General features: G+C 50.2%; 3 protein-coding genes across 7 annotated transcripts; 2 read left to right on the top strand and 1 right to left on the bottom strand.

Moving 5' to 3' along the window:
• The first annotated feature begins 10,543 nt into the window (after positions 1-10,543).
• Positions 10,544-28,585, top strand: Arfgap1 (ADP ribosylation factor GTPase activating protein 1). Of its 5 annotated transcripts, XM_051184657.1 has the most exons (14): positions 10,544-10,644; positions 13,574-13,637; positions 14,106-14,215; positions 14,521-14,692; positions 15,174-15,274; positions 16,034-16,120; positions 16,558-16,654; positions 19,509-19,565; positions 23,470-23,502; positions 24,368-24,397; positions 25,132-25,188; positions 25,629-25,688; positions 26,556-26,632; positions 27,194-28,585. In XM_051184657.1, the coding sequence occupies exons 2-14, from the start codon at positions 13,578-13,580 to the stop codon at positions 27,528-27,530; spliced, it is 1,278 nt and encodes a 425-aa protein (XP_051040614.1). In that variant the 5' UTR covers positions 10,544-10,644; positions 13,574-13,577; the 3' UTR covers positions 27,531-28,585. The 5 variants fall into 5 exon arrangements, with proteins under 5 accessions (XP_051040614.1, XP_051040631.1, XP_051040622.1 ...); XM_051184674.1 differs by lacking the exon at positions 25,629-25,688 and having other exon boundaries at positions 26,562-26,632; XM_051184665.1 differs by lacking the exon at positions 24,368-24,397 and having other exon boundaries at positions 10,545-10,644.
• A 4,040-nt stretch (positions 28,586-32,625) lies between these two features.
• Positions 32,626-63,822, top strand: Col20a1 (collagen type XX alpha 1 chain). Its single transcript, XM_051184642.1, has 36 exons — positions 32,626-32,707; positions 35,284-35,394; positions 39,456-39,599; positions 39,797-39,940; positions 41,154-41,312; positions 41,819-41,938; positions 42,414-42,578; positions 43,260-43,412; positions 43,623-43,792; positions 44,214-44,343; positions 45,374-45,519; positions 45,600-45,723; positions 45,910-46,046; positions 46,555-46,684; positions 46,920-47,062; positions 47,261-47,393; positions 47,720-47,868; positions 48,023-48,152; positions 49,231-49,269; positions 50,528-50,666; positions 53,317-53,459; positions 53,747-53,856; positions 54,193-54,351; positions 54,424-54,501; positions 55,163-55,252; positions 55,990-56,043; positions 59,342-59,437; positions 59,512-59,565; positions 59,653-59,706; positions 60,127-60,180; positions 61,086-61,157; positions 61,777-61,812; positions 61,893-61,959; positions 62,034-62,204; positions 62,624-62,701; positions 63,682-63,822. The coding sequence occupies exons 1-35, from the start codon at positions 32,632-32,634 to the stop codon at positions 62,695-62,697; spliced, it is 3,954 nt and encodes a 1,317-aa protein (XP_051040599.1). The 5' UTR covers positions 32,626-32,631; the 3' UTR covers positions 62,698-62,701; positions 63,682-63,822.
• Positions 63,823-70,806: 6,984 nt separating this feature from the next.
• Positions 70,807-85,932, bottom strand: Chrna4 (cholinergic receptor nicotinic alpha 4 subunit). The gene is made up of 6 exons (XM_051184630.1): positions 85,854-85,932; positions 84,334-84,485; positions 80,968-81,012; positions 80,754-80,863; positions 74,330-75,698; positions 70,807-71,013 (listed from the first exon to the last, which is right to left on the bottom strand). The coding sequence occupies exons 1-6, from the start codon at positions 85,930-85,932 to the stop codon at positions 70,888-70,890; spliced, it is 1,881 nt and encodes a 626-aa protein (XP_051040587.1). The 3' UTR covers positions 70,807-70,887.
• Between the last annotated feature and the right edge of the window lie 35,970 nt (positions 85,933-121,902).

Here is a 121,902-nt window from a genome sequence, read left to right as displayed (position 1 = left end):
GAAACGGTGCTAGGAACTCTAGCAGGTGTCCGGTCCACAACAGTGCAGACTTGAGCAGCCTAAGGACAGAAAGCTAAATCCTAGCTTCACCCAGCCTCATCGGCCAGGCTCAGAACATCCGTGGATAATTATCCTCTAAGTGACACCCATTCCGCACAGAGCACCTGTCACCCCTGACTGGCTTCTCACAGAGAAGTGATCTGTGACTTCCTGTGGCTACTTCACTCCTGAGCCATTCACACTGTTTTATGAATAACCCGGTTTCCCTCGTCTCATCTTGGTGGGCAGTCACATAGGGCAATCAATGCAGGGCTGTATCTTGCCAGCCCACTTCATAGAAAAGCAGCTCAAAGCCTGCAGCCTCGGAGAGGGAGCCAATCGAGATCCTTAATACAAGTTTGAGGGACTACAAGTCACAGACCCAACAAACAGAAAAGTTCAGAGGAGAGGTGTGTGTGTGTGTGTGTGTGTGTGTGTGTGTGTGTGTGTGTGTCTGTCTGTCTGTCTGGCTGGCTGGCTGTCCGGGGGATCAGGACAACAGACTTCAAGCTGATGAGAGGGGAAAATCAAGCAGACAAGAGGGGAGACATCCAGTTACCCCTGCACATTCAGAGTGGCCTTGGTGGAACTGAACTGGGGCCCAGGAAGGGGGTTCTGAAGTCTCCCCAAGGACAGGAACTCAAGAGTGGTTCCCTGAATGGGGGGGCGGGATCTAGGCCTGGGGCAGAGATAGAGCCACACAGAAGATCTGATCATCAGAGCAAGCAGTGTGAAGACGGTAGGACTTCCTGGGCAGGTTTTCATGGGAAGTCACTCAGTAAAAAGGGCAATGTGCCACTTTTCACCAAGATGGTGCCGAAAGCGAAGGAGGAAGCTCCTGCCCCTCCCAAAGCCCAAACCAAAGCAGAGGCCTTGAAAGACAAGAAGGCAGTGCTAAAAGGGTCCACAGCCACAGAAAGAAGAAGATTCCCCACTTCATCCACCTTCCGGCAGCCCAAATCCCTGTGGCTCTGGAGGCAGCCCAAATACCCGTGAAAGAGTGTGCCCAGGAGAAACAAGCTTGACCACTATGCCATCATCATATTCCCCTTGACCACTGAGTCAGCCATGAAGAAGACAGAATACAACAACACACTGTGTTCATTGTGGACGTCAAGGCCAACAAGCACCAGACCAAACAGGCTGTGAAGAAACTCTATGACACTGACGTGGCCAAAGTCAACACCCTCATAAGGACTGGAGGAGAGAAGAAGGAAGGTATATGTTCGTTTGGCTCCTGATTATGATGATCTGGATGTTGCCAACAAAATTGGGATCATCTAAACTGAGTCCAGCTGGCAGTCTATATAAAGGATCCAGAAGAAGGGAGTGCCTCTCTCTCTCTGTCTCTCTCTGTGTCTCTTTGTCTCTCTCTCTTCCTGACTGTCTCACTCTCATTTGGAAAGTCTATTCCTTCATTGGCATTAGAGCCTACTTCTTTGGAATTCCACTGTATACCAAAGACCAGCTGAGACGGTCTTATAGACTGAGCAACTACTACGGATTCTTGGACTTTTCATTGGTAAGACAGCCTTTGTTGAACTAGCAGAACCACATCCTGTAAGTCATTGAAGGTGGGGTTTAAATGATTCCACCAGACCCAAGATAAATGATAGATAGGTGTTTATTAGGGAAGCACTTACATAGATGAGAGTCAATCTTGCTCCAGAAGATGCAGTGTCTGCAACCTAAGAGAGTGTGAGCCAACCTCTCCTCTACCTTATAATAATGGGTCATATCTGCACCTGAAACCATGCCCAAAGGGTGTGAACATCACTACAAGTTCTCTGGCAAGGCAAGATGCCACTACAAGCCACCCTAATCTAAGTAAATTGGTGTGTGTGTGTGGTATATGTGTGTGTGTGTGTGTGCATGCATACATACATACATACATACATAAGGAACAGAAATGTGTGTATGTCATTTCTGTTCCTCTAGACTCTAGAGCACAGGTTCTCAACCTGTGAGTTGTGATGCCTTTGGGGTCAAACATCAGATATCCTGCATATTAGATATTTACATTACGATTCATAACAGTAGCAACATTTCAGTTATGAAGTAGCAATGATATAACTTTATGGTTGGGAAGTCACCATAACATAAGGAACTTTATTAAAGGGTCACAATATCAGGAAGATTGAGTACCATTGCTCTAGAGTCTCGAGAATCTTGATTAATATGGCTGGGATAAGGTGGGCTGGTCTTGCGGGGACCAAAGGAAGGGAAGCTTGTCTTCTTATCTGATTGCTTGATTCTTGGAGCCCATAGGTAATCTGATCCTCATTTCAGACTAGGAAGCTGCTAGAGGGGGCTCAAATAGCTGAGGGGAGAAGGAGGAGGAGAAAGTGGCAATAACTAAACCTGATTGGCCGAATCTTGCGGTACATACTTGCCCTCACAGAATCCTACAGGTTGCTGAGTGGTGGGCAGCAGGCCTAGCCCTCCCTGGCTCCAGGGGAGCAGAGACAAAACTTCAAGCACAGAGTATTGAGACCACTCCAGCACAGCGTAGAATGGAGCCCATGGGAGCCGATGATGGTGATGCCCTGAATGACTATGGACACCGGACCAGAACAAGGTAAGGCATGTGGGGCCAGTCACTTCTGATGGTTCACTAGGGTGTCAGACAACATGGTCTGCTACAAAGGAACCCTTAAGCCTGGGACACACTTCCTCTGAACTGAAACAGTCTCTCCTGGAGTGAAGGGAGGAAACTGCTTTTTGGGCTCAGGAAGCTCGGAATGTTTTCAGGTACGCAAGGCACTCCCCGAGGTTACATAAGCAACAGTTGCTGGCTTGAGGAGACTCTCCCACGAAGCTGTCTGCAAGCTGTGCAGTGAATTCTCTGGGTGCAGCCCTCATGCATGAGTCATCATGTTGAAGAGGACTTCTCTGCGATGTAGCTGCATTTGAATCGCTCTGGTCTTTTAAGCAGCCCTTCACTTAATGCGTCTGTCTGTAAGGTAATCACTTTGTTAATTAAGCTAGACTTGGATGGGATCGTTTCTTTGGTCTGGAGTTGGCACTTTATCTGGGGTTAATAGATGCTTCCTCATGTACCCTTAGGAAAAGTCAACCAGTTTCTAGGAGACTAGGACTCCCTGCAGAAGGGCCTGCACCTGGAGTCTAACAGCATTGTAAGAGTAAGGTAAACTGGAGAGGATAGAGTTAACTCCATCCTCAGAAAAAGCCACCTTGAGAAATGCTCTGTGTGGCACAAGGCTGATTCAGCTCCAGCCAAGGAACCATAAATGTTTCCAAGGAGCATCCAAACTGTGTCCACCCTGGTCAAAGCAACCCCATCCGGATGGTCAGGCAAAGACTAATTTTGGTAAATAGCATATTCTTGACACTACTGTCCTTGTGGTCAACCATTAGTAACAATTTTGAAATTCCCCTAAGCCCCCATGTCAGTGAAGCCAAGGGTCACCTACTCTTACCCAATCCTGAACAGCCAAGGCAGGTACCACCGTGTGTGTGTGTGTGTGTGTGTGTGTGTGTGTGTGTGTGTGTGTGTGTGTGTGTTTCCTTTAAAAACCCCTTACAACTGAGGCCAGACACCCTTATCCTGCAGCTGCTGTACCAGTTTGCAGGACAGGGTCCTTGCCGAGGCTTGTAGCTTAACAATAAGCCTTGTACATTTGCATCAGTGAGTCGGCTCCTTGGTGGTCTTTTTTGGAGTTTCACAAACTTGGCATAACAAGCATGAAGGAGGAGACTTTTCCCTGTGGCCACATACCTGGATTTCTAGACCCTCTGCATAGAAGCCCAAGGCCAGGGATCTGACCAGGATGTCTTGGGACATCGTCAGTATCAGAAACTCACGGATCAAAGGGTAGAGGCAGGCGAGGCTGATGGTTTTCTCACAAGCTTTCAAACATTAGCTTCATTAAACAAACTCAACGAGATCAAAAGCCAGCTGCAGGCCCTGTCAGATCCTTCTGCCCTCTCCTGGGGCTAGCAGCTGCTCCCCCCTTTAGTGCGTCCCTCCCCCTCCGATGTATACTCTCTCTGTCCCCCCCCTTTCTGTTTCTCCTTGTTGCTCTGTCTCTCATGTTGGAGGAGCCTACAACGTGATTCCCAACAAATGTTTGTCAAGAAACCAATGTTTGAGACAAAAGACCTGAGCTAGAGTAGTGTATAAAGAAGGGAAGTTTATTCTTTAGAGTTTGGGAAGCTGGAAGTTCAAGATCCGTCTTCCTCAGGTGTGGGCGGTGTGTGGTGTGGCCACTATGATTCGCAGCAAGCCCCTCGTTGAAACCTTGCCTGGGAGCAGACAGCAGGGCAAGAAAGCCTTTTGGTGGAAAGGTCCTTTTACAGGAATGCTGTCGGGTTTCTCAGGTCAGAGCTTTCTAATTCAGACATCTCTCTATGACCACACTCTAAAAGCTCTTGCAGTGAGGTTTCAGGCTTATCGTGAGTTCTCGAGGGGACCTCATCATGAAATCAAAGCAAGGACCCCCCCACCTTGGGAGGATGCAGAAATGACCCTTCCAGCCAGAAAACTCAACTTCAAAATCACAGCATGGACGTTTCTCCCGGTGGGCCATACATTAATTTTGCTGGACAAAACTCAGAGTACTCTTCCCAGGCCCCCTGTTTTGCTTCCTTCTGCAGGGTACCCCACTCTGGGAAGCCCCCACTCCAGCAGCAACAATAGTGGTTAGTGGTCCCCACATTCCCTGCCATCCTGACAGCTTCTTTAATTTCATGAAGAGCCCGTGTGGGTTGATGTTGTATCTTCTTCCACTCACAGGTGAGGAAACAGAAACTTCATCCCAAGGGGCTTGGCTGGACCCTGAAAATGACAGAGGCAAGATCGGACACCATGTCTCAACTCCGGAGGTGGACACAAACTGCACTGTTGTGCTGAAGAAGATATCCCAAGGCTCTGGGAGGCCAGACTAGGACAGAGAGTAGCCAGGAGGTGCCAAGGCCACCCTAGAACATACGAATAAGAGAGGTGCACAGCTTATACCTTGCCTTAGGGACAAATCTCATTTGTCTGGGCCTGTCAGCTTACAGATTTCTAGCTGATCAGCACCGCTGTGGTTGTTGGCCTTGGTTAGATGGCCTGGTGTGGACCTCTTATAGCCTGATCTCTACCCATTGACCCTGTTAGTCTTAGGATAGGTTTGAGTGCACTGCTGACCACCGTAGGTCCCCTCTGGTTCCACTGACTCATTTCTCAGCGTCCCCTGTGGCACTGACTCCTCTACCCACTAACTCAAGAATCCCCAGGGCCTCATCCTGTGAGGCCTCTGTCCCTTCACTGATATCTCGCTAGTCCTGTATTTCCTCTCTAAGCCAGCTCCAGGCTCATGGGTTTGGTATGGGATACTTCAGTCTGGGTATAGCAAAGTCTGAAGTCATGGCTCCAACAATCCCATCAAGTAGTCTTCCTGGACTTTCTGGCCTCCAGCAAGCTTGCCCTGTCTTCAGCAGACATTCAACATCCTGTTCCTCTCTCAGCTCCTGGACAGGACAAGGTCCAGCTACCATACCTAAGCCATCCCTCCTTCCAGGCAGTAGTCTCTGGGACAGGGGGATTCAGAGGTCCTTGATAGCTTCCCTGGGCTCTCACACCGAGATTCCTGTACACATGCAGGACAGTCCATATGTGTGTGCACACTGTCACCATTATCTGGATCTATAAACCTCTAGCAGCTAGAGTCTATCGCATGTCCTCCCATGCTTGGTTCTGAAGGGGGATAGCCCAGTCTAAGACACCTGTAGAGAACAGAAAAGACCACTCTTTCTTAGCCTGCTATGTGTTTGGTTTTGCTCTGGGTTTTTTTTTTTGAGAAAGGGTTTCTCTGTATTGTTTTGTAGCCTGTCCTGGAACTCACTCTGTAGACCCAGCTGGCCTCAAATTCACAGAGATCCTCCTGCCTCTGCCTCCTGAATGCTGGGACTAATGGCATGCACCACCAACACCTGGCTTGGGCCTCTGTTTCTAGCAACTAGAATCAAGAAAGACTCTCATCTGAGATAGGAATGGGAGAGGCTAAGGCACAGGGACTACTTGGGTCCTGACCATTACAGTCCTGAGATCTGAACCATCAAGACTGCAATCTGAGCCAGACGGTGGTGGTGGTGCACGCCTTTAATCCCAGCACTTGGGAGGCAGAGGCAGTCAGATCTCTGTGAGATCAAGGTCAGCCTAATCTACAGAGCAAGTTCCAGGACAGCCTCCAAAAGCTACACAGAGAAACCTTGTGTAGAAAAAGGAAAAAGAAAAAAAGACTGCAGTGTGAGGAGCTGGCCAGTCCTGGAATATTCTTAGCTACTGTGACCAAATGTGATTCAACACAGCTGCAAGTCCCTTGGAGGGTTAGGATGGAAGGATGGCCCAAGACTACTGTCTAAGGACAGTTGCACTTCTGAAGGTCATATGGCTTCTTGACCTTGCAGTATTGCCTGCTCTGACATTCCTGTTTCCTCTATCCCAACCCCAGGCCCTTCTGAACACTGCAAGCCTGTGGCAAGGAGTTGGCAGACCAAATACCCCAGGCCTTTCTCCATCATGGCCAATCCACACTGCAGCAGCCTTATCTGGGTGGACCTGAGCCAGCTCACATTCTTCTTTCCTGATTCAGGAAGGATCTAGATGGGGTAAGCTACCACACACACACACACACACACACACACACACACACACACACACACACCGGAAAAGCAAAGGCTTCAGTGGGTATACAACTGCTAATGCCTAGCTTCAGCTCCACTTTAAAAAACAAAACAACAAAAATAACAGCAACAAAATCCCAGTAAAAATCTTCACAGCTCTGCTCAGCACATAGCAAAGACAGAAGCTTGCTGACACCCAGCAAAGGGAGGCTGTGGCAACTACACACTGCGAACCATCTGAATCTCAAGGGGTGTAGGAGGCTCCCAGGAGAAAGGAGGATATGATGCAGCAGTATGTTGTCAGCTGGAGAAAAGCCACAGTTGACCCAACCCTGCTCACCCTTGGAAGTGGTGGTGGTGGTGGTGGTGGGGTGTGTGTGTGTGTGTGTGTGTGTGTTCTCACCTCTTGGTTGTTGGCTGAGGTATGGTATATGTTCTCTGGATACCAGAGGTCATCTCTCTGGAGAAAGGTCATGGGCACCTACAAGGCCCATGGTGTGTATATTACAGAGGATGTAGGTAGGGTTAGGCACTGGGTTTCCAGTTCTACACAGGGGCTGGCAGTGCTTACTATTTCAGGTTGTTAGCTGTGTGGTACACTTGCAACTGGGGATAAGCAACAGGTCCAGGAATGAGGATTGAGGGTTGCCCACTTTTTAAAAAATAATTTTAATTTTTATTTGCATTGGTGTTTTGCTTGCATGTATGTCTGTGTGAGGGTGTCAGATCTCCTGGAACTGGAGTTACAGATAGTTGTGAGCTGCCATGTGGGCGCTAAGGATTGAACCGGGGTCCTCCGGAAGAACAGCTGGTGCTCTTAACCACTGAGCCATCTCTCTAACCCCAACTGTTTTACTTTTGTGAACTCTGAATTCCTCAGTAGGCCTGGCATGAGAGGGTTCAACTCTGCCCTCTGGCTGGGCCAGCTCAGGCCAAGCAGGTTCCTTACTATGGCCTCTTGTTACCAGGAACCTCTTTGTCAGTCTCCTCCGGTTATTACACAAGGCAAGTCTTCCACATCTGGGGCCTAGTCTTCATGCACCGACCAGTCCTTCTTGCATCCATGATAATATTTCTCTTCCATAGACTCTCAGGACACTGAGAAGGGGAGCTGTCTCTGATGAAGCCCACAAAGGGCTGACCTGCCCCCTGGAGGGCTACATGCTTACTGCATGCTGGTGGGAAACATCTCAGGTCAGAGATGAGGAGCCTACTATGGAGAATGTTTTCAGGGTGACCTAAACACTCAAGGGCTCTTATATCAGAGCGGTTTGATATAAACAGAGGTGCTTCCTGGAGCAGTGTTGTAACGACAAAAAGCAACTTGGGGAGGAAAGGGTTTTATTGGTTTAGCCTCCACATCACTGTTCATCATCCAAGGAAGTCAGGACAAGAACTCAAACAAGGCAGGAATGTGGAGGCAGGAGCTGAGGCAGAGGCCATGGACGAAGGCTGTTCACTAGCTTGCTCCTCATGGTTTGCTCAGCCTGCTTCTTATAACACCCGGGACCACCAGCCCAGGGTGGTACCACTCACAATGGGCTGGGCCCTCCCACATCAATCATTGATTCTGAAAATGTTCTAAGGCTTGCCTGATTACAGCCTGATCTTCTAGAGCATCTGTTCTCAACCTGCAGGTTGTGACCCCAAATTTTACATTATGATTCGTAACAGTAGCAAAATTACAGTTATGAAACAGCAACCAAACTATGTTATGGTTGGGGGCCACTGCAACATAAGGAACTGTATTAAAGGGGCTGCAGCATTAGGAAGGTTGAGAACCACTGTTCTAGAGGTATTTTTCCAGTTGAGGCTCCCTCCTCTCAAATGACTAGTTTGTGTCAAGTTGACGAAAAACTGGCAAATACAAGCAGGAAGGGATGACTTTATCAGGCCTGGGAATCACAACCTACATTGGCCAAGGTACTTCTGGACCACCTACAGGTCAGCTCTGCTTGCTCCTGCCCGCCAAGCAGCATTTCAGCCAGCCTGACCTGAAGGCCATGGGTGGGAGCAATCTGTACTTACACTTCTGTCTGTCACAGAATTCTAGCATGTTAGTCCTATGCTCTAGGTTGCAACCTTGGTAGCTGCACAATATATACATAGCATTGCCGGTTTTACAGAGAGACTCTGAGTAGGCACCTGTCCTTAACATAACTGTCAATGTACCTGTTGCCTCTATACAGATAGTGTGGTAAACCAGAGGCCTGTGAGTCTGGAGGTGAGATCCTAAACATACAGCACTCACACACCACACACAAGTAATACACCACTGACCCACACACCGAGTACATACATACACAAGATTCTAGTCACCCATGCTGGTGCTGGTATGTGTCTAAGTATATAAGAGGTGGACAGTTGAGCCATCATATCTGGCTTAATTTGGGTCTTAATGAGCTTTCTGTCCTCTGTATTTGGCCACTGAATAAGCCTGCAGAGGTCAGGTTATCTGTGAGTTCAGGAACATCCCGGTCTACATAGTGAGAGTGTCTCAAAATATACCATTCTATGAACCTGGGTGGGGTGCCTCATGCCCCTAATTCCAGAACTCAGGAGGCAGAGGACTACCTTGAATTCCAGGCTAAACTGGGCTACAGTGTGAGAGCCTGTCTAAAGCCACAAAGCCAGGCTGTGTAGTGACTACATTTTTATTTATTCTATTAACACAAAGTTCTGAACCTGTGGCAGAAACTCCAACAGCGTATGTAAGAAGGGACACACTGTCGCAATGGTGGTACAGGTACCAAGAGTGTGTAGGTACAATGCAGGTATGTTTGGTTTGACCTCAATAAAAACATTAACGTTTAGTCCATCTAGAAGGCAAATGACCCAGGCAGGGGTGGTGCACGCGTTTAAATCCCAGCACTCAGGAGGCAAATGCAGTTGGATCTCTGAGTTCGGGGCCAGTCTGACATCCAAAGTTATAGAGCAACCCTATCTCGAAAAACAAAAACATAAATAAAGTCAAGCAGCCGACGAGGAAGGAATACGTGGCACTGAGAGGCCCAAAGTAAATGCAAAACTAAAAACCACCAGCAATTAACTCCAGTGATTTGACCAGAAAAGCTGGCCCAAGTCTATTTTAAACCCCGGGTCCGCTGTTCGAGCTGTCAGTGGCCCAGGGCAGCCTTTGCTCTGATCCAGCCTCGGTGGGCACAGTGGATCCCTCCGCTCCGCGTTGCCAGGCGGCACAGCCCACGCCGGAGCAACCTGCAAACTCTGAGCGATGCCCAAGGTCTGCAAAGCCCGGAAGACAGGCGCGCTCCTGAGGAGGCGGAAGTGGCGCCGCGCGGGCCTCCCATGAATCCTTTCGAAGCGCGACGTAGCCGGAAGCTGCTGGCGGCTGGTGGGTGGGGGGGAGGGGGGACAGTGAACACTCAGTCCAGCCGGGCAACTCGGCCGACCCGACCCCCGGAGGGCAGCAGGTGAGCTGGCGGCCGGGACCCGCGGGACCCGCGGACCCTCCGTCCCTTGACCTTCCGGTTCTCAGGTTACCCGGCCCCTGGTCCTTGAGCCCTCGGTACTGCGGGCCTAGGCCCTGGGCCCCGGCTGTCTGACACCCCGGTCTTCAGCCCTGACTCCACGGCTCCCGCCTCGCCGCGCCCCGCGCCCGGCTCTCCCGTCCCCTGGCTTCCTGGCCCGGGACTCTCCAGTCCCCCCAACCCGTGACGTTCCTGCTCCTCGGACCCCAAACTCCAGGATCCCTGAGTGCGGCTGCCCCATCGCGAGCGGACCTCCTCGCCGCGGCCTCTGAGCATCAAGACTGCCGCTCTCCAGCTCGCGGTTTCGCGGATCTCCGTGGCCTCTCAGCGCCCTCAGACGCAGACCATTTCTGCACAGCCCAGTTGGCCCGGGCAAGAGCCGCTGCCTGCTCTTCACTTCTTGAAGAATCTGTCCAGACAGAGGTGCCCGGAAGCCAGACTCCCTAGCCCCAGCTCGTTCATTGATCGTTCCTCCTTGGCCTTTGAAGTGAGTACCCTGCTGAAGGAGGGAAAAAACAAAACAAAACCAACAATAAAATCCCCCAAAGGACCAGGCTTCTAAACCTTTGCTCGGTTTTACCTGGGTTTAGAAGGATGTTTGTCCTTTTAAGGCAACATAAGTCAGAAATAATCCACTGATTTAGGCTTCATATTTCTGCTGTACCGTGTTTGCAGCAATGGAGCCGTATCTATGGTCCTGGGCAAGGTGATGTTCTGAAATCGCCTGTTCTTCAGATGGAGGAAGCGCAGCTTAGACATGGGTTCTTTGTGTTCTGAGAAAGTCATTATTTCTCCTTGCCACCTGTACTGTAGCCTTAGGGCCAAGCTATGTTCCCAGATGTCCCCTTTGACCTCAGAGTTTCATCCTGCCCCAGTTTAAGAACCAAGTGCTCTGTAGTGTGACCTGTAGCTTAGTACCATCTGAAAATACCCTTATTTGCTCAGTATTTACTGTTTATGTCTACGTGAAGGAAGAGTAGTTTGCTATTTTTGATTTCAGCTATTAAGAATTCTGAGAGGTGTGGATGGGATGGATTACCGGGTAAGGATACTTGCCACCAAGACTGACCTCCTGAGTTTGATCCTTGGAATTCACATGGTGGAAGGCAATAGCTGATTCCCACCTTCTAGGCTTCTAGGCATGTACTGTAGACACATTATGCACACACCCAAGAAAGAAGTATTAAAAAAAAAAAAAAAAAAAGGATTGTACCTTTTTGGATTTGTATTTAGGCAGGTGAAAGTAAAGAGATACTTGTTCCCATGTTACTAAACAATATTTAAGATGAGTAATTACTCATCAGTACCCAAAGTTTGCCACACAGGACAGTTCCTTAAATCCAAGCCAAGCCTGGCATGATGGCACACACCTTTAATCCCAGCACTTGGGAAGCAGAGGCAGGCAGATCTCTGAGAGTTTGAGGCCAGCCTAGTCTGCATAGTGAGTTCCAGGACAGCTAGGGCAATATAGAAAGACCCTGTCTCAAAGACAAAGGAAATCAAAGCCAAATCATCTACTTTCCCCCGTTTTCCATAGCTGTGAGTGTCCTTCTGCTTTATTTCACAAAGTCAGAACTTCAGATGCTGACCGCTTGCCTTTGTTTACCTCCATTGTTTAGTTGTGGGTCTCTGAGGGCAGGCACAGTGCTTTGGATATTGAGGCTGAGTACAGAAACCCGCACTGGTCTTGGTGGTGGCTGTTCATGTAGCCACCGGAGAAGAATGCAAAGGGCTTTGTAAACTCAGATCTCCCAATGTCTCCCCAAAAGCTTTGAACTGTCTGGGGGTGTGCATGAGTAGATGCCTGGGATGCTGCTAACTGTTCTGCCTGAATGAGTCATGCCCAGGCCTGCATCCCACATGCAGGAGTCTGCATTTGTGTGTTCACGGTTTTAGGATGCCATTCTAGCATGTAGTTAACACAGTAAAAGGAAGCTAGACTGAACTAGGATTTAGTTTCACACAGCTACAAAAAACAAATATTTCCTGACATCTGACAGAAGGAGACCCTAGTCATGCCAAAAGATAGATATTTCCAAGGGCGGTGATGGCGCTCGCCTTTAATCCCAGCACTTGGGAGGCAGAGGCAGGCAGACCTCTGTAAGTTTGAGGCCAGCCTGGTCTACAAGAGCTAGTTCTATGACAGCCTCCAAAGCCACAGAAAGGGGCTTTTTGTTTGTTTGTTTGTTTATTTATTTATTTATTTATTTATTTTTATGTGAACCACATGAATAGAAAATGGTTGTTTTCAGTCTAACAGCTAGTAAGTTGCAAGGTAAAACACTGAAAACCTGTAGCTTCTGTCAGAGAGAGAGCTTACCTGTTGTTTGTTTTACGTGTGTCGCCCTGGGAGTTAGAGGAAACAGTATGGCTCTATTGGGACAGATAGCTGTGGAAAGACCACACCTGAGTGGGGGGCTGGCACGGGGGTGGGGTGGTGGGGTGGGGGGAGTGGGGGGGTGATGGCTAGAGGCCCAGGTCCTGCCTCCAGTCTCCTCAGTGCTGGTACAGTGTTTCTTTTGCTTTATTTTCCTAGCCCTGATTTAAATGGACCACCAGTTAAAGTTAATCACTGCTGAAACTGGTGGATATGAAGGAAAGAATAGTGACTAGGGGACAGGTCAGGGGGTAAGAGCACGTTCTGTATATGTATGAGGATCTGGGTTCAGATCTCCAGTATCTACATAAAAGCCAGGTATGGCTGCACATGTCTATAACCTCATCATTGGAAGATGGAAATTGGAAGATTGTGGGAGCTTGTTTCCAGCGGAGCTCCAAGTTCAGTACCCCAAAGGAACAGGGTGGAAACCTGAGGAACACAACCTGTGTCCCCCTCTGGTCTCCACATGTGTACACAGAAGAAGGAAGGAAGGAAGGAAGAGAGTATTAAAAAAGGAAGTGAGCTTTTCTCTTCACCCTAGCCTTACTGCTGTTCCCACCAAAGGCCCTGTGTGGGTGGTCTGTTCATTATTGTGTTCTGTGGCTACATTATCTCACAGACTAACACCATTGCCAGGAATACTTCCTTGCCCCTTGTTGCAGCCTTGGGGCTTCCTACACCAGCTTGGAGAGCTGGCGGAGAGGTAGGAAGTGAGAAGTGCTCCCTTCCGCCACCGAGTTGCCCTTTTTTAGTGGGGAAACAGATTTAGCAGCCGATCTTCATGTGTTTTGTAAGGTTACTCCTTGTGAGTTTTATCACCAAATGACAGGGCTTTTTATCAGGCACATAATGGCTGAACTCGTACTTCATGGCATTCCTGACTACTTACTGCTGGTTGTAGTCTGAGATTCCCTCCTGCCATGTGAAGTGACTCCCGCACTGTGCAGGGCCACCACTGTCAAGCCAGAGCAGCTTTGTGGCAGATCTGACGATGACATCATTCTGTCGCTGTGAGTGTTTGTTTCCCTCCTAGCAGCACCATGGCCAGTCCAAGAACCAGAAAAGTCCTTAAAGAAGTCAGGGCACAAGATGAGAACAATGTGAGTGTGAACCTTTGGGCTGGGCTTGGGTGGGCTGGTGAATGTCTTGGTGTCAGATGCAGCTATGGTTATGTGCTCCTCCTTGGGGAGGCTGATCATGTCACCGGGGAGCAGCCAGCTGTTCTCATCTGTTCTCGGTGCTCACTCGTGTGGGACATCTGTCACACTGCTCAGGTTGTGCTGAGGATGGTTGCTCGGTCTCCGTCCTGAATGTTTTTCTCATGAGAGGTTCTTTATCTTTATGCCCATTTCTAGGCAGCTTCATTCACCTCCAGCTTTGTCCTGAACCCACACCCTTTGACCAACCTGAGCAGCCCTGTTGGGCTTTTTGGCACTAGCTTTTTAGTTAAGTCTTTGCACATTTGGCCCATCCCTCTTCTGCATCTTTTGGGGGCATCTTTGGGGTCATAAATCTGCTCTGGGCTGCCTGGTGAGTTGTGTGTGCCCCTTCCCCCCCCCCCTTTGCAGGTTTGCTTTGAGTGTGGTGCATTCAATCCTCAATGGGTCAGCGTGACTTATGGCATCTGGATCTGCCTGGAATGCTCTGGGAGACACCGTGGGCTTGGGGTGCACCTCAGGTCAGTGTCCTGCCACTCAACCCCTGCACATTCTGCTTCTGTTCTACTTTCCATGTTGTGGGGCCTGCTGCCCAAACCGCTGTGACAGGATGTAACAGAGCTATTCTCCACCGTATTAGGTGGTCCTCACTCCACTAATACCAGCCATGATTATCCATTGTTGTCCAGCTTGTCTCCATGGAGCTTCTCCTGGCTTCTGCCTCAGTACTGGAAGCACCTGTGTCTGTCTCAGGAAGTGATCTGGGGTTGGGAGGCTACTTGGGGCCTCTAATACTTGGTGATCAGATCAGACATCTGGTTTCTAGCTTTGTACGCTCAGTAACGATGGACAAATGGAAGGACATCGAGCTTGAGAAGATGAAGGCTGGTGGGAATGCTAAGTTCCGTGAATTCCTGGAAGCCCAGGAGGATTATGAGCCTAACTGGTCCTTGCAGGACAAGTATAGCAGCAGAGCTGCAGCACTCTTCAGGGATAAGGTAAGGACTGAACTGGCTTGCTTCACACACAGAGGTGAGTGTATAGCACACGCTTCCACAGTGGCCAGATGTGCCGTTAGTGGCTTAGGGAAGCAAGCTTTCAACATCTGTGGAGGCCCTGCACTGTCCAAGAACAGACAAGGATAAGAGGCCTTTACTAAACCCAGAGAAGGCTCTTCTTGCCCACAGGGAATGCACATAGCCTGTAATTAAAGGGAGGAAAGGAACAGTGATCATAATGCCTTAGATTAGCTCGTTTGTAGACCCTCTTGACAGTTTGGCCTTCCTCAGATTTGGGGGTGGGAGGTCACATTAATGAGTTCTGTCTGTGCTTTTAAAATTGCTAGCATAGTGGTCAGTAGCTTACTGGCACTCTCATCGTCATAAGGGCCCTGGTTCATGGCTTTGTGGTACTAGCTTGTAGGGTTGGATGTGCTTGAGTAGGTGGTATATCTCCTTATGTCTTGTGTCATCTTGTTAGGTGGCTACTTTGGCAGAAGGTAGAGAGTGGTCTCTGGAGTCATCACCTGCACAGAACTGGACCCCACCTCAGCCCAAGATGCTGCAATCCACTGCCCACCGGTAGCTCCTCTGACCTGCTGGCCATATCTCAGCTTCACCCTCACATTGGTGGCAGCTTAGGATTCCCATAGAAACCTCATTTCTTCCACTTGTTGAAACAGCTCCAATTGTGAGCTATTCCCAGAAGTCAGTGAAAACTAGCTTCTTAACATTCCTGAAACAAGTTCAAACTTGTAATAAAAATTTACCCCAAATAGGAAGTAGCGTCTTGCCCCGTTCTGCAGGAGGGTTGGTTCCTCCCTCTCCTTGCAGGTGTACCATACAGCACTGTGAACAGTGCCTTTGGGGATGTGGTTGTGTTTTTATGCCATGTGGTCACTCCTCTGTGAGCTGTTGGTCATATCATAGTTTAGGCCCCAAGATGGTAGAGATCCCTGTTGTGTACACCAAGTTCTACTGTGAAGAATGTCCCCTCCCCACTGGAGGCTGGTGTAAGACAGATGAGGCACAGGAGATGGCTGTGCACTGAGTGACAGCACATCTACAGAACCTAATCAGAAGTTCCTAGCACTGATGGCTTCAGTCGTATTTCCCAGCTCTGCACCCTTATGGCCACTCCTGGCAAGTGTAGAATTCACTGTCATCTGCTGTTAGCTGGTGCAGAGAACCACCGGACTTGTAGCTGTGCCTGAGTATCCTATGGGTCAGAGCTGGTTGCTGTTTGACCCCATATGTGATATGTAAGGTACTTGTCATAAAGACTGAGTGGTTTCACTTGGTATTGTCAAGGTCTTACTGGCCTTTAACTTTCTGTTTCAGATCATCTGGCCAGCCACAGAATGTGACTGCCTCTGGTGACAAGGCTTTTGAAGATTGGCTGAATGATGACCTGGGCTCCTATCAGGGGTAAGTCCTCTTAAGCCGGGGATAGCAAGCAGCTAGGGCATCTTTGACAGGCCACCCTGCAGGGGTTTATGCCATTGGATTGGGGCTCTTTCCTGTAGGGTAAACTGGGCACACTCCTTCAGTATGTGTCCACAGTGTGTGTAATCCAGGGACTACTTTTGGCAAGCCCTAAGGTGACCCAGGTGGAGTGGAGGTTTTGAATGTGGAGAAAATCCAGTATTAAAGATGATGTGTTTTCTTCCTGGAATCTGCCTGGCCTGTAATTGGTGCTTTCCAGTAACTCCACTTGTGGGGGTTGAGTCTTGCTGGGGAACCTCAGATCATGTGGTAGAAAATATCCGTATAGCTCCTGTGCCCATTGTCCAGAGTGCCATGTGTCCTCTGAGAGGGAGGAGGCGCCTCTCCTGGTGGCTAGGGATGTCTGTGCTTATTTTCAGTGCTCAGGAGAATCGATACGTAGGGTTTGGAAACACAGTGCCACCTCAAAAGAGAGAAGATGACTTTCTCAACAATGCCATGTCATCCTTGTACTCGGTAAGGAGACCTAAGTTCTGTAGAGTGCCTCCTGTGGTAGACATAGCCAGAGGGTTGTCCAGTGCCAGGACAAGGAGGGCCCTTTGTGGACAGAGTGGGTAGTCATGGGGCATATACTCTTTGGTCAGATTAAAGGTCCTTTCTTGTTTACCTTCAGTGAATGGTTCTTTTTTTTTTTTTTTTAAGAAAAAGGTCCTTTATTAATATCCCTAATGTATTCAGCCACTTACTTAATCTGGCCATAAGAGATGTATTTCACATTTACTAGAGTAGATTTCCTCAAAGCACTAAGTTTTCTATGGAGACTGTGTACTTCTTATCTCTAGGTTGTGTCCTGAGTTCAGTGGAAGACCGACCCAGCCTCCTGGCCCGTGCTGGGTAGGCTGACTCAGAAAGTGAGGCCCCAAGCAGAGGCTGCCCAAGGTTCTGGCATTCCACTGGGGTGTGGTGCTGGGTTGGGGGCAGTTTGTCTGCTTTCAGGGCAACTTGGAAGCTCCAGGTCAGAAATTTAGGGTGTGGCATCTTAGGCTTGCTTTTCCAAGGAAACTAATATTTTTTTTTTAACATTTTTTATTAATTTATTTTTTACATTCCAATACCAGTTCCCACACCCTCCCCTTCTCCCACTCCCCCACCCACCCCACCTCCCATCTGTTCCTCGGAGAGGGTAAGACCTACCTAGGAAGTCTGTTAAGTCTGTCCCATCATCTCCTTGACGCAGGATCAAGGCATTCCCCACCCCACACACCCCTGTGCCTAGGCTGAGCAAGGTATCTCTCCATGTAGAATGGGCTCCACTAAGTCAGTTTGGGCATTAGTGTTAGACATTGGATCCACTGCCAGTGGCCTCATGTACTGTCCCAGCCACACCATTGTCACCTATGTTAAGGGAGTCTAGTTTGGTCTTATGCAGGTTCCCCATTTGTCAGACCTAAGTCATTGATCTCTCAGTAGCTCTGGTCAGCTGATTCTGTTCGTTTCCCCATCATGGCCTTGATTCCTTTATTCATGTTATTGTTCCTCCAGAAATTAATATTTTTAAAGCTGCTTTTGTCCATTGCAGTGCTGTGTTCTGTAGTAATTAATCATAAATGCAAGCATCCTGAAGCAGGGGCTGCTGCTAAGTGGCAGGTTGTACATCCATTCCCGGATGCTGTAAGTGAAAAGAGGAGAAAATAGGTCAGACATGGTAGGGCACACCTTTAATCCCAGCACTGGGGAGGCAGAGGCAGGCAGACCTCTCAGTTCAAAGCTAACCTGGTCTACCGAGTGCCTCCAGTGTTCAAAAAACAAAAACAACAACAGACTAATACAAAATAAAAAAAAGGAAAGGCTTTTTATATTGATACTATATCTTCAAGGTAAGAATAAATTAGCACTGTGCATGAGAGTAATTAGATACTTGACTGAATAGGGGCTGACTGCAAAAATCTGCTTTGTTGCTGTGTGTGTGCACTGGAGTCTGGACTGACAGCACAGGGGAAAGACTGGCATCACCCTCTTCTTTCATGTCAGGAATGCAGGAACTTTTTACTTCTTTTTTTCTTTTGAGACAGTTTTGCTTGTTGCTCTTTGTGGTCTCCTTGAACTCATGTAGAACAGGCCAGTCTCAGATTTACCATTATTCTCCTGCTTCATCCTCCTGCATATTGAGATTACGAGTCTGAGCCATCATGCCTGGCTTAAAAATTGTTTTAAAACTGAAGTTGAATTGTAATGGACACCTGTAGCCCTAGCGCTGAGGGAAGTCAAAGCAGAAAGATTGCCATGATCTGAAGCCACCCTGGGCTACATAATGAGAACCTGTCTCAAAACCAAAGATTTGCTTAAAACTGTCCTCTTTGCTGCCAGGGAGTGTTGTAGGACTATGTATGGCAATGGCAGTCACTCTGCTGTCACACTGGATCTTCTGTAGGACAGAAAAGCAGGCTTTTGTTATAAAGCCTGTTGCTATTGAGACGTCTCTCTCTCTCCTTTGTTTTTTGTTTTGTTTTGTTTTTGTTTTGACAACTCATTTTGTAGGTCAGATTGGCCTTGAACTCAGAGATCAACCTGCCTCTGCCTCCCCAGTGCTGGAATTAAAAGGTGTATGCCACCATGTCAGGCCCTATAGAGTTTTAGAGTTTTATTTAAAGCCTCAAACCCTCATCATTCTCTGTCTTCTACTGACGACTTTTTTTTAAAAACATTTATTATATACACAGTATTCTGTCTGCATGCATACCTGCCTATCAGGAGAAGGCATCAGATCTTATTACAGATGGTTGTGAGCCACCATGTGGTTTCTGGGAATTGAACACAAGACCTCTGGAAGAACAGGCAGTACTCTTAACCTCTGCGCCATCTCTCTAGTCCCTGATGACCTTTTCTAATGAACATCAATGACTATGGATGTCTCTTAAAGGATATTGGTTCCTCTGCACTATCTTGGGGACAAAAGCCAGTTGTGGTGTAAGGGGGCACTTTTACATTGAATTAGTTTTAGTTTACTTTGGAAGGTATTGGTGAGGAACTAACTTTGAACTTAGAGGAAGGCCTTTGCCCGCCACCGTCTGTTCCTCTGGGAGGCAGGGAGGAATAAGGAAAGAAGTGAATGCAACCATGCCAACACCCTTTTGTGTCTGCCCGAGAGGCCTCGTGGCCTTCCTGTGCTGTGGTTGGTGTTCAAGTTCCTCTGGGAAGGAAAGCACTGAAGCATGCTGTGTGCTGCAGGACTGGGCTGCCTGCGGCTGCTCACGAGCTGTAGAGGTGTTGAAGAGCCTCCTGTGGAGCCATGCAGTGCTGAGGTGTCAAGAGCGTGGGATGCACGGGGTCTAGAAGAACCATGCTCCATTATTCTCTGTTGTCTTCTCAGGGCTGGAGCAGTTTCACGACTGGAGCGAGCAAGTTTGCTTCTGCAGCAAAGGAGGGTGTAAGTAACTGGGGTGCGTGCTGTCCACCACTGGCCTTAGGTCAGCCTTCACTCTTCTGGCAGACAAGCATGGGGCCTTGTCTACTGCAGGATGGCCCAGGAACCCTTACTGTAGCAGGTGTTTGTTTTTTGTGTAAAGGACAAACTGCTTGCAGGACCTGACTTCATGTGGGTGGAGACAGATGCCGTCCTTAGTGAATGGCTGATGGGTACATGTGCCTGCACTTTTGCCTTGGGGTCTTGAGAATGGTGTTGGGGAAGTCTAGCTCCTCCTCACTTGTACTTAAAATGAGAGGAGAGCTTGAGGGTCCTCGTTTTGGTAGACTGTGCTGTATAGGCATCATGTCTGACTCTGGCGATGAGCTGGCAAACACTGACGGGAAGAAACCATAAAGTGTAGACTTTCAGCCTAAGATTGGGCTGTGTGGCCATGGTGCGAAGAGGAACAGGGATAGAGGTAAACTGGCCTACTGGTCCACAGGAGTCAGATCAGTAGTGCCCGTAGCCATCCAAACAAGCCGGAAGCCACTGTGTCTACCCTTCCTGCCCATTTGCCATGGTTGCTGACCAGGGGTATGTAACGAGTTCGGTTTTTCCGCCCGCCGACAGGTTTTGTCCGGCAGCTGCGCCAGCCCCAAATAAGGCACAGAGACTTTGTATTTGATACAATGCTGTTGGCCCGGTTACTTGTTTCTTATCGGCTAGCTCTGTCTTAAGTATTAACCCATTTCTGCTGATCTATGTATTTCTCTTACCGGGGAGCCGGCAGCATACTGCTTTCTCCAGACTCTCCATCTTGACTCCTCCTTACTACTTCCTCTTTCTTCCTTGTTTCCTAGTCCCTCCTATTTTCCTTTCCTATTGGCCAACAGTGCTTTATTCATTAACCAGTATGAGAAACATATATACATAATGGCATCTCCTATTATCTCCTCTTTTCTGTCTAAATAAAAAGAAGGGTTTAACCTTAACATAGCAAAATATATCACACAACAATTATCAAGTAAGAATCACAGTTAACAATATTTAGTTCATTAATATTTAGCGAGATTTGAAGAAAATATTCCATCATCTATCCTATCTTTGTGTGTCTAAAGTAACTTATCTTTAATCCTAACTAAGGAAAACTATAACCATAACTATCTGTCTTCAACTCCTTCAAAGACCACAGAAGGATAGTATATAAACTCTAGAAATGACAGAGACAACTCACTGCCTGGTCACCCAAAGTTCTTTTGTAATCTTCCATCTTCAGCCCATAGGCCATCGTATGTCTGGCAGACTCTTCAGCAACGCAGGAGACTTTAAACTGTCTTTTTGTATTGGCAGTTTGTCTGTTACTTTCCTCTGTGTCCTGCAGACTGTCTGGCAGACTCCTTCATGAAGCAGATTTCTGTAGCAATGTCCATCGTGAATCAGCAGTCACTTTTCTGTGGGCCCTGCATGTCCAGTTTATATAGCACAAAGTCAAACAGTCCAGACAAGAGCAGTATTTTGTCCAAATGGCTAGTCTTGCCATATTGGAAGTAAACTCCATAATGAGTTTCTTCAATGTCCATCTTCATCTTCCTTTCTGACGCAGGTGGTGTTGCCAGGAACAATTATGTCTCATTGTCAAGAAAAACCCTAAACCATTTTAAATGCCATATTCTGTAGGTCTTTGAAAGATTTGAAGAATATCTATCTATCTCAAATACATCTGCATATCTAGAAAACCTAACTCACCTAGCTATGTTTTGACTATTATAGGTAACTATCTAAAATCTGTACTAAATTATACATTACATTTTTAAATGAGCTATATAAACACAATACATAAACAAGAAGAGAAATATACATATACAACATTGACCTTAAATTGTATCAATAAATGAAAATCCATTCCAAAACAAAGTATTCATATCTATACCATAATTCCCTTTTTACCTTTAAAAAGAATTGGCTATGATCATTAACCATTTATAACCAAGTCCATTTAAATGAAAACAAACATTTATAAACAATATTTGGGAATTTGGGCGTCGTTCTTTCCAAACTACTTCCTGCTGACAGGGGGCGCTGTCATGGGGGATCCTGAGAAGATGTAGAAATCCTGGCTGTAGTCTGCAAGACTGCCTTGTCCAAGCTGTTTTGAATGTTGGATCACCAGCGACTCTGTTTCAGGGGGTCTGGCTTGCTCAAACCACATTAGTCTGGAAGGAATCCATAGCTTTTTATTTTCTGTGGAAACAAAAATAGAAATCCTTTTCCCCAGTAACTTGTCCTTGAACTTAAATTTTGGAGTCAAAGCATTTTCAAAATATATAAATTGAATTAATTCAGCAGCATTTGTTTTAACAGTTGTTGTTTCCTCAGCAGTCAAACAATACAAAGACAATATAATACCGTACAGTATACAAATTTTCTCCATCTGTGGCTTTTTATTATTCTGTTTCTTTTCTATTTTTTGAGACAGGGTTTCTCCTTGTAACTCTTATCTGTCCTGGAATTTACTCTGCATACCAGGTTTACTTTGCAAATCACAGAGATCTGCTTGCCTCTGTCTCCTGAGTGCTGGGATTAAAGGCATGTGCTACAACACCCAGTTCCTCTTTGTCTCTTTAAAACCATTTTTTTTTTCATGTCTACGTATATTTTAAAACACACTGTAAACCTTTAGAGGTTCTTCTTAATATGAATCTGTCTTTACTGTAAATCTTTATCTTCGTCTGGCCACAAGTCTTTTATCTGGTAAACAACAACATTGCTAAAATGAAAGTCATAGCTGTGTCAGCCGAGGTTTACCAAAGATGGTGGCGGGTACTTTTACTGCCAGCAAGGAAAGCTGTGCTCACCGCCTTGGTCTGCGCTGCCACCCAGAAAGCATGCTGCCGGCTTGGAGATGTGGTCACTGCCATTGCCATCTCTCATACACACCAATAAATTGTTAGCAGAGTTATTTAAAACCTGTGCGGTTTTTTGCCGCTTAAGCTGAGTCAGGAATCTTCCCTTAAAGGAGCCGCGTGAATATCTGCTTGTCTCTAGCAAAGCAGAGTTCAACTGAGAAAAATGCTGCTACCAAGAAACCTTGCTTATCTCTGTTCTTTTGTTTCTAAAACCCTTTTTTAAGCTTTTGTTAAATTTTAAGTGGAAGTTCTTACTAGCCACGTGGGCGCCATTTGTAAGGAGTACGGGTTTTTCCGCCTGCCGCCGCTGGTCTTGTCCCGCCGCCATGCCACCAGCCCCAAATACTACACAGAGACTCTGTATTCGATACAATACTGTTGGCCCGGTTACTTGTTTCTTATCGGCTAGCTCTGTCTTAAGTATTAACCCATTTCTGCTGATCTATGTATTTCTCTTACCGGGGAGCCGGCAGCATACTGCTTTCTCCAGACTCTCCATCTTGACTCCTCCTTACTACTTCCTCTTTCTTCCTTGTTTCCTAGTCCCTCCTATTTTCCTTTCCTATTGGCCAACAGTGCTTTATTCATTAACCAGTATGAGAAACATATATACATAATGGCATCTCCTATTAGGGGTATTTCCTCATCCCAAGAATGACTGGTGCCAGGAAGGTCTAGTTACCTTTCAGCTTGGGCATCTGTAGACAGGCCTACCTTTTCTCAGATGTCAACAGTTCTGTATGTCTAGATAAGTTAGATACAAGTAGGGGCAAGGGTGGCTGCTGAGCCCAAACATGTCCCACCTCCAGCCTTTTGTGGGCTTGTTACAGCATCTGCTAAGCCAGGCCTCCCTACAGCAACCTGGTCCCGGAGGTTGCCAAGGTTGGTGCTGAATGCCTTGGAACTTTCCAGGAGGGAGTTCTGGAACTAACTCCACCTGGGCCCCACATAGATAAAGCCTTCTGGTCAGGGTCAAGAAATTTGACTACAAAATGCTGGGTTTTGTTTTTCCTTTTTAGGCTACAAAATTTGGATCCCAAGCAAGTCAGAAGGTAAAAGGGGGGGGGGGGAGCTTTTGTTCTCTGTTTTAAAACCTGTTAGTCTTCATACACACGCAGTGTCTGGAAGCACCCTGGGCTGGAGGTCTGAGGGCCCTAGTGAAGAAGGTCCTCACCATGCTGCCTCAGTGCCTCCAGCTGCGCCAGCAGGCGGCTTGCTGTGTTCAGGGCTTCCTCGTCTAACACAGCCACTAGTAGACATGAAACCACGGTGCCATAACTGCCTTATGTGGCAAGGCTTGTCTAGGCCCCGGCTCTCAGCCTTGGGCTGTCCAGTTGGAAAGGTGTCACTGCATCCCCACTTGGCAGCTTGGTTTGTGGCCAGCAGTGACAGTCTGGGCTTGGCAGTTTTCTTCTCTTCCAAGCTGAGTATAAGAAGAGTTGCCATGTCCAGAGCTCTGTCGGCTATGCTGTCCTCCGTGGTGAGGTGGGCAGGGTTTTAGGTCCTTGTGGCCTGCAGCACTATTCGTATGCACTTCTGCCTCTGGGGCCTTTCCCAGTCCTGCATCCCTAGTGATCCACCTTGGAGAGCCTTCCTGGCTTTGCCTCAGAATGTCTCAGTTGGGCTCAGGCTCCTCATGCTTATCATGGAGTCTGGATTGTGATGAATTTGGAGCAGAGAAATAACGATGCCAGGGTCCAAAGTAAGTTGGTGCGGGCTGGTGTGGTTCTGATGCAGGTAGTAAAAGGGTGTGGTGGTGCACAGCTGTAATCCCAGCAGTCAGGCAGCTGAGGGTTGTTAAAGGGCTGCATTATGAGACAGGCGAGGGGTCTGTTTCCTGACACTTTGGGGCATTGCTAATGTGGCTCCCACCGCCTGCTCTTTCTCTGTAACTGCCTTCGTGCCAACTGGGTCAAGTTTTGGGGTTACAAGCAGCAGTCAGAGCCGGTAAAACCCTGTTTGTACTGGTGCATGCTGCCTCGTGTCTGCTGAGCATGCGCTTTGCTCCTGGCTGTGTCTCCCTTTGTGTTTGGCCTGCTGGCGCTGGAAGCTCATCGTCTGCAAGATCCATAGCCCTGGTATTCCCTGAGTAAGGTTGTTTGGGCCCAGTGGGCTCTGGAGAGAAAGGCTTCTAAATTTGGTTTTCATTTCATGGATTAATTATCCCAAACCAGGTAACTCCTGGAATCTCATCCTTCCTATATTAATGAATTACCCCTTTCAAGCCCTTTATCTGGTCTTGCTTTGAGGGTAAGGTCCTGGCAAGTCATATTCCTAAGGTGGCTCAAAGCTTTGTGGCCTCACCGTGGTGGCACCAGGAGAGACTGTATCTCCTGCCCCACCTTTTCTCCATCTCTCCGCCGAGCCTCCCACATAGGCTTTTCTCCCATGTAAAGCTCAGTGCCTAGTTGAGGAAACAGATGGAGAGGTGCCTGCAGTTAGCAGACCTGTGTCTATCCCCTTCACTGTGGACTAGAGCCAGAGCCTCTCCTAGTGTTGTGAGGGAGCTCCCTTCCTGTCTTGGTCCTTCCAGTCTGATGTCACTTCTGTGGTCCTGCTTCCCGTGTGTCTCCACACCCCACTGCCTGCCTTCCTGTTGGCAAAGCTTGTGCTGTCTGGTGCTTACTCTCCAGCAACTAATGTTGCTGCATGTAAAGCTCACACAGTGTCTCTTTCCACAGGCTTCAGAGTTGGGCCACAGCCTGAATGAGAATGTTCTCAAGCCTGCACAGGAGAAGGTATGGATGGCACCAATAATTAAGGTGTTTATGTGTACCGCTGAGGCCCTTTATTGACCAGGGAAATGGGTGTATTGGGGATCAGCAAAATATTGCCTATAATTTTCTCTGGTCCAGGTAACCTTGGTCTCCTTAGTCCCCCCAGTTAGCTTCCAAGGTGTCTCTTCCCCATTTTATCCCAGTGGCCTGACCACAGGCAGTGGTGCTTGTCTTCAGAAGGGTATTAGCCCTGGGAGGAGTCAGTAGCCCCTATCCTTCCTCACAACAGGAGTCTGGACAGCAGGTGTCTTCTCCAGGGAGGCCCAGGTTCCTCTTCAGTGATGAGGTCTTAGGAAGCTGAAGCCAGATGGGCTCCGGTAGAACTTGGGGAACTTAATGTGGCAGGTCTCTCTGGACTCTGAAGCTTCAGTCCTCCTAACAGTGCCCTTTAAATTGCACAGGTGAAGGAGGGAAGGATTTTTGATGATGTGTCCAGTGGGGTCTCTCAGTTGGCATCCAAGGTAGGGCTACTCTACTGACTTGCACAGCCAAAGCCAGTCTCCATATTCCAGACCCAGGGCCGTGAGCTCACTGAGGCAGTGGCCACTGCCCTCTGATTTCTGAGGGCTTGAGGAATATGGAAACAGCTTGGTTATTGGGGACTTTGCAGCCACTAACCTTGTGCTTTTCTTTCTGTCTTGCTGCTGTTGGCCTGTCCTTTGGTAAGTGCCAATGCCACTCTTAGCTGTTACTGGTCCTGTGACCTCTTCAGAGCCTGGTGGGATAAGGGTGGGGTCATCAGATTTCCCAACATGATGGCAGTAGATGACACCTGTAGACCTTCATTGCACTGTGGTAAAGATAAAACCTGTGGTGGCTCAAAACTTTTAGCACCTCCAAAGTGTTGAGTGTGACTTTGCGAACACCATGCCTTTTTTTATGTGTTTGTTTTTTCCAGACAGGGTTTCCCTGTGTAGCCCTGGCTGTTCTGGAATTTTGCAGACCAGGCTGGCCTCTTAACTCACAGAGATCTGCCTGCTTCTGCTTCTGCTTCCTGAGCGCTGGAATTAAAGGTGTGCGCCACCACCACCTGGCGTAAGGCCATGCCTTTACTGATATCCGTGTGACCTTGTCTTAGCCACACAGGAGTTGCTGCTGCAGAGAAGGCAGAGAGATGCTCTGAGCACGTAGCTAAGCAGCCAACAGCTAGTGTTGCTTCAGCGCAGCTGCCATGTTACTGTGCACATGTGTGCGTTTATCTGTGTGTGACAGTTCTCCAGGTTTTGTCCAGGTCTTCTCAGAAGAGCAACATTCATTTTTGTTCATGTTTTAGAGCCAGGGGTGCTATGTAGTGTTCGGCCCCAGCTTCTTTTCCTGTCTCCCTCCAGGTCCAGGGAGTTGGCAGCAAGGGATGGCGTGATGTCACTACTTTCTTTTCAGGGAAAGCTGAAGACAACTCAGACAGGTAGGCCATGTCCCCATCCCAGGCCCTGGGTCCTTTGAGCTCCCTGAGAGATAGCTGGTGGCCTGGCCTAGCATCCTCTGTCCAGTGTTGTATACATAGTCCTTTACTAGAGGCAAAGTGGTTGCCCTTTGATGCCCCACCTGGCTCGTGGACCGAAGGCTGCATGCTCTTTCCCAGTGCCCTGGTAAATGTCCTGCAGTAAATGGGTGATGGTTGGGAATATGTATTGAGGTAGCAGGAGGAACTCAATTCCTCCTAAAAGTTCCATGCCCTCAGCACCAGGGTGGACCTTACAAAGGCCCTTCCCTCAGCTCTCATAAAAAGGGACCCTCACTTGTAAGGTACACTGACCCTACAAGGATGGCCAGGAAGCACTTGAAAGGGCAGCAGCCTGTCTAGGCAGAAAGAGAGCGTGGAGCTGTTGTAGGCATTTGCCACGCCCTGGTCAAATGTAGGCTGGGCTTGTGAAGTGGTGAGTCTTGTTCTGGAGAGCCCCTGAGACCCGAGCAGATTGGGCAGCTTCTGTGATAACTACTGAGATTTTGTTTCTCTCTGTAATAGACCCTTAGAGGGCCACAGCTACCAAAACAGCAGTGGAGACAACTCCCAGAACAGCACCATAGACCAGAGCTTCTGGGAGACCTTTGGGAGTTCTGAGCCCCCCAAGGCCAAGTCCCCAAGCAGTGACAGCTGGACCTATGCAGATGCCTCAACAGGGAGGAGGAGCTCGGACAGCTGGGATGTTTGGGGCTCAGGTTCTGCATCCAACAACAAGAACAGCAATAGTGATGGCTGGGAGAGCTGGGAGGGAGCCAGTGGGGAGGGGAGGGCAAAGGCCACCAAGAAGGCCCCCCCATCGACAGCCGCCGATGATGGCTGGGACAACCAGAACTGGTAGGAGCCTTGCTGCACCTTGGCCCCAGCCCTGCTGGGAGACTGCTGTGTTTGCACTTTACCCTTCTTGTTCCTCCTTCATTTGACCTCAGTGTGAAGACCGTGGCTCAGGCAGGGACATGTCATCCGTCTGCCTCTTGGGTCCTCTGAGCAGCCTTCCTGGACCCTGGGTTCTTGTGGCCCAGGCCCTGTCTCTGCAGCCTTGGGACAGCCTGGAACTGCCGTCCTGTGCATTGTCAGCCAAGCCAGACATCTGCTTTTGTTGAAGTCTTTTAAAACTTGAAAGAGTTGCTTAGTTCTTTTTTTTTTCTTGAAGAAGATGCCAGGAGTCTCAGGCTGGACAAGAAATGACAGAAGCAATACTGGAGCTCACACTGCCACCGACGCCCTCACCTGAGTCCACGTCCTGTGGCCTGTGCTGTGAAACTCACTTTGTGACCCTCTGCCTTTCCCGCTTCAGCCTGCCCAGCCCTCAGTTTCATGGGACAAACTCCACAGATGGCCACACGCGGCAGCTTGGGTTCTGGTTCCTCCCTGAGCACCTGACTTGAACTTGGCCAGCCCTGGACAGCTCAGAAATGAGGCAACGAGGGCCAAGAGGCTGGTAGTGTTTTCGGCACACCCGTCGCTCCCGCCCAGTACAGGGGAGCCTGAGTACGGAGGGTGGGCTCTGGTACCAACTCCACTGCCAGGGCTGGGACATCTTGACAGGGGAGCCTCCATCTAGGCAGGGCACCTGTTGGCACTTTGCCAGGTATTGTGCCTACGGCAGCCCAGACTTTGTCCCAGCCTGTTCAGGGTGCTCAGGGTCAGAGCACACTTGGTCATGTCTCCTTAGCATGCAGCTGTCCCTCCAGACGGCCCCACCTCCCACCCCGTGGACTCTGTGGAACACTGCAGTTTGAGACCCATTTGCTTTCAGTGGGTTTTGTGACAGCCTTTTCCTCCCAGGATTCCGTGGCTGCTGTGTGCTGTGGCTGGAGAGCCCGGCTGGGTCTCTGTCTCCGTAAACCCACTCCTGTCTTGACCCTCAGTTTGACCAGCAGTGCATGACCTGAAGCTCTGTGTGGTTTGTGTGTGTCGCGTTTGCTTCCACGTCCTGGGGTTGAGCTGTCTGGACCCTAAGGCTCCAGGGCTTGTCCCACCTTGGGAATTCATAGCTCTCTGCAGTACCGACAGGCCTGAGGTTTGGGGAGCCCTTGTAGGTGCTTTATCCTCAAGTGGACATGACTCTGCTTGGCAGTCAGGTCACAGAATATCTCTGAGCTAGGAAAGCAGGGGGGGATACCCAGAACTCGTGACTAACAAAGCAGCCACAGGTAGATGAGGTCAGAGGTCAGAGTTTTGGGGTGAGAAGCCATGGGATTTGTGGGAGCATGTAGAAAGTTGGCAAAAGCCAAGGGAGTCTGAGCATGGAGGACCCACACCAAGTGCTGGTGCCCCCCCAAGAGCAAAGACCCCGACCACGAGTCAGTGGATACAGGGTGACATAATGGGAATGAAATATGAGGGTGGTTCTAACAACCCAGAGCCCTCCAGACCACTTGTACAAGCCCTTGAAGGAAAGGATGAGTAAGGCCCAGGTCAAGGTACTGGAGCCTTTGGCTGTTTTTTTTGAGCTTGTATATGGGGAACTTGGTAGACTATATCCTACAAACACAAACCCTAGAGAATCCCCCTTACCCCCTTGGGACAAACACAAGCCAGGTACTTCTGGGCTTCAGGGAGGCAATGGTTCTGGGATAGGCCTAGTTATACTTAAGTCGATAGTCTGGTCCTGGGTGACCTGGCAGCCAGGTTGTCAGGTAACTTGGAAAATGGGAGAGGAGAAGGCGGTGGTATCTTGGACTGTCTTTGAGCTTGTGGCTTGGGTAGGTAGCCATTCCTGGGCTGTGTTATCCAGAGACTGCTTATCTTTCTTGGGGCAGGTGGTGGCTTGCCTCTGCCTTCCATCTTCCTGACCTTGGCCAAGAGACATCCAGTGGGAAGTGTGGAGCCCCCTGTATGAGTAGTGGCCCACAGAGGGTCTCTTCCACTGGCAGCACTAACGGGCCAGGGGTTAAGCTGATACTGGTGTGTGGTCTCCCACAAAGTGTCCTTAATCGAGTGGGTGCTTAGCTGAAATTGGTCTTGGTCTCTGGCTGGCTGTGAGGAGTGTGGGCTTCGGTGTCAAAGGGGCGTAGGTCTCAAGTCAGGCTTTGCTCCAGACTTCCTTGCCCAGAACACCAGCCAGACCGGAGGGGAGGGCCCTTTGGGTCAGCCCTGCTGATCATGTTTTGAGTGTCCGATAGCCACAGTCATCACACTTGACACTCGTGTTGTCACATCTGATCCCCTACCATCAGGCTGTGTGGTCCAGGAGAAGGATGAGCAGACCCCAGGGCACTCTGTTCTGGTTTGGTTTGCATGGGTCGGAGCATGGATCCCAGAGCATGCCATTGCTGGTACAGGAAGCAGGACCATTGCGCTGGTTAAGGGCTTCTAGAGCATCACCAGGCAGCTTGAAGTAGATTCAGGGTAGCCCACCTGAGGATCACAGGGCAGGAGAGTGAGGATGTGTTATATATACACCCATAGACTGCCAGAATGAGTTCCTTCGGCCGACCACGGTGAAGGTCTGCAGACTAATCCTACATCCCAGGATGTGGGGTTCATTTGGATTCTTAGGAACAGGGCTGGGACCCAGGGTTAAGAGTTTTCAGCATGGCATCAAAAAGGAAGGCTGTTCCTCCTTGCATGGATTACATACTGTTCATTGGCCAGGTTTACCTGAGGCTGTGTGTAACTCAGGTTGTCTCCTGGCAAGGGTGGTAACACATAGATGAGGGGTTACTATGACAATTGGCAGCCATAACTAACCTGCAGGTGAGGTGGTTCAACTCAGAGAAGGCTACCTGTGGAGGAGTTGCCTAGCAATCGCAGACATGAATAACCTCTGAACAAGTGGGATATATAAGTCATCCAGCTTCAAGGAGCATATCCCAGGATGAGTCCTTATCCATCCTTTGGGCAACTCAGTAGGGAGACCCACTGGAAAGGCCAGTGGTTCAACTTCTGATCCTAAGCTTGGGGTCAGGATGGGTGGGAGTAAGGGAGGCAGGACTTCAATCAGGCTGGGTTAAGTGATGGGTTGGAGCCAATGTGAAGCTGAAAACAAAAGCTGAGGCTGCACTCGTCCCCTGGGAACCCTGGAGTAGCTGCTTCACAAGCCATGCCTTCAGGTGGGAGCGGGGGCTCTTTTATCCTAAGCCTAGTCTGGTGGGCCAGCTTGTCAAGAATTACAGGAGCTAGACCATGGGTTCAAGATGGAGAGGAGAGCTTGCCCAACCCATGCATTCCGTAGTGGCTTAGGAAGGCACACGGTGTAAGGGCAGCCCAGCTGGAAGTAGGGTAGGCATGGGCCTGTTTCTAGTAAACTCTTGCTGGGTTCTAGGGTAAACAGGAAGGAAGGGAGTAGAGATCATGAACTCTAGCGGTTGGTAGGATCTATGTGGTTCTTCCCCCAAATAGGCTGCCAGAGACTCCAAATGCCCAGCACTTACCAACTCAGCACCCAGGACCACACATACTGGCCTTTGTTCTCAAGAAGCCAGTGGGACAGGCTTTTGCTGTTCCCTTCTGCCCCTAGTGGGATTCCCACTGTGGCGCGCAATGGGGTCCTTTGTGCTGGGACCACCATCTCATTCTTGGAAACACACCCTAGGCAGCACCAGATAGAAGGGAGGAGGAAGGACTTAAGGGCGGGACAAGTGATGTCAGGGAAGGGGGTGTTCATAAGCCCCAGCCTTCCAGTGGGCACAGCTGGATCAGGGGGGCCAAGAGGCATTAGTGAGTGAGGATCACTATCTTGGAGCAGGAGGTGAGTGACTCATCTATGGCTCCTGGGCTAGGTGGGTGAGGGAACCACCAGGGAACCACTCAGGGCTGTGCTGGAGGGTGACTTTGACCTTTCAGAAAGATTGGGGTTGGCACTGAGGCCTCATAAGCAGAGGGACCAAGTACAGCCTGGACACCTGCGCAGGTTCTTGGGATCTCTGAGGATCTCAGATGGCACTCAGGACTGCTGGCACGAGGTAGTGAGGGGTCTGGCTTCAGAATGAGTCCAGACCCCTTAGGGTCTGAGTCATCTATGTAGCACCCTGTAGACAAGTGGCCTTGGTTTAAATCCCCTGGATATCTACTCTAGGATGGTGGTTCTCAACCTTCCTAATGCTGCAACCCTTTAATACAGTTCCTCATGTCTTGTGGTGATCCCCAACCATAAAATTATTTTCATTGCTACTTTGTAATTAACCCGGCTACTGTTGTGAATCGTAATGTTAAGTAAGTGTTTTCCAGTGTTCTTCGGCTGTTCAAACCCTCAGGGGCCATGGCCCACAAGTTGAGAGCTACTGCTCTAGGGTACATACCAGCCTGCAGCCTTCCTGCAGGTCTGGGTCCTGCTCGGGGAGAGCTGATTCCTTGTAGAATCCTTGAATATACAGGGAAATTGTACAACTAGGTCCTTTGTTCAGTGGGGTGGGGCATCTGGATTCCTCAGGACTCTAGTCACCTCAGGCTCACACGTTCCAGACCAGGTCATGTTTACGTCCCCTCCTCCCTACCCAGCGTCCCCTGATGTGCCTGCCTGCTTCTGCTCTAGTCAGAATTTGATCTCAAATGTCTCCTTTGCTTGAGGGCAAGCCACCCAATGAGAGGACCTTGATGGTAGGATTCTATCCATGTCAATCCCAGACACCATGTGGGGCTGCTGGGACCTCAAGGTCTTGCCACTCTTGGTGACCCCTACTGCGTGCATCTGTTGTGGATGTGAACACCAGAAGGGGCATTGGCAGGCATGATGGACTGGGCCCTACTCAGGGAGAAGTGGTTCCCAGCAGAGGGTCCTTTGTTCAGTGGGATGCCCCAGTGTGGTTTCAGTGCTGGTCTTAGATCCTCAGTGTCTGTCACCATCCCCATAATGACAAGTCGTAGCCCTCTGGGCACCACACGTGCAGACGTGCTGCTGGGAATGGATGGAGAAACTAGCCCTCTAGTCAGGGAGGGGGCAGACGGATAAACGAGTGGTGAAGGGCTGTGGCCTCTCCTCCCGCAGGCTGCTCACCATGAGCCTCCGAGGCTCCTACCTCCACTTCTGCCTCTGGATGCTGGGTGCCACCTTGGTACTGGGGCAGGAACAAGGTAAGGACATGATGCTCCCAACCCTGCCTGTAGGAGGACCCCTGCTGCAAGCCTTTGACCTTCCCTAACAGACATTTCCTCAGATTAAATGCCTTTTTGAGAGCTGTCGCAGCAACAGGGAGACCCCTCATTCTCAGTTTTTGTACTGACCTTTGGCCTCGTGATCTTTCAGCCTTACCTGGGGATGGTTCTTTGTCTCAGTGTTTTCAAGATTACTGGTGTGCTCCAAATTTAATCCTGTACCAATGCTTTGCTTCGTTGTTCTGCAAACCTTTCAGTGTGGTTTCAGACAGCACACACAACTTACTAAAGAGCAAGACTCCTGCCTCCTTCCCAAGGCAAAAAAGGCCTTCCTGTACTGTCTAGACAGGTGGTGCATCCCTCCTCTATGTATAAGTCTTGGGACAAGAGTTTCCATCTGGTCCCTTCCTATTTGTCCGCTCAAGCTAATCTCCCTGGGAAAGGCTCCCCAGGGAGGGTCTGTGTAAAAGACTCCTTCCAGTGGAGCTGCTGGCTCAGGCGGGTCCCTGGAAGGCAAGTTGCTGCATCCCTATAGCCTTCACACTCATGACTACACCTAGTTCCCAGGAGCAATATGTATGCTCCACACGGCACCTGACAGGTTTGAATCTATTTCTGGGCTTACATCAAAGGCTAGCCTCATCCAAGTTAAAACATCTCTCCCTGCCCCCTATTGTCCACTGCAATGTAAGTGGGTCCAACTCAGGTTGGCCTGGAGCCCAGCAGACTTCATTTCCCAGCATGTCCACCAGGGAGGCAACTGCCACATAGGTAGGTCCCTCAGCTCCCTTTGTTCAGATAGAGGAACCCCAAGGTGGGCTTGTGAGCTAGGATTTCAATTAGAAGGAAGCCTTTGTTGTGTGACCAACTTAAGAGTTTTTCTGCAAGACCCACAATACACTGCTCACCTCAGGTCTCAACATGACAGGCTGCCCCTCATCAACTCTTGGCATGGCTGGGGTGGGCTGGGGTTTCAGAAGCCAACCAAAGAGGCAGAGCCCACATGCTCAGCAACCAGCTGGGAGGTGCAGCTGAGGATAGGGAGGGCAACGTGTCTGTGCTGTCTCTGAGAGGGAAGTTCTAAAATCCTCTAATGCATTGCAGGGAGAGGGGAGAAACAGAAGGCTCTTCATGGCTAAGAGCAGGGGGCCCTGTTCACAGCTGGCCTGTCAGAGCCCCCACCCTACCCTGACACATTCCTGCCTTTCAGTAGATGACTGTCAGCAGCCAAGCCCATCCGGAAACAGTTCGTTCTGAATGGGTCATTGTGTCTATCCCAGACGCCCTCAGCCTTTGCCCAGCTCTCTGTGCCCCAGCACATGGTGAGGAGACTAGAAGAGGCCTCTGTCCCCATTTCCCAAAAATAGCTGCCTGCACCACAGAGCCCGGAAGTTTCTGGGAGGTCAGCACAGACTCCACTGCTGCCTCCTTCCCAGGGACCATGGGTTCCCCCTCTTCCAAGACAGGATTATCTTGTCTTTGTCTCCTTTCCTGTTGCTGTGACAGGAGAAAGGGTTTATTTAGCTCATGGGTCAAGGTGTAGTTCTTGATGGCAGGGAAGTCAAGGTAGCAGGAGCTTGGAGCAGCTAGTCACATTGTGTCCACCATCAAAGGGCAAAGAGAAGTTAATGCATGCTGATGCCCAACGCACTATCGCTGTGTCATTTAGTCTGGGATGTCCTGCCAAAGGAATAGTTCCATCTATAATTAAAACGTGTCTCCTCACATTGTTAACACCAGTTAACAAAATCGAGATAATCCCCCACAGGCATACTCAAAGTCTGATATCCGAGGTGATTCTAGATTCTGTCAGGCTGACAAAAACTAACCATCACACTGCATCCCTAGCATGAGTGCTGAAGGTTGGTGTGCATCCTACACGTGCCCACATATAGGCACAGGTGCACACGGACACACCGTGTGCACATAAGCAGGCAGTATCACCACATTTCCAGCTGAGGTCCTTTATCCAGTTTGCCCACAAGGGATGCATCAACCTAGCATGACATTGGTAGTTGGGCGGGGGTGGGGTGGGGGTGGGGGATAGGGTGGGTGGAATGGAAGGGGTGGGGAGGTGGGGGAGTGGGAGGGGTGGATGTGGGAGTGAGGTGGGGGTGGGGGTGGTGGGTAGGGAGGGGGAGGTGGGGGGTGTCTTCAGCAGCACAGCTGTTTCTACAGTCTTTCTTGAGAATGGAAGCCCCAAGGCCCTGGACAGTGGGGCAGCAGCTGCTGTTTTATCTTTGCACCTCTAGCCATCTCCGGGTAGACACTGCCCTCCTGGGTGCCGATCTGAGCCCCCTTTGCAGCAGGGACTTTCCCTTGGGTGGAATTAGACTCCCTCCTGCTGAAGGAGGGAGTGCAGCCTTGACATCTAAAATCACAAGGAAGTAGTTTCCCTCCACAGAAAAGTCTGTGGCCACAGATTCTTCAGACACCTAGGTAGGGCTATGTCCCCTCACAGCTCTTAGGGAAGGCCTCCCTCTGTTTGTAGGAGGTGGTCAGTTGGTCACTGGTAAGTCTGTCTGGCACCCAAACCTCCAATCCTGTTTTTGCAGTAAGTGGCCGTCTGAGGTTGGCAGTACTACCTGAGGACCAGCTGCAGATGAAGTGGAGGGAAGCAGAGGGGAATGGTCTTGGCTACTTGGTGCAGGTGACGCCTATGGCAGGTATGGAGCTCATGTCTCCCTACTAGGCTTCCTCTCCCTTCCCCTCTGTTAGGACTGTTAGAAATGGGTCTAGAATATCAAGAAAATGACCTCACAGTCCAAAGTATTATTTTGGCAAAGCATGAAATTTTACTTCTGCAGAATGGTGTATGGCCAAGCTTAAGCAAGCGAGCAAATGAACACTCCCTAACCAAAGAAGTCTGCGCTGCACTCCGAGTAACCAGAGCTGGGTCTCACATTCCTACAGATTGGCTAAATTAAAGTAACGTAGTTGATTAGCAAAATTCAACTTCCAAGAGCACGACGCAACCTTGAACACAAGCAGCTTGGGTTTTAAGAAAAAAGCTGAAGGGTGGACGGGAGTTGTTTGTTTGTTTGTTTTTCTCCCAGATGCCTTTTTTATACGTTACATTAAAGATGGAGCCTCCTTTGTCTCATTTAACACTTCCGTAGAAAAGACAGTGCATTTCATTTACATCTACCGGAACAAGGCTTCCACCTGATTTAGTCAGTAGGTGGTCACTGAGCCTGCTCCAGCCAGCATCTCCCCACACTATCCAGTGGCTCCCACTCCTTGGCAAGGCCATTTCTGCATTTCCTGTGTTCCTTTCCTCTGTCAGCCTCGATCATGTGGAGCGCATGCAGTTGGAGAGGCCCCTGTGTTCCCCGGTACCCAGCATGAGCACACACAGAAGGTGTTCAGAACATGTGCTTTGAAGGAGTGGTAACTCCCTCATCAGAATGAGTCCTAGGGCTTCAAGGATGGCCTGGATCCTGCATTCGGTGAACATGTGTGAGAGCCATTAGTCCTCCAGTTACAGGGACAGGGTCATGGTGACATGGGAAAAGTTCAAAATAAGCTGGATGTGGTGAGGTTGCACCTATATTCTGACACTTGGGAGGCTGAGGCAAGAGGGTCCCCTTGTTCAAGGCCAACCTGAGCTACATAGATGTCTTTAGGGTCCCCCTGTTCAAAGCCAACCTGAGCTACATAGATGTCTTTAAAATTTCCCCCCTGTGGCTTAGAGGAAGATTAATAGCTTTAGCTATGTAAGTTATAAAAGAAAAATTGTAGGGACGAGGATGTAGATTGTTGGTAGTGCTTGTCCAGCATATGTGAGGCCTGGCATGACTAAGCTCCAGGATTGAAAAAGGAAAAAAGAAAAACTAAGAATTTAAGCATCTGTATTAAGTTATAAAAAACATAAAAGTAATTCAAGTAGATTAGAAGAATATAGAAAAGAGAATAAATTACAGAAATAAAGAACATAAAATGAAGTAAACCAACAAAGCCAAAGATATCTTATAAAATACTAATAAAATACATAACACAATACTAATAAAATCAATAACAAAGTAATTGATTTGAGTCTACATCTACACTTTTCACTTTTTTTTTTTAATTTAGAAAAGCTTCTAAATGGATAGTGACCCAGAGCATTCTTTTTAGCTAATGTGATAATCTGTCTTTAAACTGTGTGTGTGTGTGTGTGTGTGTGTGTGTATGTGTGTGTGTGTACACAAGTGCAATGTGGATGCTCCTGTGTCTGGAGTTACAGGCATCTATCTGTAAGCTACCAATTTAGGCTGGGAACTGAGCTTTATCCTCTGTAAGTGCTTGCCATCTTTCCAACCCCAATCTTTATCTTTTAGTTGAAACATTTTATCTATTTTTATGTAACAAAGTAATTGATTTATTTTACTTTAAACCTACACTTTTCTAATTTATTATCTTTTTTATATACTTGTATTATCTTTTTACTCTCTTCTTCTTTGGGTCTAAGATTTTTATGAAAAAAATGTAAACACCTAGAAGGCAGACAGCACAGTGTGATGGAGCCTGGTGTTGGGCACTGAGCTCCACAGGTAACATGTGGCCAGCCCAGCTTTGTTTTCCCTCGTGTCAACCTCCTGAGCTGCCTTATCTCCAAGCAAATCTGAGACATTGTATAATTCTGTCTGTGTTTGTTCACCTTGAGGAAGTAAGGACTGAAAACACAGTTCAAGTACCATTGGAATGCCTCCAAATTAAAGCCACAACTTTGCAGCTCATCCAATAAACCTACAATTGAGCAATCTTAATTAGGACCCCAAACAAGGATACACCCCTTCCCCCTGCCCCTCCCGGGAAATGGGGTCTTTCTGTGTAGCCCAGCCTGGCCTTGTGCTCACAATTCCCTTTCCTAAGCTTCCTAAGTACTGGGACTTCCAAGTGTTCAACACACGCCAGACTGAGGTACACATTTTACTAATCCTGTGCCTCTCATAATTTTTCCCTCTCCGTTTCCCTTGGTATTTGCTTGTAGGAGAAGCCAGATCCCCATGTCCTTGTCTAGCAATGGCATCTTTAAGATGCTGAGTGACTTGCCCCTCTCTTCCTTGCATCTCTTGCAGATTGGTAGTTGGTTCCTGATGTTGCTAGTGGTATGGGTGTTTCTACTGTACCACAGATGGATGTCCAACATGTTTGCTTTTACTGTAAAGTTAAGATTGGCTGGCAGGTATAGGATGAAAAGTTCATGAGCTCTGTAGTTACTCACTCCTGGTGACCACCTTAGACACAGCAGCACACATCCTTATAAACATGTGGCAAGCCTGATAGCTATGCCACCTATTATGGGTAGTGCTGCAATTACCAAATATCACATCTCTATCTATCCTGCTTCATGAATCCTACTTCTGTAGATATATTAAATCTCATAACACATTTTCAGTATGGTAGTTGGTCTACATCTATGAAGGTGGGCTCATATCCTGGCCTGATTTTTTTTCTTTTCTTTCTTTCTTTCTTTCTTTCTTTTCTTTTCTTTTTTTTTTTTAATTAGATAGAGTCTAACTACGTAGTTCTGGCTAGACTTAAACTCAGCCCCCTGAGTGCTTGGACTTCAGGCCTGTGCCACCACAGCCAGCTGGAATCCATCTCCTGCTGGGAAAGCATATTGTTATAAACAACAAAACCGTCTTAGCTTGCACCTCCCTTCCTGGCCACTGCCTACTGTGGGACTGCATGTTGGTCTGGGGACTGCCACACTTTTCAAAAACACTGTTAAGTCCCTCCCAGGTGGGAAGTGTTTTTTTCCCCTGGTGTGTGAGACCCAGAGGCTCTGTGAGTATGTCTGCAAGTCCAGTTATACCTCCCAGCTCCCATTATGTGCTCATGCCCTCTAGTTTTACCCTACCCGCCCCCAGATAGGGTTCCTTTGGAATCCTAAGATTTTTTTTTTGAGACAATGTCTCATTGTATAGCCCTGGCAAGCCTGGAATTTTCTATGTAGACAACATTAGCTTTGGACTCACAGAAATCTGCCTGTCTCTGCCTCTCGAGTGATAGAATTAAAGTTGTGCACCATCAGTCCTGGATTTGATTGTTTTCAATACAATACTGGGATCCATCCCTATCTTTATATGACAGCATTTCAGAGCAGGAAAAGTGGATGCTGCCACACAGCACAGGCACCTCTGCAGAGGTTTGGAAGAAGAAACTTCTTTTCTCTCCTATCCATCTAACCCTCATCCTGTTCTCTTGTCTCAAGAAGGATTAGTTTGGATGATTTCTTACACTATGTGCATAATCCATGTACACATATGCACACAGAAGGATATGTGTGTGGTACACATATATTCAAGGCACCCAATGCACACACCCATACATACACATATGCATGTACACATATAGTACACATGCATGAAGGACATATATAACTCATGCATACACACATGCACATTTGTATACCTACATGCATGCAAAGCACACGTGCAGTGTACATATACACGAATACATGACTATCACCTTAGCATACACACGCATGCAGCACACACATTCATATACTCCATATGTACACATATATGAAAATATGCAAAACATACATATATAAACATCCACCATCCACTCACATACACATGTGTACATTTGCATGCCACAATAGTACATTCGCAGGTGTACATGCACAAACATATACAGCACATACACACACATCAACATGTGCACACATCGACCCACATGTATGCACACATATGTATAGTAAATTTGGCAGCCTCAACAACTCTCCACCTCCACCTAGGGGACTTGGAGCAGGAGCTGATATTAACCACCAAGACACCCAAGGCCACCGTGGGTGGCCTGAGCCCTTCCAAGGGCTACACCTTGCAGATCTTCGAGCTCACTGGCTCTGGGCCTGTCCTGCTGGCACGAAGGGAATTTGTGAGTAAGTTGTCCAGAACACAGCCAGGGTGGATATGGGTGGTAGGCCTCTGGGTTGGGAGCTCATAGCCTGGGCTTGTGACCTGACGTATTTTTCCTGAGGTGGACAGGTCTGGGAAGTACATACCCACCCCCCCAACCCAAGCCCCTGCTCCCACTCTGAGCTGGTGTCCTAACAATTGATCCCTCCTCTCTTTGCAGTTGAGGATCTGAAGAGCAGAGGCAGCCGCAGGCTGGTGGGACCCACTGTGGATCCAACCTCCTTCCCTCTGGGGGCCTCCGACCCTGGAAAAACACCTGCGCCCAGTATCGCCTTTACTTCAAGCAGAGACCAGCCTATTCTTGGTGGGTCAAAGTGTAGTGAGGGTAAATCCTGGGGGTGGGGAGAGCCCACTGGAGCTTCTGGCATCCCTTGTCATATGGCCAGATATTCTTGTTTGTATTTGACTACATGTTCTAGCTTTAATTTAGGCTTACCCGTCAGTCACATTCCTGGACTCACAATCTCAGGTACAGGGTCCAGATAGTCATTGCCCCCAGAGCCCTAGCTTAGGTCTGGGAGGTGCATGGTAGCAGCTGTGACCCTTTCCCTTGCCTCCAGGAGTAGCCAATAAGGACCAGAGGAAACTCAAACAGGGCCTTGGAGTACAGGACCCCGCTCAGCCAATCACAGATCTGGAGAGGCAGAGGCACGAAGCAGACTCTGTGGGAAAGCAAGCGAAGCTAGGTAAGGCGACTGCTCTGAACTGTGGGGTCAGATGAAGTGAGGCTATCTCCATGCCTGTCCCCCTCACATCAGGAGGACACTACCTTCTCCACCAGACACAGAGCTGTGAGAGGGCTTCTATTACTGTCTCATGCCCAGGCCCTGTATCCTGTTATGTTGTTATGGATTGGGTCTTCTACAGTGTTACCCCACTATTGAGGGCCTTACAGCCATGCCTGGCCCCTCCCCTTTAGACTGAGGATCAGAAGCCGAAGAGGCATCACCTACCTGGCTGTGTTTAGAAATCTCATGCAGCCTGCCAGGTGCAGTCTGTGTCAAACTGTAAGGGTCCCCAGGGAGAATTTTATCTACGAAGAACTCTAGGGTGGTGGAAGATCCTGAGGCCACAGAAGTAGTTCTGGTTGCTACTACCCCTCCCTGATCTTTCTGCCAATTTACCCAGTTTGGACTGTCTGTGGTGCTAACACCCCCACCCATACTGGCGGCCACCTACAGGCAGCTGGGCCTGGAAATGCGGGTGCTGGAACCTGTTCAGCCCAGGGACTAAGTTGTCAGGTTCAGACATAGTGCTGCCAGGAGCCTTGGAAGGCAGAGGTGACCCCCTAGACCTGAGACTGTGATCTCTTTGTGGGGACTTAGAGGAGCTGGAACCCCAAACTAGATGCACAAGGGCTTTTCTAAATCTGGTGAGACACAAAGTCCTTGGAAATCCTGACCCCCAAGATCCTAGGGAAGGGTATTTCAAGGACTTCAGTCAGATCTATAATACTCAGATGTCCTGGGGAGGGCATAAACCTCACCCAAGACCTCACCCATCCTTACCTGCCCCAGCTGACCCCCAGTTCCACTGCACACCCCCAACTCCTACTGATATAATCTTCCTGGTGGACGGGTCCTGGAGCATCGGCCACAGACACTTCCAGCAGGTCAAAGACTTCCTGGCCAGCATCATCATACCTTTTGAAATAGGACCAGATAAAGTCCAAGTAGGTGGGTACCAACTTCTTTGCCCTGCCCTTGGGGGAGATTGTACTGCTTAGGTCCTCACCTGCAGAAAGATGGTAGCTGCTCTCATAATAGGATAGGGAATGCTGTAGCATCCCAAAGTCCATCAGCCTGCCCAGAGTTGAGAAACTTGGCGGATGGAAGCCTACTTGGTCTGGGTTGGGTCATGTGACTGATTCACTTTCCCTGTGAACGGGGGCTGCTGTTATGTGTGGTCTGTAGGGATGGCTGGCTCCCAGTCAGCCCCTCTGATGATACTCCTATGAGAGTCTTGGGCCCTGAAAATGTGTCTCTTCCTTGGGAGTGCAACCCCCGAGGGCTGTGCCCAGCACAGGCAACTCTGTAATATGGTCTTCAAAACAGCCCCGCATTGAGGATGCAATAGTACAATGCTTGCCTAGCATGCTTTCCCCCTAGTGCTGCAAAAAAGAAAGAAACCAAGACAAACAAACAAAAAACCCTTCAGCCCAGCAATTAGAGCCCACCCCCAGGTCTGACTCAGTACAGTGGAGAACCCCAGACAGAGTGGGACCTGAACTCCTTCCACACCAAGGCACAGGTGCTGGCAGCAGTACACAGCCTCCGCTTCAGGGGAGGAAACACCTTCACAGGTATGTCCTGGGCCTTGCGGCTTGGCTGTTCTGAAGTCTCTGGCCAGCCTCCTTTTATGTCCCTTCCATCCCTGAATGCTTGTGTGATGGGCGGGTGCTGAGCCCACTTCACACTTTAGAGAACAAACTCCACCTTCACCACCGGCCCCGACTTTTGGCAAAAGCGTGGAACTTCAGGCACCTTGTTGAGAGCAAGTGTATACACCAATTGTAGGCCGCTTCTGTCTGGGTCCCACTCAGTCGAACTGCTAACCTTGCCGGTGGGTTAGAAGACGTAGGCATGGCCTTGCTGGGCCATAGGTCCCCTCCTCAGGAGCTGTTCTCGATCCCAAGAGTCTTTAGCCTGGCAAGGCAGGACAGACAAGACGTGAGCAGAGAGCCCTGGGATCAAGTGCTGGGAGCAGCTGTGGTTGAGAAGATACCAAAAGAGGAAGTCCTAGTGATTGCCTATCACTTTGTCCCTGATGTTCCTAAGGTCTTGCCCTAACCCATGTACTGGGGCAGAACCTGAAGCCAGCAGCAGGTGCTCGTGCAGAGGCAGCCAAGGTGTTGATTCTAGTGACAGATGGCAAGTCCCAGGATGATGTGCGCACAGCTGCCCGAATTCTTAAGGACCAGGACATTGATGTCTTTGTTGTGGGTGAGCCTGCACAGTGCCTGGGCCCTGGGTTAGAATGCTCATGGCTGGGGTGGGCTCTGGGCCACAGACACATCTCTATTCTGGCTTCACCAACTCTGCTGGAAAATTGGGTGCATGCTTAACTGCTGACCTGCAGCTTCCACACTCATAGAGCCCAGAGGGTGAGTCCTGTTCCACAGAGGTGCGTGGCTGCACCTTGCAGCAGCATCTGCAAAATCTGTCCCTGCCTCCTTCACTGCGACACTCCCCTAACTCCTTGCCGCCCTTCAACTCATGCTGCAAGTAGCCTTCAAACTTGTCCCCTGCCTGGCAGCTGTCCCTGTGTATGACAACTCTTCTACCTCCCATATCTGCTCCCCAAGCAAGGACTGTCCCTGGTGCTCTCTGGGTGCATTAACCACACTCACTGCCCTCTGCTTTTGATGGGAAGGAAACTTCAAGTGTAGGGAGTTGTTCTAGGAGCCCCTCTCTCCCCAGGATTCCCCTGGCCCTCTTCCCAGAGCTCCCAGAGTTAAGCTCATCCCTGTGTCCCCTTGAGAGACCCCAGGGGACCTAGGACACACGGCATCAGTTTGTACCCTCCCATATGCAGGGAAATCTGGCTGTTCTCTCCAATACAGTCCTGTCTGTAAACAGGATGAGAGTCTGAGTGGCCTGTTGGCACACGCTTCCCCAAAGCAGGTGTGAAGAATGCTGATGAGGCTGAGCTGAAGCTCCTGGCATCCCAGCCACTGGACATCACTGTTCACAATGTGCTGGACTTCCCTCAGCTGGCCACCTTAGCTGCCCTGATCAGTCGCCTCATTTGCCAAACAATCCAGGGCAGGGGCCCAGGTAAGGATACAGCACCACAGTGGCCAAGGGGCAGGGAGACTGAAGTGCACCTGGCCAATTTTTATGGCCCATGAGGTCTGTCTGTATACTAAGCCAGGGTGACAGCTGTCCTTGGATATGTTGGGAGGATTTTCCAGTCTCTCCTGTACAAGGCCACCAGGGGGAGCAAGTAGATTTGCTTGCTTGTTCCCTAACTACCTTTCCCCACAGTCAAACCAGCAGCGACTTCTCTGGCCCTGGACCCCCTCCCCATGCCTTCCAGACTGGACCTGACCCATGTCACCTCATCCAGTGTCCACCTGTCTTGGACTCCAGCCTTATACCCACCCCTCAAATATTTAATTGTGTGGCAGCCTTCTAGGGGCGGTGCCCCCAAGGAGGTAAGAGCCAAGGGCCCCCTGGTTCAGCCTCTCCTTGGGAGCTGGCTGGGGCAGCTGACAGAGCTCTACCAGCATGGCTCAGGTGGATTCTGCTGAGCTGTGGATGAGCGCTAGATTGAAGGATTACAGACGGCTAAGTCCACACGAGACAGAGCAGCCGAGGGGAATGCAGGTTGGGGGTGGGTAGCTACACACAGATGCACCCAGCCAGACTAAGTCAGAGTGAGGAGTGTTGGGCAGTGACTGCAGACATCCAGATGTGGTTTTGATGACACATTGATAGACAAATGGATCCCTTCACTGTCTCGCCTGTCTCCATGGTGCCCGGTGCTGCTCTGATCTGTATGGGGACCTAACGTCTCAAGATGGTGGTACCATGTCTCCCAAGCCTACACACTATCGATGGGATTTTCCTGCCCAGGTGGTGGTGGAGGGGCCTGCTTCATCCATGGAGCTTCAAAACCTGACCTCCAACACAGAATACGTGGTCTCTGTGCTCCCTGTCTATGAGAGTGGGTTTGGCAAGAGCCTGCAAGGCCGGACAACCACAGGTAGAGGGGTGACCTTTGTCTAGTCCTGCCCCTTGGACATTGTACTATCAGGTCGTGAATACAGGCAGTCATGGGTCTGAAGTGCTCCATAAACTTCCATTCCAAGTCCCCTGCTATCTTTTTTTCCCCTCGAGACAGGGTTTCTCTGTGTAGCTTTGTAGAGCAGGCTGGCCTCACCCTCGCAGAGATCCGCCTGCCTCTGCCTCCCGAGTGCTGGTATTAAAGGCGTGTGTCACCACCGCCTGGCCCTGGCTCATTGTCACTGCCGCTTAAGCTGCCTCAAGGCTCCCATCCTGTGTAGGGACAGCCGTGGCTAAGGCCACTAGCTTTCAGCTATTGTGGGACAGCTGCACTGAGACAGAACTCATATGCCCATACTCACCCACTCACAGGGAACAATGGATGGCTGACAGTATACTCAGGACTTTGCCGGCTATGGCAGCACACACTTTTAATCCCCAGAACTGGAGGAGCAGAGACAGGTGGATCTCTAAGTTCAATGCCAGCTTGGTCTTCTACATAGCGAGTGCCAGGATATGACAGGGTTACAAAGGGAAACATTCCTCACTACCTTTGCAGCAAATTGCTTTAGGCCAGCGGGATTACTTGGCTCCCCCAGAATTGTGAGCTGAAAAACACAGCCCGCTGACATGTGAGACAAGTGACTTAGAATCCTGTGCTCTGATTGGTGGTTATCTACCTGACTGGGCCCCATCTGTATAACCCTACCCACCGAAAGCCTTAACGTCAGAAAAAGGGGCTCAGAGGTTAAGAGCACTGGCTGCTCTTCCAGAGGTCCTGAGTTGGTTCCTGAGTTCCATTCCCAGCAACCACACGGTGGCTCACAACCATCTATAATGACATCTGGTGCCCTCTTCTGGTCTGCAGAGATACATACAAGCAGAACACTATATACATAATAAATAAACATTAAAAAAAAGAAAAAGAAAGGGGGTTCTTTTGTTTATGTTTATGAGTTCTGCATGCGCCCCACTCCCAAGAGTTCCCCTGATGGTCTTCCTCTCCTCAGCACCCCTGCCTCCACCTGGAGCACTGACCCTAGCTTCAGTGACTCCCAGAACCCTCCACCTCACCTGGCAGCCCTCTGCTGGGGCCACTCAGTACTTGGTGCGGTACTTGCTGGCTGCCTCCCCCAGTGAGGAGCAGAGGAGAGAGGTAAGAGATGGGGAAAGGGAGTCCGGTGGGGCAGATGGGAGAACTTGGTGCTGAGACACGTGTTGCCATGCCCCTGCCAGGTACACGTGGGGCAGCCTGAGGTACTGCTGGATGGCCTGGAGCCAGGCCAGGACTATGAGGTTTCAGTGCAGAGCCTTCGGGGACCAGAAGCCAGCGAGGTCCGGAGCATCAATGCCAGGACCAGTGAGTATCTTCCCAGGCCACGTGTTCACATAGCCGATACCTGGCTCTGCTTTTCAGCTCACTCCAGGGTAGGAGACCACAGATAACTCTGGAGTCCCATATGCTCCTCAGTCTTAGTGCTTCCTACCCTTTCCCCAGTCCCAAGTGTAGGGATGCCAGCTCCTGAGACCTCGTTATGTTCTGCAGCTGCCCTGGGGCCCCCAAGACACCTGAGTTTCTCAGATGTGAGCTACAACTCAGCCTGCGTGTCCTGGGAAGCCCAGAGGCCTGTGCGCCTGGTCAAGGTCAGCTATGTCTCTAGTGATGGCAGCCACTCTGGGCAGGTAAGAGCAGGGGCCCCAAAGTCCCAAGGGCCTCCTGGGGGACCCAGAATCCTAGGTAGACTTAGCATTCACACAGGCACTGGGAGCCTAGCATCGTTAGGTTCTTATTCTTCTTCCTTAAGCACACCTTCAGTCCATATCTGTTTAGCCTCCTTTCACACGACCTTTGAGACGTTTGCTGCGAGGGACAGAGTATTAATAATGTCCCAGCCCTCAAGGGGGCTGTGTCTGGCAGGAATTGGGGGAAAACCTGAAGCAAAGACACATACACATACGCACACGTACATGCATGGCGATGTCATGTTGAGACTGAGGCCACACCAGACTTAGAGGCAGAATGGCTTGCGGGGTTAAAAGGTGAGGCAGGAAGAGACGAATCTCCACTCCTGGGCCATTCTGGGTATCCACAGCTGATCATATTTTACTTTGGGAGTCACAGGCCAGCCTGTGGGCCCCATCCTGCCAGGGGCTCAGGTGCCTGACTGCTCTGTCTGTATACCTCCCACAGGCTCAGGTTCCTGGGAATACTACCTCAGCCACCCTGGGCACCCTTTCCTCCTCTACCAAGTACACCGTCCGAGTCACCTGTTTTTACTTCGGGGGTGGCTCCTCCACGCTGACTGGTCATGTGACCACAAGTGAGTCAAGGCTGGGGTGGAGCTGGACTGTGTCCTTATGTCCTGCTGAAGAGCCTATGATGGGTGTCTGTCCTGGCTGTGCCAGACCATGTAGGAACAAGTGTCTGGGCAGACGTGATAGAAGGTCTGCAGAGAGAAGAGGGTCCAGGGACACTCCTCGATATGACTGACGCTCATCTGAAAGCAACAGCTCAGGTCAGTACTCTATACTCCATTACTACACCCCGTCTTCCAGAGAAAGCTCCCAGCCCCAGCCAGCTGTCCGTGATGGAGCTCCCCGGAGATGCAGTCAAGCTGTCATGGGTGGCCACTGCCTTGTCTGGTGTACTTGTTTATCAAATCAAGTGGATGCCCTTGGGAGAGGGCAAGGCCCACGAGGTAAGGGGGCAGAGGGCACATGACCTTTCAGAGACATTCCTATGGCCCCAGACCCCAAGGCCAAGTGGGGCTTAGATTCTGTGTTTCCATCCAAGTCCTGTGTCTTGGGAATACCTGTCTACCCATAGCCTGTGAGCCTGCCTCTTGAGGCAAGGTTCCCTATGATCCAGGTGGACCCCTGGACCCTCCTTTCTCTAGATCTCTGTCCCAGGGACCCTTGACACAGCCGTCTTACCTGGCCTGATGAGTCATGTGGAATATGAGATCACCATCCTTGCCTACTACAGGGACGGCACTCACAGCGACCCTGTGTCCCTCCGCTACATCCCCTGTAGGTGGCCTTTCCTCCACTCAGATGGGTTTGGGGCAGGAGCAGAGGGCACCCAGACCTTCCTGGATCCACATGCCCAGGACCTCATACTCCCATGGCAAGCAGGCTCCCCAAGCCCCTGAGACCCTGGGCTAGACCGATGCATCCGATCCCACAAAGGGTACAGGCTCTTGGGGTGACTGAGGTCCAAGGAGGGGCATTGTTAGTGTTGGGCAGGGCAGAGCATAAGACGATGGTGTGATGCTGGGATGGCTGGCTGGCTTTCTGGCTGGGGCACCTCCATTCTGGAGAACCTTGAATTCCACATTGTCTGTGCCACCGGATAGCTTCAGCAAGCAGGAGCCCCCCATCCAACCTGGTCTTGTCCTCGGAGACCCCCAACAGCCTGCAGGTCAGCTGGACACCACCAAGTGGCCATGTCTTACATTACCGGGTCAACTATGCACTGGCCTCAGGCTCTGGGCCAGAGAAATTGGTGAGTCACCCAGGGGTTTAGGTGCTGATTTTATCTACCTATTAAGGGTAGCAGCTTCTTTATGGAGGGAAAGGTGGGCAGGGGAGGGAAAGTATTGCCTTAAAAGGAAAAGGCAATCTAAGAGGGAAGGCTCAGAGGCCTCCTTCCCCCACAGATCTCTGTGCCAGGCACCAGGAGCCGTGTGGTACTTCCTGACCTGCTGTCTGCCACCAAGTACAGGGTCCTGGTCTCAGCTGTCTATGGGGCAGGAGAGAGTGTAGCAGTGTCTGCCACATACCGCACAGGTTAGTAGGTACCAAGACTGCAGCTCATATTAAACCCCAGACTCAAGCCAGACTCAAGGCCCAGCTGGATGCCAGACCTAGTCAGACCTCAGATCTGGTCAGACCCCAGACTAGGCCAGATACTAGACTCGGTGAGACCTCAGAAGCCAGTGGACATCAGAGCCAGTGAGGCTCCAGGCTCAACAGACTGTGGAGAGGCCATGGAGAGAAGGGTACCCAAAATATAACAGGCTGGATCAGAGTAACTGGGAAATGGCTAGAGAGGATGGCGATCTCTGCCCAGGAGAGACCCGCCTTTGACGCCACAGAACATAATCAGGCCTCTGGTATCCTCCAACCCACAAGGCCGGGCTCAGCTGAGAGGAATCACCTGAGAGCCATCATTGCTAGGGCATAGGGCCTTCAGAGTCCATGAAGCCCACTGCCTCAGCTAAAGCGCCCCATCCTGGACCATCCAGTTATAGCCCAGTTTGATGGGGGATGCCCTTCTGTGCATATGTATCTCTTACTGGTTGATGAACAAAACACCATTTGGCCAATAGAGGCAGGAGGATAGGCGGGACTAGGAGACGAGGAGAATTCTGGGAAAGGTAGGCAGAGAGAGACTGCGAGGAGAGGCTCGGTAGGCCACCAAAGCAGTGACAGGTACCAGTTGTCTGTGGTGACTGGTTTCTCACTGCCCGGTGGATGACCGCTATGCCTGGAGCTCCGACTGTGACTTCAGCTGCCTTGATTCTTGCCACAGCCTGTATCCCTGCCTCCAGGCCTGTGCTGTTCCAACTGGTGCCTGGGGCTCGCTTTGGGCCCATAACTCTTTGGGCACAGTCTCCAGCGGAAGCTTGGTTTTGGCCCCGGGTGTACAGGCAGGGGTACCTGCTTACTCAGTGAGATCCTGACGTGGCAGTGAGAGGAACTGAGGCTCTGAGGCTACAGGTGGCGTTGCCAAAGAGAGGGAGAGGGGGCGTGCACGCGCAGGTCGGCCTGTGCTCACCGGAGGCCTGAAACTGCCCGTGAAGTGGCCCTTCTGGAAGTAGAGCTCACTTCGATCTGACTCACCACACTCTCCATGTCCTCTCAGCAGCCTGCCCAGCCCTGCACCCGGACAATTCCCTCTCAGGTAGGTCCTGTGTATCTGTGTCAGCCGGGCTCTGTCGTTGTTTGCCTGCTCTCCTTTTCTTGACTCTACCAAGGTTGGGGCAGAATATTCGTGACCCAGGATCAACCACAGGGTGCTGCAGGCCAAGGCCTGAACCTTCTCAGGTAACCCACAAGGCTGTCAGGGAAGTTCGACTCCTGCTTCATCCAGAGTTAGTATTGGCATGTGCAGGGCAGAGAGGCAGAGCTGGCTAGTCCCTAGGGCTCCCTGCTGCCAGGCATCTGGGGCAAGTCATGCAAAGCCTGGAGTTCTCATATGTACTATGCGGGGGGGGGGGGCAGAGAGCAGACACTTAGCATGAGGCACATCAGGGGTTCTATCCAGCAGGGGAAGGTCTTTAAAGTGCAGAGTGGACAGGTAGGCTCTGTGGTATGAAGGTTATTTCTCACCTGCATCCCAGTAAGATTCAGTCTGGGGCTGCCACTGTCCTGAAGCTGGCAGGGATGGTGAGTGGTGGGATCGGTGAACGGTGGGGCCCATGAAATGCAGGGCCAGTGGGCAGATGGGAAGGCATAGCTGCTTCCTTGAATTAGGCTCAGAAAGGCTGACCTCTGCACCCCTGAGCATGGTGGTGCACAGTTAAACACCAAACACATATGTGATTTCACTCTCTGATTTGTGCCAATTAATGCTGTAAAAGGAGCTGGAACTTGGAGGACCCACCATGATACTGATCATCCCAATGACTTGTATGCCAGCAGCTGGGATCTGGACCATGGAGAGTCCTCAGGCTGCAAGGAGCAAAAGGGGCTGCTTGAAGCGTCTGTGCTTGCTAGAGGGGAATTCAGCAAGGTCTTCCTTTAAGAGAACAAACTTGGAGCTGGGCTGGGGCAGAGTGTGGGTGCTGCTTGGTAGGAGAGTATGGGGCAGATGGCTGGGTCTGAATGTCAGGGGTTCCACTGTGTCCTGTATATGGCTTTCCAAGCTCGAGCATTTGAGTGAGCAATTTTCCCAGTGTCAGAGCTGGAATTGAGGAAGAGGAAGAGTGACCTGGGACAGGTGTCCGCCTGGATAGAAAGGGACTAGAGTCTAAGGTAGTGCTGGGCCCATGGCCACCCCCGAGGCCCTGCTCCAGCTTCTCACCGTTCTGGTGACCCCATCCCAGGCCATCATTTTAGGCCCTCTCTTCTACATCCTGTCACCCTCTCCAAGTGGAATCATTGCCCCCGTCCCTCCCTCTTCCCTGACTGTCCCTAGTCACCATCCTCTGTTCCACCAGGGTTTGACCTGATGGTGGCCTTTGGTCTTGTGGCAAAGGAGTATGCCTCTATCCGAGGTGTGGCTATGGAGCCCTCAGCCTTGGGCATGGCCCCCACCTTCACAGTCTTCAAGGAGGCTCAACTGATGCGGCGAGCCAGGTGAGAGGGGCCAAGGGAGCCTCAAGTACAAGAAGAGTTTGTGCAAAATGGGGTGGGAAGAGTTAATATGGAGCCTGCCACACACCCTGTGGCTCTGCCGTGACCCTGGCCCCAAGCTCACTAGCCTCTGACACCATGTCAACCAGACCATAGACTGGATAGCTTCAGCCCATGTACTCCTAAAGTTCTCTTCTGACAGATTAATGAAGTCTTGTGTGTGGGGTTAGGCTCTGTGCCCAGCATGACTTGAAGCCATACATGGGTCTTTTCCCTGGGTAGCTCAGGGATCAATTCACAGTCACAAAATTCTGCATATAAGACATGGCATTGTTTCCTCTGAGTGGCTGCGTATCTGCTTTGCAGCCTGAAGGGCAAATTTACCAGCATCCTAGGTTTGTGAGAAGTGGGTGCTTTTCAAGAAGCCAAGAGAAGGCACATGAGGCCCCTGGTGTGTGGTAGACACTAATCCCTGTTTATCTCGTGCATAAGTCATTAACCTGAACTTGGATGCACATCGTATGACTGAGCAGGCTCACTTCCCACACACCGAAAGAACTGAGACCTGGGCATGTAGCAAAAATAGAAATAAAGCCTCACAGAAGTATGGAAGGAGCACTAAAAGCCCCGGTCTTCACACCACTACCACACACCCCCACGAGCAAGGAAGGAGGCCACGAGTGGACAGAGAGAGCATGGCCCTGTGGGCTCTCATAGCAGTCTGGGGCCCAGCTGCAGGCAGCAAGCTAGGGATCTTGTCCTTGTTCATGCCCTTCCACGAGAACAGCTAGAAACTTGGGGCAGGTGCATGCAGAAGAGGTTGGCAATGCCCTTCCTGTCCACTCAGCTGAGACCCACACTGGATCACCATCTTTTTCTCTATGCGTGGGTTGGTTAATGGCAAACACAGTGATCTCTTCCGACATTTACTATTTTGTTACTGTAAAACCATTGCTGGTGATGGTCTGCAGCTGTCCTCTCTCTCTCTCTCTACACACACACACACACACACACACACACTCTGGTTCTTCATGATTTTCCTTTCCTAGACTTTACTACATCTCAATAGCTTTCCCACACATTACCCTCTACGATTCCTACCCTGAGGTGTGTATACACACCACTTGGTCCTCAGAGCCTGGCTCTGTTTCTCGTTTCTCACTAAAACATTTAATGGACATGTTGGCTGATTCTTATTTTGTTTTTTGAGGCCTCTCCATCCTGTTTCCCATATACTAATTTATAGTCCCAACACTGTTCAAGGTTCTCCTCGCTCCACCAACACTAAATAGGTTTTATGTTCCTGACAGCAAACTGGTTTCTCACTTTTTTTTTTTTTTTTTTTAACTTTCCCTCAGTGACAGTGATGTTGAAAGCTTTTCTATCTGCATGATCTATTTTTACATTTTCCTGTGAGAAGTGTTCTTTGAGGCAGGCATGGCCATTGCCACGCGTACTTTGTGCTTGACCTTGCTGTTTAGAGTCCCTGGTCCTCATGTAGGCTTGGCATATTTGGCGGTCCCTCATCTTAATGACTGTCTCTTGGTTTCCTTCACAAGCCTCTTCCTTCCCCCTTTATCTTTGCTGCCCGCTGTCCCTGTGTCTACTCTGACCACAAAGCCTGAATTAAAGCTGCCCACATTCTCGGTAGTGATTTCCTCTCCTCAAATGAGTGACTTTTCTTGGAACTCTCCCTCTCTCTCTCCCTCTCTCCCTCCCTCTCTCCATCCTCCGTCCCTCCCTCCCTCCCTCTCCTCTCTCTCTCTCTCTCTCTCTCTCCATCCTCCCTCTTTCCCTCCCTCTCTCCATCCTCCCTCCCTCCCTCTCCTCTCTCTCTCTCTCTCTCTCTCTCTCTCTCTCTCTCTCCATCCTCCCTCTTTCCCTCCCTCTCTCCATCCTCCCTCCCTCCCTCCCTCTCCTCTCTCTCTCTCTCTCTCTCTCTGCCCTTCTGGGGCTCCAAAACAGGGTGGGACAGATATGTAACTTCCTCAGAGTGCCCACCTAGCTCAAGTGGCCCCTACCCCATAGCTGCTGGGAGCAGAGGGATCCTTTCTTGTGGTGGAATAAAGAGTCTGCCCGAGGAAGGAGCACGCGAGGCCCTCTGATCATTGTGTTTAGAGGACTATAGAGTTGTTCTGTGTGTGGTACCTGGAATCCTAGAACTCAGGAGGCTGAGAAAGGATGACTGTGAGTCTAATGCCAGTCCCGGCTATGTAGTGAGTTCCTGTGTCTAAGAAGAAAGAGCTAAAAGATTGTGGCTCAAGACTCCATGTTTTGCCCTTATTCTGCCCTTAGGTAGCCTGGATCAGCACAGGCATGGACCCTCCCATCGCCTACTCAGATACCTCAGCACACATACGCAATGGGAGCAGCTCCTGACCCCAGGACTGCTCTAGTCAGGCCCCTCACCTACAGTGCCACTGAACATAAGGGTCTGAGCAGGCCTTGCACAGTGACCTTCATTGTAGCCTTGGCCTGGCTTTGGGGAGCAGAGGGTCTGTTGGCCCAGGGTCTTCTGCACTTTTTGTTGAACACTAAAAGTTTTGGGGTGGGGGGGATGCTCTGATACGCTCCCGGGTTCATTATGGAGGAACTGAGGCAGGAAGACCTCAGCTCAGTCCCCTGAAATCTGCTCCATCCTTTGTCTCTCCAGTGACATCTACCCAGCAGCTCTGCCACCAGAACACACCATCGTCTTCCTTGTGCGCCTACTCCCCGAGACACCCCGAGAAGCCTTTGCGCTGTGGCAGATGATGGCTGAGGACTCCCAGCCCATCGTCGGGGTTCTGCTGGATGGTGACTGTGGGCCCCATCGGGTCACCCTTGGCAGCTGGGAAGGATTGGGTCCCTGCTTATTTTCTTAACCTCATGGCACATAAGGGTGCCAACCCCCTGGCCAAGCTGTGGGTTTCCCCCAGGCAACGAGTCATGGAAGACCATCCTCAGTGAGAGCAGATACCCTAGATATCACCATGTCTTTGCATTATGGAGGCCCTACTTGGGCCTTGGGTAGATCCTTGGTTCAGTCACTGCCGCCCTCTTCCAGCTTATTGTTCTCATCTGTTCACTATCTTCCCTGGCAGCTGGCAGGAAGTCTCTAACTTACTTCAACCATGATCCCAGGGAAACCTTGCAGGAGGTCACCTTTGACCTGCAGGATGCAAAGAAGATTTTCTTCGGAAGCTTCCACAAGGTCCTGGGAACTGTCTACCTGAGCCCTGCAGGCCCCGACCCTCTGGCCTGGCCTTCCGTGCATGTGGTTATCTCCCCTGGGAGTCAAGCATTGGTCCATCTAGGACCTTTGACCCTGGTGCTCCTCTGTTCTGATTGGGTCATAGAGCAAATTCTTCTCTTTGGGAGGCTCCTTCAGTGGCTTCCCCTGGGGAAGCTGTGGCCCCAGAGTGGAGTTGGGATCTGACCCCAGGTCCGATGTGCTGGGATCTGACCCCAGACCCTCTGTGCGGTGGGGGGGGGGCTTTAATCTGTTTAAACATGGTCTGGGATGGAAGACTCACTATGGCTTCTACAGGTACATGTGGCTGTGGGCCATTCCAAGGTCAGACTTTACGTGGACTGTCGGAAGGTGGCTGAGCGGCCTATTGGGGATGCTGGCAGCCCACCAACAGCTGGGTTCATCACACTAGGGAGGCTAGCCAAGGCCAGGGGACCACGGAGCAGCTCAGCCACGGTGAGTCTGGGCCTTGCCTCATAGGATGGGTGGGCTCTGCCTGTGGGGCCTGACTTTTCCCCTTCTTCACAGTTCCAGCTCCAAATGTTGCAAATCGTGTGCAGTGACACCTGGGCGGACAAGGACAGATGCTGTGAACTCCCTGCATTGGTAGGTAGCAACAAGGTCCTGCATACTGTACCTTGGTCCTTTGAGAATGCCATTAAGGGTCACAGACTCTGGGTAGACTGCCTGTCTACACCATGCTGGCAGAGATGAAAGCAGACTATCTGGATGAGGTGACCAGGAGCCTGAATCGGAAAGTCCCACAGGCATTTGTGGGAAGGCCAAGAAGCCTCTTCTACAGTTAAAGCAGCTGCCATGCACTGGGACATGTGTAGGGCATCCATTTCTACCAATAGCAGCCATGTGTCAGTTAGAAGTCCCTGGCCAGCTCTAAGGAGACGCTGCCTCCCTTCCCTATCTGCCCAGGGAGACGCTCATGCAGGGAGGCTGTGGGGCCATCCCAGGAGCTGGCGACTTAGCAGCTATCCTCACTAGTCCCTTAAGAACCCATACTGAACTTGGCCATGCTAAGAGCCTGGGAGGAGAACAGGGAAAAGGAGGTACAGGGTCCATGTGTGTATCCAGGAGGGGACACACAGAGCCTGCCATATGCGCAGGACTTAGCTGCCTTTACTCTGACCTGACCTGCTTCTGGTGATGACCAGAGGCTTCTAGAGTCAGGTGTCCTTTGGCCATGCCGAGTCTTAAGAACTGATGAGATCCAGAGCCCAAGGGTCCATTGAACAAGTGATTTCTTTTCTTCCAGAGGGATGGAGAGACATGCCCAGCCTTCCCTTCCTCCTCCTGCATCTGCTCATCTGAGACCCCTGGGCCACCAGGGCCCCAAGGCCCTCCGGTGAGTCGAGTGTCTTCTTCCCGGGAGGTGACCAGGGACTTCTGCTGCCATTGGTGGAGATAGAGTGGTTGACATAATGCCCCTCACACCAGCTTTCAGGAAACCAAACCCACCAGCAGCCCTCCCAAGCCATGCTACACGGAAGACAGGCTTCCTTAGGTTTCTCCTATGGCCATCAGTCTGGTCAGCCCCCCGTACACTGGTTAAGCTTTTCTCTCTTACATATATCCACTGTCTGTGGGAAGATGTTTCACTGATGTTCCTGATGTAATGAGTCCAGGTCTCACTGGTTGACTGTGCTGGTGGTGGTTGGTGGGCTATGACGTGGCAATCTGTGAGCCATAGTCTTACAGGCAGCTCTGCCCTGGGTACTGGAAAGAGTTAGCCTGCACCATAAACTCTCTATCCTCTATCTTCAGAGGATCTTCGTACCTCTTCCGGCCCTTTCTCTGCACGCCCATGGCTTCTGGGCCACTAGCGATACTTCCAGAGTCAGTGGTCGCAGGACTCCTGTCTTGAGCACTTACTTTCCACCTGGTGTGGACCCAGGGTGTGACCTCAGATCTGCCTTAATCCAGAGGGTGCCCAGCAGTGATGGGGAGGGCAGTAAGGACACTGTTGATCTTGGAGATTGCTTTCTCTCCCAGCCACACAGTTAGGAGTCCAGGACTGGAGGAGGCTGAGTGGGACTCAGGATTATGATGGGGCTGGTTCTGAGTCCTGTCTGTATCTTACAGGGCCTCCCTGGAAGGAATGGCACTCCAGGACAGCAGGGACACCCGGGGCCCAAGGTAGGTCTTGTGAAGTACAGGAGCAGTGTACCTGATCTGACCTGCAGTGGGAGGGCCCCGCATTCAGAGCACAGTGAGAAAGTTGCATGGTATTCCGTACCGGGTGGAAGGGCTCCCCATCATAGAGAAACAGGGGCTATTCTGGGCTCCTCTATCACCTGCTGGACAACTGGTCCTGTGCCCAGTATTTAGTGGATATCTATTCTTCACCTACTCTCATAGACAGGGTCACCCACATGGCGCAGGAGGGGAAACTGAGGATTGGGAGTTCAGTGGGTGGGTCCTAGCTCTTTGACTCTCTCTTCAATTCCCCTCCATAGACACTTGCTAACTCCTCCACCCACAGCACACAAGAGACTGAAAGTGGCTTCAAACACAGTTAGCCTCTGAACTGGTGCCATCTACAGGGTCTATGGGTATGTTGGAGAGAGGGTCTGACTCTGCAGAGGTTTGTGGGTATGTCAGAGTATGGCTGGATATAAGTCAATTTTTTGGAGATGTAAAATTCATACTGAGGTGGCACCGATAGCCCGGAGAATGACTCGTTGAAGGTGATCTTGATGAGTAAACTGAGTTTATTAAGGCTTACTTGGGGACAGCATTTTGCCCTCCATATGACTCTGGGTTCATAACACTGCTCAGTATTAAAGCAGCAGAGATAACCCCAGGGTCAGGCAGCATGCATGTTGTACAGACAAAATCAGGCGACTCTAGGAAAGTTGTTTGTGTGTGCTCTGTTCTTACCCTTATCAGGGATCCTGCTAGTCTTAGCATACATAGTCTGGCTGTGGAAATGACAGATTTTGCTGTATCCTGACAGATAAAACAGATGATATGACAGTCCACTGCAGGATGAGTTTTCCCCCTCTGGCTAGGAGTGGGAGAATCGGTCTCGTTACCCAGGGCAGGGTGTGGCTCTATAAGGTCTACCGGGCGTGTTGGGATGAGGGCCTTGGTCTGATGAGTGTGAAGTGGATGGCAGTGTACTTCAGTAGCAGTACCACCCCCACAGTGGCCTGCAAGGTGCCGTTCTTGGGTGATTCTAGACTGGTAGACCACAATGCCACCCTCTCTCAGCCTCCCAGGGTGTCTGTAAAACTGGACCCTGCCCTGCCTGACCCTGGCACAGTGCCTCTTGGGAAGGATTGTGTGAACTCAGACAGAGCTGGCTGCGGTCTTTGTACTGTGGACATGCGTAGATATTAGCCATCCTTTCGAGGTGGAATGGGTATAAGGGCACACTCTGCAGGAGTCCGGGCATCCTCAGGGATGGATGCCTGTGTCCATTTACGCACATTGTCAGTTATCTTCCTTGGACCTGCCCTCCCATGGTGAGCCTCCTGCTCTCCAGGCTACCCCTGGATAACTGGCTGATGTTAGGCAGCCTGGTGGGTAAAAAATGTTTGTTTGTGAGATGGTCTCACTATGGAGCCTGGACTAGCCTGGAACTTGCTTTGCTAGCTGAGGTGTCTTCTGAAAATTCCACAGGTCACTTCCGCCCCTGGCTCCACCCCCAATGGGTGTGGCCAGTGCCACAGAAGGAGACAAAGGGAATATCCCACTACAGCTGGTTCTCTTTGCTTATTCACTGTGGACTGTAGAACTCACTTGTCCTTAGACTGGGAAATGTAGCTGGTGTTTTCACTGTAACCAAGTTCAGGTTATAGCTGTACTTAGGAAGAAATGGTACTTCTAGAGTTTGCTTCCAGGAGCATGGCTTCCTGTGTGTTGAAGGGTTCAGGTCCATGCCTAAATAACGATCTTTTGCTGCTAGCGAAAGTGCTGATCTTAGTTCTCATTCAGCTTTTCTTGTGGTTTACGTACAGGCTCCTTCCCTGAGGGTTATTTTTGTATCCAGGGTTCTTATTTGTCTTCTTTGTGATGTATTTTGTATCCGTGTTTTTCAGATTCACATGAGATTACCTGTGTAGTTACTTTTCCTTCTCCTGTCCAATGTTTATGACTCTGGTTTCTTTTTATTGCCTGGTGGTGTTGGCGAGTAGTTCAAGTTCAGAACTCTGTCAGAAGGTGTCATGTGGTAGTACAGATGTCTTGGCTAAATAGTAATTCATTAAATGCAGCGATGATCCAGACACGGAGACAGATATTCATTTCCATGTGATGACAAAATTCCTTCAATATTAATTTGAAATTAGAAAACACAGATCAAACAGACATTAAATGAAACGTACCATTTGTCCAGTGGTTATGGATGTGATCAAGCAGTTTTTTCTTCTTGAAGCTACTCATTGTTAATTTCGCTGTTTCCCCACATGCTGAGTACCCTGGCTTCACTAAGGAGCCAGCATGGTTGTGGTCCTCGTCACTGTCTAGTATGTGGCAGTGATCTCCATGCTGGTGTTTTATTCATAGTTGTACATTAATAAGACTGAGCAGTTTGCTGTATCATGTTTGGAACACTGATCTGCTTAATTAAAAAGAAGGAGGAGGAGAAGCGTTCCCCCTAATCTCAATCTCAGTTTAAATATCTCTGGTGGCACCTGTCCCTTAGAGCTTGGATATCTATCAGAACTGAGTCTGGCCTTTGGGTGTCAGAGCTTAAGGAGATACCCCTTTGCTCCCATGTAACAGCCCACTAAGTTCCTTCTCTCCTCTTGGTGATGGATGTGCATGTTTCCTCTCCAAGCCTCTGTGGATCCAGAGCAGAATAGAGAAACTGGAGTGGAGCAGAGGGGATAGCTTCAAACCCTGACTCCATTTTGGCTTGTTTGTGGCTCTGGGTAGGTGCCCAGGGGCTGATTGCACCCTGAAGACAGGGTCCCATCAGGGCCTGCTCAGGGTAGGCACAAGAGAAACTTTGTTCTCCAGTGAAGGTGTTCATGGCCTGTTATGAGCATGTTTTCCAGCCAGCCTGGTCCCAAAGCCGTGCCAGCCCCAAATAACACGCAGAGACGCTATATTAGACATAAAGCTGTTGGCCTGCTACTAGCATTTCTTATTGGCTAGCTCTGTCTTAAATATTAACCAATATTTCCACATGGTCTTATCTTACCAGAGAGAGGGTCCGCAGTTCTACTCTCTTGGTCCTACATGTTGAACCTCCTCCTACCTCTTCTGGAATCCTCCTAGTCTCCTAGTCCCGCCTATCTCGCTTTCCTATTGGCCAACAGTGCTTTATTCATTAACCAATAAGAGAAACATATTTACAGAATGACGTCCCCCATTAATGGCCCAGTATGAAAACCACAGGGTGGTGGACAGTGCTGAGGGCCAGTAGAGAATAGGAAGGGACAGGGGGCAAAGGCGTCTGTTCTCCCAGTGCTTCTCCTGCCTCCAGGGAGAACCAGGACCACCTGGACAGACAGGACCCGAAGGGCCTGGAGGTCAGCAGGGTTCACCAGGGACCCAGGGCCGCACAGTCCAGGGACCCATGGTAGGTGCTCCCCCATATCCATCTTCTTCTGCTTTGTCTCTCTCCCCCGCCTCTCAGTCCCTCTTCCCCTCCAGGGTCCCCCAGGAATCAAAGGAGAGAAGGGAGATCATGGACCCCCAGGTTTGCAGGTGATGGCAGGGAAAGGATTCGGGTAGGACCCTCCTCTGCAGACGATGTTGGCCCCTGCCTGGTGAACTATCTCTGTTCCCTTCCAGGGCCTCTCTGGCCAGCAGGGCCTCCCCGGGAAAGCTGGCCTACAGGGACCGAAGGTACTGGCTCCAGGCCCGGGAGGGGATGGGTGAGACAGAGTGGGCCCAGGTAGACTTGGAGACAGAGGCTGTGGGAAGTCGGGAAGTAGAGAGGCTTTCTCCTCCACCCGAGGCTTCATTTCCCTTACTCCTTAAGGCCTGGCTAGAAAGAAAGCTATGCCAGCCCACACTAAGGATAAATAGCATCACCTGGGGTGGGATGAAGGGCAGATGTAATCAGAGCTGGGGCAATTATACATCCCACCTTCTTAGGGTGGGCCACCTTCCTGGGACAGTACTGGCCTGGACCCAGAGGGCATCAAGCCGGTAGGAGAGAAAGGCCAGTGAGAAGAGTATTATCAGGGGCTGTCAGGTGGGCACCGTAAAGGGCAAGGATTGATATAAGCCTCCATCTCAGTTTCCCCCTCTTCTGCCCATCAGGGAATGAGAGGACTAGAGGGACCTGCTGGCCTACCTGGACCACCTGGCCCCAGGGTAGGCTCTGCCCAGAATCCCCAAGGCTCCCTGGAGCTGGACAGCTAGTTTGAGAGAAAGGCACTGGACACCCACCGCTGTCCAGATCACACCCACCGCTGTCCAGACCATACCCACCGCTATCCAGACCACTTTGAAGGAGGACTTGCTCCTGCTGCAGCTCTCCACAGGGCTCTGCTGGCATCTGAGTGTCTGATTCTGGGAGCACCCCAACTTAACCCCAGAAAAAGCCCTTACTCCTGGAGCAGATTCCTGTGGAAATAAGCTCTGTACAGGCCCAACCATACCTACCTCCTCCTGTACAGGGCAGGGGAGCTAGGACTCCTGATTGGGCCTGGTAGGGGTGGGTGGCTAGACTGGCAATGGGGACCGTTCCCACTGTCAGACTTTCCAGCAGCTGGGACCCTGCAGGAAGCCGGAGCTTCTCCAATTGGGAACTCTGTACCCAATGAACCTTTGAGAGGGCAGCTCAGGCCAGCAGACGAGACTTAGCAGGATATGCTGCAAGGATGCTCTCTGGGGTTGGGGGAAGCCCATTGTGTTTCTGCCAGAGCACCCAGAGCCTATCAGGGGTCGTTTCAGTACAGAATAAGCACTAATGGACAACTGGGTGAGGGGTGGGTGGTCTACCCTGGATGCTGAGTGAGGGAGGGGTGGAGTGCCTGTACTGAGTCCTGAGCATAGGTAGGGTTTGTCCTGGGTGCTGGATGAAGATTAATGGTCTGTTATAGACATCAGTTTGGGAACAGGACTGGAGCACTCTGAGGAGGAGAGCAAGACCTGAGAGCAGCCAGGGTCAACCTTGTGGGACAATGGGACCCTGCTATCAAGACAGATCTGGGAAAGGGAATAGACTCCCTGGGGCTCAAACTCTGGTATCTGCATTTTTTTTTTTTTTTTTTCAGGGGTTCCAGGGTTTGGCAGGCGCCAGAGGCAGCAGCGGGGAACGAGGGCCCCCAGGGGCTGTGGGGCCCACGGTAAGTACCTCCTACCTTCCAGCAAGGCAGCCAAGTGACAGAGATGGTATAAGCATGGGTTTGGGGGCTCCCTGATTGAAGATCTGCCTGTTCTGAGCTTCTTGTGGCTTCCATGGGGGCACAGAGTTGGAAGGAGGCAGACGTTGACATTTGGGGATCCAGCTCCCTGGGAGGCCACCTTAGTCTTAAGTCAAGAGGGGTAGGGTTCCAGCAGCTCAGGGCCCCTTAAGTGGGCTCTGTAGTGTGGGCATGACCTGGAGGAAGAAGCTGGATGATGAGCAGGAATTCTTGGCTCAGGCCGGCCTCTGGGCCAAGGGAGGGTCTGCTCTCTAGGCAGTGTTTCGGCTGTTGGGAACCTCTGCCTGTACTCCCCAGCACAAAATGTACAGCTGGGGATAGGTTCTTTGTGCAGATCACTGCTGGCTGTTCCTGCTGTGGATGTCCAGCTTCACTTGCTCGCTCTGGGCTGGAGCTGAGGGCATGCGTTCCTGCACCTTGGTAGCTGGGTTGTGGCCTTGGCACACATCAGCTCGTGCTGAGTCAAGCTTGCTGCATGCTGCCATGCCTGCAGCTCCTTGTCCCTATGCTGATAGCTTTTTTCCTTTACCCCCTGCTACAGGGTCTCCCAGGATCCAAAGGTGAACGAGGAGAGAAGGTGAGCGGTGGCCATAATCTGGAGGTTGGGGCTCCCTAGTGGCGCCTGCCATGGGTCCTAAAGCTATGTCCTCCTTCCAGGGAGAGCCACAGTCCCTTGCCACCATCTTCCAGCTGGTGAGCCAGGCCTGCGAGTCAGCCATACAGAGTGAGTGGAGCCCGCCCTGCCCTGCCTCATCCTTACTGGCAAGGCTGGGCCCCAGCTGATGTCTTCTTCTTCAGCACATGTGCTGAAGCTGAATTCCTTCCTCCATGAGAATGCCCGGCCCCCAATGCCCTTCATGGTGGAGACAGCAAAGCCAGGCAGACCTGGATCTATAGAGCCTCCTGGGTCACATAATGAGGCTCTATTTCCTGGAGACGGAGGACATGTCCGCCGTCCTGAGGACCAAGGTACCAGGATTGCTGCTCTTGGGATTCTAGAATAGACAGTAGCTAGTTCCGTGTGTGTGTGTGTGTGTGTGTGTGTGTGTGTGTGTGTGTGTGTGTGGTGTATATACACGCGCGTGCACACGCACACACACATATGTGTTTCCTCCTTGTCAGTCCCTTTACCCAAAAGATGAACCAGGAATAGCCTGGGGTGTCCACGGGTGACCCCACCTTATTTAGAAGTAAAGTGTGAACCCACACTAAGGCGTTTGCTTGGGGCTCAAAGACCGGATGTGCTGTTGTCATGAGTGCTCAGCCTTTGGCCAAGGGCTGGGCCTCATGCTTATCCTGAGAGGACTCAGCCTCCATCTGGACAGACAAGGCAGAGAAGCTGAAGCTGCTCCATTTCCTGGTCCTGCAATGTCCCCCTTTCCTCTCAGGTGAGCCTGCAGCTATCAGCCACATAGGCAGCCCTGGACTGCTGGAGGGCCAGACCCCAGAACCCCTGGAGTGAACAGGTGAGTTTCTGTCATCACACCAGCCCAGCCATGGAGCAAGAAGGAGGGACAGTTGGAGTTGGGGATATGTGCTCGGGCTGCACAGTGAGAGGGTGGGCGAAGGTGCTGCCTCCATCTAAGAGGCACCACCCGCCATGAGAGTGGGATGGAGCTGGCACTTGTGACCCTCGCTGGGCCAGCGAGTGTGGAGGAGCCACAGGGTAGAGCAGAGGTTTGTGCTGCAGGAGTGTGGGTGCTCATGGGCCTTGGGGACCCCACAGGGGAGCAAGGGAAGGATTACAGAGATTGAGCCTCAGAGGGGCACCCCAGTGAACACCTGCCCGGGTGAGACAGACTACGCTGGGGGTATACATTCTGCATGTGGGTATACAGGTGACATTAGGGGGTAGGGCACAGCACCAGATGGCCTCTTCCTTTTCTCTGGATGTCCTGAGCAAGCTTCCCATGTGCAGACCTGCCTGAGGAGGCGTTTCTAGTGTACGTGTGTGTGCGCGTGTGTGGGGGGGGGTAGGGTAGAGTGAACACAGGTGGGTGTGAACATGGATAAACACAGGTGAGTTCTGTGCACACGTGAGCACAGATAAGGCTCACGTGGGTTCAGATGGGTGCAACAGCTTCGTCTTCGGGTAGATGATGGATCTGGAGGCGGCTGGGAGCAGATGAGGGCTCAGGGGTGCTGAGGTGCGTGTGTGATGGAGAGTGGGTAGTGGCCGGAGCAGGGAGCCTCGCCCTTACTCAGCAGACCAGACTCAAGGTTCTCCTCTGTTTCTGCGCCACAACAAAAGTGTGTGGAGACCTCAACTTCTGTCACTCTGGGGAAGCCTGCGCCCTGTACCGGGAGGCTGGATCATGGTCTCCTAGGCTACAGTCCAGCTGCTGCATCTGCTCTCCTCTCTTGCCAGGACCTCCGTTCTGCCACTTCAAATCACCCTGCGCTGCCCCAACACCATCATCCATATTTTTTTTGTCTCAACACTAAGAACAACGGTGTCCTGGAGGGATGGAGAGGGAAGCCAGAGGAAGACCCCGAGGCAGCGGGAGTTGGAAGGGAGAAGGATGGCGCCTCTCAAGTCCCTTCTTTGTACACTTCCAGGTTGAGATAAACCTCTGCTTGCTCACCAGCCTATGTGAAGTGTTTGGTCACTGCTGGCTGGGAGCTGCCTCCCACCACTCACGTTACTGCTCACTTAAGACTCCCCAGGATTCTTGGGCCTCCTCAAGGCCCACACCGCTTCCGTTGAGCCTCATCAAGGCTTAGGTTGGATCCTGTGTTGACCCCTTCTCAATCCGCACCCAAGGCAGCAGATGACCACTTACTCACTCACTGCTGGCCTTCACCCCATCAGGACACAAACCTGCTCGCGACTGCCATTTCTCAGGCTTCCTTATCATTTCAGGGGTAAAATCCAGACCTCCTGCCAATTTCAGAGCACGGCAAGCTGTCTACCGTGGCTGTCCCTGGGCCTTTGCATGTCATATCTGTTTGGTTTTTCCTAGGGTTCTATTCCTGACAATGTCCCTCCCTCAGAACGGTGCCTTTACTTCAGCCCTGCTGTCTCTTTTGGTCTCCTTTGCTTCTGGGTATGAGCAAATCCATCTGCCCTGTCCTACCCTTGTCCCCAGCCCAAGAAGTCCAGCTTATCTTCACTTCCCTCAGCCTCTGTGCTTGGCTTCCAGCGTGGTGATGCCACTTTAAGACCTGGTATCATTGGCCTCTTGTCTTCAGGGCCTCAAAACCCTGGGTCTCTCACCACCCTCAGAGAGATCATGTAAGCCTTCTGTCTTATCCCACCATACCAGACAAGGGTCTGGAATGGCATGAATTCATGACACCTGCATTCCCAATCCTGACCCAGCTGAGTCAGAGACTTCTATTTCCTTTTTCAACAAACATTAAGTAATTGGCCCACTGCTCCCATCTGTGTAGCTAGGCAAGGAAAAGTCCAGAAACAAAGAGAAAATCCACATCACTGGGGGAAGGGTAACATTTCTCACAAGGAACAAGAGATGTTTGACACTGACCAAAGGAATAGTCTACCACAACTCATTGTGGTGGGTACATGTGTGTGCATGTGTGGGCACATATGTACCTGTGTATATAAATGCATGCATACATATCTGTCTGTGTGTGTGTGTGTGTATCTGTGTGTACTTGCACATCTGTGTATGCACATGTGACTATGCAATGTTGTGTGCATACATGTTTCCCTGTGCCTGTGGTTGCATATGTATCTACATGTACAGGCATGTCTCTGTGTGTACATGAGTCACTGCACGTATGCATGTGTTTACCCATGCATGCAGCACTGACCCTCAAGAAGCTGTTATAAGACAATAGTTTCCTCCTGGACCTGCATGCACACACATACATTCTAAAGCACACATGCACTTGTACATGCATGTATACTCACATTCCAATCACGAACAGCATTGTTATGCAGGCTTATGACATGTAAACAAGGAAAAGAAAACAGCTGAGGATAAAGACACTGAGACAAATGGACAATCTATATCAGATAAAGAGGAATTTGTGTTTTCTCTGGTCTATTAATTTTTAAAACGCACGATGTACCACAGAGGAAAGATGATAATAACACGAAGCCCAAAATAGCAGGAATAAATGAAGGAAGACCAACTGGAAGGATTGTGTGTGGAAAAGAAACCGAGAGTTGGGAGAGAAGTAGGAAACTGGTATGACGGCATCCTCATGACATGGTCCGGAGGGAAGAATCGTAGTAAATGGGTCCCTGGGTTTGAAGGTGGCGAGACTTTGAAGATCTGAGCATCAGAATAAGGTCTAAGATCTGAGGCTGATGACAGGCCATGAGAGCTGATGAGTGGGGTTGTGAAATGTGTCCTTAGTGTCATACAACATGTTACAAAGACAGTGGGAACACTCATCAAGAGTGGGGAGATCCTGCAGCCCAAACTACCACACAACAGAAATCTGAGGCAGCAGAGTTGAAAGGGCAATGGGAAAATACCAACTTCCCTGTCGAGGATTAGCACAAAGGATGCATCAAGGACCACAACACCAACACTTGCAGGCATAACACACAAATCCGCTTTGACAGTCACGGGGAGCAGCTCTTCTTAGGAGTGAGTCCCGCAGACACACGGAGGAGACCTCTGCAAAGGATCGGGGACATTGTGAACATAGGGACAGCACCCTCCCTCTGCCTTGGGCAGCCACACAGCAGCAGTCTAGATCATTCTAAATTATCCTTGTGGACTGTGCCAAGGGCAGTGGGGTGTTGTGCCATCAGAAGGCGGAGGTGTAGTGATGTCTCCGATCAACATGGAAACCTTTCGAAGCACAAGTGTTTGCTGTAAGCAAGGAGCAGCTTCTAGAATATGAACCAACAGAGCAAGTGTCCAAAGTTGATTAGGTCAGGCTTTCATCTGTGGAGGGAATGGAACAAATTAAACAACAGTCTCCCAGTGTGGCAGAGAATGATGTAACCAGTGTGTCACTGATGGAAAGAGGCACTTCCATTGAAATGTAAGGTGTGTGTCCTAGTCGATTCCTTGCTTGTCAGGGACTATACTGCTAACCAGGCCTGAATTTTGTCACACTTGTTTTCAGTGTGACTAGAGCACATGGTCTGGCTTGGCCAGAGTCCCATGCACATTTGAAAAGAGTGAACATGCTCTCTATTGTTTTAGAGAAGGTGCTAGAAATGCTAGCCAGGCCCAGCTGGCAACAATGGTGTTCAAGTCTTCTTTAGCCTTGTGTATTTTCCCAATAGTAACATGTAATATAGTTTTTAATTATTATAATTTGTGTGTGTGTGTACCCATGCACATGTTACTTGTGGGGGCAGGACACTGATGTCTATTCTCTCCGCCTTATTTTTTGAGATATGCTTACTCACTGAAATTGGAGCTTGCCCGTTTGGGCTAGACTGACCAACCAGAAAACCCTGGGGACCTGCCTGCCTGAGGGGAATGTAGGAGATGTTTGAAGGGTGTAGAAGTAGCTGCCACCAGTTTCAACTTTTACATGGGTGCTGGAGATCTGAACACAGGTCTTCATGGTTACATGGCGAACACTAACTTCATTCACTGAGCAGCCTCCCCAGCCCTAGATATGTTTTTTTGGTTGGTAGTGCTGGTGTATTCAAGAAAGAGTCTCACACAGCCCAGCCTGACCTCAAACTCAAAATATAGTTGAGAGTGACCTTGAACTCCTCATCCACATGCCTCTACCTCCAATGTCAGGTTGGAAAGCAAGTATGCAGAGCATAACCCCTCACAGCAGTGCTTCTGACACAATGGCAAATTGGGACAACCCAAATGTCCACAGCAAGAAAAATGGATGAATAAATGGTATAGAAGCCCCACAGTGAGCACATGAAAACTGGCTGTTCATGGTAAAGAGATGAATCGTAAGCAGGCTAAGGAGAGGAAGCTAGGCATAGGAGCATGTCCACAGGGTGGAACCCCCACAAGCTAGATGCAGAAATGGATACACTCAATGGAGAGCGCTAACTCAGAAATGGATACACTCAATGGAGAACACTAACTCAGAAATGGATACACTCAATGGAGAGCTCTAACATCTGGGTACCGGTGACAGGCAATTGCAGTCAGAAACAAAGTGTATGCAGGCATGCTGATAGTGTATTCTGTGTATCACCCATGAGGCTAGCAAATAGCAAGAAATGTCAGGCAGGGATTAAAGTAATGAAAACTCCTACCTGCAAACAGCGAGAGTAAACAGCACATCGGAATGGATAGTGTTTTTTTGAATCATCTAAATCCCAGGACAAATCCTAGTGCCTGACAATCCCAGCCTTTCCCTTGGTATTGTGCCCTGGGCAGTGTGCTTCCAGCTGTGGGTCAGCAAATCCATTTGGAGAGTTTAAATAGAAGAGACTAGAACCAAGCAGCAGGAGTTCAAGAGTGTTCTCGTGTACTTTTTGTAAAACAAACCAAAACAAAACCTGTGTGCACACCATGGGCACATACCAGGAATCCCCAGGTATTTCCTCCCAAAGGTCAGGACAATTCCAGGATCAGTTAGTGGCTTTGTGCCAACGGAGCTCAATTCCTATGGGTGGCAGGAGGCCCAGAGTATGAAACACCGGACTCTCGGATGTTTCTAGTGGAAAAGCACCAGGACACAAGAGCTATGGCCACAGTGGGGTCACTTCCACTGTAGGATGAGTTATCTACATGGGATAGATCCCAAAGCTCTGTGCCTAAATCTTAGTTTACCTGGGAGACAAGGGATTCCCCCAGTTGATGCCACAGCAAGAAGAGTTTCAGCTGCCAGGCAACTGTTTGGGAACAGGGTTCAGCAGGTGGGGGACGAGGGCAGGAAGTGGCAGCACCCTGCGCAAGGCTCAGGCTCCTTAGGCAGTCTGGACTCCTCAGACTCTGCGATACAAAGGGCTCTCTGGTTGCCTTTGCCTTTGTGTCTGGCTGTGGCGTAAGTCTTGTAAGGAGTAAGTGCTATTGCAGATGGCCCTTCAGCCATGAAGGTGGGTAGGCTCCAAGCAAGCTGAGCAGTAGAAACTGGTCAGCCATGGAAGTAGCAGCCTTGAGTCTGATAGGCCCCTAACACGTCAAGACATCGTAGCATACAGAGAGCAGAGAAACACAGTTAACACAAAAAGAAACGGCGACACATGTGCACATAGATGAACATGGGAACTCAACGGCACCTTGACTGACGCCTGGAAATGAGGTCAGGGCTGCACAATGATGGGGAGACACCACAACTCGGTTTATTCGGACAGCAACAGCAACTGAGAACCAACAAGCACACAGCAGCCATGAGTCTAGAGCACAAGGCACCGGAGATGAGCCTTGGCCACACTATCGAAAGAAGCCAGACATCGCTGGGTATGTGGTCCTCCGGGCCACGTGATGGCCAGGAGGCAGCACGACTGGTCTCCAGGACTCACATTCGATGCTGTTCATAAAAGGGAGTAGAATGGGAGGGCTGGGAGCTTTGGGAAGAGAATGCCCACATACCGGGGGACTGGGGCTACGTCTGATTTTTAAAGCTCGCTAGCCCAGAGGCCTCAGATCAAGCATTCTGCCCTAACTGAACCTCATCTTGACCACAGAGCAACACTGGAAGCAAGCAGACAAGAGGACCACTGAGTGGGCATGGGGTCAACACGGCGCTTTATTTTCCTTGTCTGGCTTCTGGGTGTAGGTGGGGATGGCCTGTCGGAGCATCCAGCCAGTCGCTTTTTCTGACCCAGAAGAGAACAGCATAGCAGCCCTGTACGGTGTGCCACTGTGGTCTTGCCCTGATCTCTACTGTTGCCTGCAAATCTTGTGGTTGGAGCCATGTATGCAACATATGACGGTAGAACTCACATCCGACAGGTATATCTGCTGCCTTCCTCACTGAGGCATGTGTTCCCCTTGGCCCCCAGATTCCAGGATAAATTTCCTCACCAGGGTTACTGTGCAACATCCCGAGGGCTCCAGCGTGGGAACTAGTGACGCAGTCAGTCAGTGGAGTGAGTGCAGATTCAAACATGGCAGATGGGGTCCTTGATGCCCTTAGGACTCTAGAGGAGGCCTACAAAATTCATGGTTCAGAACCCAGGCCCCTGCATGCCCTTCCTGTACACACGAAGAATGTCCTGGGGCATCCAACTCAGGGTTCCTTTCCCAGAAGCACCCTGGGATGCTCAGCAGCTCTGTGTTTAAATGCAGGTTTGCCTGCAAGTACAGGTAAACACAATGCTGTCCCTTTGGCAAACCTCCATCCTGACATCATTCAGCTGAGATGGGGAGATGGGCAGGTTGTACCATGGAGGTGGCAGCTGTATCTACTGGGAGCTTGGTGTGTTCGTTCAGACTTCATTAAGTTCTTCCTTCATTCCTCAGTCACAGAACTATCCAAGCAGGGACCACAGCTTCAGGGCCTTGCTCAAGGTGGCTGAGGGTGCCGGGCAGAGCTCTGCCAAACCCACCTGGCTGGTGGGGACAGCGGAGAAGCGACCACGGAACAGGATGATTTCTTGGGTGTCTCCCATGTTCTGCCCGTCACCCAGAGGCGGGCACAGCCGGTGCTTCTCCATGCCATCACTGGGGATTCCCAGGTTGCCTGGTGCTATCTTAGGAAGATGAAGAGGGGCCCCTCAGGTCTTCCCTACAATCTAAGTACAAGGCAGACTGGGTGAGGCACCCATAACCCGTGGTCTATGGCCCTCAAGACAATGAGTCAAAGAGCCTGGTTTGCTTAGAGCCCTCCGGGCAGCCCACCCTATTCCATGGCATCAGAGGGGATTCCCGTCACTCCTGCTGACCCAGAGAGCCCCAGGTTTCTTGTACACTTCACTCAATGGAACTGTGTGTGGCCTCACCACAGGACTAGGATGAGAAGCCCTACCTTCAGTCTTTTAATCCCAGAGAGACAGAATCATACAGGGGTATTAAGAAAAATCCACGAGGGGATCTACAGCCCAGGACCTGGACATGATCTGACACCCTCCACCCCACCCCACCCCACCCCCACAATCCTGACACTCCCAGTCTCTTTCCCTCCTGGGGTCGCTGGTCCCTAGGAAGTACTTACTTGTGACCCTGAGGTGGATGCAGGGCTCCCATGGGGCTTCAGTCTTGCTCTGAGGGCCTGCATTCGAGTGTGTGTGTGTGGGGCATCCACATACCACAGTGCTCTGGCTCTCACCAATCCACCCCAATCTAAACAAAACTGAACCTGCCTGTGCTCAGCCCTGATACCTGTGGGTCGGACAGCTGCCCAGTCTGGAGGGTTAAGGGAAGCATTTCATGGGGTAGGGAGAGGGACATGGCCAGCAGAGGCACAGTGGGAGTTTCCTGGGTCCTGATGAATCCCCCAGGATGAGGGGCTCCGGTTGCTGAAGAGGGATGAATTCTCAAGGCCCCGCAGGACAACTGAGACCATCATTGGGTCATCCATGTGATGTCTGCAGACCCGGGGGCGACTGTCACCTGCTCTGGAGAAATTTTAACAGGGGGTTCAGTCTGTACTGCCCTGTGCCAGTCCTCGTCGGCTAGCTCCAGCCAGGCCCACTGGACTAGAGCCAGTGCCAGCTTCTAGCTCCCAAGAAACAGCATCTCTCTCTCTCCTAGATGCTCCATGGCAGGTTTGGAAGATGGGGGTAACTAGCGAGTAGCATGGCCCTACAGAGACCAGGGAGCTGGGCCAAGCTCGCCTTTCCACTGCTATGTCTCTAGATCATACCAGCCAGCCAGGGAGGCAGGAAGAGGCCCACAGTGCCCAGCAGGCAGACGATGATGAACATCCAGAGGAAGATTCGGTCAATGACCATGGCCACGTACTTCCAGTCTTCCTTCACCTGCAAACACAGACACGAGTCACTCCAGCTCTCAGATCCTGTGGCCAGCCAGAGAAACTGCTGGAACCTGTTCTGCATATCCCATCAGACACACATCTGCACACACTCCTGCGGGAGGTGGAGAAGGAGCGAGTAACTGGCTATGGTCAGGGAATCTGCCGGGGCAGAGCAGCTGCTGCAGGATAGAGCAGAGGGAGGCAGTGTAAGGGATGAATTAGGCATCTACACAGCTCATATCTAAGGCTGCATGTGTGGGGGGGTCTTTACATTTGGATTCATTGGAGCTTTCTGCTGGTCCATACTGCCACAAGAGACTTGGGGTTCATGCTGTACATCAGCTGGTCTTACTGCTCAGCAGACAGCCTAAGCTCAAAGGGAGGCTGATTGGGCAGACTTTGAACAAACAGGGCCCATGGCTTCAGGGTGAAGTTTGTCTTAAGTTTGCTAAAGGTGGGTAGCACCACGGAGGTCAAGTCTACCTCCCCACAGTGCAGATGTCAAAAGTGGATCCTAGGGGCTGGAGAGATGACTCAGTGGTTAAGAGCACTGGCTGCCCTTCAGGAGGTCCTGGGCTCAATTCCAGCATCCACATGGTGGCTCACAACCATCCACAACTCCAGTTTCAGGGGGTCTGACACATTCCCTGGGCTCTGCTGATGCCAGGCATACATGTGGTGCACAGACATACACGAATTCAAAGCACCCACACACATAACAAAATTAACATAACTCAAAAAGAAAGTGGATCCCAGAGAGATGCCAGCCATGTGTCCTAGACCAGAAGAAGCTAAGGGCTAGGAACACGCTGGGTAATGAATTAGCCATCCCATAGTGGCTAAGTGCCCAAAAGCAAGGGCTAAGCCCACACTTGCCTCCTGGCCTGGCTATCCACATCTATCTTACATGGACAGGTGTCCACACCCTGGGCAGAGGCAATGATGGCAGGAGATGTTCCGTGGAGGGAGGAGGGACAGGGACAGAGGGTGAACAGTGATGACAATGAACACATATAAAGCCCAATGTGTATGTCCACCACCTGCGGCCACTCAGTCTTCATTGGACCATGCTGTAACACATGGTGACAATTGGTGCAGATGTCTACTGGCTTTATCTAGAGTTCCTCTGGATCCCGCAATACGAACTCTTTCTGTCAGGGGCTGATGGCAAGGTACCCATTTCCTCAAGTTGTTCCTAGAAGCAAAGACTCAGGAGATTGCTGCCTGGGTCTAACTAGGCCTGGGAATTAGCACTGCATTGAGGACAGTTCTGCATGCAGCTCTGGCCCTGTGCTTTAGGCAGGCTTACACCAGTGTCCTGCTCCTTACTCTTCACTGTCCTGTGCATCACTAGTCTAGAAGGGCCTGCAATAACCCTGAGGTTTGATCAGAGCTGCACTGGGACACAGTCTGTGCACATGCAAGCAGCAGGGAGTAAGAAAGCCAGTTGAGGGACACTTGGCCTGGCAGGCCTGGGACGGAGAAGGGTACAGCTGTGCCAGTTGCAAGGGCATCTATCCCAAGTTTTCAAAGCAATCACAGGTGTCCTGGTGGTTTAAGCCAAAGCTAATTAGCCATCTTCACTTAGAAAACTTCAGACCAAATAGATCTTTGTTAAATAAAAAGCCCCTCAAGGGCTCTTCAGAGTAAATGGCTGCTTGGTGTCCCTCTGCCCCTTCCTGTGCCTGGGACCAAGCCTCCGAAGATGAAACCCCACAGCCATGACCAAAGTCCTGCTGTCCTGTCCCTATTAAGTCAGCAAGCGTCCCAGGCCAGATCCAGGTCAGGCAGCTGCAGCAGGCCAGTGAGAAGGAGGAGGTCACAAGCTCCAACTACAGGACTGTACTAGGGATGCAATGGTTTCAGGAGGATTTCAGTTAAGCTTGCCATCCCCATCCTCCCTCAGTGGCCCTCACTCCAGTTCATGCCTGAATCTCTTTCTCAGAGCTGCAACAAGACATAGCCCCAGAACCAAAATGGCTCTTCAGACAGGCTCTGAGGCCCAGAATGTCGCAGAGACCTTCAGAATGACTTCATGAGTCCCTGAGACTCAGTGGGGCGTGCCTCTGGGAGCAGAGACACACTCTTGGGATGTAGGGCACCAGCCCCCTTTCTTTCCAGGACTTAGAAGCTCCAGAAGACAAACCACAGCTATCTGGGAGTAGACAACAGGCAAGCCCCAGGTTGGGTAAGAAGATGAGCAGAATCCAGAGAAGTCACGTCCCAGGAGGGACAGTGGCAAATGCCAGCTCAGGGCAAGGTCAATGTAAGAGACAGATGCCACAGACATTTCAGCTGACATTGCAGAGGCAAAGGTCGGCCAGGACAGGGCTTGCCCCGATGACCTCTTCACTTGACCTCTGTGAGACTCTGAATCTCACAGGTGGAGTCAGATTTGGGAAACAGCTTGCCTAGCACCAGGAGTCCTGCATCTCAGCCAGCGTCATCTGAGCCCAGTCTTGTCCTGGAAACCCTATGTGTTACAGCCAGACAAATATGGAAGGGAAGATGAACCCACAATGCCCTGGTCAGACAGAACTGGCACCGCTGCCCAGCCTAGCAGTATTCTGCGAAAAGTGCAGGAATATCCGTCTGGGTCAGGAGACCAACACCTACAGATAGACATAATGACTCTTTCAGGCCTCTGTTGAGTCAAAGCTTACAGATGAAGCCAGCTCAGGCTGGCTGAGCACTGGCTTCTGTGTCTCCAGGTTCTTGAGGGCTTTGCAGTGGGACAATATTATGTCCTCATACCACAACCCTCCAATGGACTGATAGGGTGGAGATGGGCTGCAGTTCCTGGCACCCCATTCTCTTCTCTATACCATCTCTACCTTCCTAGGGTCCACATAACCACCCTTCACCAGGCAGAAGTTCAAGGGAGACAGCAGCCGCAGCAGCAGCAGCAGTCCCGTTGAGTTTTGAGGAAGGCCAGTATGGAACCTTGCCTGTCACCCAGGCACTGCTAGGCAGGAGTTCCAAGTAGCCTGTAACAGTCTGAAGATTTCAAAGGTAGACCTGTGAGTGTTGGAACGGCAGTGCTAGAAACAGCCTCTCAATCCACTGCTTGCCAGGGCTCATAAGTCCTGGCAGGTGATTGAAATGGCAGCACCTGAGCCTACTCTCCACCAACTGGGTCTCCAGTTAAGCCCAGCATGGTCTAGGTACCTGCAAAGGATGCTAAGTAGAGACTCTGCACCCTCAAGATGTGCAGCTTTTATCTGGGGCCTTGGTTTCTGGATCATGTGTGGGAAACACCAGATACTTCATCCTGTCTGGACCAGGGAACCTCCCATGCATAGCCACCGGTAAGGACTTACCGAGAAATCGGTGTCTTCTGCCTTGAGGTGGTCTGCAATGTACTGGACACCCTCTACTGCCCGTGTTAGGGCTGGTGACAGGGGTAGGTGTTGGGGGAGTGCTTTTGGGCCTCTGGCCTTGAGAACAGTGACTGGAGACACAGAGGATGGTTCCTTGCATGTGCATTTGCATGGAGAGGTCTGGTCTGTCAGTGGAAGCTTGGATGGATGGGCCTTCAGGGAGGCTGGCGAACCAGTTGGCTGGCTGTCAGCCGGGGAGACAGCTCCATCTCGAGAAGCACAGTACTGGATACTCCGAGACCGGCAGCGGACGCCACCCTCTGCTGCTTCTTGGGAGCTGGGCACATGCTGGACACTCAGGGACCTGGCTTTGATGAGCATCGGGACCCTGGTGCTGTTGGGTGAGTGACAGGGGCCAGGTGATGGACTGGTCTTCTCAACCTGTGATGTCTGCAAATCAGGGGCCTTGTGGGAGGGTGACTTGCACGTAGGCTGGGCCTCGACTGGCGTGTTCAGAGGGTTGCAGAAAGATGGGGCAGGTGACAGGCCTTGGTTTCGGATGTCACTCAAGATGCCAGGCTCGCCCTCAGGCTCTGGCCAGAAACGAGGGGCATTGGCCATCTTGTGCATGGACTCAATGAGTCTCCGGCAGTTGTCTTTGACCACAGATGGGCGCTTCATGAAGAGGAGACGAGGCACAATGTCCAGGAAGACTCTGCGTACCCAGGCAGGCATGGTATGTGTGCGTGGTGAGCGGTGGTGTACATTGAGCACAAAGACCGTGATGACGATGGAGAGGGTGACGAAGATCATGGTGAAGAGCAGGTACTCGCCGATGAGGGGGATGACCAGCGAGGTGGACGGGATGATCTCGGTGATGAGCAGCAGGAAGACAGTGAGAGAGAGCAGCACCGAGATACACAGCGTGACCTTCTCACCGCACTCGGAGGGCAGGTAGAAGACCAGTACAGTGAGGCAGGAGATGAGCAGGCACGGGATGATGAGGTTGATGGTGTAGAACAACGGCAGCCGGCGGATGATGAAGGCATAGGTGATGTCAGGGTAGATCTCGGCACAGCATTCATACTTCCTGGTGTTGTAGGTACCCACAGCATCCACGATGACCCACTCCCCACTTTCCCAGAAGTCCAACTGGTCCACGCGGCTATGCATGCTCACCAAGTCAATCTTGGCCTTGTCATAGGTCCAGGACCCAAACTTCATGGTACAGTTCTGCTGGTCGAAGGGGAAGAAGGTGACGTCGATGCTGCAGGAGCTCTTATAGATGGCTGGGGGTGTCCACTGTACCCGCCCATCATAGAACAGGTGGGCCTTGGTCAGGTGGGTGACTGCAAAGTCCCCGTCCGCACTGGCAGGAAGAGAAAGAACAGTGAGGTCTGCCCATCCCTACGCCACACACATGAATATTCTTGCAGAGAAAGGGTCACAACCTGACCATCAACCCCACCAGGCCCATGAAGAGTGCAGGTTATGTGTAGTAGGCATGCTGTCTGGGCCACTACTCTCTTGTGTGCTTTAGTTTATCACCCTTGTGTAGTGAGATAGTCCTTCTCTGGTACTGACCACACCCACTGGGGGGTGGAGCCATGGGTGGAAGTGACCTGTGGAAGGAGGTCGGAGGGGGTCAGGAAAGGTGCTCTCTTTTCTGGCGTGACTCGGACAGGAGAGGATCGGGTTGAATTTCCTGGTGTTCATCTGTCTAGGTTGTAAGTTATTTCTCCCTGAATAAACATCTATTTGGCCTATTTGTTTATCCTGATCCTTATTTACTGCGATACCCTTGAGTCAAGGTGGCATGTGGTCCAGAGAACACGGGATGAGCGGTGCCTGCACCAGTGAACAGAGCTAGTGTTACACCTCTAGCTCGTTACTATTATGAGAGACACAGGGGTAGGACCAAACTCCTGGCTTCTCTCCTGAACACCCTGTGATGGTATATTATTTATGATTTATTAAAACTCGCTTGAAGATCAGAAAAGCAAAGCTGCTGGTCACTGGCTCTTACTCTACCTTAGAATGAAAGGCGAACCTGGCTCCACCAAACCTCAGACCGCTGTCTCTCCTCAGCGTGGCTGGAGAATCCTGAGGCTTCAATGTCTTCCTATCCTCAGTGTGGCTAGAGAATGAATGCCTGGTATGGACTACTGAAGACTCTGCTCCTATCTTTTATACCCATTAAGTGCTGGGATTAAAGGCATGTGATCCTGGGTGCTGAGATCATCTTTGTGTAGATCTGGGTAGCCTTGGACTCACAGGGATCCATCTACCTCTTAATCCTGAGTCCTGGGATTAAAGGTGTGTACCACCACTGTCTGATCTCTATAGGTTGAGGTTGGCTTTGCTTTCTGAATCCTCAGGCAAGCTTTAATAAATCATAAACAATACATCACCACAACACCCATTGCCCCTTGGTTTTGCATTTGTACCTTCTCCATGCAGAGGGGCCTGGGTCACCTCTGTGCCTTTGAGGAAGCATGACGGGAATCCCTCCTTGGCTTCCCCTGGTTACCACCTGAGCATCTCCTGCACTGAGGGGAGGTGCAGGTGCAAACAGCTGACCTCTGCAGTGTGCTAGGGATATCCCAGCGGTCCCTGCAGGACCATACCAAGCCCAGTGTGTATGGAGTATGTGTCCACAGGAACAGCACATGTGGACCCAGAGGCCTGATCCAGAATGGGTGCCTGCTGGGCCCAGGAGCGCAGAAGGTGGGGCAATCAAGATTTCATCCTCGTCCCCCATGAGAAAGGAGACTTCACATCAAGCATCTTCTCACAGGCACCTGGTGATGGATAACCTTGCTGGAGGCCAGTGGGTCTCTCTGCCCATCTCATCCGTATGGAGGCCTCCGGTAATAGAAATGGCAATGTAGACCTGCCCAAGGTGCCTCTCAGGACAAATACCCCTCTGAGATCCCCCGGGACTGGGCCCACACTCACGATCGATCCCCTCTGACCTTCTGCCACTGGAGATTGGGAAGGTATCTTCCTCTCCACTGGGCCCAACAATTTGGAGGCCACCTCTCTATAGGCCATGGCACACAGACTCAATGAGGACTCCAGCTGCCTCATTCAGATTCTAGTGTCCAGCTATTGGCTCCTTGCCTCTCTCTGTCTTGAGGGGTGTTTGCCGGCTTGGAGAGTGGAGGAGCTGCTGCTGCTGTCCTCCAAGCCTCTCCTCTTGATCAGAGTTCCAGCCTTGACCTCTGGGCTTCACAAACAGATGCTGTGCCTTGTTTTACCCATTAGTGGAACTTGGTAATGCTGGGAAAGCAGACTCTATTAACCCTTTCTCACCCTGCTCACCTCCACAGCCCTCCCCAGAACTGCTCGCATTTCACGTCTGCCTGCAGAACCTGTACCCTATTTGCCCCGTGAAACCTGGTGTCAGTGTGTTTCTCTACAAGCCCAGACCATTCACTCTGGCCCTGGATTAGCAGCAGTGCACTAACACTTTTGAGCAAACTCTGCCAGCTTCAGCTCAGAAATACTGATGGGAAACCTCGATTTATAGCTAATGAGCTCTCTGAAGCCTGATTAAACTCACTAATGGCACCAGCAAGCATCATTTTAGTCCCACCACTCATAAAACAGTGTAGCCCTGAGCCACAGGCTCCAGAACCTTCTGTTTTCCCAAGTGCCCAGCCCTCCTCTGTCCATTTCTTCTCCTATCTCCATTCACAGGCCCAGCTCATTGGCTAGTGCCCTCCAAGGTTCTTAGCCAGAGAAATCCAGGTCCCCTGAATTTCATCAGCCAACTGGCCCTGCTTCCCTGAGCAGCTTCTCAGGTTCTGACCAGGGCCCATGGTGGCCACCTGGGACCCTCAGTGGCCCTTCCTATGCTAACCAATCACCTGCATCACCATCCACAAGGTCCAGGAGACCTGAGCCTCCCATGGTCTCAGTGGATGCCGGCACTGGACCCTCCTGCATGTTAACTCCTGGGTCAATGCCACTGGTTTTCTCCTGCATAGCTGTGCTGCATGTGGAAAAAGTTGGAAGAAGCTTTGCAAAATGCACAGAGCACAGCCTGGCTTCTAGAGTAGCCGAGGTTCCCTCTGGGCACACGGGGGTGGATCTTGCAGCACATTTCAGGCCGTGTGGAATCAGGCTTGGGTTTGTTCCCTTCTGGAAGTCCCATCTCTTCAAAAATCAAAGCCTCAGCACTCCAGGCACAAATTTAAATTCCCCCACAGCAAGTGAGTGGGTCCTCTGCTTTGCAAATATTCTGCAGGGTGGGCAGGACAGGCTGCAACCAGCCGGCAGACAGGGGCCCTCAGGGCTCACTTGAATTAGTGGCTCCCATCTGCAGCCTAGGTTGCTGAGTCTAGATTTCCCATCCTTTAAAAACACTGGGGACTCAGCAGTCATATGTTGCTCAGGCTGTGGCAGCTCCAGCTGCCTCCAACTGTATTACTCACCACTCTCTGCTCTCCCTAGCCTGGCCCAGGTCCTCACACGAGTTTTTCTGAGCACCTAACCCTGTGTGTATGGATCCCTCTGAGGTTATTGCTATGCTTGTGATTGCAGACAGGTCCCAAGTGAGCTCTCCGAGGAAGGAGGTCTCTGAGGGTGACGGTGCAGCCCATCTCCATCAAATTCTGGCTCTGCCTCCATAAAACACTCCCACAAAGCCCCAGTTGTGGAGGTGACAGCAGAGTCCATAGGGCTCAGCACCCGGCTGCTTTGTTCTTCTCATGGTGCCTAGAGTAAGATAGTCACAACGCCCAAAGGATAATGCTGTCCTCGGGCCAATGGAAGCCCAGCCACGCCCCAGGACAGCAGATTCCTCAAGCGAGCTGTTGGCATTTCACTGCCAAGGCTGCTGATGCAGGGTGAAGATGACAGGTCCTCAGTTTCCATTTCTGCACCTTAGAGTCCCCAGGAAACCATCCAATGTGAGTTAGTTCAGGACTCAACAAGCTGGCCAGTAGCTAGGTGGGTCCCAAACTTTATCCATACCAAAGAGGCTGCAATCCAGAGGCAAGTGAGACCATCTGTTTGACCCATACCTGGTTGAGAGCTTATGGGCTTCCAGGAGAGGGAGCCCAGAGTCAACAAAACAGTAGGGACTCCCCCTGCCCGGTGGGACCAGCCATCTGGCTAGCAGCTGCTGATTGCTGCTAGAAACGGCCTTCCTCCCCGGCGGTACAAGAGTCCTTTCAACCTTTGCCTGCTCCAAGTCCTGATCAGACAGACCCAGTCCCACAGAAAAGGGGGTCTGGCCCTTCTGCATGTATCCTAACAGGTAGGAGCCAGACAGATGTGACCTAGGAGGGGTGCGGACTTCCGAGTGCCTGTCCTCAGGAACTTGGTCCTCAGCTGTTCCCTGGATCCCCAACCTACTCCTCTGCCTACCCAATACCACCCAGGGAGTGCATGTCCTTCTTTGTCACGGGTCCAATTGGCTGCCCAGAGTAGATTCAGTACTTGATCCCAGAGTTCAAGGCTGGAACAAGCAGAGGGTGGGCCCCAGAAAGGCCCCATAGCTAGAAGCCTTGCAGGCCTCAAGCTTCAACGGGACAGACACAGAAGACTTACCAAGGGAAGAGCAGGAGTCATGGACCTTGACGTTCCCTGCCATCTGTTCACTCCTAAGCCCACCCTTAACACATTTCAGAAAACCACCCGCAGCTCCTTCTAAAAGCCACCGATGTGACTAGTACCCCACTCAAGGAAAGAGGAAAGAGAATCCCAGCCATTCTTAATCAAATAGCCTTTGTAGGTCAGACGGTTACCCCAGGGCCTGGTGGGGGCTGTGGGCAGATGGCTAGGACTAGGGGGCGGAAGAGCTTCTGTCTGCTTTGTCTGCTAGCACCGTGGGAGCCGCTACCCTCCCAGACCCTGAGGGAGTAGAGTATCACCCCAGAGAGCCAGCTGCTCCTAGCTCAGGTCTCTTTGTAAGGGTCCCCAGGAAAAACAAGTGTGAGGATGTTCACCCCCTGCCTTCTTGTCACCACTGACCGCGTTTCTCTCCATGCAGACTTCAGCTTCCAGGAGCTGAGACAGGCTGTGAACTGTCACCACTGGCTGAGTGCCCAGGGTGGGGCACAGCATGAAGGTGGAGCCCAGAAGAGTGGAGTGCAAGGCTCTGTGGAGCAGATACTTCTCTTGCACCTCCTTACCTACTCCCAAGTCCCCTGTATCACTGACCTTCCAGACCGTGACTTGTGCATGGCAGTGGTTAAGGAGACCTGCCTGGGATGGGACCCATAGTCACTGCCAGAAGGGGATGTCCAGTCCATTCTTTGCCAACCTCCAGACCTCAGAGCAGGTACGCCCAGGTGCTGGTGACCACACCCAGCCTATCCGGCCTCCCCTCCGTTTGCCTAGCTCCTCTTTGCTCCCAGCAGCTTCCTTGCTGGGATGGGGTCTAACCTCACCTGCCAGGACCCATGGAGCTTACTTGTTGTAGAGGACAATGTCCGGCCTCCAGATGAGCTCAGAGGGGATGCGGATGGAGGTAACATTCTCGTAGTCACCGGGGTCCCAGCGCAGCTTGTAGTCATGCCACTCCTGAGTGGGAGTGGAAAGCCATGTGTGAAGGGGTTATGGGGCAGAGGGCAGGGGGCAGAGGGCAGAGGGCAGAGGGCAGAGGCGGGGAAGCCCTCCCCACTCACCTGCTTCACCCATACATTTGTTGTCATCATCTGATTCTTCTCATCCTAGGGCACAAGTAAGAAAAGAGCCTGAGGTCCCCCTCAGTAACAGATATGTTCCTGCCTAGATCTCCTTATCCGTAGCTAGCCATAGGCATAGACAAGCCAGGGCTGAACTTCAGGAGGGAAGGAATTCCTCAGCCCTGAAGGCAACCTATCCTGGGATGGCAGCCTAAGGGGAGGTAGGGTTAGGGGGACAAAGACCCTGGGACCTTTCCAGAAAGACACAGGGGATAAGCTCATCTCCAAATGGACCCCAGGCTCCTTGTGGGCTGAGTCTCCTTCCCAAAAAAATCTGTCAGCCATGTCCACCCACATTGCTCCTTCCCTGCTTCCCTCTGCAGATGAGAGCCACGGCTGTTCGTTCCTAGGGCCATCAAAGCCACTGGTTAGGGAGATCTTGACAAAAGTCTCTCCCTGAACCAAGGTGGATGTCATGGAGGAGATTCTGGTGGTTTTACCTCAAAGTCACCATGAGTCGACCAGTCAGGCTGAGAAGACGTAGGCCATACACAGACTACTCTATGAGGCCTCTTACAGCTACTGCCCCAACCCACCTACCCTCCCGCGCCTTTATTTCCCCCTCTGTGCCACAGCAATGGCCCATCTGTTGCACCCTTGGTGAGGAACATCATGTTGGAGACCCATATTCTGAAGAGTCAGTTCCTAAAGCAGACAGGACCCTTTGGATAATGACCAAGCCCGGTACAGGCATAGGGGTCTGAGGGGACAGAGGCAGTCATAGCCATACCTCCTAGCCACTCAGCACCCAGGAGGGACCTGAGACCTCATGCCCACAGGCTGGGGAACAGCTCTGGGCCTTGTCAGAGGGCATCTGATCCTGGGAAGCCTGCATCCCAATCTGGACCAACATTTTCCATCATCAGACTAAGCACAACAAATGGCCTCCTCCAGGGACCTAACCAAGGAGATCTCAGGACATCTAGCAAGAAAGCGTCTTGCCCAGAATAGAGCATGTGTATATGGTCCTGTCCTGCAAAAGTCATCACAGGCTACCAAGCGTGACAAGGTTGCACCCCCTGGATGCCCAGCCCCAGGATGGGGTCCTCTCCAGTGCAGTCACCTAGGAAGGTCATCCAGTGGCCTGAGTGAGTCCTCTCCCTGGAAGGACACTGAGAGAAGGCGGGATTCAGAGCACAGGCCAGGTCTGCTGCTTCCCCATGCTGCATGCATGAGCTAGTCTGCAGCAACCTCACCCCTGCATGACCTTGACCTTTACCCAAGGAAGCTGGAGATGGAAGGCTGCTCGCTTCATCCCAAAGGGCCTCCAGGGTCATCAGAACAAACTTGACTGTGGCTGGACTGAGTCTTCCTACCCTAGCATCCCTTCTAGCCCCATGTGGCCGTCACACTCCAGGGCCATTGGATCCCATAGATGTCACAGAGCTCTGGGGTACATTTCACAAGGACTCATTGGGTTAGGAAATTACTGGCAATTCAGTAGCCTTCTCTGCAGCTGGCGTTGGGGTGTGAACTCAAGCAAGGCATGCAGTCTCCCTTATTGTGTGCAGACCCCAGAGAGGGCATCTGTGGTCAATCTAATAGCTCACAAAAGGACACAGGCAGGTCGGGCACTAGGATGGGGGCACCTGGGTCCCAGGCCCTAGTGGAAGAAAGAAGAGTAGGCCAGACACAAGGCAGCCCTTTCTACACAAATGTGGACATGGACCTCCCACATGGACAGAGTGCGGAGGTTGCACACCCTGAATGAGTCAGTCTAGAGTCAGCGATTCCCTTTGTAGCAAAGTCAAGGCAAGTGCCTTGCAGGGTGTGGGGTGAGCCTTTGGGACACCCTCCAACCAGGCCCAGGAGCTATCTGTATGCATGTGTATACATATTCACATGTGGCCTTAGCTAGATCTAGGGCAGAGGTTAGGCCTGGGATCCAGGCCCCTTAGAGAAATCTTGGTGCTGGGTGTGCTCTGAGCTTCAGTGTCTCCTGGGGCAGGACACACAAGAATGAGCTTGACAGGTTTAGGCACGCCTGGTGGTAGCAGACACAGAGCCTTGAGCTGCCACCAACAGTTGCCTGTACCAGCCACCACTTTCTGAAAGTGTTTGCAAACCTCAGCAAGGTTGAGGGGTCTGTACATCTTTCACTGTCCTTGATGTCCCCCAGCCAGGGACACTGCAGGAACCATTTGGGGGCCAAATGCTAGGCTCTCCTGAGGATGAAAGTCCGGGTGGCCAGCTCTGAATAGGCCAACTGGCAAAGGTCTCCAGGCCACATCCCTGGGATGTTGCTGGCTCTATCAAAGACAGTATAGTTGCTCTCAGTTCACATCAGGCAAGCACAGGGAAAGGCTGAGAATCACACATGTTCAGTGCCAGCCTTGAGCCAACACTTTCCTGTGTCTGGGGGGGGGAGGGGGGAGAGGGGGTTGGGACACTGATGCTGGGCATCAGAACTAAAGCAAAGCACACAGTCTCCTTTCTGTCCTCCCTTTCTCTAATATCCCTCTCAGAAGGCTCTGCGGGAACATCTCTCTCTCCCTCAGATCCAGGATCTGTCCCTGCACCCAGAAAAAACCCAGTATGGAGACCCCAAGCTAACTAAATCAGGTGGCCTTGGCTGCCCTACTGGTAAGATCACGCCTTCCCAGCCTCATTCCTCCAGCCCAGATAGAACCCATTCTGAGGCCCAGCATGAAGGGCAGAGCCTTGAGTGGTACTGAAATTCAGGTATGCATCACTCCCTAGCTGGGTTCCCCCAAGACTGGTCCCATCCCACAAGGAGCAGCTGAGTGTGGCCAGGAAAGGTTGGGTGCTAACAGAGCAGCATCTCATTCTCACACAAGGCCAGCCTCCTAGAGTATACTTCCTTACCCAAGACCTTGACGCCCAAGACCCTTGAGCTCCTCCCAGAAGTCTTCCTGAACCCTCACTAGGAAAACATCCAGGTGAACAGGATCTGCCTGGGATTCACCCAAGCCCTACTTTCCACACTGATTGGTACTCCATGGTCTTTGAGATCAGCCTGAGATCAATGTGCCCCCGGGTACCACAGTGCCCACTGGAAGGGTGACACAACCAAACTTCCCAGAGTCTAGCTGCTGAAGAGCAAGGCACTGGCCCTCCTTTAACCGCAGAAGCCCTTTCTGTTCTTGACTCCAAAAGGTGCCCTGCTCACTGTAGGGAAAGTAGCCGCTAGCTTTCCTACCGAACAGGTCCAGAGCCACAGAGCCCACCTCCCTTCCCCAGCGCTGCTAAAGTTCCAGGTGACGTTTTTTCTGTCAGTCTCAGGGCCATACCTCCTACGGGGCGACCACATTGTCCTATATAACACCAGGCCATCCCCACACCTACCACATCAATGAGCTGAGCAATGGACAGGCCGAAGCGGACAAGGACCACATCTGAGATGTTGGCTACTGGTCGAGACCACTTGTTGTAGCCAGAGAAGAGTCTCTTCAGGAGCCGCTCCTCTGCGTGGGCCCGGGTCTCTATGTGGCTGCTGGCTGTCGGGGAGGCAGGAGGTGTAGGGACAGGTGACCACAAAGGCTGCCCCTCCAGCCCCATGCCATCACAGTCTGACCGTCCTTCCTTCTGGCTCCTCTTACACATCCCCTTCCATCTTAGGACTCTGGGCGTGACGCCTTGGTTCCCCCAACTTCCCTCAAGGAAGCCTTTCCTGGGTCCTCAGAATGGTCCAGGCCCTCCTGTACTTCACCAGGAGAACAAGGCAGCTGACACTGTGAACACTGAATTACATACAGCTCCCCTGCTGACAATCACTTTGGATGGAAGTGCCCTGTGACCTACCGGCAGAGACAAAGGACATGAAATGACAGCAGCATGGGGATAGGGACAGAAGGTGTATGGGGCAGCGAGGGTGGTGGGGACGAGGACCGGGCACTGCTCCTCATGGCTGTAGGTAGCTTGAGCCACTAGCTACAGGAGTGGTCCTGCTGGGTGGGTTTTGGGGTCCACCCTGAAAATGAATGCAGACCCTCAGGGCCACTAGCACCCGGTGTTCAGGGCAGATATAAGATGCCCTGGATCAGCTCCACACTGCGGCCTGGAGAGGGTGGTCCTTCATTCCACCGGCCAGCTGTGTGTCCTCTCCATCGCCCCCGCCCCCCCCCAGGCTAGGGGGCCTCCCTGTCTCCATTGGCCGGGTTGCTGCATCAAAGAGGGGGTTGGGAAGAGGGAGAGGCGCCTTTGCTGTCTATTGGTTCCTGCTTACCTGAGAACCACAGGAACTCTTCAGGAGGGGGCTCCTAGAGTGCCCTCACAGCCTCCTCCCTCAACCTCATTCTTCCTGGTTCCTTGGACCAGAAGGCACAGCCCCACAGCTCAGTGGGGAGGCCAGGGATTAAATAACTGCCGGGAGCCTCAGGATGGGTTAGGGGTGAAAGGTGTCTGCTTAGAGGATGAGAAAGTGGGAGAATGGGGGGGGGCAGAAGGGTAGGGTGGGAGCTCCAGCCGCAGAGGCAGATAGATCCCTGAAACCAGGAGCAGACATGGGGGCGGTCTGCTGAGAGATTTGGCAGGATGGAACCTCCCTCCCAGGTGGATTCCACCTCTTAGTTGGAGGTTCTGGTTCCAGCTCAGAAATGCAGCCAGACCACCCTGCTCCCCCCACCCCGCCCCCGCCTCCACTCAAACCCCCTCTCCCTGGCACTTGGCGGCTGACTCCTTCCTCACTGGCTCAGCTAGCACCGCAGGACGTCGGAGCTGTAGTGGGTGGAGGAGTCTCTGGCTATCCCGTTGCGCGCACCCGCGGCTTGGCACCGCCACAGCTCGGGGCCTCCTCTCCCCTGGCCCCAAAGTCCCAGATGTCAGGACCCGGGAGAAAAAAACCCGTTCTGCATTTAGAAACTTACCAGGCAAGAGGTCGACCCCTAACAGCAGCAGCGGCAGTAGCAGCGGCGGCGGCGGCGCCCGGGGGCCCCCGAGCTCCATGGCGCACAGACCGGGCTCTAGACGCGGGCGGCTCCCGACTGTGCCGAGCCTCCGCTCCGAGACCCGCGCGCGCCCAACTTCATGCCCCGCGCCGCGGCCGCTCGTCCCCAAGCCGGGCTCCGCAGCTCGTCCCGCGGGGCGCGGTGGCGGGGCGGGAGCTGGAGGTTGTGGGCTCCGCTGCGCGGCCCCGCCCGGACCTGCTGCCTCCAGCCGCCGGCGAAAGGGGAGGAGGGGAGGGACGGGAGGAACCGGAGGGAGGAGGAAACGGGCGGGAGGAGGGGGCAGACCGGGCCCCGAGGGTAGGTGGAGGCCCCGCTCGGCCCCGCGTGGGGGTAAAGTTTCCTTGTCCCCCTGGGACTCGCAACGTGCCGGGTGGGGTTGGCGACCCCCCTGGTGACCCCAGCAATCCCAGAGCCTTCAGGAAACAAGCCCCCAACCCTGATCTCCATCCTTAACCCGGCCGGCCTCCTAAAGACCGCTGGGCACGCATTCTGGGACTGTGTGTGAGAGAAGGGCACCCGCTCGGGTTCTGGCTAACTCCATCCCTCCACCCCGCCTTAGCGTGGCTGCAGTTTGGAAATAACAAGTCCCTCTCTCTCGTCTCCGTCCCTGTCCCAACGTTGAGAAAGAATCAACCCTCCATCAGCCTGCCGCCCTCCTGCACCGCAAGCTCAAGAAGCATCCAGCAGCTAGCTCCCAGGCCCAGCGCTGTTCCTTCTAGTGAGAAGAACCTGATGCCCCAGACCCTGCATCTTGCAGGACCAGCCCGGTACCAGGGTCCACCCATGTTCTGAGCATGCAGGTTCTCTGCCATAGCCCCCACCCCCGCCGGTCTGGTGGACTGCGCTGCCACGAAAGCAGCTTCCTACCCCAACTCTGTAGGCAGCGAGCTACTGACTGGAGAGGACAGGTGCTTGGAGAAAAATTGCTGGCTGCTAGGGATGGTCCTGAAGGATGCTGGGGTTCCTAGGGACCGGGACCCGTCTGAGCTGCAGGTGCTGGGAGGAGGGACTGTGGTTTGTGGGCCCGAGTTTCTCAAGAAGGAAGAAGCCCTGATCCACCCCAAAAGCCAGATGTGGCCCAACCTTGCTTTATCCCAGAGACTCTGCAGCTGGCTCTGAGGCCCCAGATGGAGACAGTCCTCAAGGTGCTGTTTGTGTCCCTGTAGCACAGGCATGGTGGCTCAGAGGTTGACTGAACCTCCAGCCCTGCTTCATACCTACCCACAACAGTACAGGGGCGGTTTCCATGGCCCAGCTCCTGCCTCCACATCTGTCCTCTCTTCTATTTTTCCAACCTGCCCCACCTCCCCTGTCTGCCCCTCTCTCTGGCTCTCTTGCTCTCTGGCCTACAGTAAATAAATACATGTCACAACACACACCCTCTGGGACCTTCAGACCCCTCCAGGTCACGGGAGCCATCTGCCTATATTTTGTGAGAAGAACCTTCCAAAATATCCTCCTCCTGAGCAGACCACCTCATCAGTGACCATTGCTCCTCACTGTGCCGTCCTCCACGCTGGCTGAAGTATCAAGGGTGTGTGGGTACGCCAGACTCCCACAGTACCTTCCAAGGCCAATTCTTACCATACCTATGTCTTACCTAGTAGGAAATGGGTGCAAAAAGATTTAACCAACTTGCTCAAGATCACACATTCAATAGTGGGATTCCAGCACCCTGGCCTCGGGTGGAGAATGTTCTTTGGGTACCCACTCGATTTCTGCCTGGAGTCTTCCCAGGAGCCAAGGGAAGCCTGGCATTTCCAATAGAACTCTACTTTTTCCACTCTGACCACTAGGTCTACTCCTCTCTTTGGAGCCCGTCTTAATTTGTCCTCATCCACCCCAAAGAGTCAGATCCTGGGTCCACACTGTGGGCATTTATTAGCCCCATCCCTCCACCAGCCAGGTATTTTTAAGCACACCTGTAATCTTGGGCTAAAACTCATCTGGTGTCTGAGCATTGCTTGTGGGGAAGAAAGCAAGCCTGTGTAAAGCCTGGCATGGCGGACCCCGGGGGAGCTGGGGATGGCAACAAGGCCAATAGGTCCCATGTGGGAACACTGCAAATGGCCCTGGGTCTACAGACATCTTGACGTGATACCTCTACTTCATAGTAGCACAAACGAAGGGATTTCCTTAGGTATCAGTACACAGAGCCAACTCCATCTTCTTTTATTAACACCAGAAGACAAAGATGGATGCTGTGGCGGTGTATGCCTGTAATGCCAGTACTCAGAGGATGAGACAGGAGCAAGTTCAAAGCAAGGCGAGGCTACAGTGTGAGTTTGGGCTACCGTGTGAAATCCTCACAAATACGTAGAAGTCAAACATGATTCAGGTCCCTTGGAGCCTCTTCCAGCTACCCCGGAACTCCGATTTGGAGCTGTCACTCAGACGTGGCTGAGGAGAAAAGTGGGCAGACTAAGGCTTCTACTGAGTATCTGCTTCCTAGGTTCAGCAATGAGGTCCCTGACTCCTGCAAATCAGAACCCCCTTTGGGGTAAAGCTGCTTTGCTCTCTCTCCCATCCTGAGCCGAACCCACAGCTTCATCTTTGGCTGCCTTGGGTTGGACCTCCTTTGAATGTTTTGGAGTGGGGGTGGGGAGATCTGGGTAAGACCACACCTGAGTTAGAGCCTAGCTTACCCGGAGTCACTGAGGGCTTGAGGCAGTTCGGTTCTGTCACCTGTTCCTCTCCATAGCTTCTAGAGACAGGCTTTGTGCCCAGCCTTCTAGGTTTAGCAGTCTGAGACAGTCTCTCCTGGGGCGAAAGGCCAGGTTGGGGTCAGCTCCACCCTCAGGGCATTGCTGATACAGCCCTGGGGACCACGTGCACCGGCTCACTCCCATCTGCCTGGTTGGTTGACTTTCCCTGCGGATTTGCTAATGCAGCAGATTAATCAGTCTCACTCATTAATTTGTAGGGCCCCTCCTGCTCCACCTGCTGGGGCCCTGGGAATCCTGGCACCGAGTGAGGCTCTTACTGCAGGCACCAGGCAAGAAAAGCCCAGTTTACAAGTCTGTAGACCACTCCAGGCAGAAGATTAGGATGACCCCGAGGCCAGCGCCGTGTGTCTCCGAGCTGTGGGGTGGGATAAGCCCCTGCACATGCCTCCCCCCCTTGCAGCACTTCCAGGATACTGCTGCCCAACTGGACACTAGTTCTGCAGATACGGGCCTCTGAGGGGACTTCCCTCCCCCTCTCTGCCCTCTCTACCCTCCACCCTGTCCCAAGGACATTTCCATGGTAACCGTCTGCTGGTGTGAACAGGGATTCATATTAAGGCGCCTGTGCCCCACAGGGATGTGAGTCCAGGAGGGAGGCTCTGGGCCTCATATACAGACAGGGCTTTTAGTGTAGATGGGCATGTGTGTGTGTTGAATGCAGATGGAGGAATGGATGTATAACAGAAGGAAGGAAAAGGAAGGGAGGGAGGAGGAGAAGGGAAGAATTAAAGGGAGGAAGGGAATATCTGCCTCTAGAGTCCTGCCCTGACACTTTGAACCCCACCCCTGGACCAGGCTTGAACAGGCTGAGGGTATCTTTGGTTAGGGCTTGGTTAGGGCTCATGGACAGGTGGCTAAATCGAGCAGAGGAGGAGCACTGGGAGAGGACCCAAGACCAGGTCTCATCAGGCAGGAGCAGAGATGTTGGGACCCGGTGAAGGGCTCTCAGCGTTCCCTCTCACCGTCATCTCCACTGTAGTGGCTGATCGTGAGTACACTGGGCCTGGCTTCATTTCCTGCCCCCCCCATTAGAACTCATCCTGCCCCCTGGCTGCTCCAGGTGTTCCTATCCCAGGACAGTAGCAGTCACCCCAAATTCTAGTCATATGCAAACTGCAGGCTGGGCCTGGCGCCACAGCAGCTCTGAGCCTGGGGGTTCTTGGCACCCTGGCAGTCGGGTTCTGGGTTAAGAGGACATGTCATTCAGGGTCAGCAGCTGCCAGGATGTTAGCCAGGACTGTCTGTGGCTGTGGCTAGAGTTTGGAAGCCTGCTTTCCTTGTCTCAGTAACTCGAGGACCTCCTGCCTCTTCTGACTTCCGGTGGGTGCTCCTCTTTGCCCAGAGGCCATTGATCTGCAGAGGGAGCACTCCCTGCTCTGGCCCTCTCCCCACACTGGTACCTCTGCACTCTCACTTAATTGTCCATAAACATTGTGAGGAGGGCTCCAGCTCCAGGGAGCACCGTGGTGATGAATGAGAGTGTTGGCCCAGAGACAGCATCGTGGCTGGCAGCCAGAGCTGATTTAAAACTGCTCAGCCCCTCCCGTGCAGTGACCTCAGGCAAGCCATTCACTTCCCTGGGTCCTGGTTTTCTCAGCTGTTGAATGAGGTAGCAACGATCCTGCGCATTGTCAGCGCTATGAGGAAGGTGGTGTTGGATTGTCCTTTAGTTTCCTGGCAGTTTGGGGCTCTCAGGGAAGAATCCCAGTACCAGCATCTATGATCCACAATTGGGGTGCCTTCAGAGTTAGGCATGGGGCAGGCTAGGTATGATTCACCCCAAAGAGGTAGCCTTGTTACCTGGCTTGTGCCTCACTGCATATGGGCCCAGGGCTGAGGAGCACTGACCCATGACCCACATCAGGGACCACAACCACACTCAAGCCCCAGCCCTGGCAGCCGAAGCCTAAGTCTCTCGATACCTGCTGATCCCCAGTCTTGAGACACAGCCTGGGCCCGCAACTGATGCTGAAGCATGTGGTGGGTGGGGTGTCACCCTCTTTGTGAAGAATTTTGTCCTGACAGGCTGAGAAAGAAAAGCCCTTTGTCCCCACCAGCTGGCTGCCTGCAAACGGTTCCAGCCAGAGTCTCTCAGAAGCCCCCTCTGTGAAGGATGGAGGCAGCTCCCACCCTGAGGGACATGGATGGGAAAGGACAAGAATCAGTGGCCACAGCTTCCCTAAATCACTGCACTTGGCAGCTGCAGGGCCAGCCAGGGATTAAGTGACCCTCCAGGGAGAATGCAAGGTCCTTCTGGTAAATTCTTCTCCACCTCCAACTCACCTTGTTATCTTATTCCTCCAAGTCTGTCCAGGTGGATTCCTGTGGTCCCACACAGAGCTGAGATCCATGAGGTCACCCTTGAACACCATGTCTGAAGTTGGTCCAACATTTCCCTTACAGCCTGTGTGGGCAAAACCCTGGTGGTCTCCATAGTAGGCATAGCTCCCACTTAGATTTCATCATATGGCCTTTGTGACTTCAGAGTCTGTACCTCCATGATGACCTCTTGTAAGAGACAGTATGTACATTCTGGGGCTACAGGTCCATGGACTTTGTGGGTGTCTGGCTCTTTCTAAGGCCCTCCTAGCACAGGTGTGCGAAGAAGTCACTTCCAGTGGCTGAGGGTGGGACTCTCGTGCATTTATCACCCAGACCATATACTGCCACCGACCTATGAAGTTCCCAGCATCTTCCCTGGGAAGAGAGATCTCCTAGGGGAATCAGGATTGAACTCTCAGAAACTGCCGGAGTTGATGTAGTGGGGGACTCAGGCCCTGGTCATGGGACAGATACTGCTCAGCCATGCCCTCACCCCTGGGCACAGACGTTCTGGGTATGTGAAGGTTAAGGACCCCAAGACAGGAGGCCTAGCCCTGTCAGTATCACTCCAGTCACAGATCTTCAACAGTTTCTCTGTTCAGATTTGCCTTCCCACAGTGCACTGGGCATGCTTTTCCCCATAGCTGAAGCTCCGAGAGCAGGTAAACCCAGGGGAGATGATATATGGGTATAGAAAGCTCTTCCTTGGAGGACAGGCATCACAGCAAGACCCCCAGATCCCTTCTGCACTTTCACCCTCCCGAGATCATTGCAACTTGTCACAGGTTCTCTGGGGACTAACACAGCTCCTAGAAGCCATATACCAGTAGGGCTGGACCATCTGGTCCAGTTTTTGGAGACCCGTGTCCTACAAACAACCCGGAAAAGGTAGCACTATGAGTGTCCACATCAGTGGGCACGACATCTTCCAGGCTATAGAGTCTATACAAAGGACTCTGATGGCCACCTAGCTTCTTTAGGAGTCACAAGTATCAGGGTCTCTCTGGGGCAAGAGACAATTCATTGAGACCCTGTAGTGGGCAGAAGAGTAAAGCTTAGGCAGACCCTGGCCTCTCTACCAAAGCCATGTGACACTTGCATCCCAAAAGCTGACATAGACACCTAAAGCACAAATAAAAAGTCTCTGTGTGCATGTATGGAGTATGTGTGTACATATGAAGTATGTGTACATGGTGTGTATGGGTGTGGGGTATGTATTTACATAGGATGTGTGTATATGTTGTTTGTATATGTTCATAGGATGTGTGTTCACAGACAATTTACATGTGCATGAATATATGTGTGCATGATGTGTGTGTATGGATGTATGTGCATGAGGTATGAATGAATGGGGTGTATTTGCATGGGGTAACTCTGTACAGGGTGTGAATGTGCAGGTTATGCATGGATGGATATGTGTTCATGGTATGTATGGGGTGGGTATGTGTGTATACAGTGTGTGTGCATGAGGTGTGTATATACTGGGTACATGTTTGCTGAGGGTGTGTGTGTGTGTGCATGTGGCATATGTGGGCATGATATATGGATGATCATAGGATGTGTGTTTGTGGAGTTTACATGAACATGCACATGGAGTGTATTTGCATGGGATATGTGTGTATAGGATATATTTGTATGTGTATATCGTATGTGCGTGCATGGGATGTGTGTGCGTGGGGTACGAATGTACATGTTATGCTGTATTAGATGTATATGTGCATGAGTATATATGTATGGTGTATGTGTGTACACAGGGTATGTGTTCATGTTTACACGGGATATGTACATAGATAGGATAATTGTGCATGGTGTGTATGTAGATGGTGTTTGCATGGAGTATAAGTGTGTGCATGGGGTATGTTACATAGTACATGTTATAGTCTTCTAGCTGTGTTTCTTAACCCTTGTAGCCAGTGATCTTGCTTGCCCTGTTACAGATTCTAGGGCCCAGCCCCTGCCCTGCTCACTTTTACCTTTATTTCCTTGGAGGAGTTCTGCAGGAAGGGATAGCCCATATGCTTAGCTTCTGCCTGTACAATTTGCTCTCCCAAGATCTGAGTAGGACACTTACACTACAGGTCTTGGAGACTCAGATCTCTAGGCCCAGAAGATCATTACAAGAAAGACATTTCCCTTGCTAAGCAACTGAAAAAGGGAACCAAGGGGGGGGGGAGGTCTAATTAACCCACCCCTCTGCCCTTGGGTGTCCTTGGGCATCTCCATATTGGGTATTGGCAACCAAGGTTCCTTGGACTATTCTGGGTATCCACAGCCTATAGCTCAAGCATCTTCTGCCCCATCAGTAAATTGGGGGACTGATAGTAGAGCCCAGCTGTACAGGAGACTCCTGGCCACCAGTCTCCAGCTTGCTTCTTCTTCACCCAGTGCCTCTCTCCAGCACCCAGCACAGGACCCTGCCTCTTCCAACCCTCCTCTCTCACCTACCTACCCACCTTCCTCCTCGCTGTCCCCAAGTGTCCAGGCCACAGCACAGTAGACACTATTGATAAGGGTAAGAATGCCGCCTGCATCCCTGTGGCACTTAGGGGGTACCCTGAAGAACTAAGGGCCATTTCTGTTGATCTGCAGTGTATTATTACTGAGAGGGCTTCCAAGACCCTCTGTAGGAAGTGTGCTGGGAGGGGGGGTGGAGATACACCGCTCATGGATGTGGATACCAGCTCTCCCACAGGGGACGAAGGACAAAGCTGTACATAGCCCTCTGAGCGCCTGATGATTGCATCCAGGACTTGTTATGGTGAGGGAGACCACCTGTAGGATCCTTATTCAGGTGGGCTGGATGAGGGAGTGGGCCTCTCCTAGCAGTAACTCCAGGGGCCCAAGAGGAGGACTCCAAGTGACTACAATGCTTCCAAACCAGGTCCAGATCCTCCGGCGGGGCAGTGAAGAGCACTGACCATGCCCCAGCTGGATCCCTCTAGGTGAGCATGGTCTTGAACCTTCCTAGTGCAACTGGCTGCCGGTGGTGGGACATTGAAATGCCATCCAGCCAGCGGGTGTGAGGCAAGACTCCACCTGCCCTGAGTTTCTGAACCATCTCAACAGAGCTGTAAGAAAGTTGTCGTTTACAGCAGGGGACACTTTTCCTTTTCCCTTCAGTTTCATACCAGATGGATCGTCACAGACATCTGAGGTGACATTATTGTTGTTACTTCTACGATTTCAAAGCCAAGGTCATCGGAGAAGGAAGAGACACCCAGCGCTGAGAGCAGGGTCCCCTTCCTCCGCTTCTGGAGGCTTGGTTCCCAGACCTGGGGCACTACATCGTGGCAGCATCTGGAATCTCATGATGTTGCCCTTCCCCCACTCCCTCCACACCCACAGAAGCCTTGTCCTCCTGAGTGTGTCTGCCTAGGGGAGCAGTGCACATGCCCTATTGCCAAAGACACCTACAGATAGCTCTTTCCCACATCTCCAATCCAGAAGTGCTTGTGTCACTTCAAGCATGAGCCCAGAGCCAACTTGGTGCCTGCCAGGGCCATGGGCTACCTAGGCAAGGCTATGTAGCTCATGAATATTCATGACTGAGGGTACATTCACAGCCTTTCTATTTGCCTCCAGTTAAGCCAATGGAGCTTTCCCAGCAACCCCAATCACTAACTTTGAGCTCTTCTCTACAAACAATTCTCCTTTAGCAGATAGGGTGGGCAGACTTGACTTTCCTTTCTGTGTTCTGTGTCTCTGTAAAGCTCGTGGTATATTCCTGCCCTGTTCTCAGAGAGCCCTGGACCTTGTCCCAGTCCTGGTGAAGATAATTACCCTGATGTCCGTTTGCAGAGTTTAAATAGGATTTCTCGGAATTGGAAACATGAATTTGGCTGTGGTGTGTTGATGGGTTGGCACGTGTTCTTTCCCTCTGGCTGGACCCCAGCTGGGACAGCCATCTCCACTATTGAAGGCCAGAAGGTTCCTTTTCATTGGGCCATCAACACCAGCCCAGCCATGGGCACCAAACATCAGAGTACAGGAACCTGCCTTTGGAGGAAGATCACCACCTACAGAGCACCTAGATATCCATCCACATGGGCCCGTGCCAGTGAGGACAAATCTTTCTGTGTTTTTTGTGTGAAGTTAAGGTCTGGCTGCCTGTCAGCTTTGCAGTTCTGAAAGTAGAGCAGGAGAGACAAGCAGAAAACTTGGGGAAGTTAGGACTATGGAGGAGTTGAAGCACCAGTAGATTAGATGACTGTGCCCAGCCAGGGAGGTCCTAGGGCAGGTGTTGAGATCTCCAAGATGACTAGGAATGCCAGCCATTCCATAGCTCTGTGCTCTTGTTCTTTCCTGAGGACCTGCCCTCCCTGAAGCAGGCCTGCGGTTCAAGGCCCAGACCATCCAGTGCAGGGCTGCTGTCCATCTATCCATTCAGCCTAGCAACCATCTGGGCATGCTGCCAGCCCTACCAGAAATAAGAACAAAATAGTCCTATCCCATCCCAGAGCTCAGATCACGATGACCATTTGGGCTGAGTGAGGAGACAAATGGACCCATGATATAACTCTGTCCTTGGTCCAAAGGACATCAATGCTCTGTCCTGTCACCCTGTTCCACACATCAAGTGTGTAGCTAGCTCTCGAACAATCCAAGCTCCCACTCATTTACCTGTCCCCTGTTTCACAGAGCCTTTCGAACAGCTGGCTGCATCTCAGGGAGGGGCATTGCTGCATCACCCTTGGTTATTCTGACTCATGTCCATGACGGCACCTCTGAGAGTAAAGAAGGATGGGGTGGGGGTGGGGTGAACAGAAGGTTTGGCTAGCATGGCACGGTTAGGTATTGGGGACAACCCAACTCCCCCTGGCCTGATGGAGAAGCCAGCTGTGGCTGAGAAGGCTTAAAAGGAGGAACATGGAAATTGACTTTTTATATTGAAAATCCTTCCCTAAGAAATCAATCTGGCATTCCAGAAGGAGGCCCCAGAGCTGTGTATGAGCCCCATCCCCAGGTGCCTGACCCCAATCTTCTCGGTGAAGGGGCTCTGAGAGGCTTTGCAGACTGAGCACCAGCTTCAGCTTCATGCTGGGTTTCAGCCCTGGTCTGCATCTGGACTATGCCAAGCAGCTGGGGCTCTGGGACGGTAACCCATCTCCATGCCTCCTGGTCCAGCCCAAGAGGCAGAAACCGTACCCTGGGCTCCCCACCCTACACCTGCAGTGTTTGCTGTGTGCTGGCAGAGTCCGGGGCAGATCCAGGTTCCCTCTCACATAGGAGGGTCACACTGAGAGCCGGTTAAGCAAGCCTGAAGGGCCAATTTGGAACCATGTTGCTACCCATCCCTTGCTACTGCCGAAATGTACAGTCAAAGCCCCTTCTCCACGTACAATGGCCTCTCCATTCTCTTTGGGAATCCGTGGCTCAGCCCTCAGGAGGAAACAGTCTCAAGCTGACATGTGGGCAGCTGGTGGGTAACAGCCAGCGGCCAGCCCCAGCAGGGGTTGGTGTTTGAGCAGCTCTTTACACTTCTGTAAGCCAGTTTCCTCATCTGTAAAGAGGACAATCAACCCCTAGTTCTCAGCTGTGGAATTAAAAGCCCGAGACAGCAGGGCCTTTGGCACAGTACATTTGTTTCTTAGAACTGTCCTTAGAGCCGAGCCCTGGAGCAGCACCTTCTAGGGAGCCAGGGATAGAAGAGACTCAGAGGGTTGTGGCCTGCAGGCTGGGCTGAAGGACACTTCAGGGCTGGGGTGGACTACTCCAAGGCCTGGAATTGGGAGCTCACAGAATAGTCCCTCCCTGCCTTGGGGAAGTCCTTTTAATTCTGGGAGAACATCATTACTGGGCTGTTAGGTAGTCCTTGTACAGTGACCACATCAGAGAGTTTGAGGCCTCAGAGTATTTTCCAAAGCAGGGCCCTCACTGTTTGGTCCCTGCCAGGAGACCCTTACCAGCACCCCCTAGACACTGGGGCTGAACAGTCCTCAGAAGTCCCACCACCCCATGGTGGAGGGTCTGTGGCATCCAGAGGAGTGTGGTGTTGGAAGGGAGGTGGGTCTGTGAGCCCAGGCAGGCTCTCAGCTGTGTGAGCTGAGGCAGCTGCTTGCTCGTCTCCCTTCTCTAACACCTAACACCTGTTTTCATCCAAATTGAACTTCTGTCTCATAACCCACCTCTGGAGAGGCAAAGACTCCTTATACTGCTAATTAAGGTTCCTGCCCCTTACCTCCTACTTAATTAGCAGCGACTCCCACTTAGCCCCAGCAGGCCCTCTCTGTCTCCTACAAAGGTTCCCATAGGCTTCGCACAGAGCTCCTTCATCTCCCACAGCTCCGGATGTATGGCTGGGGCAGTGTGTGTGTGTGTGTGTGTGTGTGTGTGTGTGTGTGTGTGTGTTCTCTGCTTGCCAGTTGGGCGGCTACAACTCTGTAGCAGAGATGCCTCGCTCAAAATGATTTTAATAGGATTCCTATGCCTGAGGCTATGCTTGCTGGATAGAGAGTAAGCAAGTGGGAGGAGTCTCTAGGGTTTATGGGGACCCCTCTCCCACCTCCCAGGACATCCAGGGTCTCATAGAGATAATAAGCTTTTGACAAGGCGCAGAAGCACACCAGGCCACAGCCGCCAGGGCCGTTAGGATAGAGCACACCTCCCATTCACTTTTGATCCCATCTACCGGTCTCTGCCTGGGGCCTCTCCTCCACCAACTAGCTCCAGGACAGGCAGAGAAGTCACTGTTGGCTGTGGCCCCAGGTGGAGGTGGTAACTTTGTTCTGTTCACAGGACTTGTCTTCAAAAGAAAGCTTGCATGGTAGTTCTATTTATAAAATGGAAAAGGCAGGGCTGTCCTGACACCAGCTGTGAAGTTTGAAGCAGGCCAAACAGCCCCACACCCTCACCCTGCACCAGCCAGGCATCCCCCCCCCCAGCCCTGCATTAGCTCTGCACACCCAGCTCGGCACACTAGCCTATACTACCCCCGTGCCCACCCCAGACCCACCTGCATGGACTCTGATGTTTCCCCGGAAGCCAGGGTTTCAGGAACAGGCCAGATTCTATCAGCTCTGGAGTTCGTGACTCAGGAATTTGGATAATTTTCTCAGTAATTGGTGGCAATTCAGGTTTTGTGGACTAGGCACTTCCAGACACTTGATTTTCCTCTTGTATCCAGTCACTTACGTTTACTTCAGTTCCATGGGTTAGACATATATACATTTTACTTGGAAAAGAAATCAAACAATTCAGGTAAAGGGAACCATTAATGGCTCTCAGTGCAGCATCCCTGCTCTGAAGGTAGCCTGAGAGTAGCCAGCACATTGCAGGCCTCTTTAGTAACAAGGGGTACATGCTTGTGGGGCGTGTGTGTATGTGTGTGTGTGTGTGTGTGTGTGTGTGTTCCCACATGCACGCATGTGTGTGTATGTGAGAGCATGTGTGTGCATGAGTGTGTGAGTGTGTGTGCATGAGTGCGTGAGTGCATGTGTGTGTGTTCCCACATGCACGCATGTGTGTATGTGAGTGCGTGTGTGTGCATGAGTGTGTGAGTGCATATGTGTGTGTATGTGAGTGCGTGTGTGTGCATGAGTATGTGAGTACATGAATGTGTGAGTGCATGTGTGTGTGTGTGAGATAGAGACAGAGAGAGAGAAACAGAGACAGTGAGACAGAGACAGAGACAGAAACAGAGGTAAACGAGGAACTAGAAAGGAGACAGGGTACAAAGGTTCGGAGGCCTTCTCTAGGACTCACCATTCACATAGAAATACTTTTGGCATTGGTTGGGAGCTCCCAAACCTTGGTGGATTTCCAAAGCTTAGAACCTCTTGCCAGCATGGGCAGGTGTGAGACAAAGATAACCAGCTTCTGGCCCTGACTGCAGGTTCCACAATATCCAAGGAAGAAGCAGCCAGAAAGAGGCCTGGGTGCCAGTGAACATTCATTTGACGGCACAGATGACAAGGACAGAGGTCTTCAAACTCTGGGTCACAACCCATTTGGGGTTTGAATGACCTTTTCACAGTGGTCACCCAAGACCATCAGAAAACACAGATATTTGCATTACAGTTCATACCTATAGGAAAATTATTGTTATGAAGTAGCAAAGATGATAATTTTATGGTTGGGTCACTACAGCACACAGAACTGTATTAAAGGGCCACGGCGTTAGGAAACCTGAGAACCACTGTTCTAGGAAAATGATGCTGACGATGATAATAGCGATGGTGTTGCTGATGGTGGAGATGATGGTGATGGTAAAGATGTTGCTGATGGTAGTGATGATGGTGATGGTAAAGATGCTGGTGATGGTGGCAGCACTGCTGCCGGTGAGGATGGAGATAATGTTGACGGCTGTGACAGTGGCAGAGTGTCTGGGTCGTAATCTGACTTTTCTGTGGTCTCACTGGGGCTGCAGATGCATCAGAATTCTACAAACTGAGAAAGTGTCTCAGTCCCAGAGCTTCCCTGCCCCCCAACACCATGGCATCGAACGAGCCAGCAGCTCACAGCCCCCAACAGGTTACTAATGGGCGCATTCCAAGAGGAATCCTTTGGGGCTGGTGTGGCAGAGGAGATGATGGGAGATGTCATTCTGTAACTATGTTTGTCATACTGGTTAATGAATAAAGCACTGTTGGCCAATAGGAAAGCAAGAGAGGAGGGACTAGGAGAAAAGGAGGAAAGAGGAAGGAGGAAGGAGGAGTAAAGATGGAGAGACTGGAGAGACAAGACACCTGCCTCATTTCCCGGTAAGATGAGACCACGTGGAAATACATAGATCAACAGAAATGGGTTAATAGTTAAGACAGAGCTAGCCGATAAGAAACAAGTAACTGGCCAACAGCATTGTATCAAATACAGAGTCTCTGTGTATTATTTGGGGCTGGCGTGGCGGCAGGACAAGACCAGTGGCAGGAGGAAAAACCCTTACTCTTACAGGAATCATCTCTTGGGTTTGGGTTCCCACCTTCGGTGCTTGTCCTGATAAGATCACTGACAGGTGCTGGTGGTTGATCCATGTGCCCAGGGCTTCACTCTCCTGATTAATTAATTGATTACTAACAGTGGTAAAAACTATGCCTAGTTGCTTGCTCCTTCCCAGGCAGCCATGCTAAAGGCAGACTTCTGAGCCTCAGATGGTTTGCATCTGAGAAAGACAACACCGAAGAATCTCATCAGCAGACCTTGGACCCTTCTTACAAGAAGAACAAGCCAGAACATTGAACTCAGAGCCAGCCAGGCCTTTGAACTGCTAGCTCAGCTCTGACTCCTTCTAGCCAGAGTCTGAGGACTATTATAACTGGCACTTTTTTGTGTGTGCACTGGTGTTTCATCTACAGCTCTTCTTTTGACAGAGTGTTTTGTTTGCTATTGCTTTCTTAGTGTTCCAGCTTTGCTCTGGTCTGTTTGCCCCCCACACTCCCTCCTTTACACGCAGAGATTTAATCGCAAGTAGGTCGTGTTGCAGGTGGGTCCTCGGGTGATATCAGGAGCCTTAGCCCATCCCCCATTTAGTGAAGGCATGTAGAAGGTATGCTGATATGAGCACACTTCAGGAGTTACACCACTATCTGGTGCGTTGATTTGGGGCTCCCCAGTCTCTGAACTACAAGAAACTGATTTGCTTTTTTTTTTTTTTTTTTTTATAAATTACCTAATCCAAGACATTTCATCATAGTGTCTATTAGTCAGGCATCTGTACTGGCCTGTCCTTGGGGGTTCTGACAGGACACGCCCTCAGCTGCAGCCACTAAGAGCACCCCCTGTGTATATTCACTGCGTTCCCTTTTAAAAGGGCCCTGCCCACCTCCCATCTTCCTTTCTCCCTCCCTCTCTGTCTCTCCTCTTCTGCTGCTCCTGTTCCCCAGAGGCCGGTCTCCCCTCCCCCCATTCTCCCCTAATAAAAACCCCTCCACCCAAGCTCTGTCGCATGGCAGCTTTCTGTCGTGTGCTGCTTTTCAAAATTACAGCAGTGTCCGGAATAGACTGAGACCCTGTGTCCCCAAGAACTAAAACACGGTACATCCAGATTCCAAGCCAGAGTCTCCCTTACTGGCTCTCAGTTTCAGGATGGCACTTCTTTGCCTGGTGGGGACTACGGGGCTTGTGATGGAGTACCAGGACAGCACATATCAAGTCATGGGCCTGGCAAGGGGTCCTCAGGGAGTCACATGTACCAGGATGACCCCTTCTGTAACCTTCCTTGGCTGAGAGACTTCTGATTGCTGGGATGGACTAAGAGCAGAACTCTGGGATCCAGCCTGTTTGAGGATGTCTACGTGGCAAAACACAAGAACTGAATTGGCTGCTGAGTCCCTGGTGATGGGGGATGTCCTTCTGTATATGTGTTTCTTTTACTGGTTTATGAGTAAGACACTGTTTGGCTAGTAGAGGCAGGAAGATAAGCAGAGCTACAAGATGAGGAGATGTGGAGAGATGCCATGTAGCCACCAAAGGAGTAACAGTTTCAGGCACTCTCTGGTAAGCCAACACCATGTGGAAACACATAGATTAATAGAAATGGGTTAATAATTAAGAGAGAGCTAGCCAGTAAGAAGCCTAAGCCGTCGGCCAAACAGTTTAATAATTAATATATCTCAGTGTGTTTCTCTGGGGCTGCAGGACCTGGCTGGGAAGAAAACTCCAGCAATACACTGGGGCCCCAGGAAAGATGCTCCAGCCTAGCTGGCTGCACCACGGAGGAACACTCAGCCCATGAAGGCAGAAAGCTGGTGTGCTCTTAAGTGATTCTGCCCACTGATGGCATGGACTAGGTCTAAGATCATCCAGGGTTGGGACTGGCACCAGAGCAAGCCCAAGCCACACATTAGCCATGGCAAGGAACAGATGGATAGATGACTCAAAGGCTCTGTAGAGAGGGGAGGACTGGGATACTGGAGGAAGCTGAAGCAGCTCCCAGGCCTGGCTGAGCCTCGTTGCACCTGGCCATGCCCTTTATGTGATCTGGGAACCTTTTCCTAGCAACAGGAACTTCAGCCAGGACTTCAGCTTGTGTTGGAGACTTGACTCATTGCTAGGGCCAGAGAGGAGGAAAAGATGAAGTGCTGGCAGAGAGGGAGCATCCCTTGTGATGGTCTTATGTGGACCTTCCCTGTGACGTAGGAACCGGCTCACAGATCAGACCTCCCTCCAGGACACTGACCCACTGGAGACAGGTCTGAGCTGGCTGGTGGAAGAGTGTCCTGCAGGCATGCATGGGAGAAGAACACATAATCCTTGACAAGGGAGGCCTGAGTTGAAGATGTGTGAGGGAGCTCTGTGCAGTGTGGCCTTTACCCAAGAGGTGAAAGGTGCTGCCAACAGAGATGCCCACTTTACCTAAAGGATTCCATGTCCCTTGAAACAATCCCAATGGCCAACAAGAGTAGGTCTGTATAACATACCCAGGCAGAGCAAGACTCCTGGGTCAGAGCAATTGGCTTTGGGCTCTAGCCCTGAAGCACACCAGTTCATTTGAATGGATAGCAGAAGCAAAATGGAGGCTTTAAGGCCCCAGTGATGAGGAAATGCCTGGTGCACGCTCTTGGGAATAGTGAAAATCCATGGGGAGGATGCATGAATGAGGATCCCTTGTGATCAAGGTCACCGAACTCCAGCACCCAGGCAAGCCCACCACATGGTGTTGCTTCCTCTCTCTCCAGGACACAAGCATTATTCCAGTCCTTGTGATGCGATCCCAGGTCCTTCTCTCTGACACCACAGGGAATCCACTCACTGTGTTTCTGCTCAGATCCACTTGGGGATAACCCCCAGGCCCTGATGACGCAGAAGATAGGAGTTGGGAGAGCTTGTCCCAGAGAAAACAGAAACAAGAGGCTACAACCTGCAGTATGCACATCTCCGCAGGCCCCTCCCTCAGAGCCCCCAGGTCTCCTCAAGTCTTACTGTAAAGGGAAGAGTTGCTGGAGAGGAAGAAGAGCCAAGCGCTCATGCCTGCCCTTCAAAGTGGGCGGGACCAAAGTGGGCAGGGCATGCATGGATCTTCTGGGAGGCCCCAGACTCTTTCTGAGGTTCTAGGTCCCTATATCTGGCCAAGGATCACACTGTGGAGCTTTGCCTGTGGAGGGACGCAGCTCCTCACTGAACTGCTTCTGCTTTGAATGAACTGTGCAGGACTTTGCCTGGGAAAACACACTGATTCAGAGCAGGAGAGTATACATGCCTTCAGGATTTGGGACCTGGGACCTTTGAGAGGTGGGGACCCATAGTTCCTCCATACTAGTTGGTACAGATGGAGTCACCCTGCTGTGAAGAGCTCAGCCAGACCCAAGCTTTGGAGCAGGAGCAGCCACAGATCACTAGTTCTAACTCTGCCACCCAAGCCAGCTGAAAGGACTGAACATTCTGTGCCCCCAGTCTGATAGTGGTTTTGCTAAGTACACCAGTAGATTTGTGTGGGTACACGTGATGGTCTCTGCCTGAGGGTTTCAAGCATCCAGGAGCTTCCTCCTTGTTCAGGATATGTCTGTCCTCCATCTCACCTCCTCCTTGCCCTAGTCCGCTCAGAAAACTCATTTATCTTTCAACACCTCTTCTCAGGACCCTCAGGGACCCATCCCCCACAAGTAGCCTATGTGTTTCCATAGCAACCTGCACAGGCTCCCAGACACATTTCTTCAGACAGTGAGCTCTTTGAAGGTACCACCCTGACTTGAATACTTCATGACAGTTCAAGTGTGCGGGCACCGTGACCTTGAACCAACAACATGGGCAAGCAGGTACTTATATCACATACCCTCTGCCCTGATCACCCCCTATGTCATTCCCCTAAGCATATCCTAAAGTAGGATTAGCATCCTTTAGCGGATAAATGGTCAGGTAAATTTATACATAAAGAGATCCAGAAAGAGAGACAGAGCTCTCCCATTCGAGATAAAAGGAACATCTGAAAGACAAAAAAAAAAAAAAAAAAAAAAAAAAAAAAAGTAATGTTAATGAAGGACTAACCTGGAAACCAATATCTGTTCCTTGGAATTTGCTAGCTTCCTCTCACAAGGCCCTGAGATAAGAATTTACACTGCCCCTCCTTTCCTGTGAGTCAGCAGGTGGTGAATAGGGTCCTTAGGAAACAAAGAGATAGCTGCACCTCCGGTTTGCCCAGACAAAATTAATTAGCACACCCTGAGGCCCTAAGGTCTATTGACCTTAATAGCAGACCATCCGGCCTCCAAGGGTCACGTACTCAATGAACAGAGGGTCCCACCCCCTCCTTAAGCTTGTGGGTTTGCCTTTAAAAACACCTGGGCCCCGGGGGAGGGGGCTTCTCTCTAGCCTGTGTGCTGGAGGAGCCCGTTTGCGCAAACGTTTCCTGTTCATTAAAGCTTCTTGCGTGTTGCAGCAACTGGACTGGACATTGAGTTCTTGGGGTACCGACCGATGACAACTCTCCACCAGCACAGGACACAGACAACAGTTGTCTGGTATCTCGGTGAAAGTTCGGCTGTTGGCTTTAGCTGGGAACTCTCTAGGAAGAGGGAGTCCTCTGGCAGAACAGCTCAAACAACCTGTGTAGTCCAGGTTGTGCTGGAATGCCTGATCTTCCTGCCCCAGCCTCCTGAATGCGGAGATCATAGTTACTTCGTCCCCTCTACGCAGAGCCTGTCCATGGAGCTAGAGAGCCAGGAGCACTAACTGCCACCTCGCTGGCTGTAGGTAGCCTGAAGAGGCTGGGGACAGGTAGATGGAGGGTCTACCTATGATAGCGGCAGAACCAACTTTCCCAGTGCTGGTGACATGTCTGCACAGATGGTTTTCTGTCTTGTGGGTGTTCCCATCTTTACAGCGAGGCAACCAGGTTTTCTAGTATCTATTTTGTCCATATCTAGGGCATCCTGAGTTAGCACTGGGTGAGCAAATGTTGACAAAGGGTCAGCTCTCAGACACGGGCTATCACAGGCCCAGCTGAGGCCCAGCCCTGTGGCCTAAATCATGTCACGAATCCTGAAAGCAACAACAGGAAGAGGCTACTTTGTGAGCTTCTGGCTGTTCTTTCCTGGGGGGTGGGGGGGTAAGTGGATAACTTGTATCAATTCACATATATACCAGACTCTACATTTCAATTTCTGTTAGTAAAACCATTATTTCAGATGCAAGTTTCTCGGCCCAAATAAACCACTGGAACTTACCCATTAGGGAGTAAAAAGTGAAGACCATCTGTGTCTCCCTGTTCCTGCATCTGTCCAGGGACTTTTGTTGTTTACTATCGAGCCATAACTCCTATTCCAGCCCTTGACAAAGAGTAGTGGATGTCACTGGAGTGCCACAGGCTCTGCCACGCCTTCATGATGGACACTCCAATCTAAGGGTCCTGATATGGAATGGGAGGCTGGAAGGGCCTGAGACACAGAGCTTATCATAAGCCTGCTGTTCCCTGGATAGCAAAGGCCACTGAGCATAGATGCACAGACCACAGCCACTCCAGCTTCCAAATACCCCATTGTGCTGTAGGTCCTTGTCTCTACCTGTCTGTCACCTGTGCTTGGGGCCATACCTGGGCATACTCTGTGTCCTTACAACAGTTTGTTCATAGCTGGTGCTCACACAAGAGATTGGACCTACTATAGTTTTCTGATGCAGGAGAAAACATCTGCTTGGTCTAGCTACAGCGTGAAAAGGCTGGCCAGCCACCGTGCCTGAGCTAGTTGTATAACCCCTTTGCACATTCCCCACTGATGGGGGATGTCCTTTTATATACATGTTTCTCTTGTTGGTTGATGAATAAAACACTTTTGGCCAATAAGGCAGGAAGATAGGCAGGACTAGGAGATGAGGAGAATTCTGGGAAAGGTAGGCAGAGGCAGCCCGCTAGAAGAGACATCATGTGGGCTGCAGAAGGAGTAACAGGTCCCGACCCTTCTCTGATAAGATAAGACCACGTGGAAATACTTAGATTAATATAAATGGGTTAATCATTAAGACAGAGCGAGCCAATAAGAAGCCTTAGCCATTGGCCAACAGTTTATAATTAACATAGCGTCCGTGTGTTTATTTGGGGCTGAGCAGAGGGCGGGGGACCAGGTAGGACAAGAGACTTTCCAGTTACAGCCCCCCCCCTTTGTTCCTTCCCTGCACAGGTAAAACATGGACGGGGCAGCGATTGGAGGCTTTGTGTAGAGGGACTCAAAAGATGACCAGAGTGGCTGGCCCATGGCAAGGGTCCCCAGGCATGCTGGGCCCAAGATGTTGCCCCTGAGACACTCCAGTAGGCCTATAGACTTCTATAGGCCACATCTGCCTGCCCCCATGGCAGCTCTCTCCACTTCCCTGCTGTACCTGTAGCCTCAAACCCAGGAGCGGACTACGACAGCAACTTCCCACAAGTCCTGTACACCCCACTCAAAGTAAGCTGAACCGAGGGCTGAGAGCTGGTGCCGCTGCACGGAGAGATGTAAACCTAAGTCCAGACGCCTGCCCCCACCCTCTCTTTCCGGTCCTGTCAGACCTGGGAACCCTGCTCCTTCTCTTCCTGTGTGACCCTGGCGGTGTCTTCTACCCGTCCCATATCCCCCACCCGTCCCATCTCCCAGCTTGTGTAGACTCCCTGGCCATGTTAAGACCTAGGGCACGAGGCTGAATTTGGTGGTGTTTGCCTCCACTGACCCGGAGGCTGCCTCAGGGATACATAGTCTTTCCTGGGGGTTGGATAACTGTGGCAGGGGCTTCTGGGAAATAGTTCCTCCAGGGGAGCTCAGACCCCTGAGACTACCCTGTGTAGACCCAGCTCAGATGCACTATTCACTCTGAAGTCAATGTCAACTTGAAAAGGCAACAGATTCATTTTGTGAAATGGATGTTAACACCGGCCTGTCCTCTACCAAGGTGCCCTGAAGGAGACCCAGGACTGATCCGGCACAAGATTAATCATGCTTCAAGTTCATCGGAGTCAAGCAAGTGGATGTAACTGCAGTGCCACCTGCTGGAAATCTGTGGAAGTGCTGGGTAGTGCACCTGTGAACCACCCATTGGGTTGGTTATCGGTTCTGACCTTACGGTTCTCCTTAGATGTAATAACACATAGCCAATCCATTTGAAGGGAGGACAATAGGCATCGAGGAACCAGGAGAGAGGTCCTCAGGAAGGATAGGTGCCTATGTGGAGTGAGCACCTTCAGGGAAGGGGTGGCTCAGGCCCTGTGGCCCTGGTCCTGTTCCCCTGGGGATGGGGTGACCTCTTAGGTTGGAACAGAGTATAAAGCCCAGACAGGGGTTCCTGTCTATCTCCTCTGCTCAGCGGAGGTTCTGACCAGGCTGGCAGTGGACTTGGCGACCCCTTAATTTCCAAAGGCTCCTAAGAAGGTAAACGTGCGCTTGTAGCCTATACCAGCAGGTCCCCAGCTACATTCTGCTGTCACTAGGCCTGGCCCCTCCCATAGGGGCCATTGTCTTCTGTCTCTTAGGGAAGAAACTGGCTACTTCCTGGTCCAGTCTTAAAACCAAAGTCTCTCCTTCCCCTTGCCTCCCCCCATCCCCAGATCTATGGAGAACCCGCTCGTGACAGGAAGAACCCATCTAGGCTCAGCTAGGCTCCTCCTGCCTTGAGCTGACTCAGGTCTCCATGTCACTGTTCTGTTGGCCACGGGCCCCGTCTGACTTGCTGAATTGTCCTCTCGGTTGAATTGTTAAGGCAGAAAATATTTTACCGTATCTGCCTCTTGCTGCCTGAAGAACATAACATTTAATTTCACATCCTAAGTTGCCTCATGGCCCCTTTAGACCCAGCCTCTGAGAGCTTGGTTGGGGGTGGTGATCACAAACCCAGGAGACTATGTCTTGTGAAGCTGCTGCCTGCCTGCTAGGGATGGATGCCTGTCCTGCACGGGCAGCTTATCGTTACCTGTTCTGCTTCACTTATATTGTTTTGTTTCCTTAGTCTCAATAAGTTTACTGCTTTGCTGCTTGTTTAATTGCAAAACTAATGCGTGATGCAGGTAGCTGTCTCAAGTCACACACATAATTGGAATGAGGAGGGCGTCCACATGTCTCCACTAACTGTTGAGACCATAGCGTTATTACAGTTCCCTGTGGCCGCATACCTCAACCCTTGTCTTCTCCTATAGCTAGGACCAAAGAGCTTAGGAAACTGGAGAATGGAAGGAACTCGGGAATTGAGGGGAGGGACACCTTCTGTGCTGCCTCTCACAAGCCTGCATTATCTCTTAATGGGCTGCTCAAGGCCCACCATCCCTACAGTGCACAGCTGTGGAAGCCAGTTCCCCAGGACAGCCAGGGTTCTCTGGGCCTCAGGGTACACAAGCCTCCAGTAAAGCGAATAAATAAATGACCCAGAGACTGATATTGGGGTTCAAACTTCAAGCAGAATATCAGAAAAGCAAAGCAGCTGGTCACTAGCTTCTCACCTCTACCTCGGTCTGAACTGGCTGATCCTGTCCCCATGAGCTCTCAACAAGCCTCAGACTGTAACCTCTCGTCAGCATGTCTGGAGAATGAATGCCTCCTACTGAACACTGAAGACCCTGTTTCTATCTTTTATCCCTCCAGTGCTGGGATTAAAGGATGTGATCTGTTACTCTTTCTTTTAGGCTGATTCAATCTCATGCATCCCTGGGTGGCCTTGAACTCAGAGAGATCTGTCTAGTTCTTAATCCTGAGTGCTAGGACTAAAGATGTCCACCACTACCTCCTAGCTTCTGGCTTCTGGGATTAAAGGTATGTGCCTGGCTTCTATGGCTTGTGGCTGCCTTTGCTTTTCTGAATCCTCAGGCAAGCTTTAATAAATCATAAATAATATATCACTACATCCCCTCCAAAGCTCTAAGAGATGTCAGATTGTATAGGACGGTGGGTGCCTGACACAGGGGACACAGGTAAACTTATACCTCAGAGACTTGCTCTCAGGAAAGGAGGGGAGCATGTGAGTATAAAGAGCCCCAGTGGATTTGACCTACATGCAGGATTTACTATTGGCAAAAAATAAGCACTGGAAAACCTGGCATCCATCACACTGACACCACAGATCCCCAGAGAGCTAAACCTGTGTGAGGAAATGACCAGGGTAGGGAAGCATAAGCAGGGTGCCATTACACAAGGAAATTGCTGTGAGTAAAGCAGAGCTAAGGTTCCAGAACAGCTGACAGAGTGTAGAAAGGGGCCACTTTGAGGCACAGAGCCGAGCAGAAGAGACCAGTTGACCCAAGACACAGTAAGCAAGCAAGACCTCCAACTCCTTCCAAGTAGCTTCCTGGTTGTGGGACCTGGTGAGCAGAGCTGGAAGACTTCAGAAGCAGAAGTGGCTGGAAATGCAGGAGAGAGGGCTTCTGGTCCAGAGCCTTGGAGACCATGAGTTCCCAGCCTGAGTGCTCCTCCACAGAGATCTGCTCTGCAGTACTGGAGAAAGGACCATGCAGGTAGGGGTCAGGCCAGAACAAGTGTCCATACAAGGACAGAAGGAAAGTCCTGTAACAGACACCAGGCAGAACCCTCAACAGCAGAAGGCAGCTGGGACCAGAACAAACACTGATCCGTTGCTGATGAACAGTTCTTAAAGCCAAGATCCAAACCTCTAAGGATTCCAAGTGACATAACATCACCCCATAACAAGTGTCAAAAATCACAGGCATGTGAAAATATCCCTACCAAAAGCATCACTGTGAATCAAATTCACAATGTATAACATTAAATCAGATTTCTGGGCATTCAAAGAAACAAAATAAATGAGCCAAAATCTAAACAATTAGAACTGACCAAAATTTGCATTCATATTAGATTTGGCAGACAAGAATATTTATGTTATTATAGCTATATTTAACTTATTCAAAAAGTGAAATAGAGATGGAGAAAATATAGAAAAGGTCCAGATGTTTCTAGAGAATGAAGCAGAAGCCTTGGCAAAAGAGAAGACAAGTAAGCCTGGACAGCAGCAAAGACAGATTAAGAATGAAACATAAAAGAAAATTTAAAAAGAAATAAAAGAGACATCAGTGATCTATACAACAGTGTAATGTGAACTAATACACTTCTAATTATAGTCCTGATAAAGATACAGAAAAGAATACCTGAAAAAAAAATCATGGCCACCGGGGCTGGAGAGATGGTCGACAGTTGTGAGCACTGGCTACTCTTTCAGAAGACCCAGGTTAAATTCCCAGTGCCCACATGGTGGCTCACAACCATCTATAACTGCAGTTCTAGGGGATTCAGTACTCTTTTCTGGCATCTGTGAACACTGTATCCCATATAATGCACAGACAAAAATTAAGGAAAACACTCATATACATAAAATAAAAGTTTAAAAAAAGCAAGCTGGGCAATGGTGGCACATAGTTTTAATGCCAGCACTTGGGAGGCAGGGGCAGTGGATATCAGAATTTGAGGTCAGCTTAGTTTCAGTCTACAAAGTAAATTCTAGGGCAACCAGTGCAACGCAGAGAAATCTTATCTAAAAAAATCTTGAATAACAATTTCTCAATATTCCAAATTCAACACATTATAAGCATGGGGCATATGTGTGACTCAGCCCATGCAGACCTATTATAATTAAATTTCTCAAAGTCTATGGCAAGGAGAAAATCTAACAGAATTCAACAAAATCAATCAGTAATGCAGCTGAAGATTGGGAAAGAAAAATTAAAAAACGAAGAAGAGAGAACAAGAGATCTTGGGCTTGGAGACACAGCTCAGAGGTTAAGAGTATATGATGCTTTCACAGAAGATCTGGGTTTGTTTCCCAGTATGGATGCCAGGCAACTCACTTGTAATTCCAGTTCTAGAGGGGCCCAATGCCTCTGCCATCAACTGACACACACACACACACACCGTACACACACACACCGTACACACATACACACACACACACACAGAGAGACACACACAGAGACACACACACCATACACAAACACACACATAATTAAAATTGATGGGAGATGTCATTCTGTAAATATGTTTCTCATATTGGTTAATGAACAAAGCACTGTTGGCCAACAGGAAAGCAAGATAGGAGTATTAGGAGACAAGGAGGATTCAAGGAGAGGTAGGAGGAGATTCAACATGTAGAGACTTGAGGGAGAAGGTTCAGACCCCCTCTCCAGTAAGATAAGACCACATGGAAACAGATTAATAGAAATGAGTTAATATTTGAGACAGAGCTGGCCAATAAGAAACACTAGTAACAGGCAATAGCTTTATATCTAATACAGAGTCTCTGTGTGTTATTTGGGTCTGATGCAGCTGTGGGACCAAGCTGGTGGGAAAACTGCTCGTAACATAAAATAATAAGAATAAAATTAAAAAAGAATAGCAGATGGGACTGGAGAGATGACGCAGTGGTTGCTCTTAGAGGACCCAGGTTTGGTTCCCAGAACCCAATGGTGTCCTAACACTCTATAACTCCAGTTCCAGAGAATCCAATACCCTCTTCCGGCCTCTGCAGTTACTGCTTACAGATGGCACAGAGACATACATGCTGTCAAAATGCCCGCACATTAAAAAAAAAATTAAAATTCAAAAAAATAGCATGTTTCTTTTTTTCCCTAAAATCATTGTCTTCTTAGAGAATACAAGGTATCTTCCCATTTTTTTCCAGTCTTCATTTTCTTCCAGCAGTGTTTTGTGCTGTACAAGTACTACACGAATTTGGTTAAATTTATGACTAGAGGTTTTTATATGTTGTTTTGTGTGTCTTATGCTGAGTTTGTGTATGTAGACCTGTCCAGCTTCCACAGCCCTCATGTTTTCCAGCAATGTCTTGCCTGTGAGCTTCTGCCTTTAACCCCCCTCTTTGATGACCACTCTTTCTTAGCCTGCTATGTGTTTGGTTTTGGCTCTGTTTTGTTTTTTTATTTGTTTGTTTGTTTTATTTTCCTTTTTTGTTTTTTGAGACTGACTATGTATCTCTGGCTGTCCTGGAACTCACTGTGTAAACCAGGCTAGTCTCAAACTCACAGAGGTCCTCCTGCCTCTTCCTCCCTCCTGATTACTGGGATTAAAGGTGTGTGCTACCACTTGGGCTAAGCCTAGTCATATTTCTTAACAGAAACAGAGAAGAAGATGTGGGAACAGCATATTTACATATAAAAGAAAAAAAAACAACTCAATCTGGAATTTCATACCTAAAGTATCATTAAAAACAAAGGCAAGGCTGGTTTTCAACTTACCGGATAGTTCAGAAATCATCTCTCCAACCTGTTGTTGGCTGTTTCTTGTCCTGCCAGGTCCTGCCTCCCTGCTTCAGTCCCAAAGAAACACATGGGGATGCTATATTAATTATTAAACTGTTGGTCAATGGTTAGGACTTCTTATTGGCTATCTCTGTCTTAATTATTAACCCATTTCTATAAATCTATGTATTCACAAATGTCTTGGCTTACCAGAGAATGCCCAGCCTACACGGCATCTCTCTGGTGGGCTCTCTGCCTACCTTTCTCAGCATCCTCATCTCCTAGTTCTGCCTGTCTTCATGCTTCTATTGACTATTGGCCAGACAGTGTTTTAGTCATCAACCAATAAGAGAAACATATATACAGAAGGACATCCCCCATCACCAACCTCCATAGGGAAACCCAAACACACATATGCTCAACTTTTTTTGACCCCATCAGATGCCAGGTCTCTGAGATCACTCACCTAGAGCCTACAGTAACACCAGTCCTGTTAGGTGTTGGGCCTGAGCGATGGTGACTCAATGCATACCCCTAGGTGCCAAGAACAATATGGTCCTAAACTGCTGGTGCCTAAGTATGGGTCTGCCCATCTCCATCTATCCTGCAGTAGGAGTCTCCTTCCACAGAGAACATTGAAGAAGATATTGCCACAGAAGGAGAACAGGGAAGAGAATAGGTCTTTGCCCGGAAGAAGTGGCAGAGAGTGCTGGGATAACACACGGATGAGGGCCCTGAGAAGTCATAACCCCAAGATTTCAGCACAGCTCCTGCCTAAGATGGAGCTTACTAAACATGTGTAATAGTTACCACCCTACCATGTGACACCGGCAAGGGCTAGACCAAAATCAAACTGCACAAAGATTCTGTCTGGTGCAGCAGGAGAAAAAGACACAAATCAAGGGGAAGACATTAGGACCATCTCTAGCAAAAAGCTGTATCCTGAATAAGGTCTGACAGGACCAACCTTAGCACCAACTTCCTGAAGCCAGCCTGTCCCTGGCATGTCCTCAGACCTCCACATCGCTGCCATAAAGAGAAAGCCACTCACAGCTAAGTGTGAAGATATCCTCTCAAGGTTCAATGACCTCCACAAGAGCTAAAGTGAGCAGGAAAGACACTCCCAGGAAACAATGTAACAATCAAAACCAGAGTGGATGGGACTGCCAGGGAGAGAACTTAAAATAGCTGTAGGTGATCTGTGGAGACAGTGGGCAGCATACAAGATGCTTAAAGTTATCCCAGCAGAGACAGAGCCTGTGAAGAAGTAAGATCCAGATGGAGATACAACGACCAGACAGAACAGTGCCTTCAATGCTCAGGAGACACATGCAGCTGAAGGATGTCAGGAAACACAAAGGTGGACCGAGGGCTGGATCTAAACAGGACCAGAGCCACATAAAATCAAACAAGGAGAACCATCGGGACTAACAGTGTCCATTTTGCTTTCAAAGTTAACAACAAACTCCACAATCACAGAGCCAAGAAAATCCAAGACCACTAGGAAGGATAAATGCCAAAAGAACTATGCATGAGAACATCTACCTCAAAATTCTGAAAACCAAGTCAGCAAGATAGCTTAGTGGAAAGTGCGCTTGCTGCCAAACTTGACGATTCATCTTCAGTCTCCAGAACCCACATGCTGGAAAGAGAGAATCAACTCCCACAAGATGTCCACACTTGTGCTATCACATTCATAAAGACACACACACACACACACACACACACACACACGCACGCACGCACGCACATTCCCACGTGCACATTATGCACACATGCATACACATATATTATGTGCAATTGTACATGCATGTACCTACACACATGTATAAACACACACACACACACACATACATACATGTTGTGGGAGAATTGTTCACACTGCCACTCATCTGTGTCAGTAAAGCCACCTTGGGTCAAGGACAGAGTCAGCAGTTGGCTGACCAGGATTAGCTGCAGAGATGTTGGAGGACGAAGGAAGTCAGATAGGGAAGGACGGGAAGAGAGAAGAAGGGGCTGAGGGAGATTTCCTGGGCTTTGGGATGGGGAGAACACGGAGAGTAGGGTCAGTTTTAAATCTCAGTTTCTGACTCCTGAGTTTGTATCAATTCTAGAACAATGTAAGTAAACACAATATCTGGCATCCAATGTGTGGCCTTAGACCACACCTAGGCTGCAAAGCCACGGCAGCTGCTCTGGCCCCCACCCCTCACCACCAGCTGGCTCTGTCACTCAGGCTGTGCTATGCACTGGCATACCATGCTTCCTCAGCCCCACTGCTGCAAGAGCAGGTGTCTTGCACCACAGCTATATAGCAGGCACTCCCTGAGCGGCCACCCACAGCTAACCCCCCCCCCAAACACTCACAGCAGGAGTCTTCTCCCACACTGCATCCCAGCCACACAGGTTTCTCCTATGGCTCACCCTCTTCCTCCCCCCCCCCCCGCAGAATGCATGCCACAGTGGCGTCTGGCCCAGGCATGCCATTAGTATGGCTGGAGGCACCCCTCTGTGCCCACCCTCTGTCCTGACACAAGCAAACATGGTCACTGCAGCTGATTACTCTCACACAGCTCTGCCAATGCTGTCAGTGTCAGAGATCTGGTGAGATGTCCGGGAATTCTTAAAATGGGAATTAAGTTTAAAAAAAAAAAGGGGGGGGGAGTCTTTCCCCTGTTAAGAATCAGAAATATCACAATGCAGAGAGTTAGGACCCTGTTTAGTGCTACTATGGATAGCTTGCAAGCGGAAAACAATGGATGAGGGCATAAACCACTTAGCTAGGATCGGCATAATACCAATTTTAATTACTATCAGTTTGATAATTCATATTTTATTTTATTTTTTGATAATTCATATTTTATCCTTAAAATAGTTTTATAACTATGCCAAGTATGAAAATTTGACTGATAAGATACAAGCCTTAGAAAAACTTACTAATGAAAATAATAAAAATATTCACAGAGGGATTTAGAGCAAAACCTACTTTACCATTGCATTATGACATTAAAGAGGAGCGGCCCAAAGTTAGTTTATCCAATCGCCATACAAGAACAACCACCAGATGACAGGCACCCCCCAAAGCTATGCAGAAGTTAAGTGGGACCCTGTGGAAATTTTAGTTTTGAAAAGATTTAATGAAACAGTCATTTCATATGGTAGGTATTTACCCTATGTGAAGCAGATGTTAAATTCATGGGCAACTCGGAACAGAATCATCCTCCAAGACTAGAGAGATTTAGCTGCAGTAATATTGGAAGCTGGCCCTCAGTTATAATGAAAACATTGTGCAAAGAGGAAGCTAGGGTCATAGAACAATGAAGTAGGGCTACAGATATCGCCATTCCCAAGATCAGCTTGGTAAAGGTCAGTTTAGATTTGATGATTACATTATAGTGCTCTATTGTATGTCCCAGCTTTGAATTCATGGGACAGGGTTGAAGAATCAGGAAAGAGGACTGAGTCATTTACTAAAATGACACAAGTCCGAAAGAAGCCTTAAGTGATTTTTTTTTTCACAAAGATTGACTTCAGCTGTAAATAGAATGATAGCAGATCCAGAAATCAGACAAATATTAATTGAATCTTTGGGTTTTGGACATGTTAATTCAGAATGCAAGAGGGTGAATAGGCCTTTTAAAGGCAAGATCAGCACCCATAGATGAATGGGTTGGAAATACAACTAATATTGGCTCTTACATTTATTGATGCTGCTTTAAAAGGAGAAGTAATTTCTAGACATTTTAAGATATATCAAAATGCCAGGTGTTTTAATTGTGGTAAACAAGGTCACTTGAAAAAGGGTTGTAGGAAAGATGTTTCTAGAAACAATGTTTTTTTTTTTTCTAGAGACAATTCAAGCAGAAGGCCCCAGCCTTCTGAAGTGTACAGAAGGTATGGCAAAGACTGGCATTGGAAAAATGGAGGGAGATCCACAAGGGACAAGCTAGGTAAATCTTTGCCGTTGGGAAATGCCCCTAGGGGGCTTCCTGCAGGTCCTAACTAATATCAAATCAACTCAATCATTCCCTTTCAGCACTGGAGAAATTAACCCACAGAGTAATTAAAAGACTTACTACCTGTTAAAACAAACAAACAAACAAAAGAACACACACACACAGTTCTGGATGTGACCAAAGACAGAACAGCTTCTATAGCTACAGCAAAAAGTTCAGGAGAGAACAGAAAATAAGTATTTTGGCAAACTGCTATAAATGATCAGAGAGACCAAAGCTGAAAATACATATAAATCACATTGAAATTGAGGGCTTGGTAGACACAGGGAAAGGTATAACAATAATTTCACCAAAATCTTGGCATCCAGATTGGCCTCTTCAGAAGGTAAAAGTTCAGCTTCTTGGAGTTGGAATTTTATCTTAGGTAAAACTAAGTGCAAGATGGGTAGAACACATAGGACCAGAGGACAGAGAGGAAAATCAAAACCATATGCAGCTAACACAGCAATGAATTTGTGGGGACATGACTCATTACAGCAATGGAAATCACAGATTGACATTCCTCTAAACCATAAAATAAAGAATGCTTCTGAGAAGAATACTAAAAGATATTATCAAGAACAATCACAGACCATCCTGGTTGTTCATAAGCAGGATGCAGCTGCTGTTGGTGTTCAAGAGTACCAACAGCCCTACCTTTAAAATGGCTAAGTGACAAACTCTGAGTGGAGCTATGGCCTTTGACATCAGAAAGATTCCAGGCACTAGGTCAGCTGATACAGCAGCAGCTAATGCTCCAACATATGGAAGAACTGACCAGTCCTTGAAACTCACCTGTATTTGTCATTAAAAAGAAATCTGGAAATGGAGAATATTAAAGATTTAAGAGCCATAAATAGGATGATTCCACCAATGGGCCCTTTACAGCCTGGAGTTCTCTTGTCTTCTTTATTACTGAAAGGATGGTCTGTTACGGTGATTTGACTTAAAAGAATGTTTTTTACTCAACCTTAACAAGAGCAGGATAGAGAAAAATTTGCCTTCACAGTGCCTACTTATAATAATTCTCAGTCTGCTAAAAAAAAGTGTCAATGGAAAATTCCTCCACAAGGACGTTAAATAGTCTCATCTTGTGTCGATATTTTATACAAATGCTATTGGAAATGATTCATAAACAGTTTCCTCAACTTATAATTTACCATTATGTGGATGATATCTTACTGGATGATTCTGAGTCAGATACATTAGAGAAATTGTTTGAAATGGTGAAGAAAATTTTGCCTTGCTGGTGACTACAAATTGCTCTTGAAAAAAATAAAAAAAGGAGATTCTATTAATTACCTATGGTATAAGATAGGTTTGCGGAAAAAAAATTCAACCACAGAAAATATAAATCAGGACAGATCAATTACAAACTCTTAATGATTTTCAAAGGCTTCCAGGAGAAATAAACTGGCTACAGTTCACAATTGGATTAACAACTCAAGAACTAAGTAATTTATTTCAAACCTTACAAGGTGATAAGGGCTTAAATAGTCCAGGAAATTAACAGCAGAGGCTGGGAGAGAATTGGCTTTGGTAGAAAGAATTACAGTGTGTACATGTGGATCTCTTGGATCCAGAGGTTGATTGTATCCTTTTATGCATTCTCCTACAGGAATTCTTATGCAGAGAGAAAATAATATCTTAGAATGCATATTTTTACCACACAAACAGTGTAAAAAAAATTAAAGATCTATGTAGAAAAGGTTTCTGAATAGATTCTGAAAAGAAAGTTGAGACTGTCAATTAGCAGGAATAGCTCCAGCAGAAATTGTGATATCTTTTATTAATGCTAAAATTGATTCATGATGGACAGAAAATGAACATTGACAGAGAGCTTGCAATAATCTTTTTGGGAGAGATTAGCAACAAATATCCCCCCAAAACAAGAGACTTCGCTTTATAAAGAAAACTAATTGAATTCTTCTTCCCATTGAACAGAGAGCACCAATTTCTGGAGCTCCTACATTCTATACTGATGCAAATAAATTAGGAAAGAATAAAAGGTAGATTATTAAATTTACTTTCAAACTAAAAAAGAAAATACTAGTTTCAAATATTTTACATTGGTATGGATTTTTGTATATTGATACAAATTTAAGGTTATTTTGCTATATTTTATGTTTCTATTTCTTGTTTTTGTAATATAAAGTTCTAGTCCTTGAAAACTGTTTAGGATAATAAAGAAATACAGGTTAGTTATTAGTTGTCTATAACAATCAAACTTATACTCATGTTAGGTATGTTTTCAAGGTCAAATAGAGATATATTTTAAATAGATAGATGGTCTTCAAACACTTAAGATTTCTACAGAATATGGCATTTAAAATGTTTTAGCAACATAAGAATTTTCATGACAGTGAGACACATCTGCTCCTAGCAACACCAATTTTCTTCAAAAGAGGATGATGGCCATTGAAGAACCTCCATATGGAGTTTGCCTTAATTTGTGACAAAGTTAGTCATTAGGCCAAGAAACCACCCTTGCCTTGACTGCTGACAGAATACTGTCTAAACTGAACAATTAGGACACAAAAGAAGACAACTGTCAAACTTTTCCAAGACAAGATAAGACGGACAATCCTTCAAAATTCCTGCTTCACAGAAAAGTCTGTCAGATCTTCTAGGCCTGTAGGCTGAAGATGGATGCCCCAGTGTTGCAAAGGAACCTTTGGTGACTGTCCAGGCAGCCAGACGTCTCTATCATTTCTTAGTTTTGGAAGTTGTTTGCTCTGTGCTTCCTGTGTAATTGAGTAATATATCCTTCTTGGGTCTCTGATGGGGTTGAAGATTATATAGTTATAGTTACAGTCTTCTGTGGTTTTTTGATAGAAAGTAAAACAGGTACAAAACTTTGGACTCACAAAGATAATGGAGTATTTTCTTTGAATTTGCCAAATACTAATGGACTGGACAGTGTGAATGTATTTCTTACTTGATAATTGTTCTTAGTGTATATAGTTTTATTATGCTAGAGTTAAAACCCTTCCTTTTTACTTAGACAGAAGGGGGAAATGTTGCAGGAGGATTGTTAGCAATGCCACTTTGCTGTGCTAATAAAACCATCTTGAGTCAAGGATGAAGTCAGTGATTGGCTGACTGGGATTATCCATAGAGATGTTGGAGGACTGAGGAAGAAGGATAGAGAGGGACAGAAAGAGAGAAGAAAGGGCTATGGAAGATTTCCAGGGCTTTTGGATGAGGAAAATGTGGAGAGTAGGGTCAGTCGATGGGTCTGTCCACTGTTCCTTGGATTTATCAGGTTTTTATCTCAGTGTCTGACTCCTGACTTTTTATTGCTACTAGAACAATTTAGGTAAACACAATATATATATGAACTACATAAAACATACACTGTACATGTACTGTACATGTGTTCACACACAAACAATGCGCATACAGATAACAAAGAATCAAAGGTGTGAAAAGCACTCAACTTGGATCAAGAAGCCGGTAGGATAACGCCTTAACTGAGAAACAACGCTGTCTGCCCAGAATTTCTCAGGCCTACACAAGCAAAGAATTCATCATCTCAATCTTCTCCCCCAGACACACTGGGGCGCTTCTTCCGGCAGAGGGACCATAGTAACAAGACCCTGGGTGTACATAAACAAACCAGAAGTGATGGGCATCGGAGTGACTCTGAAATAATTTTTTTCCTTATTTCTATTTGCTTTCAAAAAGATACTCCAGTACCCAAAGCAAAAACAGAGGTGGCATATTTCATGTTGGTAAAGACATCAATGAAAATCATGTATAAGACCCACAAGAGACAGAGAAGGAACTGGGGTGTCACAGTGAACTTCAGCCATGAACCGACAAGCCTGTGAAGAGGGAGCTGTGGTTAAGGAATTGTCTAGAGAGGGTGGCCCCGTGGGCAAGTCTGTGCGAGCATTTTCTTGATTGATGATTGATGCAGGGGGCCCTAGCCCACCACGGCCATACCAGGCTTAGGAGGGTGGGCTTAGGCCGTATCAGAAGTATAGCTGAAAAAATAAAAACAAGGAACATTGAAAGTATTACTGTTCCAGACTTCAAGATATATTATACAGCTAAAACTAAAAATGCTCTGTCTGGCTAAGGAAACCATCAGTCATGTGAAGAAGAAACCCAAAGACTAGGAGAGAATTTCTGCCAGCTATGCATTTGGCCAAGGATTAATACCCAGGATATACAAAGAACTCGAAAATCCATCAAAGGTGTGCCCGCCTGCTGGGGTTTTAGTTCATTCCAGATGTCATCAAGTTGACAACCACGATCAGCCATCGCAGTGTGTAACAAAAATAATCAAAGAAAAAGAGGCTATCACCTTGAGTGTGGGAGGGGGGGAGAGAAAGGGGTAAGGAAAAATTATGTAATTCTATTTCGATTAAAAACATTTTTTAAATTTATAATTGAAACAAAAAAATTAGTTATCACTTTCAAAAGGACGAAGGAAATGTGGCTGGACATGAGCCGGGAAACAAGCCACTGAGAAAGCAGCAGTCCTTCAGTTTCTGCCTCCAGCGTCCTGCCTCGACTTCCCTTGATGATGGACTTTAGCCTGTAAACGAGATAAACCCTTCCCTCCCCAAGTCGCTTTCATTCGGCGCTTTCTCACAGCAACAGAGAGCGAACTAGAACACGAAGCTATTCTCTACCAGATAGAAGGGAGAAGTGTGGGGGGTGGGGGACGAGGTCAAGACAAATGGCATAAAGGCAAACTCAGCCAAGAGAGATGGGAGATCCTACTTCACCAGAATCCACTGTCACAGTGACCGAGGGAGCTGCCATCGAAAAGCTTCAGAGAGCCCAAACAAGAGGCACGGTAGGGCTCCTCTCCGAGAGACCCCAGCACGTGCCTCCCAATAGCGCTCCTAGCTTTCAGCAAGGTAAACTGGATCCTGGGCCATGAAACAGAGTCGAAAGGAATGGAAGTCACACAGACTGTGGTCCCAGAACATAAAGACATTAAACTAGATTAAAGAGCAGCCCCCAAAGAATCCCCGGAAGTAAAGCTTAAAGAACAGAGAAAATACGAGACGAACGCGTCAATTGTGTGGGAGGCAGGTGATGTGGTGCTGTGAGGGAAAGGCATAGATAGCATCAGAGGCCTGCATGTGGCAGAACGGTTCAGATAGGCAAACCGAGCTCTCACCTAAAGAAACGGGAAGGAAGAGAAAATTAAACCTGAAAAGAACGGGTAGCAGGAATGGAATAGTAAAGATTAGGACAGAAACTAGTAAAACTGACAATAGAAAGACAACTGTCAATGAAATTAAACTGTGATGGGGGGCATGGTCTGGATCCAGGACGCACAGTGGCTTACCCAATACTCCAGCAGAGAGGGCGGGCTGGTAGGTACTGAACATACCCTAGCACCAGGGAAGGAAAAAACAGAGATATTCCGGCTAGACAGGAGCTGATAGCGGGGTGGGGAGTGGGTGATGAGTAGGGAAGGAGGTGTGCTCAGAGACCGTAACAGCATTGCAGGACTTTGGGCAGGAAAGGGAGATGCCCTCTGTCCAGATGAGGACAGAGGTCAGAATGGGGGTAAAGTTGTCCAGGCTTCCTTGGGGGAAATAGCAGCAGGCAGGTGTGAGGTGTCCATCCTGCATGAACCACAGAGGACTGTCTTCCAGCAGCAGCAAAGAAGTTAGCAGGAATCTGTTCCAACGCAAATGTAAGACCCACGTGCTAGAGGAAAATAGCAGCTCTGAATGTCAAGCACAGCCCCAGATGCAGCTGTCTGGCTCTGCGTAGGATTGGGAGCACAGTCTGCAGCTCCCTGTGAGAGCCAGGCCCCTGTGGGCTGAGAGACTTGGGATGTGGTGAGCATAGATCTGGGGTGCTTTTTCCTG

The sequence above is a fragment of the Phodopus roborovskii genome, unplaced genomic scaffold (assembly GCF_943737965.1).
Source record: "Phodopus roborovskii unplaced genomic scaffold, PHOROB, whole genome shotgun sequence".
Classification (NCBI taxonomy): Eukaryota; Metazoa; Chordata; class Mammalia; order Rodentia; family Cricetidae; genus Phodopus; species Phodopus roborovskii.
The sequence above is the reverse complement of the archived record's forward strand: the minus strand, read 5'-3'. Positions and strand labels throughout refer to the sequence as shown.

What these genes read in the sequence shown, in the direction of transcription:
- Arfgap1 (XM_051184657.1), top strand. Translation starts at nt 13,578, where the DNA reads ATGGCCAGTCCAAGAACCAGAAAAGTCCTTAAAGAAGTCAGGGCACAA. An exon ending in CTGCAATCCACTGCCCACCG is followed by an intron (nt 15,275 to 16,033) that starts GTAGCTCCTCTG and finishes TTTCTGTTTCAG; the next exon opens with ATCATCTGGCCAGCCACAGA. An exon ending in CTTCTGCAGCAAAGGAGGGT is followed by an intron (nt 19,566 to 23,469) that starts GTAAGTAACTGG and finishes TTTCCTTTTTAG; the next exon opens with GCTACAAAATTTGGATCCCA.
- Col20a1 (XM_051184642.1), top strand. Translation starts at nt 32,632, where the DNA reads ATGAGCCTCCGAGGCTCCTACCTCCACTTCTGCCTCTGGATGCTGGGT. An exon ending in GAGAGGGCAAGGCCCACGAG is followed by an intron (nt 47,063 to 47,260) that starts GTAAGGGGGCAG and finishes TCCTTTCTCTAG; the next exon opens with ATCTCTGTCCCAGGGACCCT. An exon ending in CCCGGACAATTCCCTCTCAG is followed by an intron (nt 49,270 to 50,527) that starts GTAGGTCCTGTG and finishes CTGTTCCACCAG; the next exon opens with GGTTTGACCTGATGGTGGCC.
- Chrna4 (XM_051184630.1), bottom strand. Translation starts at nt 85,932, where the DNA reads ATGGAGCTCGGGGGCCCCCGGGCGCCGCCGCCGCCGCTGCTACTGCCG. An exon ending in AGGGGTCGACCTCTTGCCTG is followed by an intron (nt 84,486 to 85,853) that starts GTAAGTTTCTAA and finishes CCTCCCCGACAG; the next exon opens with CCAGCAGCCACATAGAGACC. An exon ending in TTGCTCAGCTCATTGATGTG is followed by an intron (nt 81,013 to 84,333) that starts GTAGGTGTGGGG and finishes CTTGTGCCCTAG; the next exon opens with GATGAGAAGAATCAGATGAT.